Raw genomic sequence first — 144,179 nt, forward strand, 5'->3', positions numbered from 1 at the left:
GTCAAAGGTTCCAGCCGGCTCAGCCTAAAGAGACTCTACAGCCGCATGAACTGGTGTCCTCCCCATGGTCCAAAGTTGGTGTTGACCTCTTTCATGCAAAGGGCCGAGACTATGTCCTCTTAGTGGACTACTTTTCCAACTACCCCGAGGTGGTTAGACTGACTGACCTCACATCAGCAACAGTAATCAGGGCATGCAAGGAGACTTTTGCCCGGCGTGGCATTCCACTTAGAGTTATGACTGACAATGGCCCTTGCTTCTTCAGCCAGGAGCGGATAGATTTTGCCCGGCTGTACAATTTTAGGCACGTCACTTCAAGCCCCCACTACCCCCAGTCGAATGGGAAGGCTGAAAAGGGGGTCCACATCGTGAAAAGACTGCTGTGCAAAGCTGCCGACTCGGGTTCGGATTTCAACCTGGCGCTGTTAGCCTACAGGGCGAATCCTTTGTCCGCTGGCCTGTCCCCAGCGCAGCTCCTAATGAACTGCACACTATGGACAACGGTGCCGGCTATTCACATTCTGGACCTTGACAATTTTCCGGTCCTGCAGAGGATGCAAACGTCTCGGGTCCAATGCAAGTCGGCATACGACATCCATGCCACAGATCTCCCTGCTCTGGTCCCTGCTGACCGTGTTCGTGTTCAGCTACCTGACGGTGGCTGGTCTGCCACAGCTGTGGTGGTTAAGCAAGTGGCCCCGAGATCGTTCCTCATTCGCATGCCTGATGGCACCTTTCTTCGGCGTAATAGGTGGGCACTGCCGCTACTTCCACGCCCGCCACCTGAACGTTATGTCCCGTCTCGCATGCTGGTTCCTCAGGACGCGTCCTTCCACGAGGCCACTGATCTGCCAGTTATTTTACTGACCTCTACATTGGAGGCAGCTCCGCCCGTTCAGGTGCAGGCGGCCCCTGACCCACCCTTGAGGCGGTCAACCAGAATTCGCCGCCCGCCACAGAGACTGAATTTATAGACTGAATGCTGCATTACCTTGTGATCCGTTTACACATCTGTACATACTGTTTTTCTTTCTTAATTTGTTATCTGCCCTCTATATGCACTAGACACCTTCCCATGTAAATACGTTAACGTACTTTGTATATAGTCAGGCACCTATACACACACACACACTATTTATTGACCTACACACTTTTTTTTTTAATAGTTTTAAAAAAAAGGGGGAGGGGGAGATGTCATAATATACACACAGGTATATAATGGTGCACAGACAGGCAGTGATTGACATACAAGATGACCAGTGAACACACAAAACACAGGCAGCCAATCACCAGACAGGACACGACCACTATAAAGCCAGAGGGCACTAGTTTTCCCACTCTCTTGGGATGCAGCCTCTGAGACAGTCAGAGCTTGTGAGCAGCAACTAGAACATACACCATCTGGTAGTAAGATAGTCTGGTCAGGTTAGCCTCGGGTCTCCAGTCAGGTCAGCATAGTGTCAACCCACAGTTAAAGTATGTATGATAGTTAAGAATTCAATAAAATCGAGTTGCATTTCTTCAAAGTGTTGGAAGCCTGTCTCTCTCACTACTGCAGTAAATGCAGTTCTCGCAGACCCAGCTTACCCAACACATCAGATATGAAGATGTGCACTTAAAATTCCACGTGGATACCATACGAGATGCTTGGAATTGCAAGAAGGCCAAAAACTCTAAAACATCATACCCAGAAAAGAAAATGTCAGTATTTCGGCCATTTGATCAGATATGAAAAGCTACAGAGATGTTTTCGAGATGACATGATTAATACACTGATCGAAGTATTTGAGGTTTTACAAGTACAACAATATCTATACTGTTCACTTCAACTCAACTCTCTGTGGATTGAGTTCCCCATTCTTTGGGTAAAGATGTTTCCTTGGAATTCTCCATTGAATTTCTTGTTGACTATGATATATTGCTGCTCTCTAGTTATTCTCTTCCCCACAAGAGGAAGCATTCTCGGTATCCCCTCCATGAAAACCTTTCAGAATTCTAAAGACCTCAATGAATGAGGTCACCCCCTCAGCCTTCTGATGGCTTTCTTCAAGAGACTAGAGAACCAGTCTGTCAATCCTTTCCTGATATGTAAACCCACATATATCTCATATCATCCTTGTAAATCTCCCCTTCACTTTCTCCACAGCCTCTATATCCATTTTATAATATAGTGAGTAGAAGTGTAAGCAAGGTCTGATCCAGAGTCACAAGAACCTCCCAACTCTTTAATTTCATCCGACTGCTTGGTTTTTTTTATGGTCTTGCTAACCTGTGGCACAACTTTTACTGATTGATGTGTTTGTCCTCCGGGAACTCTTTGTTTCTCCACCCCATCTCAACTTTCACACCTTACAAGGAATAAATGACCTCCCTAATCTTCCTACCACAATGTACTTCCTCACATTTGCCTATTCTACAAATTTATTAATATACTCCTCGCCCCCACCTTCAAATGTGGTCCTCCTCCCCACCCAACCCAAAGTTGGTGACATTTGCAAATTTAGAAATTGTGTTTTTAATTCCAAAAGTCCAAATCATCAGTGTGAATTGTGAACAGCAGTGGTTCCAGCGTTGATCCTGGTGAAACACCACTCCCATCTTCTGAATAATTACTCTTTTTTTTTAAATTTAGAGTCCCCAATTATTTTTTTCCAATTAAGGGGCAATTTAACATGGCCAATCCACCTACCCTGCACCTACCCTGCACATCTTTGGGTTGTGGGGGTGAAACCCACGCAGACACGGGGAGAATGTGCAAACTCCACACGGACAGTGACCCAGGGCCGGGATTCGAACCCGGGTCCTGAATAATTACTCTTTACTCTCACTCTCTGAAGCCAACTCACAATTCATTCTGTCACTTGTACCCTGACTCCACATTCTCTGACCTTATTCATTAATCTATTTTTGGGAACCTTATCAAAGATCTTTTGTAAATCCAGATACATTACATTTACTACATTACCATTATCTACTCTCTGTCCCTGAAAAAATTCAAACAGGTTGGTCAAGCAAGGTTTTCTCCTTTGAAATCCGTGCTGACTATTCATTATAATATTTGTCACGTTGAGATGTTCTTCTATTCTCTCCTAGATATCCACCTGTCCTCTGGAACAATACCTTTTTCTAATGAATTATTAAATACGAGTAATAATATCTCTGGCATCTCTTCCCGAGATTCTTTTAAAATACAAGGAGGCAATCCATTCAGCCAAGATGTTTTATTCTCTTTGAGTTTGATTAGCTTATTTAAAGCATCCTTTTTTATTTTAAATGTACTTACCTCACTATTCATCTCATTATTCCAAGTTATGTTTACCTGTTCTATCCCCTAATAAATGCTGAAGCAAAATAATTATTTCACATTCCTGCCATTTCTCTATCATTATCTGTACTTAATCTATTCCTTAATGGTCAAATTTCCATCACAGCCTTCCTTTTCTTATTGATGTGCCTGTCAATATTTTACTATTTTGTTTTACTTTCCTTGATAATTTAATAGTTCCGCTTTGGCTTACATTTCTTCTTGCTTCTCTCCCAATCTCCTCGTAATCTCTCTTACCCCGCTCTCCTCTACTATCTACGTTTTTAATGAACCCTTCTTTCCTAGAACCAGGAGCAGGAGTAGGCCATTCATCCCCTCAAACCCATTGCACCATTTAATATGACCATGGGTGATCTCCTCTCAGCCTCAACTCCACTTTCCTGCCCATTCTCTACAACCCCTCAACCCATTACTAGTAAAAATCTGTCTCCTCCTTATATTGACTGAATGTCCCAGCATCCATCCCACTCTAGGATAGTGAATTCCAAAGATGCATGACCCTTTGAGAGAAGTAATTTCTCCTAATCTCTGTTTTAAATATGTTACCCCTTATTCTAAAACTATGACCTCTTGTTCTAGATTTCCCCACAAGAGGAAGCATTCCACCTACATCTACTTTGTCAATACCTTTAATCATCTTGTATACTTCAATTAGATCTCTTGTCAACTCGAGAGAGTATAGACCTACCTTGTACAACTCTTCATAAAACAAATACCTCATAGAACCATAGAATTCCTACAGTGCAGAAGGCGGCCATTCGGTCCATCAGGTCTATGCCGACCGACCCTCTGAAAGTGCATCCGCCCTAGGCCCACTACTCTTCTCCCCCCCCCCCCCCCCCCCAAACCCTGTAACCCCACCAAATCTGCACATCCCGGACAATAAGGGGCAATTTTAGAATGGCCAACCCACCCAACTTGCATATCTGGACTGTGGGAGGAAACCGGAGCATCCAAAGGAAACCCATATAGATACGGGGACAACATGAAAACTCCACATAGACAGTCACCCAAGGCTGCAATTCAACCCGGGCTCTTGGTGCTGTGTGGCAGCAGTGCTAACCACTATGCCATCATGCCCTCTGATCTCTGGAATGAATCTAGTGAACCTTCTCTGAACTGCCTCCAATGCAACCACATTCCTCCTCAAATAAGTGGACCAAAACTGTACACAGTACTCCAGATGTGGTCGTACCAATACCTTGTACAGTTGTAGCAACAATAGACTATAGAATATACTCTATTCCTTTAGCCATAAAAGCCAGAGTTCCATTTGCCTTACTTATTACCTACATACTAGTTTTCTGAAATTCATGCATGAGGACACCCAGAGCACTCCATTTAGTTTCTCCCCATTTAGATACTAAATTGCCTTTCCAGTTTCCAACCAAAATGGATAACATCACATTAATCAGTCTTACAACACCAGGTTAAAGTCCAACAGGTTTGTTTCAAACACGAGCTTTCGGAGCACGGCTCCTTCTTCAGGTGAAGAAGGAGCCGTGCTCCGAAAGCTCGTGTTTGAAACAAACCTGTTGGACTTTAACCTGGTGTTGTAAGACTTCTTACTGTGCTCACCCCAGTCCAACGCCGGCATCTCCACATCATGATCACATTAATCCACATTAAAACTCCACCTGCCAAATTTTGGTCCACTCACTTTTTTAATAAATGTTTTTATTGGGTTTTTGTACAAAGTATACTTACCGTTATGTACACAGAATAAGAAATATATGTACATATACATATATAGAAGGGAAGGGCACACCCAAACGTATCAAAAAAAAGTAATAATAAAATAGAATAACTAGTAGGGTATTATGCACCAGCTCAACAGCAGCAACTCTGTACAACTGGCAAAATTATTTACAGCACATAAGTAGGCGACTGGGGGGGGAGGGTGGGGTGGAGACTGGTGAGGAAATATACATTTGGGTGCCAGAGAAACAATTCCAGTGGGCAATATTCAAATGGGTTTGGTGTTGTCACTTGCTTCTCCTGGATGGATCTCGCTGCTGTTATCATCTTGCGCTCACCTCCGCTTCAGCCATTTCTCCCGTCTTTCGCTTGTATTCTCCTTGTTCTCTGTTCCTGGAGATGCCAAGTTTGTTATCGTATCCCGTGCCCTCCTTCCGGCTGCCATTTCCCTGCCTCCCTCCACCTCCCTGGTTCTCCACTCTTGTTCCCTGTCCCTTCCCTCTCCCCCCCCCCCCCCCCCCCCCAACCTCTCTCCCTCCTTCCCTCCTGTAGTTTGCCTTGTTTCCCTCTTAGGTTTGGCTGTCCGTCCGTCCCCACTCTCTCTGTCTATCACTCCCTCTCATGCTTTGGCTACTTTCCCCTGATTCTTGGCTACCTGGCTATTCTTCTGCTTGTTCGTTGGCCACAAACAGGTCCCGGAACAATTGGTTGAATGGCTCCCACGTTTTGTGGAAGCCGATATCTGACCCTCAGATGACGAATTTGATTTTCTCCATTTGGAGAGATTCCGAGAAGTCAGACAGCCAGTCTGCAGCTTTGGGTGGTGCTGCTAACCGGCAGCCGAACAGGATTCTACGGCGGGTGATCAGGGAGGCAAAGGCAAGGGCATCCGCCCTCCTCCCCAGGAATAGATCTGGCTGGTCTGAAACCCCGAAGACCACCACTTTCGGGCATGGCTCCACCCTCATCCGCACCACTTTGGACGTTGCCTTGAAGAAGGCTGCCCAGTATCACGCAAGTCTGGGGCAAGACCAGAACATGTGGGCATGGTTGGCCGGGCCCCCTTGCCACCGTTCACATCTGTCTTCCACCTCCGGGAAGAACCTACTCATACGGGTTCTTGTTAAGTGGGCTCAATGTACCACTTTTAACTGCTTCAGGCTGAGCCTTGCGCACGTGGAGGTGGTGTTGACCCTGTGCAGTGCTTCACTCCAGAGTCCCCATCCTATTTCAATCCTCAGGTCCTCCTCCCATTTCTTTCTTGTTGCGTCCAGTATGGTGTCGGCCCTCTCTACCAGTCGGTCATACATGTCGCTACAGTTTCCTTTATCTTCCAGTAATGGCGGTTGTGGGTACGTCCTTGTCTCCTTTCGTAGGACGTTTTTGAATTGTAGATACCTTAGCTCGTTCCCCCTGGCTAGCTGGAATTTCTCTGTCAGTTCGTCCAGTGTTGCGACCCTGCCATACGTGTATAGGTCCCTGACTGTCAGTGTCCCTCCGTCCTGCCCGCACCTTTTGAAGGTGGCATCAGTCAGTGCTGGTGTGAGCCCATGGTTGCTGCAGATGGGAGCTTTGTCCGACATTTTGGTCAGGCTAAATTGCTGCCGTGGTTGGTTCCAGGATTGGAGGGTGGCTATCAGCAGCGGGCTGTTGGAGTGTTTTTTGGGTGGGGATGGGAGTGCTGCCGTGGCGAGGGCCCGGAGGGAGGTCTCCATGCAGGAGGCCTCTTCCGCGTGCACCCACTTGGCTTCTGGCTCCTTGATCCATCCCATTATTCGCTTGGCCATCACCGCCAAGTGGTAGAATTGTAGGTTTGGGAGGGCTGGGCCCACCCGAATTTTGGTTTTTGCAGGACCTTCTTTGGGATCCTAACATTCTTCCCCCCCCCCCCCCCCCACGCCACACCATATGAACGGCATGATTAGTCTGTCCTGTGCTTTGAAAAACGCCGTCGGGATGTAGATCAGAATGGATCTAAGTAGGAAGAGGTACCTGGGCAGTACGTTCATTTTGATCGTCTGGACTCTCCCCGCGAGGGAGAGTGAGAGTGTGTTCTGTGTTGTTCCTTGTGTCTTAATAAAGCTCGTAGTCTTAAAGTTGAAGTAGATGCTTTATTGTGAGTTTGTTCTCTCTTCAGTGCCTAACTTAAAGTTACATCTATGCTGTTAGTCTGTCTTGCTACCAGCTCCCGTTCCTGTGAAGTGTCCTGACTTCCTGCTCGTGTGTATTTATATCTATCCCGTGCTCCCTCTAGTGCTTGCTCACTTGTATTGCATCTACACAGATATACAATCACCATATCCCCCCTTTTTCATTTACATATTTTCTGTACATTGTTAAAGAAAATTGTACAAAACAGTTAGATTACTTATGATATGTGTATCTATACAAGTGATGATGATATTGGATATTTTACAAAGCCAATTTATATTTATGAGTCCAATCTTAATAAAAACATTTATGAGTCCAAACTTGATGAATTTGTTCGTTGAGTTTTCTTTCTCGTTGTTGACGTGGTGATATTGATATTGCAACTCCGTTGTGAATGTTGTCGGTTTTCTTGTTTTTTTTTAAGTAACCAATAAGTCATCCCGAGGTGTTTGAATGATAGAACCACTGATGTTGACTGACATGGACTTTTTTTCTGTGCTTGTGGTATCGAATTAGTGTATCATCTGCCTTGAAAGCTGGTGTGCTAGCTTGTTCTGGAGCAGATATGAATTTGTGAGATTCGGTGTCATGCCATGGCATGTTTGTAATCTTGTCATTGTTTTGCAGTGTGCTGTGGCATTGTCCTTCATGTGCAGAGTTGTACCATTTTGTACAGGTTGTTGTTTCATTGTTGTTGTTTCTGTCGTTTCTGTCTTTGTTGTTTTCGTTGTCGTTCTTGTTGCTGCTTTTGTCGTTTCTGTCTTTGTTGTTTTCATTGGTGTTCTTGTTCTTGTTTTTGTCATTTCTGTCTTTGTTGTTTTCGTTGTCATTCTTGTTGCTTCTGTTTTTGTTGTTTTTGTCGTTCTTGTCGTGCTTGTTGTATTTGTTATGCTTCTTGTTGTTTTTGTTGTTCTTGTAGTTTTTGTTGTTGTGCTTGTAGTTTTTGTTGTTGCTGTTGTTCTTGTTTCTGCAGTGCTTCTTGTGATTTTTGTTGTTCGTATTGCGCTTCATGTTGCTTTTGTTTTTGCTGTCGTTGTGGTTGTTTCTGCTGTGCTTCTTGTGGTTTTTGTTTTTCTTGTTGCGCTCAATGAGTGTCCCGTGTGGATAATTTGAGTCATTGTCACAGTTATTGGTGCAAGTATCCTTTGTGGTATCTGTTACGTTTCGTCTAGAGAATGGTGAGAATTATCTGATGTTGCATTGATGTTGGTGACATCAGTCATTTGTGGTGGATTTGATTCCTCTTCTTTGCTTCCTTTGTATTCCTCTTCTGGAGTCATTTGTGGTGGATTTGATTCCTCTTCTTTGCTTTCTTGGTGCTCCTCTTCTGGAGTCAAAATCTTCACAATTTCATTTTCTTGTTGGTCTTGGTGCTCCTCTTCTGGAGTCAAAATCTTCACGATTTCATTCTCTTGTGGGTCTTGGTGCTCCACTTCTGGAGTCAAAATCTTCATGATTTCTATTGACGTGGTCTCTCTGGACTCTTGGTGCTCCTCTTCTGGAGTCAAAATCTTCACGATTTCTATTGACATGGTCTCTCTGGACTCTTGGTGCTCCTCTTCTGGAGTCAAAATCTTCATGATTTCTATTGACGTGGTCTCTCTGGACTCATGAGTAGCCCTACTCTGTGCTTCTGTGCAGACGAGCTGAAATCCTGCACCTCCTGTATGTCGAGTGTGATCATATTGTCACTGTTTTTGCATGCAGTGGGTAGATTTACATTGTCTTCTTCTTGATTTTGTGAGCTTGGTAGACTTTCATAGTCTGCTTGTGGTTGCTCAGATACGGTGGGTTGACCTTCATGGTCTTGTTCATGCATGGTGCTCGCTATGGAGTGTTTGCTTGCTTCCATTTTGGAGTCTTTCAACGAGCTGTCTGGGGAGGCTTGCGTCACTCTCTTTGTGGAGGCTTGCATCGCTCTCTTTGTGGAGTCTTTCATCGCTCGCTCTGTGGAGTCCTTCATCGCTCTCTCTGTGGAGCCTGTCATCGCTCTCTCTGTGGAGTCTTTCTGTGTTCTCTGTGTGGCGTCAGCTTCGTCTTGGGTATTGCTGTCATGCAGTGTATCGACGATCTGCCATGGCACCGTGGTATTGGATTCATCTGTCATGAGTAGAGTCGTGTTGAGCTTTGTGACCGTGTTGCTGATGCTGTGATCAGCATATCCGAATAACTCAACCAACTCAGCCACGTCTGAGTAGTATTGTTCGAAAAATTTTCTTCATTTTTTTTGCTTTGGAATTGTTATTGTTCTCTTCACTTTGGGTGGTGCAGACTGCTTGTTCCAGGGTGTTGTGAGAGTTATTTACAACTGCTGGTGTAAGTTCAGGCGTTGTTCTGTCTTTTGAGGTAAGAAAATTGGGTTTTACAGTTTCTTGTTTGCAATTTTCGGGCATTTCGTTTTTAAGTGGGCATGGTTCGGGTCCTCTGACATCATGCCCTCGTGATGTCATGCGTAGGAATCGATTGCGCATGCATAAATCGATCTTCCTTGACTGCGGTTTTTAGTCCACTGCGCATGCGCGGCTTGCGCATGCGCAGAACCATCTTCGAATGGTGCAATCTTTCCTTTCAACTGGGTATGCGCGGCTTGCACATGCGCAGAACGATCTGCGACCAAAACTTTTTAACTGCGCATGCACGGCTTGCGCATGCACAGAACACAAAACGGCTGATTTAACTGCGCATGCGCGGCTTCTGTTTCCTGTGCATGCGTAGTCGCAGATTTTCGTCTTTTTGTTCCCTGGAGACTGTAAAATGTGCTCAGTCGCCATTCTACAGTGGATTTCAGCGTTTTTTCTTTGTAAAAAGTTCAAGTTACTTTTTCCTTTCGATCTGGACTTTTCACTCGCGATTTCTGGACTGAACCCTTTCTGTTCTAATAGTGATTGTTTGAGTTTTGCTTCACTCAGTCCCTGTGCAGTTTGGTCTCTGAGCATACGTACTGATCAAATTTTTTTTGTATTACTTCTAATTTGGTTCTGTCTTCACTTTTCAAGTATTTAAAGCCATTATATATTTCTCTAGCTTCATGTCTTGCGATGAGCAGTGCTATTTTCATTTCTTCTGAGGCTGCTTTTATATCATTAGCTATGATATATATATCAAACATTTATTTAAATATTTTCCATTTGTTACTTAAATTACCGGTTGTGTTCAGCTGAGGTGGGGCTCCAGTCAATATCATCAAATTAGCGAAGTCTTCCCATGTCAAATGTCCGGTAGGAGTTTTCCTTGCCCTTTTGGTCTTTCTGTGTCTGCAGCTTGTGTAATCTTATAGTAAGCGTTCTGAAGCCAGGCCTGGTACCATGTGTTGTTCCTTGTGTCTTAATAAAGCTCGTAGTCTTAAAGTTGAAGTAGATGCTTTATTGTGAGTTTGTTCTCTCTTCAGTGCCTAAATTAAAGTTACATCTATGCTGCTAGTCTGTCTTGCTACCAGCTCCTGTTCCTGTGAAGTGTCCTGACTTCCTGTTCGTGTGTATTTATATCTATCCCATGCTCCCTCTAGTGCTTGCTCAGTTGTATTGCATCTGCACAGATATACAATCACCACATGTTCCATCTTTGCAGGTCCTTTTTTACTTCCTCCGTCAGACAGGTGAGGTTCCATTTGTGGATCCCTTTCTAGTCATGAGCTATTTGGATCCCCAGGTAGTGGAATTTGTGTTGGGCTTGTTTAAACGGCAGTGCCGTTAGTGCTGCCCCCCCCCCCCCCTACTTGTGGGTGTACCGGGAAGATCTCGCTTTTGCTCATGTTGAGTTTGTAGCCCGAGGGAACTACCGGTTGTGGCGATGCAGAGCTAAGTCGCATGTTCGGCAGCTCCTGCTAGCAAAGGACTTTTGGGCTCTTTTTAGGGCCCGCAAAGGCACTTTTTCGACGTTTCCCGGTGTGGGAAGGGGACAGCAGCATTCCCCTGCTGGTGTATGGATTGGACCAGGAGCGGGGCAATCAAAAAAGCGGCATTGCAGCAAAGAAAGGTGCGAGGGATGAGGACCAAGATGGCGGCGGGCGGAGACCAGGCAGCATGGACGCAATGGGCGCAGGAGCAGCAAGAGCTGCTCCAGCACTGTTTTAAGGAGCTAAAAGCAGAGCTGCTGGAGCCGATGAAGGCCTCACTCAACAAGCTGCTGGAGACCCAGGCGGCCCAAGCTGCGCCAGAGGAGGCGGGGCCGGCCGAGTGGAAAGCGCGGGCTTTTTCCCGTGCTAAGGGTTGAAGGGGTCGGGGCCGGAGCTGGGAAGCGCGGGCTTTTTCCCGCGCTGGGAGTGGAAAGGGAAGGACGTGAGCCTGCTTGTGGGCAAGGGAGGGGAGGGGACATTTTACACTGGGGGGGGGTCGATGGTGCGGTGGGAGTGGCCAGGGTCAGCAGGAGTCAGCTGACTCACAGGAGTACAATGGGGAGAGCAATGCAGCTGGGGGGGACCTAGCTAGGGGGGGAAGGGGGGTAACCGGGTTGCTGCTGGGATGGCCAAGGGGGAGCTGGAGGTCGGGACTGGGGTCTGCCGCTGTGGGGAACGGGTCGTGCGGGGGACACAGGCACGTGGCTGGCCTAGGAAGGGCTATGGCTAGTCGGCGGGGGAGGGGGGTGAGTAGCCCCCTGATCCGGCCGATAACCTGGAATGTAAGGGGACTGAATGGGCCGGTCAAGCAGGTCCGGGTGTTCGCCCACCTGAAGGGGCTGGAGGCAGATGTGGCCATGCTCCAGGAGACGCACCTGAGGTTGGCGGATCAGGTAAGGTAAAGAAAGGGTAGGGCAGGTGTTCCATTTGGGCTTAGATGCAAAAAACTGGGGGGTGGCGATTTTGGTGGGGAAGAGAGTGTCGTTCGAGGCGTCGAGCATTGTGGCGGACAATGGCAGTAGGTATGTGATGGTAAGTAGCAAGCTCCAGGGGGAGCGGGTGGTGCTGGTCAATGTATACGCCCCAAATTGGGACGATGCGGGGTTCATGCGGCGTATGTTGGGCCGGATTCCGGATCTTGAGACAGGAGGCCGAATAATGGGGGGGGATTTCAACACGCTGCTGGACCCGGCACTGGATCGCTCCAGGTCCAGGACGGGCAGGAGGCCAGCAGCGGCCAAGGTGCTGAGGGGGTTTATGGACCAGATGGGAGGGGTGGAGATGTACGAGATGGAGATTTATGAGGCCGGGGGCCAGGGAATTTTCATTCTTCTCCCATGTCCACAAGGCCTACTCTCGGATTGACTTTTTTGTAATGATTCTGAGGGTGGAGGACACGGAATATTCGGCGATAGCCATTTCTGATCACGCTCCGCACTGGGTGGAACTCGAGTTGAGGGAGGAGAGAGACCAACGTCTGCAGTGGTGTCTGGAGGTGGGGTTGTTAGCGGACGAGGAGGTAAGCGGGCGGGTCCGGAGATGTATAGACAGGTACCGGGAGACTAATGATAATGGGGAGGTGCAAGTAGGGGTTGTCTGGGAGGCGCTGAAGGCGGTGGTCAGAGGAGAGCTAATCTCCATTAGGGCACACATGAGACGGGGGAGAGGAGAGAGAGGGAGAGGTTAGTGGGGGAGATGGTGAGGGTGGACAGGAGGTACGCAGAGGCCCCGGAGGAGGGATTGCTGAGGAAGCGGCGTAGCCTCCAGGCCGAGTTTGATTTATTGACCACCAGGAAAGCGGAGGCGCAGTGGAGAAGGGCGCAGGGGGCGGTTATGAATACGGAGAAAAGGTGAGCAGATGCTGGCGAACCAGCTTCGGAAGTGGGAGGCAACTAGGGAGATTGGGGGAGTTAGGGACGGAAGAGGGGGCACGGTACGAAGTGCCGTGGGTATCAATAGGGTCTTTAGGAGCTTTTACGAGGAACTGTACCAGTCTGAGCCCCCAGTGGAGGAGGGAGGGATGGGTCGCTTCCTAGACCGACTGCGGTTTCCGAGAGTGGAGGAGGAGCAGGTAGCGGGGTTGGGGGTGCTGGTTGGACTGGAGGAGTTGGTCAAAGCGATAGGGAACATGCAGACGGGGAAGGCACCGGGACCAGATGGGTTCCCGGTTGAATTCTACAAGAAGTATTCGGACCTGCTGGGCCCGCTATTGGTAAGGACATTCAACGAGGCAAGGGAAGGGGGGGCTCTGCCCCCGACGATGTCTAGAGCGCTGATCTCCTTGATCCTGAAGCGGGACAAGGATCCCCTACAGTGTGGGTCACATAGGCCGATCTCACTCTTAAATGTAGATGCAAAGATACTGGCCATGAGGATAGATGACTGTGTGCCACAGGTCATACATGAGGATCAAACGGGGTTTGTGAAAGGGAGGCAGTTGAATGCTAATGTACGAAGGCTCTTAAATGTTATAATGATGCCGGCAGTGGAAGGGGAGGCGGAGATAGTGGTGGCGATGGATGCGGAGAAGGCCTTTGATAAGGTGGAATGGGGATACCTGTGGGAGGTGCTGAAAAGGTTCGGGTTTGGGGAGGGGTTCGTCAGGTGGGTGAGGTTGCTATATGAGGCCACGGTGGCGAGTGTGGCTATGAACAGAAGGAGGTCAGAGTATTTACGATTGCACCGGGGGATGAGGCAGGGGTGTCCCCTGTACCCCCTGCTCTTTGCGCTGGCGATTGAACCCCTTGTCATGGTATTGAGGGAGTCGAGGAACTGGAGGGGGATAGTGTGGGGCGGGGAGGAGCATCGGCTGTCGCTATATGCGGATGACCTACTGTTGTATGTGGCGGACCCGGTGGGGAGAATGCCGGAGGTGATGAGGATCCTTAGGGAGTTTGGGGATTTCTCCGGGTACAAGCTCAATATGGGGAAGAGCAAGCTGTTCGTAGTGCACCCAGGGGACCAGGAGAGGGGGATTGGCGAGCTCCCGTTGAAAAAGGCTGAGAGGAGTTTTAGGTACCTGGGGGTACAGGTAGCTAGGAGCTGGGGGGCCTTACACATGGGCTTAACTTTACGAGGCTGGTGGAGCAGATGGAGGAGGAGTTTAAGAGGTGCCACTCTCCCTGGCGGGTAGAGGGCAGTCTCCCGAGGTTTTTGTTCTTGTTCCAATGCCTCCCTATCCTTATCCCTAAGGCCGTTTTCAGGTGGGTCAACAGGAGCGTTATAGGGTTTGTGTGGGCGCAGAAGACCCCGAGGGTGAGAAGGGTGTTCCTGGAGCGGAGCAGGGATGGGGGGGTTGGCGCTGTCTAACCTCAGTGGGTATTATTGGGCCGCCAACGTGGCGATGATACGCAAGTGGGTAATGGAGGGGGAGGGGGCGGCATGGAAGAGATGGCGTCCTGTGTGGGCACGAGCCTGGAAGCGCTGGTGACGGCGCCGCTGCCGCTTCTGACAACGAGATATACCACGAGTCCGGTGGTGGCGGCTACCCTCAAAATTTGGGGGCAATGGAGTCGGCACGGGGGGGGTGGGGGCCTCGGTGTGGTCCCCGATACGGGGTAACCACCAGTTTATCCCGGGGAGAATGGATGGAGAGTTCCTGAGTTGGCACAGGGCAGGCATTAAAAGGATGGGGGACCTGTTTGTGGATGGGAAATCCGCGAGTCTGGGTGAGCTGGAGGGGAGGTTTGGCCTCCCCCCGGGGAACACCTTCAGATATATGCAGGTAAGGGCGTGTTTTAGGCGGCAGGTGGTGGAGTTCCTACTACTGCCGCCACGAGGGGTCCAGGACAGGGTGCTTTCGGGGACATGGGTTGGAGAGGGGAGGATATCGGCAACGTATCAGGTGATGCAGGAGGCCTCGGTGGAGGAGCTGAAGGGTAAGTGGGAGGAGGAGTTGGGTGAGGAGATCAACGAGGGGACGTGGGCAGATGCCCTGGGGAGGGTAAATTCCTCCTCCTCTTGCGCGAGGCTCAGCTTAATACAATTTGAGGTGCTGCATAGGGCGCACATGGCCGGGGCAAGGTTGAGCCTGTTCTTTGGGAGAAAGGACAGATGTGTTAGATGCTCAGGGAGCCCAGCAAACCATACCCACATGTTCTGGGCGTGTCCAGCGCTGGAGGTCTTCTGGGGGGGGCGTAGCAGAGACAATGTCAAGGGTGCTTGGATTCAGAGTTGAGCCGAGCTGGGGGCTCGCAATATTTGGGATGATGTGGAGAAACCGCCGTTGGACTGGGGTGAGCACAGTAAGAAGTCTTACAACACCAGGTTAAAGTCCAACAGGTTTGTTTCAAACACGAGCTTTCGGAACGCAGCTCCTTCCTCAGGTGAATGGCGAGGTATGTTCCAGAAACATTTATATAGACAAAGTCAGAGATGCTGGACAATGCTTGGAATGTGAGCATTTGCAGGTAATCAAATCATTACAGATCTAGGGAGAGGGATAATCACAGGTTAAAGAGGTGTGAATTGTCTCAAGCCAGAACAGTTGGTGGGATTTTGCAAGTCCAGGCCAGATGGTGGGGGGTGGATGTAATGCGACATGAATCCAAGATCCCTGTTGAGGCCGCACTCATGCGTGCGGAACTTAGCTATAAGTTTTTGCTCGGCAATTCTGCGTTGTCGCGTGTCCAGAAGACCGCCTTGCCCGGAGATCAGAGGCTGAATGCCCTTGACTGCTGAAGTGTTCCCCGACTGGAAGGGAACATTCCTGCCTGGTGATTGTCGCACGATGCCCGTTCATTCGTTGTCGCAGTGTCTGCATTGTCTCGCCAATGTACCACGCTTCAGGACATTCTTTCCTGCAGCGTAAGAGGTAGACTACATTGGTCGAGTCGCACGAATATGTGCCGCGTACCTGGTGGGTGGTGTTACCACGTGTAATGGTGGTATCCAAGTCGATGATCTGGCATGTCTTGCAGAGATTGCCCTGGCAGAGTTTTGTGGTGTTGTGGTCGCTGTTCTGAAGGCTGGGTAATTTGCTGCAAACAATGGGATTTTTGGATGGCAGAGGAGCCGGGATGGCAGAGGAGCAGGGAGTGCAGGAGGCGCAAGAGGCCGGTATTCTGGCCTTTGCGTCCCTGGTAGCCCGGAGAAGGATTCTTCTTCAGTGGAAAGATGCGAGACCCCTGGGCGTGGCGTCCTGGATTAACGACATGGCAGGATTTATTAAATTGGAGAGGGTCAAGTTTGCCTTAAGGGGATCGTTACAAGGGTTCTTCAGGCGGTGGCAACCGTTCCTAGACTTTCCGGCGGAGCTGTAGGCGATGGTCAACAACAGCAGCAACCGGGAGTTGGGGGGGGGGGGGGGGGGGGGCGATGGGGGGAGTTCGGGGTGGGTGGGGGGTTCATGAGGGTTTGTTTGTTTTTCTTGATTGGGTGTGTATATTTGCATTTATATCGTTTATCTTTGTTAATTTATTCTTTATGTTTATGGGGGGGGGGGTTCTGTTCTTATTTCTTTGTGTTATTTTTATTGTTGACAATTTGTGAAAACTTGAATAAAAATTATTTTTAAAAAAGAGTTTGTAGCCCGAGAAGGCGCCAAACACTTTCAGGAGCGCGATGATTCCTTCCATGCTGTTTTGTGGGACCGAGATGTAGAGGAGCAGGTCATCTGCATAGAGTGAGACTCTGTGCTCTCTGCCGCCCCTTCGGATCCCCCTCCAGCTTTTTGCTGCTCTTGAGCGCGATTGCTAGTGGTTTGATCGCTCGAGCGAACAGCAGCGGGGACAGTGGGCATCCTTGTCTGGTGCCCCCGTGCAGCTGGAAGTATCGGGAGTTGGTCATCGGGTCATTATCATGTTCAGCAGGCGCCTGATGTTCAAGGTAAGCTGTCTACCCTTGACAAAGCTAGTCCGGTCCTCTGCGACCACCTCTGGTACACAGTCTTCTAGCCTTTTGGCTAGGATTTTGGCCAGTATTTTGGCGTCTGCGTTCAGCAGTGCGATGGGTCTGTATGACTCACATTCCATTGGGTCTTTATCTTTCTTAGGTATCAGCGAGATTGAGGCCTGTGCTAACGTGGGTGACAGTGTGCCCTTAGCCAGCGTGTCTGTGAACATCTCCCGCAGGTACGGGGCCAGTGCTGTCGCAAATCTTTTGTAGAAGTCCGACGGGAACCCTTCTGGTCCCGGCGCCTTCATCGCCTGCATGGAGCTAATGCTGTCCATAATCTCTCCCAGTGCTAGTGGTGCTTCCAGGCCCCATTTTCTGCCCTCCCCCACGACTGGAATGTCCAGTCCATCAAGGACCGTTTCATCCCGGACTCTCCCATTGGGGGCTGTGAGGTGTACAGCCCTTGGTACAAGGCCTTGAAGGTTTTGCTGATCTTTTCTGGTTCTGTTTCTAATGTGCCTCTGGTATCCCTGATTTGTGCAATTTCTCTGGTGGCTGCTTGCTTTCTCAGCTGGTGTGCCAACAGGTGGCTGGCTTTGTCTCCGTGTTCGCATAGGGTCCCACATGCCATGCAGAGTTGGTGCACTGCTTTCCTGGTGGAGAGCAGATCAGAGTTCCTTTGTAGCTCTTTCCTCTCTGCCAGGAGCTCTGCAGTCGGGGCCTCGGAGTATTTACGGTCTACCTCCAGAATGGAGTCGACCAGCTGCTGCCTAGCCGCCCTTTCCTCCCTATCTCTTCGCACTTTGAAAGTGATGATTTACCCTCTTAGTACTGCCTTTAGCGCTTCCCAGAACGTGGAGGGTGAGATCTCCTTGTTCTGGTTGTTGGTCCACTCACCTAACCTATCTATATCTATTTATAAATTTCTTATTTCCTCATTGCAATTTACTATCCCACCTATTTTAGTGTCATTTGAAAATCTGGCTACAGTACCTTCTATCCCTGCATCCAAGACATTAATATGGGCTGGTTCAGCTCACTCAGCTAAATCGCTGGCTTTTAAAGCAGACCAAGCAGGCCAGCAGCATGGTTCGATTCCCGTACCAGCCTCCCCGGACAGGCGCCGGAATGTGGCGACTAGGGGTTTTTCACAGTAACTTCATTGAAGCCTACTCGTGACAATAAGCGATTTTCATTTTTCATGTAGTGTAAGTAGTTTGGGGGCCAAGGACCAAACCCTGTGACACCACACTAATGACATCTTGCCGACCAGAAAAAGACTAATTTATCCTGACTCTCTGCCTTCTGTTGGTTAGCCAGTCCTCTATCCAAGCTAATAAATTACCCCTAACCCGACATTCTCTCCGTGTCTGTGTGAGTTTCTTCCAGGTGCTCTGGTTTCCTCCCACAAGTTCCAAAAGGCACGCTATTAGATGATTTGGACATTCTGAATTCTCCCTCATTGTACCCAAACAGGCGGCGGAATGTAGAGCTTTTCACGGTAACTTCATTACAGTGTTAATGTAAGCCTACTTGTGACAATAAAGATTATTATTATTACTCCACACGGACTGTGACTTTGAACCAGGGTGAATCCCAGGTCCTCGGTGCCATGAGGCAGCTGTGCTAACCACTGCGCCACCGTGCAAATTAGATAAACATGATTTACCCTTCATAAAACCATGCTGACTCTGGATTGCATTTTCACTTTCCAAATATCCTGTTATTAGTTCCTTAATTCATCGCCTCTGAGTCGCAGTTCTTTACAAGTCGCAGATTTGCTCCAGATGTGGTCACTAGGATCCACAATGGTAGCCAGGGCTCCCACATCATGCAGGTTCAACACACCGCCTGGTCCTGCATCTCTATTTTATTTAATTAGTTTTAATTTGGCTTTTTTTAAATTTCCAACTGGTATTTAGTTTTTTAATCTGTAAAATATTTCTTCTTTTTACCTTTAATCTGAAAGCATTTTAGAATAGGTAATTCAAATTAGCAGTTACTTACGAACCAATGAACATACGTCTTTCCTGTGGTTTCACAGCTGGATTGTTGATCAAACTCAGCTCCCTGCCCAAGTAGAGGTATTCTTCGCAGGTCCAGCTGTCTCCACTCCTGGAAGGTAAGTGAAGGCCCTAAGCCTTGCGCTGTGTTTATCCTCTGCTCAAGTAGAGGTGCCCTCCCAGGTCCTTACACTACATATTAATGTCTTGGATGCAGGGATAGAAGGTACTATAGTCTCCCAGAAGGGGATCAGTTGTTCTCTTTTCAGTAGTTACCACAGTTGCGGCCTGCTCCAGGATCCCAGGTTTGATTCCCGGCTGGGTCACTGTCTGTGCGGAGTCTGCACGTTCTCCCCGTGTCTGCGTGGGTTTCCTCCGGGTGCTCCAGTTTCCTCCCACAGTCCAAAGATGTGCGGGTTAGGTGGATTGGACATGCTAAGTTGCCCTTGATGTCCAAAAAATGTTAAATGGGGGTTACTGGGTTACAGGGATAGGGTAGATAAGTGGGCTTCAGTAGGGTGCTCTTTGTAAGGGCCAGTGCAGACTCAATGGGCCGAATGGCCTCCTTCTGCACTGTAAATTCTATGATTCTGTGATATTTATGTATCCATGGAGTCTCACAAGTGTTTGATGTATTCTTTTAGGAGAATATATTTTCCTGCATTCTGTTGAACACAGTTTAAATGTTGCCCATTGTTTTGCTACATTATAGTTGTCCATTTTATTTTCTCAAGTTCTATTCTCAAAGCCTCAAACTCAGCTTTTCTCCAATCTATTAATTTGACTTTCCCCATACTTTTGTCCTTCCTGTCATCACTTTAAAGCATATGATATTATGGTCACTATTGCCTTGATATTCTCCTATTTATACTTCTCTCATCTGTTCTGGTTCATTCGTTATTACAAAGTCCAATAGAGAAATTTACCTTGTTTGAATTTTTGCGTATCGGGTGAGAAAGATTCCTGCACACAGTGTAGGAATTTCATTCTCTATAATTTTTACCTCTTCTGTCCAAGTAATCCTGGGGTAGTTGACATTTCCCATGATGGATATTCTGTGTTTTTACTTAATTCTCTAACTTTATAGCATCACAGAATCATACATAATTTGTCAACATATTTCTTCTACCTCCCTTTATCTATTAGGTGGCCTGTTGCTACATCTGGCAGTGTGATTGTTCATTTGTTAACTTTTATCTTTCCACACACGGATTCCATTTTTAAAAATTAATTTATGGGATGTGGGCATCGCTAGGTAGGCCAGCATTTATTGTCCATCCCTAGTTCCCTTCTGATATCTGCATTCCCTTTTTTTCCTCCTGTCATTGTTATCTGAATAAATAATGCTGCGCCACTTCCGCAATTCCCTTCTTTAAACATTGCAGGATTTATCATATTTAGAAAAGATAATTAACCATTGAGGAACTGGTGCTTTATTTCAGGCGTTGAACTCTGTCAGTTTCAAAAGGGAGTGACTGGTGAAATGGCTCTTTCAGTGGCTATTAGTATCCTGGGTATTGATGAGGTCACTCATCCTCAGTCCTCAATTTTCTGTAGCCCTGTCTCCGTAATCCCTACTATGTCTGGTTCCTCCAAATGCATTGTTGACTTCAGAGTCCCTGTTTCATTATCACCGTTTTGTGTCATCGTGCAGACATTTTAATTGCTGCAATAGGATTTTCCCCCACTTTATGATTAACCATCATTTTAAACTCGCACTCTTGCACACTATTCCCTTGTGTTCAATTACCTCACTTCCTCTATATTTTATGTCCTCTCTTTGTTTTCCTGCCCTGATCTGGTACAGATACTGTTTAATATGTAAATAGACTCCGTTTACTGTGTAGACTGTGTAAATAGACCCTGTGTACTGTGTAAATGGACCCTGTGTATTGTGTAAATGGACCGTGTATTATGTAAATAGACCCTGTTTACTGTGTAAATAGACCCTGTTTGCTGTGTAAATAGACCGTTTACTGTGTAAATAGACCCTGTTTACTGTGTAAATAAATCTGTTTACTGTGTAAATAGACCCTTTCCTGTGTAAATAAACCCTGTAACGCTGTTTACTGTGTAAATAGATCCTGCTTACTGTGTAAATGAACCCTGTTTCCTGTGTAAATAGACCATTTCCTGTGTAATAGACTCTGTTTCCTGTGTAAATAGACCCTGTTTCCTGTGTAAATCGATCCTGTCTACTCTGTAAACAAACCCTGTTTATTGTGTAAATAGACCGTGTTTCCTGTGTAAATAAACCCTGGGCGCGATTCTCTGCTCCCCACGCTGGGTGGGAGAATCGCGGGAGGGCCGGGCGACTCACGACACGCCGCCCTGGCACACACCACGATTCTCCCACCCCCCGCTCGGAGAATCGCCGCTCGCTGTTTTTCACGGCGACCGCCAATTCTCCGGCCCAGATGGGCCGAGCGGCCTGACGTTCCCGACCTGTTAACGCCGGCGGCAACCACACCTGGTCGCTGCCGTCGTGAACATGGCGCCAAAGCTTCGTTTGTGGCTTGTGGGGTGCGGAGAGGGGAGTGAGCACCACGGCCGTGCGCGGGAGGGGGCTGGCCCGCGATCGGTGCCCACCGGTCGTAGGGCCGGCGTCTCTAAGAGACGCCCTCTTTCCCCTCTGCCGCCCCGCAAGATCAAGCCGCCACGTCTTGCGGGCAGCGGATGGGAAGACAGCACCCGCGCACGTTGGAGCCAGCCAATCTGCGCATGCGCGGCTGACGTCACTTAGGCGCCGCCGTCGCGTCATTCTCGGCGCACCGCCTTGACGCAAGTGTCAAGGCCCGGCGGCCGAGATTTACGGAGCGCCGCTCCTAGCCCCCTGGGGGGCGGGCGGTGAATAGGGTGCGAGGAGCGGCCTCCCCGATGCCACACGGGAGCGGAGAATTCCGCCCCCTGTCTACTATGTAAACAAACCCTGTTTATTGTGTAAATAGATCCTGTTTCCAGTGTAAATAGACCTTGTTTACTGTGTAAATAAACCCTGTTTACTATGTAAACCCTGTTTTCTGTGTAAATAGACCCTGTTCCCTGTGTAAATAAACCCTGTTTATTGTTTAAATAGACCCTGTTTCGTGTGTAAATAGACCCTGTTTACTGTGTAAATAAACCCTGTTTACTATGTGGACAGTTTACTGTGTAAATAGACTGCTTACTGTGTAAATAAACTCTTTTTCCTGTGTAAATAAACCTTATTTCCCATGTAAATAGACCCTGTTTACTATGTAAACCCTGTTTACTGTTTAAATAGACCCCGTTTCCTGTGTAAATAGACCCTGTTTAATATGTAGACACTGTTTACTTTGTAAATAGACCCTGTTTAGTATAAATAAACTGTTTCCTGTGTAAATACACCTTGTTTTCCATGTAAATAAACCCTGTTTACTGTGTAAATAGACCATGTTTCCTGTATAAATAAAGCTGTAAACCCTATTTACTGTGTAAATAGACCATGTTTCCTGTATAAATAAATCATGTTTACTGTGTAGACCCTGGTTACTGTGTAAATAGACCCTGGTTACTGTGTAAATAGACTGTTTCCTATGTAAATAAACCCTGTCTACTATGTAAACAAACCCTGTTTATTGTGTAAACAGACCGTGTTCCCTGTGTAAATAGACCCTGTTTCCTGTGTAAATAAACCCTGTTTACTGTGTAAATAGACCCTTGTTACTGTGTAAATAGATTGTTTCCTGTGTAAATAAACCCTATTATGTAAACAAACCCTGTTTATTGTGTAAACAGACCGTGTTCCCTGTGTAAACAGACCGTGTTCCCTGTGTAAATAAACCGTTTACTGTGTAAATAGACCCTGTTTACTATATAGACACTGTTTACTGTGTAAATAAACCCTGTTTACTGTGTAAACAAACCCGGTTTACTATGTAAACCCTGTTTTCTGTGTAAATAAACCCTATTTATTGTTTAAATAGACCCTGTTTCCTGTGTAAATAGACCCTGTTTACTATGTGGACAGTTTACTGTGTAAATAGACCGTTTACTGTGTAAATAAACCCTGTTTCCTGTGTAAATCAACCTTGTTTCCCCTGTAAATAGACCCTGTTTACTGTTTAAATAGACCCTGTTTCCTGTGTAAATAGACCCTGTTTAATATGTAGACACTGTTTACTTTGTAAATAGACCATGTTTCCTGTATAAATAAACCTGTAAACCCTATTAAACTCTGTTTCCTGTGTAAATACATCTTGTTTCCCATGTAAATTGACCCTGTTAACGATGTAAACCCTGTTTACTTTGTAAATAGACCATGTTTTCTGTATAAATAAATCATGTTTACTATGTGTCAATAGACTCTGGACTGTGTAAATGTACTCTGTTTATTGTGTAAATAAACCCTGTTTTCTGTGTAAATAACCCTTGTTTACTGTGTAAAGAGACCCTGTTTACTTTGTAAATAGACTGTAAATAGACCCCGTTTTTTGTGTAAACAGACCCCGTTTTCTGTGTAACAGACCCCACGCATTGCATAAACAGACCCTGTTTCTGTGTAAAAAGACCTCCAATACTATGTGAACAGCCCCCGCCTACTGTTTAAACAGACCCCATGACCTGCATTATTTATTATGTAAACAGGCCCTGTGTACTTTGTAAACAGACCCTATGCATTCTTTAAACAGACCCTGTGTACTCTGTAAACATAGAACATTACAGCGCAGTACAGGCCCTTCAGCCCTCGATGTTGCGCCGACCTGTGAAACCCCTCTAAACCATCTACACTATTCCCTTATCGTCCATATGCCTATCCAATGACCATTTGAATGTGTTTAGTGTTGGCGAGTCCACTACTGTTGCAGGCAGGGTATTCCACGCCCTTACTACTCTCTGAGTAAAGAACCTACCTCTGACATCTGTCCAATATCTATCTCCCCTCAATTTAAAGCTATGTCCCCTCGTGCTGGACATCACCATCCGAGGAAAAAGGCACTCAATGTCCAGCCTATCTAATCCTCTGATCATGTTGTATGCCTCAATTAAGTCACCTCTTAACCTTCTTCTCTCTAACGAAAACAGCCTCAAGTCCCTCAGCCTTTCCTCGTAAGATCTTCCCTCCATACCAGGCAACATCCTTGTAAATCTCCTCTGTACCCTTTCCAAAGCTTCCACATCCTTCCTATAATGCGGCGACCAGAACTGCACGCAATACTCCAAATGCGGCTGCACCAGAGTTTTGTACAACTGCAACATGACCTCAGGGCTCCGAAGTTCAATTCCTCTACCAATAAAAGCTAACACATCGTACACCTTCTTAACAACCCTCTCAACCTGGGTGGCAACTTTCAGGGATCTATGGACATGGACACCGAGATCTCTCTGCTCATCCACACTACCAAGAATCTTACCATTAGCCCAGTACTCTGTCTTCCTGTTATTCCTTCCAAAATGAAAACGGACCCCGTGTACTGCGTAAATGGACCCCATGTACAGTGTAAACGGGACCCGTGTACAGCGTAAACGGACCCCGTGTACTGTGTAAATAGACCCTCTAGACCCTGTTTACTGTGTAAATAGACCCTGTTTATTTTATAATTACATACTGTTTACTGCACAGGCCGTTACTGTTAGGGAGGGGTATGTCGGATATGTTGTTGAGGGCTGGTGTGTGCAGTGTTTGTGAGTGTGTATCTTCTTTCTCACTCAGACACACTGGTGTTAGATTGGTTTTATTTTCTACAGTAAATATAAAAATACAGGGTTGGGGAGGTCCCCCACTGTAATCACTGACAGCTACAGTCATATAACAGAAAGTTAGAGGGAGGAACAGAGAGCCACAGGGTTCCTGGTGACTTTCTCTGCTCCACAGCACCTTTAACACAGAGTGACTGGGAACCGCAATTCCCCAGAGAGATCACAAGGCACAGCCAGCATGAACACAGAATCAGCAAGTTTACAGCTGCCAGTTTACATATTAATTGTATTGTTAACTATCTCTCCCACTTCACTTCCCTCATTCTCCCTAACAAGCAGTGTGAGGACAGCAGTGATCTGAGGCACCGTTCCCAGGTCCAGTTTCTGAGTTATTGCGCGTGTATGTGTTTACAGCAGACACCACAAGAAGGCCATGACTCCTGAGTGACACATTCATTGTCCTGCTTCTCGTATCTGGGGCTGGCTGCAGGGAACCACTCTTCATCCTGTACAGGGTGTATACTAAATAAGCAGGCAGTCACTGGAGATACTAGTGTTCGCACAGTGGTGGGGCTGGGTGTGGGTGGAACTAATCAGGAGTGTAAACTGGGGATGTATGGTGAGGTGGAGGTGGGATTAGAGACCCTTCATTGGCCAGTGAAATCAAGCCAAGATAACAGGAGGAGAGGTTGCTAATGCGTCACGTGGGCACTCGGCATTGTCAGAGAATGATAGCATACTTTTGAACAATTCCAGGCTGGAGATGCCAATGAAACCCAGAACTTTATTCCTAGATGGTCTCTTTGAGGTTTCAAGGGGAGAATTCTATGAGAAGTTTTAATGTACAGCCAGTTTTCAGCACATTGTTTCCTTGGGAAAGCCAGGCATCACCAAGGAATGTAGTTCACTTGGTCATATGGCTATCTCGAGGCTGGAACCAAATTCCAACAACCATTTCAGATACAGTGGGGTCTCACCCTGATCAGACAGTGTGAGTTATGTTATAGAAGCTGGGGACAAGGTGGAGGAGGGGTTCACGGTGTGGGGAGGAGGTGGGGGGGGGAGGGGGGAGGGGGGAGGTAAGAGGGTCCCGATGTGAGGAATGGGTGTGGGAGGGGACCCCGATGTGTGGAGGGGTCTCAATGTGGGAATAGATGGCGGGGGGAGGGAGGGGTCCCGATGTGGGGGAGGGACCCGACGTGGGGGAGGGAAGATGGAGGGGATCCTGAGTCTGGACGCATAATGAACTGCCTCTCATCTGACAACCCTGATGGCAATCAGACTTATGGAAAGTTGAGCTGTGAATGCAGTGAGGAAGGTGCCTTAAGGCCTGACTCTAATAGGGAGTGTCTGCCTTCAGGTTCCTGTACAGACAGCAGGTAAAGATCATTCCAAAAATCTGCAAAGAAAAGAACATCACATCAGCTTTATTTAGTATCCATTTGCACATCACCCACTCTGTCAGCAATGACACCAGAATGGCATCAAGGCTGTGAAGCCAAGACCAAGAGTTGGCCACACAGTCAGCTCAACACTGAGACCAAGAAGGGTCCACACTGAGCTCCACACTGAAATCGAGGAGGAACCACAGAGTGATCTCCGCACTGAGACTAAGGAGACCATGTGGAGAACCCATACTGAGACCAAGGGGAGGCCAAACAGTGAGCTCCACATTGAGACTGAGGAGACTATACAGTGAGCTCCACAGTGAGACCAAGGAGGGCACATAGTGAGCTCCACAGTGAGACCAAGTAGCGCACATAATGAGCTCCACACTTTGAGGAGACCACGTGGTGAACTCCACACTGAGACCAAGGAGATAACACAGTGAGCTCCGAACTGAGACAGAGGAGACCATGTGGAGAGCTCCAGAGTGAAACCGAGGGGAGACCACACAGTGACCTCCAGACTGAGACCAAGGGGATCATGTGGAAAGCTCCACACTGGGACCGAAGGAAGACCACACAGTGAGCTCCACACCGAGACCTTCTCTCCACTAATTGGAAACTCCTTGCTGCCATGGCTCTTTTTTTATTGAGTCCTCGGATGAAGAACTATCAGGTTATTTCCCAGCATCCAGATGTGCAGGGATTGGCAGTGTTTGTCCATTGGGCATCAATCAAGCCTACCCTTCCTGATTATTTCAGCTCTGACATGTTTCTGATCTGGTTGGGGAAAGAGGGGGTTTAGCAGCAGGTGTTGTTGGTTAAAAGGGAACATTGTGAGCCAGGAGACCCAAACACTCAAACTGATCCTGAGGTGAGGGGGTTGAGCTAGGACTTCTTTTGCATGTCAGTCTTTGTGTTCACTCATTTAGCTCACTCTCTCAGTCCCGGCCCCAATCCATGCCTTTACCAAATGTGTTCTTACCTGGACACACGCGATTCCTATTCCCACTGCTCCTATAATCTTCAAATGGGCCATGATAAACCCCTCCAACTTGGTGATGCAGCCCCCCTGTAAAAAAAACATAACTCTGTCATATTGGGGATTCCAATTTTATTGCATCACCAAAGTACTGAGGCAGAGAGAGGAGAGCTCTATCAGAATGCTGCCAGGTATGAGGACATCAGTCATTTGGATGAGCTACAGAAACTGGGTATAAAGCCGAATAAATAAAGGCAGGACAGCGTCAACCAATGGATTGTGCATCGTGTTTATTTGTGAACTCCAGGGTATTTCTCTTTCCTGGATAACCACATGTAAATGTCATCAGTTGCAGCAGATCAAACTCTGGGTTGTGCAGCCACTGATGCCACCGTGGTGCATCTGTGTGGTTGAGGGTTTTCTGGATAGCACTCTTATAGATGTAACCAGCAACACAGTGGTTAGCACTGTTGCTTCACATGCCAGGGTCCAAGGTTCGATTCCCGTTTGGGTCACCGTCTGTGTGAGTCTGCATGTTCTCCCAGTGTCTGCATGGGTTTCCTCCGGGTGCTCCTGTTTCCTCTCTCAAATCCCAAAAGACGTGCTGTTAGGTGAATTGGATATTCTGAATTCTCCCTCTGTGTACCCGAACAGGCGCCGGAATTTGGCGACTCGTGGTTTTTCACAGTAATTTCATTGAAGTGTTAATGTATGCCTACTTAGAACATAGAACATAGAACAGTACAGCACAGAACAGGCCCTTCAGCCCTCGATGTTGTGCCGAGCAATGATCACCCTACTTAAACCCACATAACCCGTATACCCGCAACCCAACAATTAACCTTACACTACGGGCAATTTAGCATGGCCAATCCACCTAACCCGCACATCTTTGGACTGTGGGAGGAAACCGGAGCACCCGGAGGAAACCCACGCACACACGGGGAGGACGTGCAGACTCCACACAGACAGTGACCCAGCCGGGAATCGAACCTGGGACCCTGGAGCTGTGAAGCATTGATGCTAACCACCATGCTACCGTGAGGCCCACATGCTACCGTGAGGCCCACTTGTGACAATAAAGATCATTATTATTATTAATCACTCTGTAGTTTAAGGATTTGTAAAGGAATGGGTCGCTGCCAGGCATTCCAAGCACATAGTGCAGGAGTCCTCTGAGTGAACCTCACTCTCTCCAACCAGTAGTCTGTTCTGAATTCTGATGAGAGTGATGATTCCTCTGGAGAGAGCAGCTAGGACCAGGTCCATGGAGGAAGATTGCAAAAGCAATAGCGATAGGAAATTCAATAGTTAGAGATGTTTCTGTGGCTACAGACAAGAATTCAGGATGGTTTGTTGCCACCTGGTGCCAGGGTCAAGGATGTAACTGAATGACTGGAAGATACCCAGGGAAGAGGGAACAGCCAGAGGTCATGGTTCACATTTGTACCAATGACATAGATGAGAGAGGGACAAGGTCCTGCAGATACAATTTAGGAGTGTAAAGATCCTCTTGTTTAAACCCTGGTTGTGCCTTTTATTTTTGCTATTACAATTTTTGTAAATGGATGATTATTGCGCCTGTGCCATTAATGCGGACTTTGCCTTTAATTCCAGTAGAAGCTTGGGCTGGTTCAAACTGAAGATTGTCCTGTGTCCCTAAGGTTGCATGAAGCTGTCTGTAATTCCAACCAGCAGATTCCAGAGGGTTGGGCTGCTTTTAATTCAAATAAGCAGATTCCAGGATGGTTTGACTGACATCAGTGATGACTTGGGTTGACTGACTTGGCTGGTGGCCAATGGATGAGCCGAAGAGGCTGTATTCTGCCCGGTCACTGGTGGCGATTGAATATTGTCTCTCTGGAATGTTCTTCAGAGCCACCTGGTACCATTTTTACTTTGTTTAAATTCTGGCAGCAGAGGCGAAAGACCAATATTCAAAAAGGGAGGTAGAGACAAAGCAGGGAATTATAGACCAGTAAGTCTAAAATCGGTAGTGGGGAAAATACTTGAATCCATTATCAAGGACTTTATAGCGGAACATTTAGAAAGCAGTGGCAGGATCAGTCAGAGTCAGCATGGTTTTATGAAGGGAAAATCATGCTTGACAAATCTGTTGGAATTCTTTGAAGATGCAACCAATCTTTTGGAGAGAAAGTTGGTTGGATCTTTTCATGCAGACGCTTAGCAGTCATTCTTCCTGGAAAGAGTTCAGCTGGGCCATAGATACATAGAAGACAGGAGCAGGAGGAGGCCTTTTAGCCCTTGGAGCCTACTCTGCCATTTATCACGATCATGACTGATCATCCAACTCAATAGCCTGAGTTGACAATGGGGAGCCAGTCGATGTGGTATATTTGGACTTTCAGAAGGCGTTTGACAAAGTCCCACATGTTACATTTTGTTCCCTCATCCAAATCATTAATATATATTGTGAATAGCTGGGGTCCCAGCACCAATCCCTGTGGTACCCCACTAGATACCTCCTGCCAATTTGAAAAGGACCCATTAATCCCTACTCTTTGTTTCCTCTCTGCCAACCAGTTTTCTATCCACCCCAATACATTTCCCCCAATTCCACGCGCTTTAATTTTGCACAATAATCTCTTAGCGGGACTTTGTCAAACGCTTTCTGAAAGTCCAAATATACCACATCGACTGGCTCCCCATTGTCAACTCAGGCTATTGATCAACAAGCGGGTGCAATTTCAGGTGTGCAGTATAGTCTCGGACGGGGGGGGCCGTTATGTCATGGTTAGCGGTAAGCTGGAGGGGAGGAAAGTAGTCTTGGTTAATGTGTAAGCGCCAAATTGGGATGACGTGGAATTTATAAAGAGGTTGCTGGGGAAGATAGCTGACCTGGACTCGCACAAGTTGGTTATGGGAGGGGATTTCAATACAGTCATCGACCCCGGCCTGGACCGGTCGTGTTCAAAAACGGGCAGGGTGCCAGCAATGGCAAAGGAACTGATAGGGTTCATGGAGCAGATGGGGGAGTCGACCCATGGAGGTTTAGGCAGCCGACAGGGAAGGAGTTTTCTTTTTACTCGCATGTTCACAAGGTTTATTGCCGGATAGACTTTTTCATTTTGAGCAGGAATTTACTGACATGGGTGGTGGACACGATGTATTCGGCCATCACTATTTCGGATCATGCCCCACACTGGGTGGAACTGGAGGTTAGTGAGGAGAGCTTCCAGCGCCCGCAATGGAGGCTGGATGTGGGATTGTTGGCGGACGAGGCGGTGTGCGAGAGGCTGAGGAAGTGTATGCAGAATTACCTGCAGGTTAATGACACAGAGGAAGTCTCAGCAGTGGTGGTCTGGAAGGCGCTGAAGAGGGGAGCTGATTTTGATCCGGGCTCATAGGGAGAGGGCGGATAGGGCAGAAATGGACCGACTGGTTAAGGAGATCGTACAGATAGACAGGAGGTATGCGGTGACCCCGGGGGTGGAGCTCTTAAGGTAACGTTGGAAGCTGCAGGCTGGGTTTGTGGTGTTGTCCACAGGCAATGGAGCAGTTTAGAAAGGCGAGGGTAGCGTTTGATGAACATGGGGAGAAGGCCAGCAGAATGCTTGCACAGCAGCTTAGGAAGAGGGAGGCGGCCAGGGAAATACAGAGGCTGGTTGATGGGGATGAGAACTTGGTAGGGGAGTCGGCAGGGCTAATCAGGGCTTTCAGAGACTTTTACAGTAGGCTCTATTGCTCAGAACCCCCCACGGGGCCAGAGGGGATGAGACGCTTTTTGGATGGACTGACCTTCCCAAGGGTGGGTAGGGAGCTGGTGGATGGGCTGGGGGCCTCGATTAGGGCCGAAGAAATAGTTGAAGGCTTGAAGGCAATGCAGTCGGGTTAAGCCCCGGGGCTGAACGAATACTCAGTGGAGTTCTATAAAAGGTTCTCGGGGACTTTAGGGCCGATGCTGGTCAAGGTTTTCAATGAGGCAAGTGACAAAGGGGTGCTGCCCCCGACGATGTCACAGGCCACTATTTTGTTGATATTGAAGCGGGACAAGAACCCGGAGCTATGCGGGTCATATAGGCTGATCTCCCTGCTTAATGTGGATGCCAGGTTGCTGACCAAAATTTTGGCTTCCAGGATTGAAGATTGTGTGCTGGATGTGATTATGGAGGATCAAACTGGGTTTGTCAAGGGCAGGCAGTTGGTGGCCAATCTTCGAAGGCTGCTCAATGTGATCATGATGCCCCCGGAGAGTGGGGAGGTTGAGATAGTTGTGGCAACGGATGCGGAAAAGGCGTTCGACCAGGTGGAGTGGGATTATCTATGGGAGGTGCTGGGACGATTTGGGTTCAGTAGGGGCTTGATCGACTGGGTCAAGCTGTTGTACCAGGCCTCGGAGGCTAATGTAAGGACGAATAGGATGACTTCGGACTATTTTAGACTGTACCTGGGGACAAGACGGGTGCCCCCTCTCCCCACTGCTGTTTGCGTTAGCTATAGAGCCGCTGGCAATTGCTCTGAGAGCTTCAAGGGGCTGGAAGTGGCTGGTTGGGGGGGGGGGGGGGGGGGGTGTGTGTGTGTTTGTGGAACATAGAGTCTCGTTATATGCGGACGACCTGCTCTTATACGTGTCGGATCCAGGGGCAGGGATGGGTGAAATTATGGCGACTTTGGGGAAATCTGGCTAGTTTTCAGGGTATAAACTGAATATGACAAAGAGTGAGATGCTTGTAGTCCAGGCAAGGGGTCAGGAGGGTCGGCTGAGGGAGCTGGCGTTTAGGTTAGTAGGGGACAGTTTCAGGTACTTAGGGATACAAATGGTGCGCGACTGGGGCCGGTTACACAAGTTGAACTTATCCCGGTTGGTTGAACAGATGAGGGGCGAGTTTCGGAGCTGGGATGCGTTCCCGCTGTCGTTAGCTGGGAGAGTGCAGACGGTCAAAATGACAGTCCTACCGAGATTTTTGTTCATATTTCAGCGTCTCCTAATTTTCATCCTGCGGTCCTTTTTTAAGAGGAATCATCCTGGGTTTTATTTGGGTAGTTAAGTCCCCGCGCTTGTAGAAGGTGATGCTCGAGCGGAATCGGGGGGAGGGGGGGCTTGCGCTGCCAAATTTCAGTAATTATTACTGGGCAGCTAACATAGCCATGATGAGGAAGTGGGTGGCGGGGGCGGTTTGGGAGCGGATGGAGGCAGCTTTGTGTAGAGGCATCAGTCTGGGGGCATTGATAATGGCACCTCTGCCGTTCCCGCCGGCGAGGTACTCCACCAGCCCCAAAGTGGTGGCAGCCCTGAGAATCTGGGGTCAGTGGAGGAGGTTCGCTGGAGCAGTGGGAGCATCGGTCTGGTCCCCAATATGTGACAATCACCGGTTTGCCCCGGGGAGCTTGGAGGGGGGGGTTCAGAGTATGGCGAAGGGCGGGGATTGAGAGGATGGCGGACCTGTTTTTAGAGGGGAGCTTCCCTAGCTTGAGGGTGCTGGAGGAGAAGTTTTGGTTGGCAAGGGTGAACGAATTTAGGTATTTATAAGTGCGGGACTTTCTTCATCGGCAGGTATCATCCTTCCCACTCCTGCCACTCAGGGGGATCCAGGATAGGGTAGTTCTAGGGGATGGGTGGGAGAGGGGAGCGTTTCAGACATCTACAAAGAACTCATGGGGGCGGAGGAGACGCAGACCGAGGAGCTGAAGCATAAATGGGGGGAGGAGCTTGGTGGTGAGATGGAGGATGGCTTATGGGCGGATGCGTTGAGCAGAGTCAACTTGACCACTACATGCGCCAGTTTCAGCTTGATCCAATTCAAGGTGGTCCACCGGGCCCACATGACAGTGGTCCGGATGAGTAGATTCTTTGGGGTAGAGGACAGGTGTGCAAAATGTGCGGGAGGACCAGCGAACCATGTCCACATGTTCTGGGCGTGTCCAAAACTTAGGGGATATTGGCAGAGATTGACGTCATGTCCAGAGTATTGAAAACAAGGGTGGCAATGAGTCCAGAGGTGGCGATTTTCAGGGTGTCGGAAGACCCGGGAATCCAGGAGGAGAAAGAGGCAGATGTTCTGGCCTTTGCATCTCTGGAAGCCCGGAGACGGATACTGCTCGTTTGGAGGGACTCAAAGCCCCCAAAGTCGGAGACCTGGCTAACTGACATGGCGAGCTTCCTCGGCCTAGGGAAGATTAAGTTCGCCTTGAGAGGGTCACTGTTAGGGTTTGCCCGGAGATGGCAACCATTCATCGACTTCTTCGCGGAGAATGAATCGGCAGCAGGGGGGGGGGGGGGGGGGGGCAAAGGGGGGGAGGGGGGTGTGGCAGGAGGTGGATTAGGGTAGCGTAGAATAGGGGGTCAATTAGGCGGGTTTTAGCGGGATGGGAGTCGGTGATTGCATTATGTTTATTGTTCTTTGTACATTGATTTTCATAGAATTTACAATGCAGAAGGAGGCCATTCGGCCCATCGAGTCTGCACCAGCTCCTGGAAAGAGCACCCTACCCAAGGTCAACACCTCCACCATATCCCCATAACCCAGTAACCCCACCCAACACTAAGGGCAATTTTGTACACTAAGGGCAATTTATCATGGCCAATCCACCTAACCTGCACATCTTTGGACTGTGGGAGGAAACCGGAGCACCCGGAGGAAACCCACGCACGCACGGGGAGGATGTGCAGACTCCGCACAGACAGTGACCCAAGCCGGAATCAAACCTGGGACCCTGGAGCTATGAAGCAATTGTGCTATCCACAATGCTACCATGCTGCCCCACAATGCTACCGTGCTGTTGCTATTGGTAATGCCAAAAATACCTCATTAAAATTGTTTATTAAAATGTCAGACAACAGTGAGGATTTTCAAAAGCGGGTTGTTAGGAGAGGAGGCTGCAGGGAGCGAGTAGAGTGAGGCTGCAAGCAGAGTCTTCAGTGAGGAGAGCAGGGCTGCAAGGAGTGTCTTCAGTGAGGAAAGGGGGGCTGGAGGGAGAGCCTTCAGTGAGGAAAGGGGGGCTGGAGGGAGAGCCTTCAGTGAGGAGAGTGAGGCTGCAAGCAGAGTCTTCAGTGAGGAGAGTGAGGCTGCAAGCAGAGTCTTCAGTGAGGAGAGCAGGGCTGCAAGCAGAGTCTTCAGTGAGGAGAGCAGGGCTGCAAGGAGAGTCTTCAGTGAGAAGAACAGGGCTGCAAGCAGAGTCTTCAGTGAGGAGAGCAGGGCTGCAAGCAGAGTGTCTTCAGGGAGGAGAGCAAGGCTGCAAGGAGTGTCTTCAGTGGGGAAAGGGGGGCTAGAGGGAGAGTCTTCAGTGAGGAGAGCAGGGCTGCAAGGAGTGTCTTCAGTGAGGAAAGGGGGGCTAGAGGGAGAGTCTTCAGTGAGGAGAGCAGGGCTGCAAGGAGTGTCTTCAGTGAAGAAAGGGGGCTGGAGGGAAAGTCTTCAGTGAGGAGATCAGGGCTGCAAGCAGAGTCTTCAGTGAGGAAAGTAGGAATGGAGGGAGAGTCTTCAGTGAGGAGAGCCATTCTATAAAGAGTGAGAATTCGGCCAGAATAGCAGGGTGCAGTGAGTGCGATTTCAGGTAGGAAAGTGTGACTGTAACTAAAGATACTTCAGCAACAGATGAGTAACAAGTGCCCAACTCCAGCGAGTTCAGCTGGCTGTATCAAGTGAGATTTCAGTGAAAATGTGGACTTAGAGCAGGTCTTCAGAGGGTATAACGAGGCTGCACTGAATATTTTGGTGAAGGGTGTGGGGCGGTAAAACGGGAGACATCAGCGAGGTGTTGGGGTACAGTAACAAGACATTGTTGAGGAGAGTGGGATAAAATGAGCAAGACATTAGAGAAGAGTGTGGGGGATGAAATCAAGACTTCAGCGAGCTGAGCGTGGGTGTAAAAGTAAGAGCAGCTGAGACAATTTGCAGCTATCTTGACTGACATTGTGAATTGTTTTTGAAATTTGTACCCCTCAAAATCGACATGGGACAATGCAGAGCACATTGTTTATGGGTTTGATGAATCACTGATGAACAAAGACTCACAGGACACAGCAGCATTTCTCAATTAAACTGAAATTCCACTCAACCCCTTGAGCCTATTCCAGTATTTAATTACATCATGGCGGATTTATCCCTGAAAGGCTGACATTTATTTTTATCACTTTGTATGCTTTTTCAGGCACAAGCCCGAACAGGGAAATTGGCAACTATGGACTTCCATTGGATTGGTACTGAGCACGGTTCTGCCGTGGTTTGCCATTGCCTTCTAGGGATAGGCAATAAATGCTAGCCTAACCAGTGACATTCACATCCTGTAAATTAATAAAATGAAAATAAATTATGAACTTTGAAGGGGATTTGAGCATGGAGACAGGGGACATAGCTGAGAAAGTAATGAAAAACTTTCCATCTCTCTTTATCAAGGAAACAGATTCTTCCCACGTATTAGTGACACAGAAGGTGTATCAGATACTCGAAGGGTTTAAAATTGATAAGAAGGTATTGGGTAGACTTAAATGTTGGTGGTCAGACCCCCTCTGTCCCCTCTCCGGATGGTCAGATTCCCTCTATCCATTCTCTGGATGGTCCCCGCCCCCCCGGATGATCCGAATCCCTCCTCACACTCACCTCCACCTTGTAGATGTTGGATGGGTGGTCTCTCTTGCCACACCCATTGGTGACAGTTTTGCAGCAGCTGTCGGGCACAATTCTTTCTCCAGAGAGTTTCTCCTTCACCCACCGGCTCTCCTGCCAGTCCTTTGAGTTGTTGCTCCCGCAGCAGCGGAACTGAGGATGTAAAGAGAGAGAGAAGTTTAGTGCGAACTCATGGAGTTCTTTGTCAATAAGATTGAGACAATCTCATTCGCTGCCTCTGCTGTGACCCCGGGCCCACTGGGCCCTAGCCCTCAATTTGTATCTTTCTCAATTTTCTCTCTGATCTCCCTGCCAGAGCCGATCCTGTCCAGAATACGCACTGCTCTGCACCATGCATGCACCCTATTCACACTAAAGTACCAATCGTCCAGCTGTCACTCCTGGTTGCTCACCATGTCAGTAGATATTTTGATACCTCTGGTGTTTCCCAAGGGTCTATCCTTGTCTCTCTCCTATTTCCCATCTATTTTCTGGCCATTGGATTGGTTTATTGTCACGTGTACCGAGGAACAGTGAAACGTACTGTTCTGCATGCAGCTCAGACAGATCATTCCATACATGAAAAGAAAATACATAAACGGGCAAGCATAAAATACACAACATTGAATACATTGGCACAGGTGTCGGGTGAAGACTCTCGAGGGAGTGCAGCGAAGATTTACCAGACAGATTCCAGGGATGGCGGGACTGTCATATGAGGACAGATTGACTAGGTTGGGATTGTTCTCACTGGAGTTCAGAAGAATGAGGAGGGATCTCATAAGAGACTTATAAAATTCTAACAGGATGAGACAGGGTAGATGCAGGGAAGATGTTACCAATGATGGGTGTGTCCAGAATCAGGGGTCACAGCCTGAGGATTCAGGGTAAACCATTTTGGCCAGAGATAAGGAGACACTTCTTCACACAAAGAGTGGTGAACCTGTGGAATTCATTACCACAGGAAGTAGTTGATGCTAAAACTTGGAATATATTCAAGAGGCGGCTGGATATAGCACTTGGGGAGAATGGGATCAAAGGTTATGGGGAGAAAGCAGGATTAGGCTATTGAGTTGGATGATCAGCCATGATCGTGATGAATGGCGGAGCAGGCTCGAAAGGCCAAAAGGCCTCCTCCTGCTCCTATCTTCTATGTATCTATGTACGACTTTGGCGACATATCCGAAGGCACAGCGTTGTTTTTACGCTGTTTAAGCATACACTTCCTGTTTACACACTGTAAGAAAACACTTCCTGTTTACACATTGTGTAATAATAAAGGTATTGGTCTTGGCACAGGAGAGAGGGTCCATATCAAATCTGTATCTCATTCTATCTTCAGATCCTGCCCCTTTGGATAGAATATTCTAGAAATGGATGGGGGAGCTTGGCTCTGTGCTTACTGAGGAGGTTTTGAGGGAAGCCCTCTATATATTTTGGATAGCCAGCGACTTTTCCCCAGGGCAGAAACGGCTGTCACGAGGGGATATAATTTTAAGGTGATTGGAGGAAGTTATAGGGGAGATGTCAGAGGTAGGTTCTTTACACAAGAGTGGTGAGTGCGTAGAATGCACTGCCAGCGGAGATGGTGGAGTTGGAGTCATTAGGGTCATTTCAGCGACTCTTAGACAGGCAGACGGACAGCAGTAAATTGAACGGGTGTAGGGTAGGTTGACCTTAGATTAGCAGAAATGGCCGGCACAACATCGTGGCCGAAGGGCCTGTACTGTGCTGTACTGTTCTATGTTCTAATACACTTCCTGTTTATTTCCTGTGTTCCCGTTTCTTTTATGTTATTCTGTTATTTTATCTCAGGGTGCCATAACCAGGATGTGCTTTTAAGCAGAAGACTCAGTTGAAACAGCCAGCTTAGAATCATAGCATCCCTACAGTGTAGACAAAGTCTATTCAGCCCATCGGATCTGCACACCTTCATTTTTAAAAAAAATCAATTTTAATGAGGTATTTTTGGCAATGCAAACAGTAACCGTCTAAAAACAATGTACAAAGAGCAATAAACATAGTGCAATCCCCGACTCCCTGTACGCTACACTAACCCCCCCCGCTGGCAATTAGTTCGCAAAGATGTCGATGAATGGTTGCTCAGATCCTGGTAGACACACAAAATGCTGTTGTCCCATTTGCAGCTCCGCATGCACTAGGCCCACTGGAGAACACACTCCTTGTCCAGGAACCTGTGGAACCGGACCACCATCGCCCTTGGGGGGGGGGGGGGGTCCTCCGGCCGCGGCTTCTTCGCTAGCGCTCTGTACGCCCTGTCCACCTCCAGCGGTTGGGGAAAAGCCCCCTCCCCCAGAAGCTTCTGAAACATACTCGCCACAAACACGCCAGCATCGGCGCCCTCAGCCCCCTCCGGGAGACCGACATTTCTTAAGTTCTGCCGGCGAGCTCTATTCTCCAGATCTTCTACCTTCTCCAGCAGCCTTTTTTGCTGATCCTCCAGCATCTCCACCTCCAGCTCAACCACCGTTTGGTGCTCCTCCTGGTCCGCCAGCACTTTCTTCAGCTTCTGAATCGTCCGATCCTGGGAATCCAGCCTGCGCTCCAGCCGATTGATCGACTCCTTTATCGGATCAATACAGTCCCGTTTCTGCCTAGCACAGCCCTCTTGAATGACCTGCATCAACTCCTCCGCTGATGTTTGGGCCGTCACAGCAGGGGTTTGAACATCAGCCATTTTGACTTCTGCCACAGCTTCCACCCAACCCTTGCTTGTCTTCTTATTTCTCCCTTTTTGATCCCTTGGGGTTCTTCGTTCCATACACCAATGTGTGGAACCAGTGCCAAATTAACTTTGCCTACAAAGCCAGCGCTCAAAAACGCAAAACATTTTGGGGGGAAAGGTCCAAAAGTCCTGCCAGAGCGGGAGCCCCCAAATGTGCGACTTTCTCCCTCATAGCCGCCACCGGAAGTCCCTGCACCAAACTTCATGAAGAGCACCCTAACCAGGCGCCCACTCTATCTCTGCAACCCGTAACCACACTTAACCCGCTTATCCCTAGACACTAAGGGGCAATTTAGCATGACCATTTCATCTAATCTGCATGTCCTTGGACTATGGGAGGAAATCACAGCACCCGAAGAAACCCATGCAGACACAGGGAGAAGGTGCAAACTCCGCAGAGACAGTCACCCAAGGCTATAATTGAACCCGAGTCCCTGATGCTGTGAGACAGCAGTGCTAACCCCTGTGGCACCATGCTGCCCCGTGCTTGTCAGGACACTGTGTGGCTATTCTCTCTCTCTCCTCTCACTCTCCTGCTTGCTGAAGTGCTCTATTGTTCTGAAAGCAGCAAGTATGGATGGCACATCCTTTGCTGTGAACCTGAAATGACGCTGAGTCTGTAGAGGAAGTTAGACAAGCTTGCCAGAGAAAACCATCTCTGAAATATTAAAACGAAGGCTGAACTTCACAAACCAGAAGCCATCCCAATGTATAAAAGATCTTTATCCTTTTACTTTTATTAATATTTTCTTTCCCTTTCTGCCACCCTTTCCACTGTGTGTGTGTGTCTGTGTCTACTTGTGTGTCTGTATATAAATATTACAAATTAAGTAAGTAAAGTCGCCTTAGTCTCAGATGATAGGCTGCTCTCTCCCCTTTCAAAGGGAGAGCTGCCTAGTGGTGATTTAACCTGAGGATCACCACACCTCAGGAGAGGGGCAAAGTTCAGAAGGAAGTGCCTTAATGAATAACCTCATACGGGAATACTATACCGTATCCATATTATACGGATACGGGAATTGAACGCACACTTGCTCTTGCTCTGCATTATGACCCAGCTGCCTAGCCCACTGAGCTAAACTGGCTTCACTCTCTTTCTTTCTCTATATATATATATATATATATATATATATATATATATATTTATTTATTTATTTTTTAAAATTATAATATGGTACATAATAAAAGATTACTTATAAAGTTACAAATCAGATGACTAGTTTATTGGGCTCAGCCAAGGACCTCGAATATTTTAATTAGAAACATAGCAAATAGAAGCACAAGGCCATTCAGTCCTTCATGCCTGCCCGGTCGTTCATTATGATCATGGCTGATCAAGTTCAATACTCTGACCCTGCCTTTCCCCCAGCCTTTGATCCCTTTAACCCAAGAGCTATATCTACCTCTTTCTTGAAATAACACAACATTTTAGCCTCAACTACTTTCTGTGGCAGTGAATTCCACACATTCCCCACTCTCTGGGTGAAGAAATTTCTCCTCACTTCAGTCCTAAAAGGTTTACCCCTTATCCTCAAACTACGACCCCTAGTTCTGGACTCCGCCATCATCAGGAATATTCTTTCTGAATCTATCCTGTCTAATCCTGTTAGAATTTTATAAGTTTCTATAAGATCCCCTCTCACTCTTCTAAACTCCAATCAATATAATCCTAACCAATTTTGTCTCTCCTCATATGACAGTCCTGCCATCCCAGGAATTCGCTGCACTCCCTCCATAGAAAGAACATCCTTTCTCAGATAAGGACACCAAAATTGCATACAATACGCCAGGTGTGGCCTCACCAATGCCCTAAATGATTGCAGTAAAACATCTCCATTCCTATACTAAAATCCCCTCGCTATGAAGGCCAACATACCATTTGCCATCTTTAACGCCTGCTTTAATGCCAGCGACTGGTGCACAAGGACACCAAGGTCTTACTGAGTATCCAGCTCTCAATTTGCACCCATTCAAATAATAATCTACCTTCCTATTTTGATACTGATTGGATAACCTCACATTTATCCATATTATTCTGCATCTGCCATGCATGTATCCACCCACTCAGTCTGTCCAAATCCTGCTGAAGCATCTCTGCATCCTCCTCACAGATCACCCTCCCACTCAAATTTGTATCATCTGCAAAATTGGAGCGAATACATTTAGTTCCCTCGTCCAAATCATTAATATATAATGAGAACAATTGGGGTCCCAGCACAGATCCGTGCAATAACCCACTAGTCACTGCCTGCCAATCCGAAAAAGACCCATTTATTCCACCTTTTTGCTTCCTGTTTGCTAACCAGCTTTTTATCCATCTCAAGACACTACCTGTAATCCCATGCACTTAAAATTTACATATTAATCTGCTATGTGAGATTTTGTTGAAAGCCTTCTGAAAGTCTAAAATCTAAAGAAACCACCAAAATCTAATTTCACCTCTGTGGTGGTCAAGTGGCGCTAGAAATGACTGTGTGCTAGCCCAAGGTGCCATGACAACTGACAACTTTCAATTCTCCGTCACCACCGCCTCTCTCTGTTATCAGGCTGCTTATCTATCATCCAGTATGGGTGACAAGTTTCCTTTCTTTAAATATTGGAAAGACTAAAGTCATTATTTTTTGTTCCCACTCCAAATTTACACCATCCCTCTCCCTGCTAATGGTTTAAGATTAAGCCATATGACTACATGAATTAGGAGTAGGCCATTCGGCCCCTCAAACCTTCAGTCTTTTTATCAAAGTAATTGCAAAATCTAGTCTGTTGTGGTGTCACATTTGATCCTGAGCCAAGCTTCTGACCCCATATTCACATTGTATCTAAAACCGCCTTCATCCACCTCAGTAACACCGCTCAACTTTGGCCCTGTCTCAGCTGGTCTGCTGCTGACACCCTCATCCATGGTTTTGTTACCTCAAGACTTGACTATTCTAAAACACTCCTGGGTGGTCTTCCACATTCTACCCTCTATAACCTCGACATCATCCAAAACTCTGCTGTTTGTGTCTTGTAACAAGTCCTGATTCCCTGTCATCCAGTGCTCCCTGATCTCCAGTGTCTTCCAGTCAAGCAATGTCTTGATTTTTAAATTCTCATTCTCGTTTTCAAAACTCTTCATAACCTTGAGCCTCCCTATCTTTATACCCTACTCCAGTCCCTCTCAGATATTTGCTCTCCTTTTAATTGCTCCACTATTGGTGATCATGCCTCAGTTGCCTAGGCCCAAGCCCTGGAATTCCCTCCCTATGCCTCTCTACCTCGCTTTCCTCCTTTAAGACTCTTTTTGAGCCCAACATTTGATGAAGCTTTTGGTTGTTTTACTCTGTTTACAGCTCAAACATTTTTAGTTGATAATGCTGCTCCATAGGATACTTTATTACATTAAAGATGTGTTGTTAAATAGAGATTGTTGTTATCATGTCCCCAGAACCAACACAAGTAAAGTCCAACAAGTCTCTAGTGGTTACTCTTCCTGCATGTCACTGTGGCCGGGCCCAGCCCCGGTCGCTCACTCTGGTCGGGCCCAGCCCCGGTCGGTCACTTTGGCCTCCCTAGTTCCAGGAAGTCATTCTGGCTGGGCCAAGCTCCAGGTGGTCACTCTGGCCAGGCCAAATTCCAGGAAGTCAATCTGGCCGGGCCCAGCTCCAGGCGGTCACTCTAGCCAGGGCCAGCCTTGGCCCGTCACTCTGGCTGGGCCCAACCCTGGCCGGTCAGCGTGCTGATGATTACTCACTTCTTGCTGAAGTTTGTCAACAGCCTTGGTGATTCTCTTGTCTCCATCCACCCGGTATTTCTCGATCATTGTCACTCTCAGATTAGTCTTCAGATCATCACTGAGCTGGAAAAGCAAGCAGAGCTTGTGAGGGAACACCAGGGACAGGACGCAGTTACTGGGGACAGGGCACCGGGAGCAGGTTGAGATGGCAACGGCAGGGTGGGGAGGCTGGGCCGAGGTAGAGCAAGAGGGCCAGGGCAAGGGAGCAAGGTATCTGGGCGACCTGCTGGACCTGGGTCTGACACTGGGGGCGGAATTCTCCGCAAGGCCTGACGCCGTTGTGAAACCCGGAGAGGTTCACGACGGCGTTGGAGGCCGCTCCTGGCCCCCTATTCCCCCCCGGGGGGCTAAGAGGGCTGAGCCGTAAATCTCGGCCGCGGGGCCTTGTCCCTGGCGTCAAGGCCCGGCGCGCCGAGAATGACGCAGCCGGCGCGCCTAATGACGTCAGCCGCGCAAGCGCAGATTGGCCAGCTCCAACCCGCGCATGCGCGGCTGACGGCTCAAACACACGCATGCGCGGTTGCCGTCTTCCCCTCCGCCGCCCCGCAAGATGTGACGGCTTGATCTTGCGGGGTGGCGGAGGGGAAAGAGTGCGTCCCTTTGAGAAGCCAGCCTGACGATTGGTGGCCACCGATCGCAGGCCAGTCCCCTCCCGAGCACGGTCGTGGTGCTCACTCCCCTCTCCGCCCCCACAAGCCACAAACAAGGTATTGGCGCCATGTTCACGCCGGCAGCGACCAGGTGTGGTTGCCGCCGGCGTGAACCAGTCGGGAACGGCAGGCCGCTCGGCCCATCCGGGTCAGAGAATCGCGGGTCGCCGTGAAAAACGGCAGCCCGCGATTCTCCGAGTGGCGTGTCTCAAAACGCGACATGTCATTTTGGGGGGGGGTGGGAGAATCGCGGAGGGTGCCAGAGAGGCCCTCCCGCGATTCTCCCACCCGGCGTGGGAGCGGAGAATCGCACCCTGGGTGTCAGTGCTGGACACTGAGCTGCTGTACCTGGGTCTGCCACTGGGTGTCAGTGTGGGACACTGAGCTGCTGTACCTGGGTCTGACACTGGGTGTCAGTGTGGACACTGAGCTGCTGTACCTGGGTCTGACACTGTGTGTCAGTGTGGGACACTGAGCTGCTGTACCTGGGTCTGACACTGGGTGTCAGTGCTGGACACTGAGCTGCTGTACCTGGGTCTGCCACTGTGTGTCAGTGTGGGACACTGAGCTGCTGTACCTGGGTCCGACACTGGGTGTCAGTGCGGGACACTGAGCTGCTGTACCTGGGTCTGACACTAGATGTCAGTGTGGGACACTGAGCTGCTCTACCTGGGTCTGACACTAGATGTCAGTGTGGGACACTGAACTGCTGTACCTGGGTCTGACACTGGGTGTCAGTGCGGGACACTGAGCTGCTGTACCTGGGTCATGATGTGGAGATGCCGGCGTTGGACTGGGGTGAGCACAGTAAGAAGTCTTACAACACCAGGTTAAAGTCCAACAGGTTTGTTTCAAACACGAGCTTTCGGAGCACGGCTCCTTCACCTGAAGAAGGAGCCGTGCTCCGAAAGCTCGTGTTTGAAACAAACCTGTTGGACTTTAACCTGGTGTTGTAAGACTTCTTACTGTGCTCACCCCAAGTCTTACAACACCAGGTTAAAGTCCAACAGGTTTGTTTCAAACACGAGCTTTCGGAGCACGGCTCCTTCACCTGAAGAAGGAGCCGTGCTCCGAAAGCTCGTGTTTGAAACAAACCTGTTGGACTTTAACCTGGTGTTGTAAGACTTCTTACTGTACCTGGGTCTGACACTGGGTGTCAGTGTGGGACACTGAGCTGCTGTACCTGGGTCTGACACTGGGTGTCAGTGTGGGACACTGAGCTGCTGTACCTGGGTCTGACACTGGGTGTCAGTGTGGGACACTGAACTGCTGTACCTGGGTCCGACACTAGATGTCAGTGTGGGACACTGAGCTGCTGTACCTGGGTCTGACACTGGGTGTCAGTATGGGACACTGAACTGCTGTACCTGGGTCTGACACTGGGTGTCAGTGCGGGACACTGAGCTGCTGTACCTGGGTTTGACGCCGGGTGTCAGTGTGGGACACTGAACTGCTCTATTTGGGTCTTGATTGGCTGGGGAAAATGTGCTGGCAGTGATTGGCTGGGGACAGTGCACTGCCAGTGATTGGCTGGTCACAGTGCGCTGCCAGTGATTGGCTGGGGACAGTGCGCTGCCAGTGATTGGCTGGGGACAGTGCGCTGCCAGTGATTGGCTGGGGACAGTGCGCTGCCAGTGATTGGCTGGTCACAGTGCGCTGCCAGTGATTGGCTGGTCACAGTGCGCTGCCAGTGATTGGCTGGGGACAGTGCACTGCCAGTGATTGGCTGGGGACAGTGCGCTGCTAGTGATTGGCTGGGGACAGTGCGCTGCTAGTGATTGGCTGGGCACTGACACTAATCGATTACTGTACTCAAGTATTTTGGGGAACTTTTCTGATGAATCTACTGATAATCAAATTTCTACCATTGATCGTTGCCAGAGCTCACCCACTGGGTGCCCCGTGTCTGTAGCTCACTAACAAGTGTATATCATGTGGGGGGAGCGTGGTTTGAGAAGAAACAATTTCTGGTTTCTGAGCAGAAGGAGGTCATTGAGCTATCATGTTAACTCTGTTTCATTCTCTGTAGCTTCTGCCTGAGCTGAGTATTACCAGATAGAAAGTTCAATGGGAATCTAAGGACAGCAATAATAGGGTTTAGTGAAGTGAACCCTCACTTATAAATATGGGACCCCCACCTGTCACCCCCTCAACCTTCCAGAAGCCCTTCACTTACCTGCCCTTCACTCCCCCACCCTTCAAACTCCTCCCCCACCCTCATTTCATGGACATGGCTCCCCTCACCCCTTGACCCTTGGCAGTGCCACCCTAGCACCTGGGCACCTTTGCACTGTCACCCTGACAGTGCACCTACTGGCTTGGCAGTGCCACCTGGGCACCTTGGTAGTGTCATGGTGGCAGTGCCAAGGTGCCAGCTGGGCAGTGCCAAGGTGCCCGTGTTCCAGGGGAAGGGTCAAGGAGCCACCCTGCACTTACCCTGACCACCCAGGAGTGTCCGATGTCCCGGGAGCCCCTCCTCCCTCGGTGCCATTCCGCCAGGTCCCGGCGCCTGGCTGCAGCGTCCCTGGGGAGACCTGAGAATCGACGAAGGCCGGTGGATTCCGGGCTGGTAGGTCAGAAGTAGGTTTACAACCTACTTCCGCCTGTGTCTATTAGTCACGCCCCTTTTGGGCAGAGTTCTGACTCCCAACGTCTCGTGGGACTTCGGTGAATCCCGCAAGGCGGGGAGGCTGTTGGGCGATCCGCTGGAAGCCTCTCCCGGGATTCTCCGGCCACGTTGTGCTCTTGCTTGAGAGCAACGCGGCCAGAGAATCGTGTCCTAAGTGTCACTGAATAACGGTGGGAACTCGCCGGGGGCAAAACTCCCTGAAAATCCCGCCACGAATGAACTTCGAAATTATTCCATTGATTTCCGCCCGGAGAGTCTACAGAGGGAAGTGGACCGGTTAGGTAGGCGGGCATAAACTTGACAGATGGAATAAAATAGATTTTGAAATGGGCAGCTTACCTGCTGATAGTAGACATACGCCAAAATTCCAGCCAGGATTTCCAGCAGAAAGATAAAGAGCAGCAAAGCAAAATACTGCAACACAAAAACGAACATCCGATTACTGCCAAGTCAAAATCCCACAGCTCAGATCAAAGCCCAAACACAGACCGAGAAACAGTGAACCCTAAAATATCCCAGTAAGACAGAGCACCCCCTCCAAAATCTCAGAGAGAACCCCCAAAACATTACACCGTTAGAGAAAGAGTCAGAAAGCGAAGGACAGAGACAGAGTGAGAGAACCCCCAAAACATCACACTGAGAGAAAGAGAGGGAGAAAAACAGAGCGAAAGAGGCAGAGAATGAGAGAGAGAACCCCCCCCCCCCCCCCAAAAACATCACATTGAGAAACAGAGGAAGAGAAAAGGAGAGAACGAGAGAGAGAACCCCCCAAAACATCACACTGAATGAGTGAGAGAAAGAGACACAGAGATAGAGAAAGAGTGAGAGAGAGAACCCCCCCAAAACATCGCACCGAGGAAGAAAGAGACAGAAAGATAGAAAGAACCCCCAAAACATCAGAGAGAGAAAGAAAACGAAACCCCCCCCTCAAAACATCACACCGAGAGAAAGAGAGAGAGATAACCCCCCCAAAACATCACACCGAGAGTCCTGCAAAGACAATTCAGGGAGTTAGGTCGGGAGCTAAAAAGCAGGACCCCTAGAGTAGTAATTTCAAGATTACTTCCCCATGCCATGTGCTAGTGAGGCTAGGAACAGGGAGATAGTACAGTTGAACACGTGGCTAAAGAGCTAGTGTAGGAGGGAGGGATTTAGATATATAGATCACTGGGATGTCTTCTGGGGAAGGTGGGACCTGTACAAGAAGGACGGGTTGCACCTGAACTGGAAGGCCACCAAAACCTGGGCGGGAGGTTTACTGTGGAGTGCTGTTCGGGTGGGTTTAAATTACTGTGGCAGGGTGGTGGGAACCGGAACAGCAGACTAGTAAGTGTAGAGACTGGGGGAAAAAGAGAGACTGAGATAAACATAGCGCACAGTAAGAACAGGCCGAGGGAAGCCACAGGGCTCATCGGGACTGTAGGTCTGGAGTGTGTTTGCTTCAATGCAGATGAACTGAGAGCCTGGATTACTGCATGGAACTATGATAAGTTGATTTGGAATCACTTTCGGAGCGCAGCTCCTTCGTCAGGTGAGTGAAGAAGTGGGTTCCACAAGCACATTTATAGACACAGTCAATGATACTTTGAGTGCGAGGCTTTGCCCTTGACTGCTGAAGTGTTCCCCGACTGGAAGGGAACGTTCCTGCCTGGTGATTGTCGCACGATGTTCGTTCATCCGTTGCCGCAGCGTCTGCATGGTCTCGCCAATGTACCACGCTTTGGGACATCCTTTCCTGCAGCGTATGAGGTAGACACCGTTGGCCTAGTCACACGAGTATGTACCACATACCTGATAGATGGTGTTCTCACGCGTAATGATGGTATCCATGTAGAATGGTCATCGCACAACAATCACCAGGCAGGAATGTTCCCTTCCAGTGGGGGAACACTTCCAACAGTCAAGGGTATTCAGCCTCTGATCTTCGGCTATGCATTCCCCAAGGCAGCCTTCAGGATGCACGACAACGCAGAATCACCGAGCAGAAATTGATAGCCAAGCTCCGCATGCATGAGTACGGCCTCAACCGGGACCTTGAATTCATGTTTCACTATATTCACCACCCCCCTGCATCTGGCCTGGGCTTGCAAAATCCTACCAACTGTCCTGGCTTGAGACAATTCACACCTCTTTAACCTGTGATTATCCCTCTCTCCAGTTGCTCCATCTGGACCTATAAAGACTTAATTACCTGCAAAGATTCATTTTCAAAGTATCGTCTTGCATCATTGACTTTGTCTATATATGTGTTTATGGAACCCACCTCTTCATTCACCTGAGGAAGGAGCTGCGCTCCGAAAGCTAGCGATTCAAAACAAACCTGTTGTACTTTAAACTGGTGTAAGACTTACTGTGTCCACCCCAGTCCAACACTGGCATCTCCACATCATGGAACTATGATGTAATTGCAATTACAGAGACACGGTTAAAGGAGGGACAATACTGTCAGTTTAACATTCCAGGATATCATGTTTGAGGTGGGACAGAAGGGGAAACAAAAGAGGTGGGGGGGGGGGGGTTGCATTGCTGATTTAGGAGCAGATCACAGCTGTGTTGAGGGAGGACACATTGGGGGGATCTTGTAGTGAGGCATTGTGGGTGGAGCTCAGGAATAAGAAGGGTGAAATCTCAATGCTGGGAGTGTATCATAGACCTCCCATCAGCCCGCAGGAGACAGAGTAGCAGTTGGCTAATCAGATACTGAAGAGGGGTGGAACAAAACAAGCTAGTTGTGATGGGAGACTTTAACTTCCCCCATATTGACTGGGAATTCCTTACAACCGGGGGCTTGGATGGGGAGAAATTTGTTAAGATGTGTACAGGAGGGCTTTTTTTTTTAATGTTTTTATTCTCCTTTTTCACATTTTATTTAAAATTTACACCCACCAACAAATAGTAAATGGTAATGAATACAATGTCAATCCCCTTCTTAACAACAATGATCCCATCCTCCCAGCAACCTCAAACAACAGCCCGCATGACAACAGAAACATAAAATAAACAAAAAGGAATCAGGAATCACCCATAGTCACCATTAACATATATAGTCAACACCCCCCCCCCCCCCCCCCGCTAATATTAAAGGCCATCCAATTCCCGAAAGTGTGCATGAAGACACCCATGAATTGTAAACCCCCATCCCCCCTCCTAGACTTCTCCCCTCCACTTCCTCTCAAACACCTCACCCAGTATTGGTCCCTTCCCCCAACTTTTCACCCCGGCTAGGCTCATCGAAACCTGTTCAACCAGGCTCTGATGGCCACAGCCCCTCCCCCATCTCACTCCTGTTCACTGGCCGGCTTAAACCAGCCAGTGTGGAGGCCCTTGCCCGGGTCTCAATCCCCTCCCCCCCCCCCCCCCGCCCGGTCCCAGGAAAGCAAAGAAATTTCCTTTAACCCACAACCCCAGCATACACAGTCCAGAAGGGCTTCGCGTACCGGCGAAGGCCTTTCGGCCAGCCCCGATGCCGGGCGGCGGGCGCCAAAGGCCGTTGGCACCGGTTTTGGCACCATTCGGCGTGGCGCCAACCACTCCGGAGCGGGACTAGCCCCTAAAGGTTCGGAGAATTCCGCACCTTTGGGGAGGCCCGACGCCGGAGTGGTTGGCGGCACTCCGCTACGCCGGGACCCCCCCCCGCCCCGCCGGGTAGGGGAGAATCCCGGCCCATAATTGCATAAGGTTTTGAGTAGTCATTGATGAGGACAAGAGCGGCCCGAGGGTGAAGGTGTTTAATTGGGCGAGGGCCAATTACATACAAATTAGACAGGAACTGGGAATGTGAATTGGGAGCGACTATTTGAGAGCAAATCCACGTCTGACAGGAGGGAGGCTTTTAAAGGCCAGTTGATATAAATGTAGGACAGGCATGTCCCTGCAAAAATGAAGGATAGAAATAGCAGGATTCAGGAACCATGGGTGACAAGAGAAATTATAAGCTTAGTCAAAAGGAAAAAAGAAGCATACAATAGGTTTGGCATCTAAAAACTGATGAAGCCCTTGAGGAGTACAGTGAAAGAAGGAAGGAACTTAAACGTGGAATTAGGAGGGCTAAAAGGAGCCATGAAATATCTTTAGCAAACATGGTCAAGGATAATCCCAAGGCTTTTTATGCATATATTAGGTGCATGAGGGTAGCAAGAGAAAAGGTAGGCCCACTCAAGGACTGTGGAGAGAAATTATGCATGGAACCACAGGAAGTGTGTCCAAAGATGTGCAGGTTAGGTGGATTGGCTACGCTAAATTGCCCTTAGTGTCCAAAAAGGTTAGGTGGGGTTACAGGGATAGGGTGATGGTGTGGGGATATGATGGAGGTATGGGCTTAGGTAGGGTGCTCTTTCCAAGGACTGGTGCAGACTTAATGGGCCTAATGGCCTCCTTCTGCACTGTAAATTCTATGATTCTATGAAGTGGGTGAAATCCTTAATAAGTACTTCGTATCGATATTCACGAGGGAGAATGACATGACAGATGTTGAGGTCAGGAATAAATGTGTGAATGCTCTTGAGAACGTCAATATATCAAAGGCGGAAGTGTTGAGTCTCCTAAATTGCATTAAGGTAGACAAGTCCCTGGGGCCGGATGGGATCTATCCCAGGTTATTGCAGGAGGCAAGAGGAGAAAAATCTGGGACATTAACAGATATCTTCACATCCTCTTTGACCACAGACGAGGTCACAGAGGACTGGAGAATAGCCAATGTTTAAGAAAGGAAGCAGGGATAATCCAGCAAATTATAGGCCGGTGAGCCTGATGTCAGTGGTAGGGAAGCTACTGAGGGACAGAATATGTGCATATTTAGAAGAAAATGGACGAGTTAGTGACAGGCAGCATGGTTTTGTACAGGGAAGGTCATGTCTCACCAACCTGATTGAGTTTTTTGAAGAGGTGACAAAGAAAATTTATGAGGGAAGGGCTATGGATGTAGTTTATATGGTTTTAGTGAGGCATTTGACAAGGTCCTACATGGAAGACTAGTACAAAAACTAAAGTCACATGGGAGTCGGGGTGGGCTGGCTAGATGGATACAGAACTGGCTTGGTTATAGAAGAGAGAATAGTGGTGGAAGAGTGTTTTCAGAATGGAGATCTGTAGCTAGTGGTGTTCCGCAGGGATCAGTACTGGGATTTCTGTTGTTTGTAGTATATACAAAAGATCTGGAGGAAAATGTGGGTGGTCTGATTAGTAAGTTTGCAGATGACAAGAAGATTGGTGGAGTTGCTGATAGTGCCGAGGATTGTCAGGATACAACAGGATATAGATAGGTTGGAGACTTGGGCACAGAAATGGCAGATTAAGTTTAATTTGGACAAGTGTGAGGTGATGCATTTTGGAGGATCAAATCTCGGTATGAATTATACTGTAAATGGCAGTACCCTTAGGAACATCGACATACAGAGGGATCTGGGTGTGCAGATCCACAGTTCCCCAAAAGTGGCAACGCAGTGTCCAAGGTGATTAAGAAGGCATATGGCAGGCTTACATTCATCGGCCGGGGCATTGAGGACAGGAGTTGGGAAATCATGTTGCAACTATATAAAACCTTGGTTAGGCTGTATTTGGAGTATTGCATGCAGTTCCGGTCATCACATTATCAAAAGGACGTGGAAGCTTTTGAGAGAGTGCAAAGAAGGTTCACCAGAATGTTGCTTGGCCCTGAGGGTGTTGGCTGGCCCTGAGGCTGTTGGCTGGCCCTGAGGGTGTTGGCTGGCCCTGAGGGTGTTGACTGGCCCTGAGGGTGTTGGCTGGCCCTGAGGGTGTTGGCTGGCCCTGAGGGTGTTGGCTGGCCCTGAGGGTGTTGGCTGGCCCTGAGGGTGTTGGCTGGCCCTGAGGGTGTTGGCTGGCCCTGAGGGTGTTGGCTGGCCCTGAGGGTGTTGGCTGGCCCTGAGGGTGTTGGCTGGCCCTGAGGGTGTTGGCTGGCCCTGAGGGTGTTGGCTGGCCCTGAGGGTGTTGGCTGGCCCTGAGGGTGTTGGCTGGCCCTGAGGGTGTTGGCTGGCCCTGAGGGTGTTGGCTGGCCCTGAGGGTGTTGGCTGGCCCTGAGGGTGTTGGCTGGCCCTGAGGGTGTTGGCTGGCCCTGAGGGTGTTGGCTGGCCCTGAGGGTGTTGGCTGGCCCTGAGGGTGTTGCTTGGCCCTGAGGGTGTTGGCTGGCCCTGAGGGTGTTGCTTGGCCCTGAGGGTGTTGACTGGCCCTGAGGGTGTTGACTGGCCCTGAGGGTGTTGGCTGGCCCTGAGGGTGTTGGCTGGCCCTGAGGGTGTTGGCTGGCCCTGAGGGTGTTGGCTGGCCCTGAGGGTGTTGGCTGGCCCTGAGGATGTTGGCTGGCCCTGAGGGTGTTGACTGGCTCTGAGGGTGTTGGCTGGCCCTGAGGGTGTTGACTGGCCCTGAGGGTGTTGGCTGGCCCTGAGGGTGTTGGCTGGCCCTGAGGGTGTTGGCTGGCCCTGAGGGTGTTGGCTGGCCCTGAGGGTGTTGGCTGGCCCTGAGGGTGTTGGCTGGCCCTGAGGGTGTTGGCTGGCCCTGAGGGTGTTGACTGGCCCTGAGGATGTTGGCTGGCCCTGAGGGTGTTGACTGGCCCTGAGGGTGTTGACTGGCCCTGAGGATGTTGGCTGTGAGGAGAGGTTGCATAAACTAGGATTGTTTTCACTGGGACAGAGGCTGAGGGGAGACCTGATTGAGGTCTACAAAATTATGAGAGGCATAGACAGGGTGGATAGTCAGAGGCTTTTTCCAAGGGTGAATGTCAATTACAAAGGGGCACAGGTTCAAGGTGAGGGGAAAAGTTTAAGGGAGATGTGCGGGTTAAGTTTTTAACACAGAGAGTGGTGGGTGCCTGGAACGAGCTGCCAGAGGATGTGGTGGAAGCAGGCACAATAGCAACATTTCAGAGGCATTTGGGTGGATACATGATTAGGGAGGAAATAGAGGGATACGGACCTGTTCCTGAGCTGTACTTTTCTATGTTCTTTGAGAGAGAGAGCAATAGAGACAGAGAGAACACCTAAAACATCACATCGAGAGAGAGAAAGAGAGAGAGCGACAGAGGGAAAGAGAGAGGCAGAAAGAGAGAACCCCCAAAACATCACACCAAGTGAGAGACGGAGGGAGTCAGAGGGAGAGAGAGTGCGGCAAAGGGACAGAGAGAGAGAAACCCCCAAAACATCACACCGAGTGAGAGAGAGAGAAAGAAAGCGAGAACCCCCCAAAATCACACCGAGAGTGAGAAAGGGAGAGAGTAAATCCCCAAAACATCAGACAAAGAGAGAGAGGGAGAACCCCCCAAAACATCACACCGAGAGAAATGAAATGAAATGAAAATCGCTTATTGTCACGAGTAGGCTTCAATGAAGTTACTGTGAAAAGCCCCTAGTCGCCACATTCCGGCGCCTGTCCGGGGAGGCTGGTACGGGAATCGAACCATGCTGCTGGCCTGCTTGGTCTGCTTTCAAAGCCAGCGATTTAGCCGAGTCAGCTAAACCAGCCCCTGGTTGGGGAGAACCCCCAAGGGAGAACCCCCCCAAAACATCACACCGAGAGAGAGGGAGAACCCCCCAAAACATCACACCGAGAGAGAGGGAGAACCCCCCAAAACATCACACCGAGAGAGAGGGAGAACCCCCCCAAAACATCACACCGAGAGAGAGGGAGAACCCCCCAAAACATCACACCGAGAGAGAGGGAGAACCCCCCAAAACATCACACCGAGAGAGAGGGAGAACCCCCCCAAAACATCACACCGAGAGAGAGGGAGAACCCCCCCAAAACATCACACCGAGGGAGAGGGAGAGAAAGAGACAGATAGAAAGAGATGTGGTGATATGCCTATGGGCTATATCATAGATGGATGGTGTGCGAGCTCCAACCAGCAGGTAGCGGTACAGACACATCATGCAGTCTCTAGACCAAGGTCATGTCACCTGTGACTCCGATATAAGGGGAGACACTTCCAGCCACCTTCAGAAGAAGATTGAGAGGGAAATCAGACATACATGTGAATGATCAGTGCTTGGTGCAAGTTCCAGCGGAGTAGTTAGCAGAGTCCATGATAACATGCTCTGTATCAGGTTGCTATCTTACCACACGAGACTCAATAAAAGATCCTGGTTTGTTCTCCCTGTGTTATTGTGGGTTTTGCCCCCACAACCCAAAAAATGTGCTGGGTTGGTAAATTGGCCAGGCTAAATTGCCCCTTAATTGGAAAGAATGAATTGGGTACTCTAATTTTTTTTTTAGAGATTCTGGTTGGGACAAGTCAAAGTGTTTGGTGGTTTCCTTTGTAAAGTACAAAGGACCAAACACGAGAGAATCCCCCAAAATATCACACTGAGAGAGAGAGAAAGAGGCAGAAAGTGAGGGACAAAGAGGGACAGAGAGGGAGAGAACCCTGCATCACAGAGAGAGAAAGAGACAGAGAGAGTGAGGGACAGAGAGGGAGAGAACCCCGCATCACAGAGAGAGAAAGAGACAGAGTGAGAGACAAAGAGGGACAGAGAGGGAGAGAACCCCGCATCACAGAGAGAGAAAGAGACAGAGAGAGTGAGAGACAAAGAGGGACAGAGATAGAGGGCGCGATTCTCCGCTCCCACGCCGGGTGGGAGAATCGCGGGAGGGCCAGGCGACCCCCGCGATTCTCCCACCCGCCGCTCGGAATAATCGCCGCTCGCCGTTTTTCACGGCGACCAGCGATTCTCCGGCCCAGATGGGCCGAGCGGCCTGCCATTCGCAACCGTTTCACGATGGCGGCAACCACACCTGGTCACTGCCGTTGTGAACATGGGCGCCAAAGGCCCGTTTGAAGCTGGGGGGGGGGGGCGGAGAGGGGAGTGAGCACCACGGCCGTGCGCGGGAGGGGGCTGGCCCGCGATCGGTGCCCACCGATCGTCGGGCCGGCGTCTCAAAACGACGCACTCTTTCCTCTCCGCCATCCCGCAAGATCAAGCCGCCACGTCTTGCGGGAAGCGGAGGGGAAGACGTCAGCCAAGAATGCGCGGGTTGGAGCCGGCCAACCTGCACATGCGCGGCTGACGTCACATAGGCGCTGCCGCCGCGTCATTCTCGGCGCGCCGCCTTGACGCAAGCATCAAGGCCCGGCGGCCGAGAATAACGGAGCGCCGCTCCTAGCCCCCCAGGTGGGGGTGAATACGATGAGAGGAGCGGCCTCCGAGGCCATCGTAAAACTCGGCCGAGTTCACGACGGCCTTCCCGATTTTTCCCGGGAGCAGAGAATTCCGCCCAGAGAGAGAGAGAACCCTCCAAAACATAACACCGAGAGAGAGAGAAAGAGACAGAGAGTGAGAGACAACCTCCCAAAACATTGCAGGAAGACAATGAAATAATAATTATTGATGATTTTGGAGGTTTTTGCTGGGATCACCACTCCCTCAATCTGTGATCAGTCGGTATTTTTGGATATTAATGATTTCCTGGCCGTGAGGAAAGTTTCCCTATGTCATGCTCCATGAATCAAGTTTACCAGTGGTGGAATCAGCAAGTCATAAAAATGTTAAACAAGGGTTTGAGATTTTAGGTACTGCCCACTTTGTAATGTTCCCTTTTGAAGCTGCAACAGGCAATCTGCACAATAAACTGCAGTAAAACAAGCCAGCCATAACCATAGCAACCGTAACTGGCTGCCTTTTCTTCAGTTCAGAGATCACGCATAACAAACAGAACCTGCTATCAGCATGAGTTTAATTAAAAATCAGCCAGCGTCCTGCCAATCTCCACCCAACAGCAGATTCTGATTTCAGCTCATGTCAGCAGCTATTGACGCTTTAAACACTGCTAAACCAGACATGGAGCAAACACCACGAAAGGGTCATTGGCACACGGTCATACCAAGTACTCTGCATTCCTAGCATCTGAGTCACTGGTCAGGAATCTGGCATTCTATATCAGCTCTGTCTCTGAATGTAATCTCAGCCTTCTGTACACAGACCATGAAAACAAACGCAGCCCCCAACTTCCTGTACACAGACCCTGAAAACAAACCCAAGCCCCTGAATCTCCTGTGCACTGTCCCTGAACACAAACCCAGCCCCCCAATCTCCTGTGCACAGACCCTAAACACAAGCGCAGCCCCCAACTTCCTGGACACAAGCCCTGAACACAAACCCAGCTCCTAATCTCCTGTGCACAGGCCCTGAAAACAAACCCAGCCCCAACCTCCTGTACACAGGCCCTGAAAACAAACGGTGCCCCCAACCTCCTCTACACAGGCCCTAAACACAAATCCAGCCCCCAACCTCCTGTACACAGACCCTAAAAATAAACCCAGCCCCATCCTCCTGTACACAGGCCCTGAACACAAACCCAGCCCCAACCTCCTCTACACAGGCCCTGAACACAAACCCAGCCCCAACCTCCTCTACACAGGCCCTAAACACAAATCCAGCCCCCAACCTCCTGTACACAGACCCTGAAAACAAACCCAGCCCCAACCTCCTATACACAGGCGCTGAACACAAACCAAACCCCCAACCTGTACACAGGCCCTGAAAACAAACTTAGCCCCCAACCTCCTGGTCACAGGCCCTGAACACAAATCTAGACCGCAGTCTCCCCCGCCTGTGCACAGATCCTGGACATAAATCTAGCCGCTGGTCTCCTGCACCAGACACAGAAACTGAACACAAACCCAGCCACTGACTTCGAAAACCCAGACCCTGAATATAAACCCAGTCCCCATCCTCCTGTACACAGACCCAGAGCACAAACCCAGCCCCAGACCTCTCGTAAACAGTCACAATCTCTGAAAATGAACCTAGCACCCCCTCCCCGCCTCCTGTACCAGACACAGGTGGCAAACAGAAACCCAGATCCCCTGTAGAGACACAAACTCTGAACACAAACCCAGCCCCCTACCTCCACTCCCAGGCACTGTCCATGAACACAAATCCAGCCTCCGGCCTCATGTACCAGACACAGATCTTAAGCATAAACCCAGTCCCCAGCCTCCTGTAAACAGATCCTGAACACAAGTCGAGCCCCCGGCCTCATGTACGAGACACAGACCTTGAACACAGCCCATGGCCACCAGTACACAGGGCCTGAAGACAAACCCAGTCCCCAATCCCCTGGACCAGATACAGATCCTGAATACAAACCCAGCCCCTTATCTCCTGTACCCAGGCCCTAGTCTCCTGGACCAGATACAGAACCGGAATACAAACACAGCCCCTGGCCTCCAGTGCACAGGGCCAGAACTCAAACTCAGCGGCCAGCCTCCTATATCAGACACAGGCCATCAACACAAACCAAGCCCCCGACCTTCTGGACCAGACAGACCCTGAATACAAACACAACCCCAGCTTCCTGTACACAGGTCCAGAAGATAAACCTAGTGCCCAGTTTCCTGTGCACAGGCCCTGAAAATAAACCCACCTCCTGTCATTCTCTGATCCCATTTGGTTAGAACCCTCTGTGTCAAGCCTGCTAGGGTGTGGGACAGAGCAACCCCACAGCCTTTTTGCAGAACGTCCCTGATGGGCCTCAGTGTAGCCTCCCCTGCTGTCACCAGTGACCAAATAATGTAACACTGCTGGAAGCATTTCAGATGGCAGCTCTCCCATCCCACTAACTCAATCACTACAAACTGTGAAGTGGATTTGACAGGATGGACACTGAGAGATTGTTTTCTCTGGTTGGAGAATCTAAAACACAGGGAACAGTCTCAGGATAAAAGGACCGATCATTTTGGAATGGGATGAGAAGAAATTACTTCACTGACAGGGTTGGGAATGTTTGGAATTCTCTATCCCAGAGTGATGTGGGTGCTCATTCATTTGCATATTTAAGGTTGGGATAGACAGATTTTAGTTTTCAGGGAACTGAGAAATATCTGGGATGGGGGCGGGGGGCGGGGGGGGGGGGGGTGAGGCAAAATTTAGCCATTGAATTTTGGAGCTGGCCTAATGGTCTAAATGACCTTCCCCTGCTGTTGTGTTTTTTTTTAAATATAAATTTAGTGTACCCAATTCATTTTTCTAATTAAGGGACAATTTAGCGTGGTCAATCCACCTACCCTGCACATCTCTAGGTTGTGGGGGCGAAACCCATGCAGACACCGGGGAGAATGTGCAAACTCCACACGGACAGTGACCCAGAGCTGGAATTGAACCTGGGACCTCGACGTGAGGCAGCAGTGCTAACCACTACGCCACCGTGCTGCCCTGCTGTTGTGTTCTTATAACATCAGATCATCTGGTTAGTCTGCCAAACACTTAACACATTACAATGGTTTCAATATTCCCAAAATAACGCAAAGGTAGCCGCACAAATTAACCTGGCATATTCGAATAAAACTGATGGGTACTGTTCAGTTACAACCAATGTTTCAGTCATTCAATTGGACAATACAATTCTCTGGGCTAAAATAGGAAGCTACAGAATATGTACCTAAAGTGGGCAACCTCAAAATGAATGATAACCGCAACGGAGGAAACGCAGCAGTGTGGGAGAAGGACATAACGGAGAATCGGGCCCTGCAGACGCTGAGGGGAATCAGGCCCTGCAGCCGCTGGGGGGAATCGAGCCCTGCAGCCGCTGGGGGGAATCGGGCCCTGCAGCCGCTGGGGAGAATCGGGCCCTGCAGCCACGGAGGAGAATCGGGCCCTGCAGCCGCTGGGGGGAATCGAGCCCTGCAGCCGCTGGGGGGAATCGGGCCCTGCAGCCGCTGGGGAGAATCGGGCCCTGCAGCCACGGAGGAGAATCGGGCCCTACAGCCACGGAGGAGAATCGGGCCCTGCAGCCGCTGGGGGGGGGACCAGGGAATCAGGCCTTGCAGCCACTGGGGGGAATCAGGCACTGCAGCAGCAGGGGTGAATCAGGACCTGCAGCCACTGGGGGGAATCAGGCCCTGCAGCCACTGGGGGGAATCAGGCCCTGCAGCCACTGGGGGGAATCAGGCCCTGCAGCCACTGGGGGGAATCAGGCCCTGCAGCCACTGGGGGGAATCAGGCCCTGCAGCCACTGGGGGGAATCAGGCCCTGCAGCAGCTGGGGTTAATCGGGCCCTGCAGCTGCTGGGGGGAATCGGGCCCTGCAGCAGCTGGAGGGAATCAGGCCCTGCAGCCACTGGGGGAAATCAGGCCCTGCAGCAGCTGGAGGGAATCAGGCCCTGCAGCAGCTGGGGGGAATCAGGCCCTGCAGCAGCTGGGGGGAATCAGGCCCTGCAGCAGCTGGGGGGAATCGGGCCCTGCAGCAGCTGGGGTTAATCGGGCCCTGCAGCTACTGGGGGGAATCAGGCCCTGCAGCAGCTGGAGGGAATCAGGCCCTGCAGCCACTGGGGGGAATCAGGCCCTGCAGCAGCTGGGGGGAAATCGGGCCCTGCAGCAGCTGGGGGGGAATCAGGCCCTGCAGCAGCTGGGGGGAATCAGGCCCTGCAGCAGCTGGGGGGAATCGGGCCCTGCAGCAGCTGAGGGGAATCGGGCCCTGCAGCCGCTGGGGGAATCAGGCACTGCAGCCACTGGGGGGGAATCGGGCCCTGCAGCTGCTGGGGGGAATCGGGCCCTGCAGCCGCTGAGGGGACTCGGGCCCTGCAGCCGCTGGGGAGAATCAGGCCCTGCAGCGGCTGAGGGGAATTGGGACCTGCAGCAGCTGAGGGGAATCGGGCCCTGCAGCAGCTGGGGGGAATCGGGCCCTGAAGCAGCTGAGGGGAATCGGGCCCTGCAGCAGCTGGGGGGAATCGGGCCCTGCAGCCGCTGGGGAGAATCAGGCCCTGCAGCAGCTGGGGGGAATCAGGCCCTGCAGCAGCTGGGGGGAATCAGGCCCTGCAGCAGCTGGGGGGAATCGGGCCCTGAAGCAGCTGAGGGGAATCGGGCCCTGCAGACGCTGAGGGGAATCGGGACCTGCAGCGGCTGAGGGGAATCGGGACCTGCAGCAGCTGGGGGGAATCGGGCACTGCAGCCACTGAGGGGAATCGGACCCTGCAGCCGCTGAGGGGAATCGGACCCTGCAGTCACCGGGGGGCTCGTGGAACGTGCAGTCACTGAGGGAAAACGTGATCTGTAGTCACTGGGGGTCTGTATCTGTAGTCACTGGGGGGTTGGATCTGTAGCCACTGGAGTTTGGATCTGTAGTCACTGGGGGGTCTGGACCTGTAGCCACTGGGGGGTCTGGACCTGTAGCCACTGGAGTTTGGATCTGTAGTCACTGGGGGTCTGTATCTGTAGTAATTGGGGATTTGGATCTGTAGTCACTGGGGGTTTGGATCTGTCGTCACAAGGGGTCTGGATCTGTAGTCACTGGGGGTTTGGTTCTGTAGTCACTGGGGTTTCGGTCTGTAGTCACTGGGGGGGTTGGATCTGTCGTCACTGGGGGGTTGGATCTGTCGTCACTGGGGGGTTGGATCTGTCGTCACTGGGGGGTTGGATCTGTCGTCACTGGGGGGTTGGATCTGTCGTCACTGGGGGGTTGGGTCTGTAGTCACTGGGGGTCTGGATCTGTAGTCATGGGGGTCTGGATCTGTAGCCACTGGGGGTTTGGTTCTGTAGTCACTGGGGGTCTGGATCTGTAGCCACTGGGGGTTGGGTCTGTAGTCACTGGGGTTTGGGTCTGTAGTCTCTGGGGTTTGGATCTGTAGTCACTGGGGGTTTGGTTCTGTAGTCACTGGGGGTTGGGTCTGTCGTCACTGGGGTTTGGGTCTGTAGTCACTGGGGGTCTGGATCTGTAGTCACTGGGGGTTTCGGTCTGTAGTCACTGGGGGGGTTGGATCTGTAGTCACCGGGGGGTCTAGATCTGTAGTCACTGGGGGTCTGGATCTGTAGTCACTGGGGTTTGGATCTGTAGTCACTGGGGTTTGGATCTGTCGTCACTGGGGGTTTGGATCTGTCGTCACTGGGGGTTTGGATCTGTCGTCACTGGGGGTTTGGATCTGTAGTCACTGGGGGTTCTGGATCTGTCGTCACTGGGTGGTTGGATCTGTCGTCACTGGGGGTCTAGATCTGTCGTCACTGGGGGGTTGGATCTGTCGTCACTGGGGGGTTGGATCTGGCATCACTGTGGGTCTAGATCTAGCATCACTGGGGGTTGGATCTGTCGTCCCTGGGGTCTAGATCTGTCGTCACTGGGGGTCTGGATCTGTCGTCACTGGGGTCTAGATCTGTCGTCACTGGGGGGTTGGATCTGTCGTCACTGGGTGTCTGGATCTGTAGTCACTGGGGGTTGGATCTGTCGTCACTGGGGTCTAGATCTGTCGTCACTGGGGTCTAGATCTGTCGTCACTGGGGGTTGGATCTGTCGTCACTGGGGGTTGGATCTGTCGTCACTGGGGTGTTGTATCTGTCGTCACTGGGTGTCTGGATCTGTAGTCACTGGGGGTCTGGATCTGTAGTCACTGGGGGTCTAGATCTGTAGTCACTGGGGTTTGGATCTGTAGCCAGTGTTTGGATCTGTAGCGAGTCATCAGCCAGTGTGGAAATCATCCATTAGTTGCAAGCTGTCAGGTCTGGGTAGCAGACAGCATACTTTAGAGCTGGCATGTCCCAGCCTGCCTGATTGCTGAGTCTGGTTTCTTCCTCAGATAGGCCCGTTTGACTCGACACAGCTAATAACCACAGAGTACTTTCGAGCTGACAAACCACAATAACCTTTAATAGCAGCTAGCAACATAGAATTTATTTACCGTTGCATTGTGCTTAGCACTGTTGCTTCACAGCATTCGTGACCCAGGTTCGATTCCCGGCTTGGGTCACTGTCTTTGTGAAGTCTGCATGTTCTCCCTGTGTCTGCGTGGGTTTCCACCGGGTGCTCCGGTTTCCTCCCACAGTCCAAAGATATGCATGTTAGGTGGATTGGTTATGGTAAATTGCCCTGTAGTATCCAAAAGTTAGGTGGATTGCTGGGTTATGGGGTTGGCTTCGGTAGGGTGCTCTTTCAGGGCAGTGTAGACTCAATGAACCAAATGGCTTCCTTCTGCACTGTAAATTCTATGATTCTACAGACAATTTAATCTCGTCATCAAACTTCTCTCATTGTACTTCTTCGACCACGAATATCTCCTTCCTTTCTTTCTCATGCGTTTATCCAGACTCCCTTTAAATATATCCATGCTATCCAACTCAACCACTTTGTGTGGTAGTGAGATTCTCACCACTCCCTGGATCAAGAGGTTTCTCCTGAATTCCCTGAAGGATTTATTCGCTCGGGTCACCCACAAATGGAAACATTTTATCCCCATCTACTCTTTCATAATTTTGATGGCCACAACCAAGTCACCCTTTAGTCTTGAGTAAAGAGCTAGGGCCTGCTCTGTGACTATCACCCCCCCCCCCCCCCCCCCCCCCAGGTTTGAGCATTATCCTTGATCCCCAACAAAGCTTCCTGTGACTCATTGGCCTGTGCTGTTCCTGACAGAGGGTCCAGTATTACAGTGCAGGAGCCTGGGGACATGGTGTACTGTTTTAAAATGTCAATGACCACCCTCAATGTGGCTGGGTTATTGTCACAGAGGAGCCATTCTTCAGGTATGAGAACAAACTAGAGTTAGACGAGGGTCATTCAACAACGAGCGTCACACTCTATTGGCTTGGCTCTAGTCCACAAATGTTGAACAAGCTATGGCGTATTTCTCAGTGTTATCTGCTGCTGGTTGCTGGTTAAACATCAGCAGTCAACGACTCCTCTGCCAGCCTGTGCCAGAGCCCCCTCAGGTGACCAATGCCTGCTCGGGATCCCTCCTTCACTTGTGTCGAAGACTCAGACGTTCAGAGTTCTCCTGCCTGTCAGAACACATGAATTCTCCCAAGGCTGATCCCTCGCTCACTCACTGATCCCACATAATTTTCCGGGCACTCATTCAGATGACAAATAAAACCTATCATCTTAATTTAGTCGAGTTCAGACAAGAGCAGCTTCCTGCAATGGCTGAAAAGTTCTAAATTTGGAAATAGAGAGACAATTTCTGCCGGAAGGATATAAAGATGCCTTCAGCCTGTATATTTGGGGGTTTAAATGGAGAGGTTGCCACTCGGGATCCGCTGGGAGGGAGAAGAACAGGCAAAGAGTGTGAACAAGCCAAAGACCTTGAACTTCAGTCGGTGTCTCAAACAGCTGCGAATACAGACTTTCTGACTGCCATGGAGAAACTTGCAAGATTACAGCCCAAAGTTGATCTATTTTTATAAATACCATTCCTATTTAAGAGTCAGTGACCTTGGCATCACCCACACAGGCCACAGTCTGCCAAGTACAGATTGAACAACCATACCCCCATATTCCTGGAGTTTACATCTCCACCTGTAAGCATTCCTCAACCTCTCGGGGGCAGCTTCATCAGTTTAGAACATTGATCATAGGAAGATCATAGAATTTACAGTGCAGAAGGAGGCCAATCGGCCCATCGAATCTGCACGGCCTTTGGAAAGAGCACCCTACTTAAACCCACACCTTCAATCAGTGCCATCATTCTGTTGCTTCATGGTTGATATATATTTATCACACACATAACTGAGAGACTAAAGGACTAAAGTAGCCCAGTGCGTGGAAAATTAGGCTTCCTTACTGATTGACTGCACAATCCATAGAAAGGTAGGAATTATAGACAGTTGGAGACATGAGGTAGAGGATCACTAATCTAACAGTCTGTGACTAAGCCTGGACTAATACAGTTTCTCGCTCCACCCAGTAACAACTCACCTTTACAGACTGAATCATTAACCCACATGCTTTGCCACCTCAAGCTCTCTGGACTGTTAGTTCTCCTAATTAAACCCTTTGATAAATCTCTATAACCCCCGCCACACCACTCATTCTCGGGGACAGCATGACTGGCTGAGTTCAAATCATCATCCAAGCCTGCAAAGCACATAGAACATCTGCAGTGACACACACTCACGTGCACAGACACACACACACACGTGCACACACTCTCGCACACGCAGACACCCGCACGCACAGCCAACCACATACACAGACTCTCGCACACACAGACTCTTGCACGCAGACACCTGCACACATGCACAGACACCCACACAGATACACACGCAGATGCAGACACCACACATACATACAGACACACACATGCACAGATACACACTCGCATGCACAAACACACACGCAGCCGCACAGACACATGCACAGACATCACACACGTACAGACACACACACACACGCCACAAACACTCGCATGCGCAAACACACGTACATACACAGACACACACACACCACAAATACTCGCATGCACAGACACACACACAGACCCACAGACGCACACATGCACAGACACAAATGGACAGACACTACACACACTTGCATGCACAGACACGCACACATGCACCCCCCACACACATGCATGGGCACACGCAGATGCACAGACACACATGGACAGACACTACACAGACAGACACACACGCATAAACACATGTAGACACGCATATATACGCACCTACACACACATGCATAGACACAGACAGACACACACCACAAACACTTGCATGCACAAACACATGCACAGACACACCCACGCATAGACCACACATAAATACCTACACACACATGCACACACACCCACATGCGCAGTTATACACATACACACACACCCACACACATGCACACACATGCACAGACACACACTACACTCACTTGAATGCACAAACACACACGCACAGACACACATACATGCAGACATACTTGCACGCCACAAACATTTGTACGCATAGACAGACACACACATGCACAGATAGACACATGCACAGACAAACACTCACGCAGACACACACATGCAGGCAGCACACAGGAGTACACTAATCAGGACTGGGTGATTTATTTAGATGGAGAGTGGGACTACAGGATGTAGCAGTGTAGAGGGATGTGGGTGTCCTTCAATCATAAAAAGTGTGCATTCAGACACAGATAGTTATTAGGAAGGCAAATAGGTTGCTGGCCTTTTTTGATACAACTGGGTACTGTGGTATCTTTCCATCAGGAGGGGCAGGGCAGGGCAGGGGTGGGAATACTATGGTGTCCTTACATCAGGAGCGGTAGATATGCATTTGAATCAGCTCCGAGAAGATTCACTCAGCCGATTCCTGGGATGAAGGAGCTTGTCTCATGAAGAAAGGTTGAGTAGTTCAGGCCTATACTCCTTGGAGTTTAGAAGAATGAGAGGTGATCTTATGGAAACATGAAGATTCTGAAGGGGTTTGACAGGCCAGAGATACTGAGAGGATTCTCCCATCGCACAGGAATCTACAATTAGGGGGCACAGTTTCAAAATAAGGAGCTAGATTACCGCCCCGCTGCACCACATTTCTACCCCAACCCGCTGGCGGGATTCTCCGTTACACTGGCCGGTCAATGGGGTTTTCCATTGTGGGGCAGCCCCATGCCGTCGGGAAAACCCCGGGTGCCGGCAAAACGGAGAATCCCGCCGGTGGAGAATCCTGCCCAAAGTGTCTCATTTAAGATGCAAATGAGGAGGAATTTCTACTCAAGCAGTTGTTAGCTTTTGGTTAGAGAGCATTGGAGGCGGGGTCATTGGAAGGCTGAGTTCGACAGTTTTTGATTGGCAAGGCGGACAAAGGTCATGGACACACAAATAAACAGAGAGAAAAGATCACTGTGTTCTGTACCACTCGCAGTAAATTCCTCCTCTCTTTAAAGGTTGCACAGCAGCCAAGGATTCCAGTCAGCATCACGATCACCCCAGCAACCACCAGGATGTAGGCTGCCGCTGCATAGGTGCTGGAGGAGAGCAGGCTGATATAATCGTTCTTCTCAACGAGGGTCCAAATACCAACCGCCATCACCACACCACCAGCCAACTGGAATAAAAAATAGAGAGTTAGTGACAAGGCAGCATATGGGGGATTGATAGTGCAGGAGGGTAGGGTGAGCAAACAACAGGGACAATACTGCAGAGTTAAATACAGAGTAAAGCTCCCTCTACACTGTCCCATCAAACACTCCCAGGACAGGTAGAGCACAGGGTTAATAATAATAATAATAATCTTTATTGTCACAAGCAGGCATACATTAACATTGCAATGAAGTTACTGTGAAAAGCCCCTAGTCGCCACATTCTGGCACCTGTTCGGGTACACAGGGAGAATTCAGAATATCCAAAATAACTAACGTCTTTCAGGACCTGTGGGAAGAAACCGGAGAACCCGGAGGAAACCCATGCCATCACAAGGAGAACGTGCAGACTCCGCACAGACAGTGACCCAAGCCGAGAATCGAACCTGGGACCCTGGCGCTGTGCAACCCACTGTGCTACCATGTTGCCCGGATAGATTGTAGATAGAGAGTAAAGCTCCCTCTCTACTGACCCCATCAAAAACTCCCTAAACAGGTACAGCATGGGGTTAAATTCAGAGCAAAACTCCCGACAGGGGCAGCACAGTGGCACAGTGGTTAGCTCTGCTGCCTCACGGTGCCGAGGCCCCAGGTTCAATCCTGGCTCTGGGTCACTGTGGAGTTTGCACATTCTCCCCATGTTTGCATGGGTTTCGCCCCCACAACCCAAAGATGTGTAGGGTATATGGATTGGCCACGCTAAATTGCCCCTTAATTGGAAAAAATTAATTGGGTACTCTAAATTTTTTTTTAAATGTAAAAAACAATCACAGGACAGGTACAGCACAATGTTAGCTACAGAGTAAATCTCCCTCTACACTGTCTCCATTAAACACTCCCAGGACAGGTACAACATAGGGTTAGATACAGAGTAAATCTCCCTCTGCACTGTCCCATCAAACACTTCCAGGGCAGATACAGCACAGGGTTAGATAAATTAAAGCTCCCTCTCCATTGTCCGCATCAAACACTCCCATGGCACGTAGAGCACAGGATTCGATACAGAGTAAAGGTCCCTCTACACAGTCCCCATCATACACTCCCAGGACACGTTAGCACAGGGTTAGGTACAGATTACAGCTCCCTGTACACTGCCCGTTCAAACAGTCGCAAAGTAGAAACAGCACGGGGGTGGATACAGAAGAAAGCTCTCTCTGCACAGTCCTCATCGAACACTTCCAGGGCAGATACTGTTCAGGGCAGGTACTGCACAGGATTAGAATAAAGCTCCCCATCCACTGTCCCCATCAAACACTCCCAGGACAGGAACAGCACGGGGGTCAATACAGATTTAAGCTCTCTTTCCACTGTCTCCATCAAACACCCCAGGGACAGGTACAGCATGGGATTAGATACAGAGTAAAGTTCCCTCTACACTGTCATCATCAAGCACACCTCGGGTAGCCTTCTAAGCTCACCAATCGATATTCAACCTTAATCACGCCATGGAGGTGGTGGTGTCGTGTTAATGCCGCAGGACTAATAATCCAGAGTTCGGCATAATGCTCTGGGGGCTCGAGTTCAAATCGCATCATGGCAGATAGTTACATTTGAATTCAGTAAAACATCTGGAATTGAAAGTCCAATGATGACCGATGACAATGAAACCATTGTCGATTATCGTAAATAATAATAATAAATCTGTCCTTACCTGGTCTCCATGTTAATCCGGACCCCCCAGTAATATGTATGACTCTTAAATGCCCTCTGAAATAGCCTAGCAAGCCACACAGATCACAGGCAATGAGGGATTAGCCACATCCCATGCACGAATATAAAAGACAACCAGTCAACTTGTACCAATATAGTGCATCAACTTGCCGTTACTCCCCGGCTGAGGGCACAATCTCCCTTACCCCTACTACTCACACTGTGTACCAGTCCCATTAGCCACTTCACCAACACTGGGTATGAGTACCCTATTGCACCCCCTCCCTCTCACACTAGGTACAAGTGCCTATAGACAACTCCTCCCCATGCCACACTGCACATTAGTCTAGTAGCAACTCCATTGACCAACACAGACATTGATACCCCACTGGCACTGACAATCTCCCAACTCAGGATATGAGTGCTTCCCTCCTGCACAAATCTGCCCAGAGGTGGAAACCTTACCCAGAAGAAGAAGTTGAAGATGAAGAGGAGGTATTTAAGGCAGATGGTTCCACAGGTGTCACGCTTCTCAATGTATTCGCCCATTGTTCACTCTGCGGAAAAGACAGAGACACATCAATTAGACAATCAAACCATCACTCATAGTCCAGTCCCCTGTCAATCCAGTATTATATACAGCACCCGGGTTCAATTGAGGCCTTGGGTGACTGTGGAGTTTGCATGTTCTTCCAGCATATGCAAGGGTTTCCATCGGGTCCTACGGTTTCCTCCCACAATCCAAAGATATGACCTGAAATGTGTAGGTTCGGATGTTAGATTACGAGGATAGGACAGGTTGGGTGGGGGAGTGCAGCTGGCTAGAATGCACTTTTGGAAGATCAGTGCAAATGCGATGGACCGAATGATGACCTTCTGCATTGCAAGAATTCAGTGATTCTATCCAACCAATATTATATAAAGACAGACAGAACCATTCACACAGTCCAGTCTACTGTTTAATATTACATACAGCAAGACAGAACCAATCATAGTCCAGTCCCTGTTTGATGTTATATACAGCACTGACAGAACCATTCATACTGTCCAGTCCCTATCTAATATATACAGCACTGATACGTGGTACATACTCGTGAAACTCGGCCAACATTGTCTGTCATACGCTGCAGGAAAGGATGTCCCGAAGCGTGGTACATTGGTGAGACCATGCAGACGCTGCGACAACGGATTAACGGACTTCGCGCGACAATCGCCAGGCAGGAATGTTCCCTTCCAGTCGGGAAACACTTCAGCAGTCAAGGGCATTCAGCCTCTGATCTTCGGGTAAGCGTTCTCCAAGGCAGCCTTCAGGATGCGCGACAACGCAGAATCGCCGAGCAGAAACTTGTAGCCAAGTTCCGCCCACATGAGTACGGCCTCAACCGGGACCTTGGATTCATGTCGCATTACATTCACCCCCCACTATCTGGCCTGTGCTTCCAAAATCTTACCAACTCTCCTGGCTTGAGACAATTCACACCTCTTTAACCTACCTCGTCATTCACCTGAGGAAGGCGCAGCGCTCCGAAAGCTAGTGATTCGAAACAAACCTGTTGGACTTTAACCTGGTGTTGTAAGACTTCTTCCAATATTATATACAGCACTGACTGAACTATTCACAGAGTCCAGCCCATGTCTAATATTATATGCAGCATACACAGAACCATTCACACAGTCCAGTCTCCTGTCTAATATACACAGCACAGACAGAACCATTCACACAGTCCAGTCTACTGTCTAATATATACAGCACAGACAGAACTATTCACACAGTCCAGTCTCCTGTCTAATATATACAGCACAGACAGAACCATTCACACAGTCCAGTCTACTGTCTAATATATACAGCAGACAGAACCATTCACACAGTCCAGTCTCCTGTCTAATATTATATACAGCACAGATAGACATTCACACAGTCCAGTCCCTGTCTAATATATACAGCACAAACAGAACCATTCACACAGTCCAGTCTCTGTCTAATATTATATACAGCACAGACAGAACTATTCACACAGTCCAGTCTCCTGTCTAATATTATATACAGCACAGATAGACATTCACACAGTCCAGTCCCTGTCTAATATATACAGCACAAACAGAACCATTCACACAGTCCAGTCTCCTGTCTAATATTATATACAGCACAGACAGAACCATTCACACAGTCCAGTCTCCTGTCTAATATATACAGCACTGACAGAACCATTCACACAGTCCATTCCCTGTCTAATATATACAGCACAGACAGAACTATTCACACAGTCCAGTCTCCTGTCTAATATTATATACAGCACAGATAGACATTCACACAGTCCAGTCTCCTGTCTAATATATACAGCACCTGCAAAACCATTCACACAGTCCAGTCCCTGTCCATTATTATATACAGCACAGACATAACCATTCACATCTAAACGACATAATACCATCCTGTAAATTAAATATTACAGACCAACATCCTGCGCGAGGACATGAGGTTCCCACACCCTTCACAGGAGCAGGAGGATCCCGCATGCTGCGCAGGAGCAAGATGATCCCGCAGCCTGCGCAGGAGCAGGGGGATCCCGCACGCTGCACAGGAGCAGGATGATCCCGCACCCAGAGCAGTAGGATCCCGCACCTTGCGCAGGAGCAGGAGGATCCCATACCCTGCCCAGGAGGATCTCACCCCTGCACAGGAGCAGGGGATCCCACAACCTGTACGGCACCAGGAGGATCCATTCCCTGTTCAGGAACAGCAGCATGTACCAGCAATATGGTCGTCTCTTAAATAACCTCTCTCCTGGCAAGCCATTCAGTTGTACCAAATTGCAACTAAAAAATCAATAATGAATGAAATAGGACAGCTCACCTTATGTCGACCTGGGCAGTGGAAACGACAATGGCAAACCTACTCTGTCGACCCTACACGATAACTTCTGGAGGTTTGTGCCAAAGTTGGGAGAGCTGTCTCCCAGACTAGTCAAACAACAGCCTGACATATTCATGCTCATGGAATCATACCTGACAGTTAATGAAAATCGCTTATTGTCACGAGTAGGCTTCAAATGAAGTTACTTTGAAAAGCCCCTAGTCGCCACATTCCGGCGCTTGTTCGGGGAGGCTGTTACGGGAATCAAACCATGCTGCTGGCCTACTTTCAAAGCCAGCGATTTAGCCCTGTGCTAAACAGCCCCTTAATGTCCCAGACACGACTATCGCCATTCCTGCCTCTGTCCTGTCCCACCGGCATGGACAGACCCAGCAGAGGTGACAGCGGCACAGTGGTAGACAGTCAGGAGGGAATTGTCCTGGGTGCCCTCAACATCGACTCTGAACCCCATGAAGTCTCATGGCTTCAGGTTAAACATGGGCAAGGAAACTTGATGATTACTACGTAATACCCTCCCCCACACCCCCTCAGCTGATGAATCATTACTCCTCCATGTTGTGATGTGGAGATGCCGGCGTTGGACTGGGGTGACCACAGTAAGAAATCTTAAAACATGTTGGACTTTAACTTGGTGTTGTAAGACTTCTTACTGTCCTCCATGTTGAACACCACTTGGAGAAAACACTGAGGGTGACAAGGGCACAGATGTGCTTTGGGTGGGGGCTTCAATATCTATATCCAAGAGTGGCTCGATAGTACCATCACAGACAGAGCTGGCCGGGTCCTAAAGGGCATAGCTGCTAGACTGGGACCGCAGCAAGTGGTGAGGGAACCCACAAGGGGGATAAACATACTTGACCTCTTCCTCACCAACTGCCTGCTGCAGATGCACCTGTCCATGATAGTATCGGTAGAAGTGACCACCACACAGTCCTTGTGTGGCACTACCACCGAGCTAAATGGGATAGACTTCGAACAGATCTAGCAACTCAAGACTGGGCATCCATGTAGCGCTGTGGGCCATCAGCAGCAGCAGAATTGTACTCAGCCACAATCTGCAACCTCATGGCCTGGCATATCTCCCACTCTACCATTACCACCAAGCCAGAGGACCAACCTGGTTCAATGAAGAGTGCTGGAGGGCATGCCAGGAGCAATATCAGGCATACCGAAAAATTAGGTGTCAACCTTTTAAGCTACAACACAGGACTACTTGTTTACCAAACAGCAAGTAATAGGCAGAGCTAAGTGATTCCACAACAAACACATCAGGTCTAAGCTCTGCAGTCCAGCTACATGCAGCCATGAACCCACTGAAGAGGAGGCTCCACAAATATCGCCATTCTCAATAATGTAGGAGCCCAGCACATCAGTGCAAAAGTCAAGACTGAAGCATTTGCAACAATCTTCAGCCTGAAGTTACAGCACTAGCATCTTTCCGGCAATATGGAAAATTACCCATGTGTGTCCTGTACAGAAGAAACATGACAAATTCAACCCAGCCAATTACTGCATCATCAGCCTATTCTTGATCATCAGTACAGTGATGGAAGGGTCATCAACAGCGCTATCAAGCAGCACTTGCTGAACAATAAGCTGCTCATTGACGTTCAGTTTGGTACCACCAGGGTCACTCAGCTCCTGACCTCATTACACCCTTGGTTCACACATGAGCTGGAATCCAGAGGTGAGGTGATAATAACTGCCTTTGACATCAAGGGAGTATTTGACCTAACATGGTATCCAGGAGCTCTCACAAAACTGGAGTCAATGTGATTCAAGAGAAAAGTGTCTGTGGTGATTGGAGATCAATCAATCTCAGGTCCAGGGCATCACTGCAGGAATTCCTCAGGTTAGTGTCCGAGGCCCAACCATCTTCAGCTGCTTCATCAATCGGTCAAAAGTGGGGATGTTCGCTGATGACTGCACAATGTTCAGCACCACTCACGACCTCGCGGATACTGAAGGAGTTCATGTCCAAATGCAACAAGACCTGAACTATATCCAGGCTTGGGATGACAGGTGGCAAGTACCATTTGTGCTGCACAAGTACCAGGCAATGACCATCCCCAACACGAGAGAATCTAGCCATCACCCCTTGACATTAACATCACTGAATGCCCCACTGTCAACATCCTGGGGGGGTTTACCATTGACCAGAAACAACTGGACTAGCCATATTAATACTGTGGCTACAAAAGCAGGCCAGAGACTAGGTTATCCTGCAATGGGTTACTCACCTCCTGACCCCCGAATGTCTGTCCACCATCCACAAGGCACAATCCTGGATGAGTGCAGCTCCAAGAAGAAGAACATCGACACCATCCAGGAAAAAGCAGCTCGCTTGATTGACACACCTACTACAAACATTCATACCCTCAACCATCGACGGACATCTACAGGATGCAGTGTAGGAAATTACCGAGGTTCCTTCGGCAGAACATTCCAAACCCACGATTACTGCCATCCTGAGGGAAAAGAGCAGCAGGCATATTGGAACACCACCATTTGGAGTTTCCCCTCTCAGTCATTCACCACCCTGACTGTCGCTGGGCAAAATCCTGCTAATCTCTTCCTAGCAGTACCGAATGTACCTACACCACATGGACTGCAGCGGTTCAAAATGGCAGCTCAACACTACCTTCTCAAGGGCAATTAGGAATGGGCAACTGGCCTAGCCAGTGACACCCGCATCCCGTGAATGATAAAAACTGACTACAACACAGGACAGTCCATTAACACATCCCACCCAATTAAATCCTGTGGCTGTTTGGTTGTTAATCTTAATGCCAAGAGATGTTTAATCTTTCTGGAAACACTGGACCAGGCAGACCAAGCCACAGCCTAATGTCATGTCTAAAAATCGCCATTGCTTTGACAGTGATGCTGTGTGCTGGACTAAAATGTTAGCACAGATCAGGTGTTTACGAGCTGGCATTTCTCAAACTGCTCTATCGAACGTACAGGACCTTAATTTACCAAAGTTCTCTATTAAGGAGCAGCACGGTGGCACAGTGGTTAGCATTGCTGCTTCACGGCCCCGAGGTCCCAGATTCGATCGCGGTTCTGGGTCACTGTCCGTGTGGAGTTTGCACATTCTCCCCGTATTTGTGTGGATTTTGCCCCCACAACCCAAAAAATGTGCAGGTGGATTGGCCACACTAAATTGCCCCTTAATTGGAAAAAATGAATTGGGTACTCTAAATTTAAATTTTAAAATGTTCTCTATTAAATAAACAGGACCTTCATTTAACAAAGTTCTCTATTAAACAGACAGGACCTTAATTTACAAAGTTCCCTCTCAAACAGACAGGACCTTAATTTACCAAAGTTCTCTATCAAACATACAGTAGCTTCCATTTTGAGGTTTATCCATAGCCTTTTTCAGGTAGTATTTATCATGTGGTGAAGGATTCACTCTCTGCCCCACCCACATTCCAAATACTACACCTATTCCAATAGGATGCACAATCCTTTACCCTCTTGCTCTAAAGGGGCAGTGTTTCCTGAGGAGTTAAAATGGATGTTCAGCTTCCCAAACAGTCCATTAAACACACCCTCCCCCACCCTCTGTACAATCAGCAGCAGCTGCTGCTCTCAGATATCAGGAATTACTTCTGCCAAACAATACAGTCAAGTTGCAGTCTGAACGTGAAGCTCTGACTAGCCCTCACTTTATTTGCTTTAAATTAACAGTTAAGGTAGGTAGGCAATATTTCTCAGCTACTATTTCTCCTTTAACAATGCCTGGCGTTACAGCTGGAAACCCTGAGGCCTGGCTGGTCAGTCAAAATTCCTCAACCCTCCCCTCCCTGTAATGTAATGGTTGGTCTGGTAGTAAATTGGGAATCCAGATGCAGTTTGCCTCAGTATTGTTGGGCTTGTAATCTTAATCTCATTTACGTAGTGAGTACATGTGAATTTGTACCTTTAGTGGGAAGACAATAAAGGAGTGTCCATTGGCTACTGAATAGTAATGAGTGTTGCGTAAGGTTATGCATCTGAAATAGGTTCATACTAGTTGGCTTTAGATAGGGGCTAAAATGTTTGAGAAATGTACTGATTTATCCTAGGAGCAGAAAGTCCAGTCAGCTAGATTCCAAAATGGATCCCCTCCATGCAGCAGTCCTAGGATTGGTTACAGTGACAAGGCTGGGACAAAAACCTCAGTCAGTTAAATGTTTAAGCACAAAGGTAACTCCCACCCTCCCTGACCAGCCAGCCAAGCAGTGGACAGCGTAGGTTGTAAGCAGACAAACCCAGTCCAGGACTGATGTACATACAGCTTAGACACCATTTGACAGGAGCTGCTGAACTGTCAGAGACACTGTCCCCAGGAGCATGACCTGAACATCACCAATTGAGACACTTTGAGGCCCAACACCAATCTGTTCTGAGTACACGTCAGTGTTTATTTCAATACTGCAGACATTCCTGCAGGAGGAGGATACAGGTTACAGCACCGGTGAGACTACAATGTCCTGGGTGTTTGATGCTGTCAGTTCTGTGCAGAACCAGGTGTTTAAACAGATCTACCATTCAATACCATCTCAGGTTGTAACGTTGCAAAGTGAGCTGGTTCCAGTCCGGACTGTATCTGTCGCTCATTTATATCATTTTATGAGCTTTAGTCCTCCAGTCAATAACTACAAACATTCCCCATCAGCCCCCCAGTCACTGCAGAGAAAAAGCGAGGATATGGGACTTAGGAATAACTAGTATAGACTCAATGGGCCAAATGGCCTCCTTCTGTGCTATATAATTTTTATGACTTGTGATATTGGTTAAATTAAGGGGCAATACTGTGGCAACTGGATTTCAAAGCATGTAAATGTAAGATCAATGTACCTTTGAACAAAGATATTGGTGACTATTTCCTAAATTGTGAAAAGCTATTAACAATAGAGAGTCATAGAATCTACAGTGCAGAAGGAGGCCATACGGCCCATTGAATCTGTACCGGCCCTTGGAAAGAGCACCCTACTTAAGGCCATGCCTCCACCCTATCCCTTTAATCTAGTAACCCCACCTAACATTTTGGACACTAAGGGGTAATTTATCATGGCCAATCCACCTAACCTACACATCTTTGGACTGTAGGAGGAAACCAGAGCACCCAGAAGAAACCCACGCTGACATGGGAAGAAAGTTCAAACTCCACACAGATAGTCACTCTGGAGCTGTGAGGTAGCAGTGCTAACCACTGTGCTACCATGCCACCCACATCACACAGACTGCAAACATAAATTCAGCTGGGCTATTTGAAATGAGTGCAGAGTTCAAACTGACCACATTTCGCTGTTCCAGTTTGGGAGCCATGAGTACAATTGAAATGAAAAAATGAAAATCGCTTATTGTCACGAGTAGGCTTCAATGAAGTTACTATGAAAAGCCCCTAGTCGCCACATTCCGGCGCCTTTCTGGGGAGGCTGGTACAGGAATCAAACTGTGCTGCTGGCCTGCTTGGTCTGCTTTAAAAGCCAGCGATTTAGCTGAGTGAGCTAAACCAGCCCCTTAAATACTTGTGAAGTGCTCTCTTAGATTATTAGAAGCTTCATTTATTTTCATTGTCCCTACATGACCTCTGACGCCTACCATTCGTGGATGATAATTGAAGAACTATGGAGGAGACATTGGGACTAATGATGGCTGCCAAGGTGTGATTGGTTCCACACTGGGGACCTTCGGCTTGAAGGCGTAGAAAAAAGCTCTTTTTACCCGAAATCGGTTGTAACTTCAACAGAAAAGTGTAACTGAAAATCGGAAGAGAAGTTCCCCCCAGGAGTGGTATGTCTGCTGGTTACCAAACCCGACAGAAGGTGAAGGACCTGGCCCAGGAGTTGAAAGACCGGTTCTGCAGCAGCTAGTGGAAAGATGGCGGAGGGGGAAGGGTCAGTGCAAGTAATAAAGACCCAGATGGAACAGCTGATGGCCTTCATCATGGAAGAGTTCTGCCAGCAGAGGAAGGAGATGCAGGAGGATCATTCGAAGGCCATTAAGGGGCTGCAGCACCCCTGAAGGGCTCGATGGAGAGGGTGGAGAGAAATACTTGAAGGCACAGGGTTGCAGGTCCGAGAGATTGAGAGAGTGATGTCAGACCACAGCGATCGGGTGGTGGCACTGGAGGTGGAGGTGGGGCTCTTAGGAGACCTTTGCAAGCCGTTGAGTTCAAAGGTGGAGGAGCAGAAAAATAGCAGAAACCGTGGATAGTGGGCCAGCCTGGAGGAGTGGAAGGTGCGAGTGCCACGATGTACGTTTCGAGGATGCTGGCAGGGCTGGTGGTGGAGGGGGTGTTCAACAAGGCTCCTGAGGTGGACAGAGCGCACAGGTCTCTAAGCCTAGATCAGGGGAGCCACCGCGGGTGGTGATCATGAGGCTCTATAAGTTTGTGGAGAAAGAGAAAATTCTGCAGTGGGCCAGGGAGAAACGCAACTGAGAATGGGAAGGGAACAAGATTTGAATGTGGCACAGAAAAGTTGGAGAAGAAACATGGCCAGGTGCAGAGAAAGGGGCCATCTTGGATGGGCCTGGTAAAGGGTGAAATTAATGGGAGTAGAGCCAAAATGGGAGTAGAGCCAAAAGGAGAGTAGAGCCAAAATGGGAGGATAGTAGAGGGGAATGGAGACTTAAGCCCCCTGTATGGCTGATAACATGGAACGTGCGAGGTCTCAATGGACCGGTGAAAAGATCTCGGGTCTTCATGCACCAAAGGAATTTTAAAGCAGAGGTGGTCTTTCTGCAGGAAATGCACCTCCACGTGAAGGACCAGGTTAGCCTATGGAAGGGGTGGGTGGATCAGGTTTTCCACACTGGGTTTGATCCAAAGTCGCGGGAGGGGGCTTGGCAAATTTGATGAGCAAGAAAATGAGGTTTGTGAGCACGAAGTAAGCGAAGGACCCGGGTGGGACATATGTGATCGTGAGTGGGGTATTAAAAGGGACACCTGTGATACTGGTGAATGCACCAAATTGGGACGATGTAGGTTTTATGAGGGGGTTGCTGGCAGAGGTCCCGGACTTGGCCATGCACCAGTTGAGTATGGAAGGAGATTTTAATTGTGTCCCAGAGCCGAGGGTATATAGACCGTTCCCAGGTCAATGGGTAGAATACGAATGGCAAAGGATCTGGGCGGGTTTATGGAAAAGGTCCATATAGTGGATCCGTGGCACTTCAAGAACCCAGGAGGAAGGGGGTATTCCTTTTTCACACATGTATTCATGTGTATTCAAGAATCAACTTTTTTCTGGGGAGGAGGGGGCAGAGTACGCGGGGATAGTAATCTCGGCCATGGGCCCCACTGGCTGGAAATTCGGCTTAGATCGGGACGGGAGCAGAGGCCGGGGTGGAGGCTCGATTTAGGGTTGTTGTCAGATAGAGTGTTTTGCGGTAAAAGTGGGCTGTGATTAAGGATTATGTAGAATTGAACCAAAACAGGGAGGCGTCGGCGGCCACATTTTGGGAAGCACTAAAAGTGGTCCAAAGGGAGATTATCTTGTTCAAGGCATATGCGGATAGGAAAAGGAGGTAGGAATATCAACGGCTAATGAATGAGATAGTATAGGTAGATAGGGAGTACTCTAGGGAGCCCACCATGGAGGGTTTGGCGAGGAGGAAAAAATTACAGGGACAATTTGATAGGTTAACGATGAGGAGGGCAGTAGGATAGCTACATAGGGCAAGAGGGGTGCAGTACGAATACAGGGAGAAGGCGAGTCGAATGTTAGCGTATCAGCTACGGAGGCAGGCCACGTCCAGGGAAATATTGAAGGTACGGACTGGGGCAGGTGATGTGGTGTCAGTGCCGGGGAAGATAAACGAGGTGTTTAGGGATTACTATCAGGAGCTGTACAGGGCGGACCCGGGGAGTGAAGAAGGGGACATGGGACGGTTCTTAGACGAACTGGAGTTTCCACAATTTGAGGAAGAGAAGAGGCATGTGCTAGAGGAGCTGCTGGGACTGAGGGAGATATTGGGCAATATAAGGAGTATTAAGTTGAGAAAGGCCCCAGGGCCCAAGGGGTCCCGGCGGAAGGGGTTCGCGACGAACCTGGCACATCTCTTGGGGCGTTTAATGAGGAATTGGAGAGGGGAGTTACCAGAGACGATGACCCATTGGAATGTGGGTCGAAGAGGCCCATACCGCTGTTAAATACAGATGTGGAATTGCTGACTATGTTGGTGGCGGGAAGGATGGAAAGTTGTGTCCCGGGGTGGTTGCAGAGGACCAAACAGGTTTCGGAAAGAACAGGTAGCTTTCTAGTAATATAAGGAGGCTGTTAAATGTGGTCATGACCCCATTGAGAACCCAGGTACCGGAGCTAGTGGTTTCCATGGATACAGAGGAGGCATTTGACCATATGGAGTGGCGGTACCTGTTGGAGGTCCTGGGATGGTTCTGATTTGGGCCAAAGTTTGTGGCATGGGTGTGCCTGTTATACGTAACACCAGTGGCAAGTGCGCAGACCAATGACATGGGTTTACGGAACTTTGAACTGCATAGGGGAACAAAACAGATGTGCTCGCTGTCGCCGCTGCTGTTTGCGCTGGCTATAGAGCCTCTGGCAATGGCTCTTAAGGGGTCGGCAGAGTGGCAAGGAATTACCAGGGGGCGAAGGGGACATCGGGTGTCGCTATACGTGGACAATTTACTATTGTATGTTTCAGACCCGCTGGAAAGCATGGCGAGGATTATGGGCCTGTTGGGGAGGTTTGGGGCATTCTCGAGATACAAGTTAAATGTAGGGAAAAGCGAAGTGTACCCGGTGAATGAGTTGGGTCAGTGAGCCAATCTAAAGGGATGCCATTTAAGGTGGCCAGAGACCGGTTTAGATATCTGGGGATTCGGGTAGCGAGGGAATGGGCGATGCTACATAAATTAAATCTAAAAAAACTGGCGGAGGATGTTAGGGAAGATCTGAAGAGGTGGGACACGCTGCACCCTGTGACCCTGGCAGGGAGGGTCCAAGTGGCGAAGATGAACATTCTGCCGAGGTTCCTGCTCATATTCCTGTCACTTCTGATCTTTGTACGAAGGCCTTCTTTCAAAAACTGGATATGATTATCTCAGATTTCATATGGGCAGGGAAGGTGTCACGGGTTAACAGGACCTTGTTACAGAGACAGTGGCAGACGGGAGGCTTGGCGTTGCTAAAGCTGCTACATTATTACTGGGCAGCGAACATGGAGAAGGTGAAGCAGTGGTGGGGAAGAGAAGGGGCAGAAGGGTTAGGATGAAGGAAGAATCCTATAGGGGTCCAGCTTGAAGGCTATGGCATTGCCAATGGCGCCAAGGAAATACTCAGAGAGCCCTGTGGTGCAGTCCACGGTGAAGGTCTGAAACCAGCTGAGGAGGCACTTTTGGATAGAGAGGATGTCGGTGTTAACGCTGTTGTGCGAAAACCGCAGTTTTGAGCCAAATGTTAGATTGCACATATAGGAAGTGGAGAGCCGTAGGGCAGGTTAAGGTGGGGAATTTGTATCTAGAAGAAGGATTTGCCAGTATAGAGGAACTGAAGGAGAGGGTAAAGCACCCAGGAGGAAGTGAGTTTAGGTACCTGCAGGGAAGGGACTTCACGCAGAAGGTTTGGATTTCCCAAGGTGGCTGAGGTACACCCTGTTGGAGCGACTGCTGCTTCCGGGGGTGGATGGGGGTAGGGGGTGGGGGTGGTGGAGGCGAGGGTGAGAGACCCTAACAGCTTTATAAACAACCAGGACAAAGTCCCAGGGAAGAGGCAGGCCTTCCTTATCAGCCTGACTCAGCATCGTCCGTCCCTCTGCCCACCTACAATCTGCTTTCTGTGTCGGTGTGCCAACTCCATCAAACGCTCCCACCCCACCACACCCCTGCCAAGCCTCCCTGGTGAAAAGATTCAGGTGTAGTGGGGCCTTTTAAACTGAGACACGTCTGCCAAGTCAGGAATCATCCCTTCTCCAACAGCATAGCTCAGTCTCGAAAATCTGCCTCCAGCACAGCAAGGGTTAAATTACAAGGAGAAATGGCACAAACAAGGGTCATATTTCCTGGAAATTTAGAAAGTTCTATGGTGATTTGATCCAGGTGGAAAGAGATTATACAGAAACTGTTTCTGATGATTGGGGAGTCTCAGGCTGCAGGAGATAGTCACTAAATTTGAGCTGTGCCTTTCATAGGTAAAATTAGGAACGGCTTCTACACAAAACGGTTGATCAAAGTTTCGAACTCCCTTCTGTAACTGATAATTGATGTGAGATCAATTGTTAATTTTAAATCTGCGATTGATAAATTTCTGATAACTGAAGACATGGGTCAAAAGTTGAGCTAATGGAGTTAGGTCGCAGATCAGCCAGGATCTCATCAAATGAGAGGCTGTATGGTCTCTTCCCATTCCCATGTATTCTCTGATCAACTGGGTTAGGAAAAGGCGAGGTCTGAATTCTGGAATTGCACCATTGGCTGAAAGAGATAGCAGACTAGATTTATGCTCAATGGTCTATCCTCCTCCTCCTTTACCTCTGCACGTTCTTTGCAAGTTCATTCGTAAACACACCCACCTTCCTCCCTGGTTATTTATTGGATGGGTTAGAACCCAGGACAGAATTGTTGCATCTTCTCTTCCTTGTACACAAAACCACATCTAAAATAAGTCCCAAATATGGTTAAAGTGTTAAAGATTCTCTTACACAGGTCAAATGATCCATCACCCCCTCAAATACCAGCAGCAACCCTTCACCAGTTGTCCATTTACTCTACCCACAGCTCCAAGACAAAGGGACTCCTTTCAGGAGTAGACACATGACAGTATGCTGCCTCCCAGTGACAATAGGACCGTGCCCACCACAAGAGATGGGGGCAGGACAACATCAGCATTCGACTCATTAGTGATGCCTGGTATGATTGGGTGCCTCCAACGCCCCACTGTCTTGAGCTCAGCAGTGGGCACTTGGCCAAGGTACAGCTGGTACACATGGCATGTGAATTCAGCACCAGTCACCAGCAAAGAACACAAAGAATCGTTTCAAAATAAAACAATTGATGGCTACAACACAGAGGCTGTGGTACTGAGCGGAGCGGACTCCAGGAAACAATTAGAGAAGTTATAGCACAGAAAGAAGCCCATCGTGCCTGCCCTACTTTCATCTGCAGCCATCCCAGCTCTGTCTTGTTTCATTGCACCCTTTAATATTATTCTTCAAGGCTTTATCTGATACCCTTTTAAATTAGTCCACTTTCATTGAGGGATGTTTACTCTGAACATCCAGTAAGAATTCAGAGTTTAGAACCAGGGAAAATATCTCTTTGCTCTTTTACCTACCTGAACTCTTTCCTAATTTTGAACAATTTTGCCAGATGTCCCTTAATATTTCTGCTCTAGTCAATATAGTCAACATTTCCAAACATCCCATTATATAACGTCCTTGGAACTACCTTAGGGAATAGTTGGAGCTGCTCTATGGTTTATGGATTGCCAGAATTGACCCTGTACTTACTTATCATCACTTCTTGTTTGTAGCGATTGTGTCTACCTATATAAGCCCCGTGATTCTATTGATTCTTTGCAAGGTTTTTTTTCTTGGTCGTCCTGCTTTTACAAGGGTACCAGCCCCAGACCTCTCACTTTCTCGGTTTTATTGAACTGGTTGGGATATATTTCTGTGCTAAATATGTACTAGCTCACATTTACCATCACTGAACTGCATTTGCCACTTACTTGTCCATTTGCTGCCCTGTCTCTATCCACTCACATTCTTTTTCACATTTTCCAATGACCCCTTCCCCCTAAACAAGCTGGACATTTTGCTAATTGTCTCTCTATGAAGTCGATATCGTGTCTATACAGATAACAAGAGAGTTTATTTTTATTATTATTCTTTCGCAAGATGTGGGTGTCACTGGCTAGGTCAGCATTTATTGCTCTTCCCTAATTGTCGTTCAAAAGGTGGTGGTGAGCTGCCTTCTTCAGTCACTGCAGTCCCTGAGGTGCAGGTACGCCCACAGTGCTGTTAGGGAGGGAGTTCCAAGATTAGACCCAGTGACAGTGAAGGGGCGGCATAATATTTCCAAGTCAGGATGAACTGTGGCTTGGAAGAGAAGTTGTAGGTGGTAGTGTTCTCAGGTATATTGCCCTTTGTCCTTCTAGATGGCTGTGGTTGTGAGTTGGAAGGTGCTGATGAAGGAGCCTTGGTGAGTTCACCTTGTAGATGGTACACGCGACTGTTGTGTGTCGGTGGTGAAGCGATTGAATGGTTGTAGAAGGGACTGCAATCAAGCGGGCTGCTTTGTCCTGGATGGTGTCGAGCTTGTTGAGTGTTGGAGCTGCACTCACCCAGGCCTCTGGGAAGTATTCCATCCTTGTAGATGAAAAGCTCCCAACACAAAACCCTGGGATGTGCCACTAGCCATATTTTGATCATCTAAGTAAAATTGTTTAGCTTCACACCACCAGCTTTTCAACAAATCACTTGGGTGGCACTTTATCAATTGCTTTCTATGAATCTACAGAATCATAGAATTGCTACAGTGCAGAAGGAGGCCATTTGGCCCATCAAGTCTGCACCGACCCTCCGAAAGAACACTGCCTAGATCCAATACCTATCCACCCCGCCAATATCCATCCACCCCGCCAATACCCATCCACCCCGCCAATACCCATCCACCCCGCCAATACCCATCCACCCCGCCCTATCCCAATAACCTAACCTGCACATCAAAAGGCAATTTAGTATGGCCAATCCACCTAACCTGCACATCTTTGGACTGTGGGAGGAAACCGGAGCACCCAGAGGAAAACCACACAGACAAGGGGAGAACGTATAAACTCCACACAGTCACCGATGGTCGGAATTGAAACCGGGTCCCTGGCGCTGTGAGGTAGCAGTTATAGCCACTGTGCTGCCCACTGTTTACTGTGACGGTAATCAGACTTTCAAGATCTGTGAACAATAGACTGAAGCCACTCAAAGTGCTGCTGAGAGCATCATTCTTTAAATAACTGAGTACAGGGCAATTACTGAGCTGACAAAAACAGCCAGCACATTTGTAAAGGGCCCCTGTTTTAACAGCAGTGCTCAGTGCTATTTACATAATATAGATGGTTACCAGTGCCAAGTGGCGGGGCTGCTGACACAGAATCGTAGAATTTTCAATGCAGAATGAGACCATTCGGCCCATTGTGTCTGCATCAGCCCTTGGAAAGAGCACCCTATTTAAGTCCACGCCTCCACCCTGTCCCATAATCCGACCTAATCTTTTGGACACTGAGGAGCAATTTAGCATGGTCAATCCACCTAGCCTGCACATCTTTGGACTGTGGGAGGAAAGCAGAGCACCCGGAGGAAACCCACGCAGACGTCTTCTCATGCACTGCCTCAGGGCCCAGGAAAATTAGTCAAGATTTGTAGACATTTGTTGACAGTCCCTTCAGACCCAGACCTTTCTACGCACCAGCAGGTCCCCTACTACTGGTGTCAGGCCTACTTCAGGGCCACATCCTAGTCAGAGCAGTAACAGCAGGATATATCAGATGAATACAGGCCTGAAGAGATGGTGCGCGGAGGTGTTTTTCAGATTCCTGGGACATTGGGAGCGGTTCTGGAGGAGGGTTATATTTGGGCAGGACCGGGATGATTGTCTCGGGAGAGTATTTGCTAGAGTAATTGGGAGGGTTTAAAATAAAATGGCAGGGGGATGGGAACCTATGCTAGGAATCAGAGGAGGGGGAAACAGTGATAAGAACAAAAGACAGAAAGGGGAATATGAGACGTTATAGGCAGAGAAATCAAAGGCCAGAATCAAACAGGGTCGCAGTGAAAACTAATGGGAATGGACAAGGAATGTTAGAAAGACAAGTTTAAAGGCTTTGTGCCGTAACCCGCAGAGCATTCACAATAAAGTAGATGAATTAATCGCACAAATAGATTTAAACAAGTATAATATTGTCGGAATTTCGGGGTCTTGGCTGCAGGATGACCAGGGACGGGAACTGAACAACAAGTGGTGTTTAGGAAGGACAAAACCTAGGTCATTGTCTGTGTGGAGTTTGCACATTCTCCCCATCTCTGCGTAGGCTTTATCCCAACAACCCAAAGATGTGCAGGTTAGGTGGAATGGCCACGCTAAATTGCCTCTTAATTGGAAAATAAGATAACCGGGTACTCTAAATTTATATAAAAACAAGGAAGGACGAACAAAAAGGGATAAGGCGGTGGAGTGGCATTGCGGGTTATAGAGGAAATTAATGCAATCGTGAGGAAGGATATTAGCTTTGGCGATGTGGAATCTGAATGGGTAGAGCTGAGAAACCCTCAAGGGGTAAAAAACATTAATGGAGGTTGTATATAGATCCCCAAACTGTAGTGGTGATTTTGGGAATGGGATTAAACAGGAGTTGCATGTGATAAAAGAACATTTATAATTATGGGTGATTTAATCTGCATGTAGAATGGGCAAACCAAATTAGTAACGATACGGTAGGTGAATTCCTGGAGTGATACGGGATGGGGGTTTTCTTGACCAATACGTTGAGGCACCAACTAGAGAACAGGCCAACCTAGACTGGGTACTATGTAATGAGAAAGGAATAATAGTTGTGCGACGCACCTTCTGGATGAACGCCCATAGTATGATAGAATTCTCCAAGATGGAAAGTGACAAAGTTGATTCTGAGTCATGGGCCTGAATCTTTTTTTTTTATTTTGAGTAACCAATTCTATTTTTTTTCAATTAAGGGGCAATTATCGCGTGGCCAATTCACCTACCCTACACATCTTTTTAGGTTGTGACTCACGCAGCTATGGGAAGAATGTGCAAAACACCACAAGGACAGTGACCCGGGGCTGGGATCGAACCCGGATCGTCGGTGCCATGACGCCGCAGTGCTAACCACTGTGCCACCATGCTGCCCAGGGTATTCAATCTAACTAAAGGAAACTATGATGGTATGAGTTGGTTATGAACGATTGGGGAATGTTACTTAAAGGGATGACAGTGGATAGGCAAAGGCAAACATTCAAAGAGTGCACGGGTGAACTGCAACAATTGTTTATTCCTGTCTGGCACAAACTAAAATGGTAAAGGTCGCCAAACTGTGGTTTACAAAGGAAATTAGAGACAGTATTAGATCCAAAGAAAAGGCAAACAAATTGAAACAGAAAAAACGATAGATCTGAGGAATGGGAGCAGTTTAGAATTAGCAAAGGAGGACCAAGGGATTTATTAAAAGAAAAATAGAGTATGAGAATAAGCTGGCGGAAGATGAAAACGGATTGTAAAAGCTTCTCTAGGTATGTGAACAGAATAAGATTGGTGAATACAAATGTAGGTCCCTTCCAGTCAGAAACAGGGGAATTTATAATGGGGAATAAAGAAATGATTCACCAAATAAATACATACTTTAGTTCTGTCTTCAGAAAAGAGGACACAACTAACATACCAAAAATGTTGGGGAACGCAGAGCATGGTGGGAGGGACAAACTGAAAGAAATCAGTATTAGTAGGGAAATTGTGTTAGGGAAATTGATGGGATTGAAGGCTGACAAATTCCCAGAGTACTTAAGGAAGTGGCCCCAGATGTAGTGGATCCATTGGTGGACATCTTCCAAGATCCTGTAGACGCTGGAACAGCTTCTACAGGTTGGAGGATAGCTATTGTAGCCACACTATTTAAAAAGGGAGGTAGAGAAGAAATTATAGACCAGTAAGCCTGGATCGGGATTCTCGCCTACCCGGCGGGGTGGGGGGTCCCGGCGTGATGGAGTGGCGTGAACCACTCTGGCACTCTGGCGTCGGGCCGCCACAAAGTTGCGGAGACTGGGGCCAAGCCCTAACATTGAGGGGCTAGGCCCGCGCCGGTGTGGTTGGCGCTCCGCTGGCTGGCGTGGAAGGCCTTTGGCGCCAGGCCAGCCGGGGCCAAAGGGACTTCGCCGGCTGGCTGCTGACGTCATCCCCGCGCATGTGCAGGGGAGGGGGTCAGTTCCGCTTCCGCCATGGTGAAGACTATGGCGAAGGCAGAATGAAAAGAGTGCCCCCACGGCACAGGCCCGGCAGCTGATCGGTGGGCCCTGATCATGGGCCAGGCCACCGTGGGGACACCCCCCGGGGCCAGGTCGCCCCTTACCCCCCCCCCAGGACCCCGGAGCCCGCCCGCACCGCCTGCTCCCGCCGGTAAGGTAGGTGGTTTGATCCACGCCGGCGGGAGAAGCATGACAGCGGCGGGACTTCGGCCCATCGCAGGCCGGAGAATTGCGGGGGGGGGGGGGGCACACCGACCAGCGCGGAGCAATTCCCGCCCCGTCGAATCACCGGTGCCAGAGAATTCGGGACACGGCGGGGCCAGGATTGACGCCGGCCCCTAGCAATTTTCCGACTACTGGAATTCGTCAAGGATGTAACTGGTAGAGTTGATGAGGGGGAGCCAGTGGATGTGGTTTATTTTGGACTTTCAGAAGGCTTTCGACAAAGTCCCACATAAGAGATTAGCATATAAAATTAAAGCACCAGGAATTTTGAGTAGTGTACCGAGATGGATAGAAAACTAGTTTTCAGACAGGAAACAGAGTAGGAATAAGTGGGTCTTTTTCAAAATGGCAGGCCATGGCTAGTGTGGTACCACTGGGAATGATGTTGGGATCCCAGCTATTCACAATATATATTAAAGACTTAGATGAGGGAACTAAATGTAATATCTCCAAATTTGCAGCTGACACACAGCTGGGTGGGTGGGTGAGGTATGAGGAGGATGTAGAGATGCTTCAGTATGATTTGGATAAGATGAGTGATTGGGCAACTGTATGACAGATGCAGTTTAATGTGGATAAATATGAGGTCATCCACTTTGGTAGCAAAAACAGGAAAGCAGATTATTATCTGAATAGCTATAAATTGAGAGAGGGGATGTGCAACGATACCTGGGTGTCCTTGAACACCAGTCACTGAAGGTAAGCATGCAGATGCGAGTACGGGAGCAGGGATGTCTTGCTGCAATTATACAGTGTCTTGGTGAGGCCACACCTGGAATATTGTGTGCAGCTTTGGTCTCCTAATGTGACGAAGGATGTTCTTGCTCTCGAGGGAGTGCAACGAAGGTTTAGAAGACTGATTCCTGGGATGATGGGACTGGCGTATGATATAGATTGAATCGATTAGGTTTGTATTCGCTAGAGTTCAGAAAAATGAGGGGGTTCTCAAAGAAACCTATAAGATTCTAACAGCACTAGACAGAGTAGACGCAGGAAGGATGTTCCCGATGGTGGGGGAGTCCAGATCCAAGGATCACACAGTCTGAGTATACAGGGTTAACCATTTAGGACTGAGATGAGAAGAAATTTCTTCACACAGAGAGTGATGAACCTGTGGAATTTGTTATCGCAGGAAGCAGTTGAGGCCAAAACATTGTGGGCCGGATTTACTGACCAACTCACTATGTATTTTTCAGCGGCCGAAGCGGCCCCGCAAGTGGGATTTACTGGTCCCGCTGTTGTCAACAGGATTTCCCATTGACTGCACCCCCCCATCTCCGGGAAACCCGTGTGCCAGCGTGGCACCAGCTGGTAAATCCTGCCCCATATATTTTCAAGAAGGAATTAGATAAAGCTCTTGAAGCTGAAGTGATCAAAGGATGTGGGGGAAAGGCAGGAACAGGTTATTGAATTGAAACTTCTGCCATGATCAAAATTAATGGCGGAGCTGGCTCGAAGGGCCGAATGGCCTACTCCTGTTCCTATTTTATGTATTTCTTTGTTAAGAAAATAGGATTCCCTTTACTGCTGTCTCTTGCTGCTCAGCAGACAGAGCTCAACCTGGGACAGTCAGCCGAGAGACCCACCATCGACTTAGCATCTGAGTTCGGAGCTGCTTTAGCACAATGGGCTAAATAGCTGACTTGCAATGCAGAACAATGCCAGCAGCGCGAGTTCAATTCCTGTACCGGCCTCCCTGAACTGACACCAGAATGTGGTGACTAGAGACTTTCCACAGTAACTTAATCGAAGCCTACTTGTGATAATAAGCGATTATAATTATATTATCATTATTGGCACAATATAGTCCCGGCAGTAGGCTGAGCTCCTCAAGAAAAACTAGAGCGTCCTTCACTACCAGAAATATCCCCTCCCCCACTCCTCATCAACTGTGAATGTGCCTGTAGGAAAGGAAACTGAAGCATTAGGGATGGTCTCTTTGATCTTGGTGGCTGCTATTAGCAACACAACAGTTAAACAGTGTGTGATCCTAGACACACACAGAGCCCCTCCCCACACTCACAGAGCCCCTCCCCACACACAAGCCACACACACAGAGCCCACCCAACACACAAACAGAACACCGGGAGTGGGGAAGGCTTCGCAGGTACAACATCACTAGTTTGGTGGGGAGAGTGAAAGCCGATCTGGCAAAGTGGGATGGTCTCCCTCTGTCACTGGCGGGTCGGGTACAGGCGGTTAAAATGAATGTGTTGCCGCGATTTCTGTTTATTTTTCAATGCCTACCGATTTTCCTGCCAAAGTCTTTTTTTAAGGCAATTGAGGGAAGGATTACTTCATTCATATGGGGAGGGAAGGTGGCCAGAGTGAGGAAGGTGCTGTACAGATGGGAAGGCAGGCAGGGGGTTTGGGTCTCCCGAACCTGATGTACTACTACTGGGCGGCGAATGTGGAGAAGGTGCGGAGCTGGGTCAGAGGGGTTGATTCCCAGTGGGTCAGAATGGAGGAGAGTTTGCGCAGGGGGTCGGGGCTGAAAGCACTAGCAACAGCGCCGCTCCCGATAGCTCCGGGGAAATACTCAGGGAGTCCGGTACAGTAATAATAGCTTCATTGAGAATTTGGAGGCAGTTTCACCAACACTTCGGGTTGGGGGCAGGGTCAAGGGAAATGCCGATTCGGGAGAACCACAGATTTGAGCCAGGGAGGTGGGACGGAAGCTTTCGGAAATGGGAAGAGAAAGGGATTAAGACCCTAAAAGATTTGTTTCTTCGGGGTCGATTTGCAGGATTGAGGGAGCTGGAAGCGAAGTATGGGCTGGAGCAGGGAGAAGTGTTTAGATATATGCAGGTTCGGGACTTTGCCAGGAAGGAGATACAGAGCTTCCCGGAGGAACCGGCTTCCACGCTGCTGGAGGAGGTGCTGACGGCAAGGGGACTGGAGAAGGGGCAGTGTCAGCAGTATACGGAGCTATGTTGTAAAAGGATAAGGCACCACTGGAGGGGATCAAAGCAAATTAGGAGGATGAGTTGGGAGAGGTTATAGAGGAGGGAGTCTGATGTGAGGTGCTCCGGAGAGTAAATGCCTCCACCTCGTGTGCGAGGTCGGGGCTGACACAGCTGAAGGTGGTGTACAGAGCACACCTCACGAGGGCGAGGATGAGCCGATTCTTTGAAGGGGTAGAAGATGTGTGTGAACGTTGCGGGGAGACCCCGCTAATCACGTTCATATGTTTTGGTCCTGTCCAAAGCTAGGGGAGTACTGGAAGGAGGTGTTTAGGGTAATTTCCAAGGTGGTGCGTGTGAAACTAGACCCGGGTCCCCGGGAGGCCATATTCGGGGTGTTGGACCAGCCAGGGTTGGAAACGGGTGCGGAGGCAGATATTATAGCCTTCGCCTCATTGATCGCCCGAAGGCGGATCCTAATGGGATGGAGAGCAGCCTCTCCACCCTGTGCCCTGGCGGGGGGACCTGTTGGAATACTTGACCCTTGAGAAGGTTAAGTTCGAACTGAGGGGAAGCTCGGAGGGGTTCTACAAGTCATGGGCACTATTTATTATGCACTTTCAAGAACTGGATAACATCGAACATTAATTGGGGGGGGGGGGGGGATTGGGTGGGTGGGTTGGGGAGGGAGGGGGGCTATGTATGTTAAAGATGGCTATGGGTAATCCCTGATTCCTTTTTTGTCATTTGTTTATGTTAAGATGCGGGCTGATGTTTGGGGGTTGGTGGGAGGATGGGATCATTGTTATTGTTATGGGGTTTGATATATTTGTTGTTGATTATTGTTTGTTGTTGGTAGGTGTAAATTCGGGAGAAAAATTGTGGAAAAGGAGAATAAAAATATTTTTTAAAAACACAAACAGAACCCTTCCTCACATACACACACAGCCCCCCCCCCCACACACACACAGCCCCTCCCCCCATAAACAGAGCCCACCCCACACACAGCCTCCACACACACAACCCCTCCCCACACATACACAGAGATGCTCCCCTTCCCACACACTCACAAACACACAGAGCCCCCACACACACATAAATATACTATGCCACACATCCCCACACACTAACACATACAATAATAATCTTTGTCACGAGTAGGCTTACATTAACACTGCAATGAAGTTACTGTGAAAAGACCCTAGTCGCCACATTCTGGCACCTGTTCGGGTACACAGGGAGAATTCAGAATGTCCAATTCACCTAACAGCACGTCCTTTGGGACTTGTGGGAGGAAACCAGAGCACCCGGAGGAAACCCACGCAGGCACGGGGAGAACGTGCAGACTCCACACAGACAGTGACCGATGCTGGGAATCGAACCTGGGACCCAGGCTCTGTGAAGGCATAGTGCTAGCCACTATGCTACCGTGCTGCCCAAGGGTGGAGATGTATTGAACTCCGTAGTGTTGAAACATCTGGTTAAATGGACATAAAGCTGGACTAACAGCTCTATTGTTTATACTGGGCACTCAGGTAGGCCACCTTATCCCAGGGGATTTCCTTCTAATGCCCAACACACCTTGATGACAGCTTGGGGATGTGTGTCTCAGGTATATAGGGATGTCTGGACTAGTGATACATTTCAGGAACCACATGTCAGGACCCAGCTGAGAAGCAAATCAAACAGGGCTCAGTCACTGTCTCGACATTACATCACTTCCATTACCACAGGCACTGCACACATTCCGAAATGATACCGTGTTATTATAGTGTGGGCAGGGCAGTTTCCAGGTAAAGGGAAAGATGAAATGCTCTCTCTGCATGTAGGAGTGAATAAAGATGGGGATCCAGAGGATCCCTAACTCCCTGTCCAGTTGCAGCTAGTGAGCAGGATAAATATGGGGAATGAGAGGGAATGGTATGGAGAATGAGTGATATTTGCATGGGAATGAGTGGGAATGTTATGGGTAATAAGCAGGAATGGTATGGAGAATGAATGAGAATAGTATGGGGAAAAAACAGGTATGGTATGGGGAATGAGCGGGAATGTTATGGGGAATGAGCGGGAATGCTATGAGGAATGAGCGGTATTTGCATGGGAATGAGCGGGAATGATATGGGGAATGAGAGAGAATGACATGGAATGAGCGATAATGTTATGGGAATGGTGTGGGGAATAAGTGGTAATGTTATGGGATGAATGGCATTTGCATGGGAATGAGTAGAAATAGTATGCGGAATGTACAGGATTGGTATAAGGAATGTACGGAATGAGGAATATATTAGGAATGTGCAGGAATGGTATGAGGAATGAGTAGGAATGGAATGTGAAATGTACAGAATTGGATTGTACGTCCATAGTATGAGGAATGTAAGGGCACAGTGGCGCAGTATCACACTGCTGCCTCACGGCGCCGAGGTCCCAGGTTCGATCCCGGCTCTGGGTCACTGTCCATGTGGAGTTTGCACATTCTCCCCGTGTGTGCAGGGGTTTCGCCCCACAACCCAAAGATGTGCAGGGTAGGTGGGTTGGCCATGCTAAATTTTCCTTAAATTGGAAAAAATGAATTGGGTACTCTAAATTTATTTTTAAAAAGGAATGTACGGGAATGGTATGAGGAATGAGCAGTACTGGTATGAAGAATGTACCGGAATGGTATGAGGAATGAGCAGTACTGGTATGAAGAATGTACTGGAATCGTATGAGGAATCAACAGGATTGGTTTGGAAATTTGCAGGAATGGTATGAGGAATGAGCAGGGATAGTTTGAGGATTGAGCAGGAATGATAAGGAATGAGTAGGAATGCTACGAGGAATGAACAGAAAAGGTATGAGGAGTGAGCAGGTCAGGTATGAGGAATGAGCAAGGGATGACAGAGTGGTTAGCACTGCTGCCTCACAGCTCCAGAGACCCGGGTTCAATTCCGACCTTTGGTGACTGCCTGTAGTTTGCACTTCTTCCCCGTGTCTGCGTGGGTTTTCTCCAGGTGCTCTGGTTTCCTCCCACTGTTCAAAGATGTGCAGGCTAGGTATTTTCATCATGCTAAATTGCCCCTTTCGTTGGGCCTAGGTGGGGTGGGCTTTCAAAGGGTCAGTGCAGACCCGATGGGCCAAATGGCCTCCATCTGCACTGTAGGGATTCTATGATTCTAAATGGGTGGCACAGCGGATCAGTGGTTAGTACTGCTGCCTCACGGTTCCAGGTTCGTCCAGCCTTGGGTGACTGTGAAGTTTGCACTTTCACCCCGTGTCTGCATGGTTTTCCTCCGGGTGCTCTGGTTTCCTCCCACAGTCCAAAGATGTGCAGGTTAGGTGGATTGGCCATGCTAAATTGCTCCTTAATGTCCAATAGATTAGGTAGGGTTTCTGGGTTACGGGGATAGGGTGGAGGCGTGGGTTGAGTAGAGTGCCCTTTCCAAGGGCCGGTACAGACTCGATGGGCTGAATAGCTTCCTTCTGCACTGTAGATTCTATGGTTCTATGTGGTATGAGCTGGAATAGTATGGGGAACGAGCAAGACTGGCGTGAGGAATGAGTAGGAGTGATGAGGAATCATAGAACGTACAGTGCAGAAGGAGGCCATTTGGCCCATCGAGTCTGCACGAACCCTTCGAAAGAGCACCCTACCCAAGCCCACACCTCCACCCTATTCCCATAACCCAGTAACCCCACCTAACATTTTGAACAATAAGGACAATTTATCATGGCCAATCCACCTAACCCGCACATATTTGGACTGTGGGAGGAAACCAGAGCACCCGGAGGAAACCCACACAGACACGAGGAGAACGTGCAGACTCCACACAGACAGTGACCCAAGCCGGGAATCGAACCTGGGACCGTGGAGCTGTGAAGAAACTGTGCTAACCACTGTGCTACCGTGCTGCCCTGAGCAGGAATGGTGTGGGGAATGAGCAGGAATGTATGGGAAAGGGCAGGAATGATATGAGGAATGAACAGGACTGGTATGAGGAATGAGCAGGAATAGTATGGGGAACGAGCAGGGCTGGGATGAATAGGCATGAGCAAGAATGGTATGAGGAATGAGCAGGACTGATATGGGAATGATGAGGAATGAGCAGGACTGGTATGAGGAATGAGCAGGAATAGTATGAGGAATAAACAGGAAAGAGCAGGACTGGTATGAGGAATAAGCCTGAATCATATGGGAATGGCATGAGGAATGGTATGCGGAATGTACGGGAGTGATATGAGGAATGTATGGGATTGATGAATGTTTGGGAATGTATTAGAAATGTGCGGGAATAGTACAAGGAATGAGCAGGAATGGTATGTGGGATGTACGGGATTGGTATGCGGAATATACAAGAATGGTATCGGGAATGTGTATGAGGAATGATTTTCCCACTGCTGCTCAGCAGTAAAGACACTTAAAAGGACATTCACTGCAAGTAGCGGTCTGAGGATGGTATGAGGAATGAGAAAGCATGGCGTGAGGAATGAACAGGAACGATATGAAGAATTTACGGGAAAGGTATGAGGAATGTGCAGGAATGATGTGAGACACGTACAGGAATGGTATGAGGAAAGAGCAGGAATCGTATGTGGAATGTATGGGATTGGTATGAGGAATGAGCAGGAATGTGTGGGAATGACCAGGAATGCATTGCGTTGGTCATGCCAAATGCACTGTCATAATTTCCAGCTCTACTCTGGATACATGCAAATGGCAATCAAATGGTCGCTCCTTGCGGGCAGACTGCTGCCCACGGGCAGACCGCTCCCTGCAGGCAGGCTGCCCCACACAGGCAAACCGCTCCCCGCGGGCAGGCTGCCCCATGCGGGCAGACCGCTCCCCGTGGGCAGACCGCTACTTGCAGTGAATGTCCTTTTAAGTGTCTTTACTGCTGAGCAGCAGTGGGAAAATCAAAAGCCAGTCCCTGCATTCCTCTCCTCCACAGGGATCAGTGTGAAGGTCAGATAAAGGAGAGTGACTGATTTTCTCAGTGAGGGTCAGTGTGGCTGTGTCTCATTCCTCCCCCATAATATTCAATACTATGTCCATCATACTCTGTGCCCCATGGACCTGGTTAGGCAGGTTCAGTCAGCTGGTCCCCTCAAACCGCAATCGTGACAGGAGCTGATTCTGCACTTTGGAATGTGTTGGAAGAGTGATTGTGAACGATACACATCAGCCAAACACATCTTCTGTCAGAATTAGGTAACAGCTCAAATACAACTATCTGCCCAACGAGACATTGCACTGGGACAGGGTGCCTGTGGAGATTTACATTCTGCAGAATTTACTGCACCCTCCCTTGCTCTCACACACTTTGTCACTTGACAGAGCAGTTCAGCAGGACTTGGCTGCAGAATTGTAATCTGAACGGTTCAAGCTTCATTATAACACTCTTTGATTGATTCTCTACATGTCTCATGGCCCCACCTCCATGATTATGTATTTTTGTATTAGCTGACTACATTCACCCGGAGTCCAATTTTAACCCATCAGGCCTTCCTATTTTGGTTCTCTCCAATCAGAAAAGATGGTGATGTTCTTGTCTGACATCAATCCTCAAGAGGTAAACTGACCTGTGACCTGGATGTGCTCCCAGTTCATCAGTCCATCTCTGTCATACCTTAATTTAGAGTCTGTATAATTGTATTTCTGTTCCATATGGCTCTTTGATTGGTCAGTGCTAATCATATGGTCAGAAACAAATCAAATTTAGAAAACTCCACAAAATCGTAACAAAATAATTAACTTTTAAAAAGGAAAAAAATAACTTTCCCTTCAGTTGCTGTGCATTTAATACTATTTTCCCACAGGCCTCAAATACATTGCAATTTAACTCATTGAGGGCCTCATCCACTGAGGTCCACTAATGTTCATGAGCAACACCAGAGAGAGCAACAAGTAGCTCAGGGGACAAAATATAATTCTGAAAAGCCTCCTTTTGTCTTAAACAAAGCTTCAATTATACAACGGTGTAACATGTCAGCCACTTTCATATCATTAGTTAATAGCATCTAATGATGGGCATCCAAGTAAAAGCAGAGCATCACAAAACAGTTCACAACACTCCAACCAATTACTCAATTGCACTGGGTGCAAAGCTCCCTCCATCTCATTATATCAAACACTCCCAGGACTGGTACAGATAGGGTTAATTACAGAGGAAAGATCCCTCTACACTGTCCCCATCAAACACTCCCAGGGCAGATACAGCACAGCGTTAAATATATAGGAAAGCTCCCTCTATCTCATTCTATCAAACACTCCCAGGACAGGTACAGCACAGGGTTAGATACAGTGCAAAGCTCCCTCTACACTGTCCCTATCAAACACTCCCAGGACAGGTACAGCACGGGGTAAGATACAGAGTAAAGCTCCCTCTCTACACTGTCCCCATCAAACACTCCCAGGACAGGTACAGCACGGGGTTAGATACAGAGTAAAGCTCCCGCTACACTGTCCCCATCAAACACTCCCAGGACAGGTAAAGCACGGAGTTAGATACAGAGTAAAGCTCCCTCTACACTCTCCCCATCAAACACTCCCAGGACAGGTACAGCACGGGGTTAAATATAGAGGAAAGCTCCCTCTATCTCATTCTATCAAACACTCCCAGGACAGGTACAGCACGGGGTTAGATACAGAGTAAAGCTCCCGCTACACTGTCCCCATCAAACATTCCCAGGGCTGGTCTACAACGGGGTTAGATACTCCCTCTACACTATCCCCATCAAACACTCTCAGGACAGGTAGAGACAAGGGTGAGATACAGTGTAAAGCATCCTCTACATTGAAGTAATGCATTTTTGAAGGACTGATACAGGTGGGAAGTATACAGTAAATGGCAGAATTATTCGGAGTATTGACAGGCAGAGAGATCTGGGCGTACAGATCCACCGATCACTGAAAGTGACAACGCAGGTGGATAAGGTAGTCAAGAAGGCATACAGCAGCTTGCCTTCATGGGTCGGGGTATCGAGTACAAAAACTAATAAGTCATGCTGCAGCTGTACAGAACCTTAGTTAGGCCATACTTGGAATATCACTTCCAATTCTGGTCACCACACTACCAGCACGATGTGCAGGTTTTGGATAGAGTACAGAAGAGGTTCACCAGGATGTTGCCCGGTCTGGAGGGTATTAGCTATGAGGAGAGGTTGGATAATCCCGGATTGTTTTCACTGGCTCGACGGAGGTTGAGGGGCAACCTGATAGAAGTTTACAATATTATGAGTGGCATGGACAGAGTGGATAGTCAGAAGCTTTTTCCCACGCGGAAGAGTCAATTACTAGGGAACATAGGTTTAAGGTGTAAGGGGCAAAGATTAGAGGAGATGAGCAAGGGAGGTTTTTTTAATACAGAGGGTGGTGAATGTCTGCAACCTGCCACTGGGGAAGATGGTGGAAGCAGGTATGATAGTAACGTTTAAGAGATTGCCAGGATCCCACACCCAGAGACTGGCAGGATCCCACACCCAGAGACTGGCAGGATCCCACACCCAGAGACTGGCAGGATCCCGCACCCAGAGACTGGCAGGATCCCGCACCCAGAGACTGGCAGGATCCCGCACCCAGAGACTGGCAGGATCCCACACCCAGAGACTGGCAGGATTCCACACCCAGAGACTGGCAGGATCCCACACCCAGAGACTGGCAAGATCCCACACCCAGAGACTGGCAGGATCCCATACCTAGAGGCTGGCAGGATCCCACACCCAGAGACTGGCAGGATCCCACACCCAGAGACTGGCAGGATCCCACACCCAGAGACTGGCAGGATCCCTCACCCAGAGACTGGCAGGATCCCACACCCAGAGACTGGCAGGATCCAACACCTAGAGGCTGGAAGGATCCCACACCCAGAGACTGGCAGGATCCCACACCCAGAGACTGGCAGGATCCCGCACCCAGAGACTGGCAGGATCCCGCACCCAGAGACTGGCAGGATCCCACACCCAGAGACTGGCAGGATTCCACACCCAGAGACTGGCAGGATTCCACACCCAGAGACTGGCAGGATCCCACACCCAGAGACTGGCAGGATCCCACACCCAGAGACTGGCAAGATCCCACACCCAGAGACTGGCAGGATCCCATACCTAGAGGCTGGCAGGATCCCACACCCAGAGACTGGCAGGATCCCACACCCAGAGACTGGCAGGATCCCACACCCAGAGACTGGCAGGATCCCTCACCCAGAGACTGGCAGGATCCCTCACCCAGAGGCTGGCAGGATCCCTCACCCAGAGGCTGGCAGGATCCAACACCTAGAGGCTGGAAGGATCCCACACCCAGAGACTGGCAGGATCCCACACCCAGAGACTGGCAGGATCCCACACCCAGAGACTGGCAGGATCCCACATCCAGAGACTGGCAGGATCCACAGGATCCCACACCCAGAGACTGGCAGGATCCCACACCCAGAGACTGGCAGGATCCCTCACCCAGAGACTGGCAGGATCCCTCACCCAGAGACTGGCAGGATCCCACACCCAGAGACTGGCAGGATCCCACACCCAGAGACTGGCAGGATCCCACACCCAGAGACTGGCAGGATCCCACACCCAGAGACTGGCAGGATCCCACACCCAGAGACTGGCAGGATCCCACACCCAGAGACTGGCAGGATCCCACACCCAGAGACTGGCAGGATCCCACACCTAGAGGACTGGCCGGATCCCACACCTAGAGGCTGGCAGGATCCCACACCCAGAGACTGGCAGGATCCCACACCCAGAGACTGGCAGGATCCCACACCCAGAGATTGGCAGGATCCCACACCCAGAGACTGGCAGGATCCCACACCCAGAGACTGGCAGGATCCCACACCCAGAGACTGGCAGGATCCCACACCCAGAGACTGGCAGGATCCCACACCCAGAGACTGGCAGGATCCACACCCAGAGACTGGCAGGATCCCTCACCCAGAGACTGGCAGGATCCCTAACCCAGAGGCTGGTAGGAACCCACACCCAGAAGTTGGCAGGATCCCACACCCAGAGACTGGCAAGATCCCTCACCCAGAGACTGGCAGGATCCCACACCCAGAGACTGGCAGGATCCCTCACCCAGAGACTGGTAGGATCCCACACCCAGAGACTGGCAGGATCCCACACCCAGAGACTGGCAGGATCCCACACCCAGAGACTGGCAGGATCCCACACCCAGAGACTGGCAGGATCCACACCCAGAGACTGGCAGGATCCACACCCAGAGACTGGCAGGATCCCTAACCCAGAGGCTGGTAGGAACCCACACCCAGAGACTGGCAGGGTCCCACACCCAGAAACTGGCAGGGTCCCACACCCAGAAACTGGCAGGATCCCACACCTAGAGACTGGCAGGATCCCACACCCAGAGACTGGTAGGATCTCACACCCAGAGACTGGTAGGATCCCACACCCAGAGACTGGTAGGATCCCACACCCAGAGACTGGCAGGATCCCACACCCAGAGACTGGCAGGATCCCACACCCAGAGACTGGCAGGATCCCACACCCAGAGACTGGCAGGATCCCACACCCAGAGACTGGCAGGGTCCCACACCCAGAGACTGGTAGGATCCCACACCCAGAGACTGGTAGGATCCCACACCCAGAGACTGGTAGGATCCCACACCCAGAGACTGGTAGGATCCCACACCCAGAGACTGGCAGGGTCCCACACCCAGAGACTGGCAGGATCCCACACCCAGAGACTGGCAGGATCCCACACCCAGAGACTGGTAGGATCCCACACCCAGAGACTTGGACACACGTACTCTCCCTGTTTATGTTTTCAAAGCAGGATCCCAGCAGCAAATAGATCCTGTGTCTCGCCGCTGGGACTCGCCCGCCCAATCTTTCGGTTTTGCTCCGGAACCAAAGCCGGTTGCAGAGGAGCTCCGAGCTCTCTGCCCTGTTGCCTCTTACCCGGTGCTTTGCTCTGCTCTGCTCGCTTGCTGCTCCCCTCGTTCCGGGACTGCTCTGAAACTGACTCGGTGAAATGACAAAGAAAGAGCAAACCCGCCCTCAATGACTCAGACCCCTCCCCAAAGTGAGGAACGGGGCAGTGCTAGTGTTCCAGCATACCCCCGAGACACCTAGTGGACACATACAGGGAGAAAGAGAAAGACAGGAGAGGAAAAGGACGGTAGTATGAATTAAGTAGCAAGAGGACCAACAATTAAACCCATCATTAAATTCAATTAATGAATCTGCAATTACAAAACTAGAACAGAGTCATTTTTTTGTCACAAGTAAGCTTACATTGCAATGAAGTTACTGTGAAAAGCCTCCAGTCGCCACACTCTGGCGCCTGTTCGGCTACACAGAAGGAGAATTCAGAACTAGTGGGAGGAAACCGAAGCACCCACAGGAAACTCACGCAGACACGGGGAGAAATTGCAGACTCCGCACTGACAGTGACCCAGCGGGAATCGAACCTGGGACCCTGGCTGTGTGAAGCCACAGTGCTAGCCACTGTGCTAACATCTGGGGCCTGTGCCATAGAAGGGAGGGCCGTTTCGCAAACTAGTCAACCAACAGTCTGACATAGTCATACTCACAGAATCATACCTTATAGACAATGTCCCAGACACCACTATCACCATTCCTGAGTATGTCCTGTCCCATTAGAGGTGGCAGCACAGTAATGTACAGTCTGGGGAAAGGGAGACTTGCGTTTACGTAGCATCAATCACAGGTCTCAGATGTCGCAAAACACTTTACAGCTGTTTTTGTAGCCACTATAATAGGAAGCACAATTTTCATAGTAACTTCATTGCAGTGTTAATGTAAGCCTACTTGTGACACAAATAAATATTATTTAAAAAAGGATTATTATTAATTTGAACGCTGCAAGCTCCACAAGAACCAACCTGATCATCTGGATAAAAGCAAATTACTGCGGAAGCTCAAACCTGAAACCAAAAAGAAAATGCTGGAAAATCTCAGCAGGTCTGGCAGCATCTGTAGGGAGAGAAAAGAGCTAGCGTTTTGAGTCCAATGACTCTTTGTCAAAGCTCTGACAAAGAGTCATTGGACTTGAAACGTTTGCTCTTTTGTCTCCCTACAGATGCTACCAGACCTGCTGAGATTTTCCAGCATTTTCTTTTTGGCAACCTGCTCATCTGTTTTTCGGTGATGTTGATTGAGGGACATTAGACACAGGAAAGAACACCCTTGCTCTGCTTCAAGGGCACAGGGTGTACTCAATGTCCATCAGCAAGGGTGGTTCAATAGCACCACTACAACTGAGCTGGCTGGATCTGGAGGACCATTTCTGCTACAATTGGCCTCTGGCAGGTGGTGATATACACTAATAAACTACACCTTGGTACACTGGGGACAATTCCAAAGTTTGCAGATGATACAAAACTTCAAAGCATTATAAACTGTGATGAGGACAGTGCAGAACTCCAAAATGACATTGACAAGTTAGTGGAGTGGGCAAATAGGTGGTGGCAGAGATTCAAGGCAGGAAAATGCGAATGATTCAGTTTGGTCAAAAGAATATGGACAGACAATATAAAATAATGTGTAGAACTCGAAAAGGAGTTCCAGGAGCAGAGAGACCTGGGGGTATATGTGCATAGATCATTGAAGGTGCAAGTGGAGAGAGCAGTTAACAAAGCATATAGAAAGGGTGGCATGGTGGTGCAGTGGTTAGCACTGCTGCCTCACAGAGCCGAGAAAAAGGGTTTGGTCCCGGCCTTCGGTGTCCCTGTGGAGTTTGCACATTCTCCTCATTTCTGTGTGAGTCTCACCCCCACAACCCAAAGATGAGCAGCGTAGGTGGATTGGCCAAGTTAAATTGCCCATTAATTGGAAAAAAATTGGGTACTTTAAATTTATATTAAAAAATTAAAGCATATAGTATTCTGGCCTTTATTCAGTGGGATATTGAGCAAGGAGGTTATGCTGAACTTATACAGGCACTAGTTATACCACAGCTGGAATTATGTGTACAGTTCTGGATGTCAGAACAATATGAAGGCATGAGAATGGTTCCAGGGATGAGGACCTTCAGTTATGAGGATAGATTGGAGAGGTTGGGATTGTTCTCCTTGGAGAGAAGAATGCTAACAGAGGATTTGAAAGAGTTGCTCAAAACTACGAGCGGCCAGGACAGAGGAGATAAGGAGAAACTGTTCCTGCTCATCAAAGGATTGAGAACGTGAGAGCGCAGATTGGAAGTAATTAGTAAAAGAAGTAAAAGTGATAAGAGGAGAATCTTTTTCATGCAGTGAATGGTTAGCGTCTGAAATTCACTGCCTGGGAATGTGGTGGAGGCAGCTTTAATTGAGGCATTCAAAAGGGAATTAAGCAGGTGCCTGAAAAGGAAGAACTTGCAGGGTTACCAGGAGAAGGTAGGGAATGGAACCAGGTATGTTGCTTATTCAGAGAGCCGATGCAGACAAGGTAAGTAGAATGGCCTCCTTCTGCACCATAACGATTCTGCGATTCTCTTGCAGATGCATCTGTATCTAGTCTATATTCACATCATGAAAATGACTTTTCTGTGTGTACCTTAGTGGCACCTCAAACAATGCAGCAATCTTTCAGTAATGCACCAGAATGTCAGCCTCGATTAAGTGTGCTCAGGCCTGGAGTGGGATTTGAACCCTGACCTTGTGACTCAGAGACCAGTTTGGTAACAAAACTGACACAAGTAAAAAACTGAAGAAATTATGAGGAAGAAAGTACAAGACAGAGAGAAAACTGGGAGTCAAAAAACCTGTGCGAGGAAAGTTTGAGCAAATGGCGACACACAAAGAGTGAGAATGAGTGAGAGAAACAGGAGAAGGATAAATAACAGGATGAAATGGAGAGAGTCAGAAAGGAGAAGAGAAGGAGAGACAATGAAAAGACTGTGAAAGAGAGGCAGAGAAAAAAGGAGATGTCACTCAGGCTGCTATGATGTGGAGATGCCGGCGTTGGACTGGGGTGAGCACAGTAAGAAGTCTTACAACACCAGGTTAAAGTCCAACAGGTTTGTTTCAAACACGAGCTTTCGGAGCACGGCTCCTTCTTCAGGTGAATGAAGAAGGAGCCGTGCTCCGAAAGCTCGTGTTTGAAACAAACCTGTTGGACTTTAACCTGGTGTTGTAAGACTTCTTACTGTACTCAGGCTGCTGGAGTGGAATTGAGTCTTAGGGCACGATTTACCGGAAAGATTTCTTTAAAAAAAAATTTTACGTAAGTTTAGCGTATCCAATAATTTTTTTCCAATTAAGGGCCAATTTATTGTGGCCAATCCACCTACCCTGCACATTTTTGGGTTGTGGGGGTGAAACCCACAGAGGCACGGGGAGAATGTGCAAACTCCACACGGACAGCTGGGATCAAACCCGGGTCCTCAGCGCCGTGAGGCAGCAGTGCTAACCACTGCGCCAGCGTGCCACCCTCACCGGAAAGATTTCTTTTTTCTTAAAAAACATTTTATTGGGGTATTTGTAGTTTTTAGAATAATAGCAATAACAGCAACATAAACATGGTACATAGAACATTTTTATCCCTATCTTCGCACCCTCAACAATGAAACAATAGCCTAACCCCCCCGCCCCCAGATTTCTGCCTCTGCTGACATTTTAATTTTCTCTGAGAAAGTCGACGAACGGCTGCCACCTCCGAACAACCCTACATTGACCCTCAGGGTGAACTTTATTTTCTCGAGACTGAGAAACCCAGCCATGTCACTAACCCACGTCTCTAATTTTGGGGGCTTCAAGTCCCTCCACATTAACAGAATTCGTCTCCGGGTTACCCGGGGAGGCAAAGGCCAAAACGTCAAACTGTATTACCCCCTGGACCCCCGGCTCTTCCGACACTCCAAAGATCGCCACCTCTGGACTCGGCACCACCCATGTTTTAAGTACTGTGGACATAGCCTCAGCAAAATCCTGCCAAAACCCTCTAAGCTTTGGGCATGCCCAAACCATGTGGACATGATTTGCTGGGCTTCCCGCACACCTCACACACCTATCCTCTACCCCGAAAAACTTGCTCATCCAGGTCACTGTCATGTGTGCCTGGTGGACTACCTTAAATTGTATCAGGCTAAGCCCGGCACATGATGAGGATGTGTTAACCCTGCTTAAGGCATCCGCCCACAGACCCGCCTGTATCTTTCCCCCAAACTCAACTTCCCACTTGCCCTTTTGTTCCTCTCTGAGTTTCCTCCAACTCCTTAAGTTCTTTGTAGATATCTGATACCTTCCCCTCTCCCACCACCTATGTTCTGGAAACTACCCTGTTCTGTATCCCCCGTGGTGGCAGGAGCGGGAAGGTCGGAACCTGCCTTCTCAGAAAATCCTGTACCTGCAGATACCTAAACCTATTCCCTGCTAGCAGTTCAAATTTCTCCTCCAACTCCTTCAAGCTAGGGAACCTCCCGTCGATAAATAGATCTCCCATTCACTCCATTCCTTCTCTGCCATCTCCGATACCCTCCATCCAGTCTTCCCAGCACAAACCAATGGTTGTTGTAAATCAAGGCCCAGACTGATGCTCCCTCCGCTCTCCTATATTTCCTCCACTGCCCCCAGACTCTCAGGGCCGTCACTACCACCGGGCTTGTGGAGCACCGGGCCGGCGAGAACAGCAGAGGTGCCGTTATCAGTGCCCCCAATGCATCCTTACACAATGTCGCCTCTATTCGCTCCCACATCGAGAACCCCCCCCCCCCCGGTACCCTCCCCCCACTACCCACTTCCTAATCATGGCAATATTAGCCGCCCAGTAGTAGTTACAAAAGTTCAGCAGCGCTAACCCACGCTCCCCCCCGAATACGCTCCTACAACACTTTTACCCATCCACACAAAGCCCAAAATCACCTTATTCACCCGTTTAAAAAAGGCCCTCGGGATAAAAACGGGGAGACACTGAAAGACAAACAGAAATCCGGGGAGGACCGTCATTCTCACGGTCTGTACCCACCCCGCCAGTGACAGCGGGAGCATGTCCATCTCCTAAAGTCCTCCTTCATTTGTTCTACAAGCCGGGACAAGTTTAACTTGTGCAATTCCCGTGCCACCTGGATTCCCAGATAGCGAAAGCTCCTTCCTACCATTCTAAACACGGTAGCATAGTGGGCAGCACGGTAGCATAGTGGTTAGCACAGTTGCTTCACAGCTCCAGGGTCCCAGGTTGGATTGGTGTGCCGGATTTCGGTTATTTCGGACCTGATAATATTTTATTAACAACCTATGCTCTCGGTTAACCCACCAAAAGAGGGAAACCTGTTTTCCTGCCAAGACTTAGAATAGATCTCACGAAGGGAGAATGCTTTTCCGGGTCTCAGAAAGTTACACAGGATTCCAGTTACTTTTTATGGGGAAAGTTCAGATGCGTCACTCATAACTAAATTGTTACCTCTATTGTCGTGGGTCCTTGTCATTTCAGACTTCCTAAATGAATGTCCAGGATTTTAAACTTTGAGAGTAAGTCTATACAGTATAATTTTAATCAAAGTATTTTTATTGTAAAAATACTCCCAATAGATACATACAGAATTGCATAGTTAAAAATATAAATTAATTAAGTCTTTAGTTATCTGTTAATAATATAAAATCGTTAACAGTCCTATGTTATCTGCTAACACACTAACTTCTCTCAATAGAATGAGATATCTGAAACATGGAAAATCCTAAAGTATCTCCTATTAAGTTCTTAATACATTTCTAAGAAGTTAAACAAAAACATACTTACAAAATCTGAGGTTTTGTCTGACGAGGCAAGCTTTTAAGAACAGAACTGACTCACACTCCTGAAGGGGAGTCAGAAGGGGTAACTCTCTGCTAAAATGCCTCCTCTTTATATACATGAAAATTCCATTATCGGTCAAGGATGGCATCTGTTATCTTGTCACTTATTGTTGGTTAATTACCCATAGCCAAATGGCTAATTGGATGTATTATCATTAATACACCTTTTAATGGTCGTAGGGTCTATGTAAATGTCAGGTGTCCTAAGATATAGTAAGAAGTCTTACAACACCAGGTTAAAGTCCAACAGGTTTGTTTCAAACACGAGCTTTCGGAGCACGGCTCCTTCTTCAGGTGAATGGAAAGGCTTGTTCCAGAAATGTTTATATAGACACAGTCAGAGATGCCCCGGAATGCGAGCACCTGCAGGCAATCAAATCATCAAAGATGCAGAGAGAGAGGTAACTCCAGGTTAAAGAGGTGTGAATTGTCCCAAGCCAGTTCAGTCGGTAGGCCTCTGCAAGTCCAGGCTTGTTGGTGGGGGCCGAATGTAATGCGACATGAATCCCAGATCCCGGTTGAGTCCGCATTCATGCGTGCGGAACTTAGCTATAAGTTTTTGCTCAGCAATTTTGCGTTGTCGCGTCTCCTGAAGGCCTCCTTGTAGAATGCTGACCCGGAGATCAGAGGCTGAATGTCCTTGACTGCTGAAGTGTTCCCCAACTGGAAGGGAACAGTCCTGCCTGTTGATAGTCGCACGATGCCCGTTTATTCGTTGTCGCAGTGTCTGCATGGTCTCGCCAATGTACCACGCTTCGGGACATCCTTTCCTGCAGCGTATGAGGTAGACTACATTGGTCGAGTCGCACGAGTATGCGCCGCGTACCTGGTGGGTGGTGTTTCCACGTGTAATGGTGGTGTCCATGTCGATGATCTGGCATGTCTTGCAGAGATTACCCTGGCAGGGTTTTGTGGTGTTTTTTTTTTGTGGCCCCCACCAACAAGCCTGGACTTGCAGAGGCCTACCGACTGAACTGGCTTGGGACAATTCACACCTCTTTAACCTGGAGTTACCTCTCTCTCTGCATCTTTGATGATTTGATTGCCTGCAGGTGCTCGCATTCCGGGGCATCTCTGACTGTGTCTATATAAACATTTCTGGAACAAGCCTTTCCATTCACCTGAAGAAGGAGCCGTGCTCCGAAAGCTCGTGTTTGAAACAAACCTGTTGGACTTTAACCTGGTGTTGTAAGACATTAAAAAAAAGCACAGCCTCCTCGGGACAGCCAGGGAGAGTAGGTATCACTGTGTCCTGGCACTAGTTCCAGATCCACACACCTGTAGCACAGCCCCTCCCCCAGTTTGGGGGATGACTGAACCCCGACCCTGCACCATCTGCCAGCACCCATACCAACCACCATGGCCAGCTGCCGTGGCCACATAGAGCCACCAGCCACCCACTCCCTGTACTGCATGCACCCAACTATCTAACACTGTGCATTTTGTGTGCCCCCCCCCCCCCGACCACCTCGGCGAGGGCGGCGCACAACCGCCATGAGAGAGAGAACACCGGAGGGGGACAGCTGGACCTGCGGCCCCTTACCGCAGATGAGCAGCGGACACTGGACCTGATCGGTGGGCCTGGGGAGACGGCGGTCACCGAGGCAGAAGTCGGCATCAGGTGAACAAGTGAGACCCCGCTGAGTTGCAGTACCCCCTGGCATGTGTGTCACCATCCTCACCAACAACACCCTCACCACATCCACATCCCCCTACACTATCCAGTCCACTGCTCCCACACCTGTCCCCTCACTGCCCCCTCCACCAGCACCCACCACCCAACCTGTGATTCAATCATGCGTCTTGGCGTGTGACTTGCAGGATTACCTGGTGATGTGGCGGGCCCTTCTGCTGCCTCCCACCTCAACCAAAACCCCAACCTTAGGAGGAGAGCAGCGAGGAGGAGGAGGAGGAGGACACGAACATGGACGGGAGTACTTGACCCACAGTCCGAGACACCCTGGAACACCAGTCCGGGACGACACTGACTTCCTGCCATAGCTGTCTCCAACAGCTTCCCAGAGACACTCACTTGGGTTGGGCAATTTAATGAAGAGGCTCCTGGGGTACGATCTGGTGCGTACCACACATGTGCCGCGGTACAGCAGGTGGAGGTAGGAACCGCTGAGAGGGCGGACGGTCGGAGAGCGGGCCTACCCTAGAGACTAGCTGCCATCCCATTGATAGTAGAGATGCAGCAGCAGAGCCAGAGATGACATGAGGAGTGTTGGCAACCATCCAGCGCCTGCAGGTGCAGTTGGAGGAGTTTTGGGGGTCACTGTATTACCACTGCATCACTGTGTTGTCCCTGTCCCACCCCATTTCTCTTCTTCTCCCCACCCCCCACATCCCCACCACCGTCACCCCAAGGATTAGATGGGACCATGTGATGGAATGACCAGCTCGTATGCAGGGATGACTCAGGTGGACGCTGTAAAGTGCTACCTTCACACGATGAGGAGCACCAGAGCTCATCCTAGAGTGGGATGTCATCATCCTCCATCCCATGGGCCAGATCCGATGCTACTGCCAACCCAGGGCCCACAGTCCGTTGTGAGACAGGCTGGAATCACGGAGGGGGTTGCAAGGGGGGGGGGGGGGGGGGGGGGTATAGGTGGGGGTTGCACAGGGAAGGTGTTCATGGCAGGGGGTGACTGGCCGGGAGGGGGTGTGGGGGTGGGATGGATATCCATGCCGCAGGCCAGACCTTCTAGTCGGTGAACCTGGAGATGATTACAGCGTCCCGTGCACATTGTCCCAGGCGCACATGATGTGCGGTCTCCTGTGCCAGCCCAGGCCCGAGACCTGCCCATCCTCCCCCTCCCTTGCCCCCTCCTCATCGAACGAGGCCTTGCATTCACCTCACTCCGCATGTCGCCCCTCTGCTGTGCAATGTTGTGGAGGACGCAGCAGGCCAGCACGAATTGGGAGACTCTCCTAGTGCTCTACTGGAGGGTCCCCTTGAGAGCAGGCACTGAAACTGCATCTTCAGGATGCCGAATCACCGCTTGGTCACGCCCCTGGTCGCTGCATGAATATCATTGTAGCGGGTCTCTGCATCAATCTGTGGCCTCTGGATGGGCGTCATCAGCCACGACTTCAGTAGATAAGCTGTCGCCCAGGAACCAACCCCTCAGCCAGGTGTGGGCCTTGAATAGGTCAGGAATTGTTGATGTGCCAGGATGAAGTCGTCGTGCACACGGCCTGGGTATCGGGTGCAGATGTGCATGATGTGCAGCTCATGGTCACACACCAGCTGCATGTTCATGGAGTGGAACCCCTTTTGGTTTGTGAAGATTGGCCTGTCATGGGCTGGTGCTCATAGAGGGACATGCATCCCATTGATCACCTCCTGAACCTGCGGCATCTTGGCAATGACGGCGAAGCCCGCTGCCTGGGCATCCTAGTGGGCTCAGTCCACATCGAGTTTGATATATTATGGCGACCATTGGGCCTCCATGACGGCGCAAATGCACCTGTGCACTGAGCTCTGTGAGATTTCGGACAGGTCCCCACTTGCCGCCTGGAAGAACCCCGTGGTGTAAAAGTTCAGGGTTACCGTCATCTTGACAGCCACCGGGAGCAGGTGTCCTCCCCCATTGGCCCGCAGTGCCATGTGCTCCATGATCCCAGGGGCTGGATTAGCGCTGGGCTAAAGAGCTGGCTTTGAAAGCAGACCAAGGCAGGCCAACAGCACGGTTCAATTCCCGTACCAGCCTCCCCGAACAGGCGCCGGAATGTGTCCGCTGCTCATCTGCGGTAAGGGGCCGCAGGTCCAGCTGTCCCCCTCCGGTGTTCTCTCTCTCATGGCGGTTGTGCGCCGCCCTCGCCGAGGTGGTCGGGGGGGGGGGCACACAAAATGCACAGTGTTAGATAGTTGGGTGCATGCAGTACAGGGAGTGGGTGGCTGGTGGCTCTATGTGGCCACGGCAGCTGGCCATGGTGGTTGGTATGGGTGCTGGCAGATGGTGCAGGGTCGGGGTTCAGTCATCCCCCAAACTGGGGGAGGGGCGGTGCTACAGGTGTGTGGATCTGGAACTAGTGCCAGGACACAGTGATACCTACTCTCCCTGGCTGTCCCGAGGAGGCTGTGCTTTTTTTTAATGTCTTACAACACCAGGTTAAAGTCCAACAGGTTTGTTTCAAACACGAGCTTTCGGAGCACGGCTCCTTCTTCAGGTGAATGGAAAGGCTTGTTCCAGAAATGTTTATATAGACACAGTCAGAGATGCCCCGGAATGCGAGCACCTGCAGGCAATCAAATCATCAAAGATGCAGAGAGAGAGGTAACTCCAGGTTAAAGAGGTGTGAATTGTCCCAAGCCAGTTCAGTCGGTAGGCCTCTGCAAGTCCAGGCTTGTTGGTGGGGGCCACAAAAAAAAAACACCACAAAACCCTGCCAGGGTAATCTCTGCAAGACATGCCAGATCATCGACATGGACACCACCATTACACGTGGAAACACCACCCACCAGGTACGCGGCGCATACTCGTGCGACTCGACCAATGTAGTCTACCTCATACGCTGCAGGAAAGGATGTCCCGAAGCGTGGTACATTGGCGAGACCATGCAGACACTGCGACAACGAATAAACGGGCATCGTGCGACTATCAACAGGCAGGACTGTTCCCTTCCAGTTGGGGAACACTTCAGCAGTCAAGGACATTCAGCCTCTGATCTCCGGGTCAGCATTCTACAAGGAGGCCTTCAGGAGACGCGACAACGCAAAATTGCTGAGCAAAAACTTATAGCTAAGTTCCGCACGCATGAATGCGGACTCAACCGGGATCTGGGATTCATGTCGCATTACATTCGGCCCCCACCAACAAGCCTGGACTTGCAGAGGCCTACCGACTGAACTGGCTTGGGACAATTCACACCTCTTTAACCTGGAGTTACCTCTCTCTCTGCATCTTTGATGATTTGATTGCCTGCAGGTGCTCGCATTCCGGGGCATCTCTGACTGTGTCTATATAAACATTTCTGGAACAAGCCTTTCCATTCACCTGAAGAAGGAGCCGTGCTCCGAAAGCTCGTGTTTGAAACAAACCTGTTGGACTTTAACCTGGTGTTGTAAGACTTCTTACTGTGCTCACCCCAGTCCAACGCCGGCATCTCCACATCATGGCTACCATTGACACCGCAAACTGCCGGCTCAAAGTGGAGAGGATCTCCAGGAAGATCGCGCATATAGACACTGACATTCAGTTTCTACAAAGATGCAAAAAAGCAGACAAGATCCCGAAAGGACTACAGATCAAAAACCCACTCAAGTCGACTTACAACCCAGACTACGCTGAAAGACTCTGCCACCGCACCTCTGTCACACTCCTCAAACACCTCGTACACCAACTCTACAGCAGTCGACGCAACCTGGAAACCAAGAGAGAGGCCATATTCTCAACTTGCGCTCAGGACACAGCAGACCAGCTGCGGAACACCGCCAAACAGATGAGACAGCAATACTATGCCACCTACATGCACACCAAGAACAGGAAGCTTGAGAAACTTGGCATCACCACCAGCAGCAATCAAGCTTCTCCCGGTACAACAGTCGAAAACAATACAGGGAAATCCATTGTCAACTTGTCAGACTACACCCTTCAACCAGACGAAATCGAAGTCCTCAGCAGAGGGCTCAATTTCTGCACCACCACCAAAATGGACCCCATCAGTCTCGCGGCAGATACGGAGGAATTCATCAGGCGAATGAGGCTCCGGGAATTCTTCCACAGACCCCAAGAGGCCGACAGCGAACCCAGGGACACGACCAATGAACCGGAACAGCAGACCGCGAGATCTGCAGTGCAGCAACCGAAAAGGAAAGAGTCAAATTGGACCCCTCCGGAAGGCCGCTGCCCTAGACTCGACATGTATGCTCAAGCCGTCAGAAGTCGTGTCAATGCCAGATTCATCACTCGCAATCACAAGGCAGCCTCAAACGTCACCCAAGCACAACGCAACGCCATCCGCACTCTCAAGACCAACCGCAACATCGTCATCAAACCAGCAGACAAAGGAGGGGCCACCGTCATACTGAACAGAACAGACTACTGCAAAGAAGTATACCGACAACTCGACAACCAGGAACACTACAGGCAGTTACCCGCAGATCCAACCAAGGAACACATCCGCCAACTCAGCAGACTGATCAAGACCTTAGATCCAGACCTTCAGAACACCCTACGTGCTCTCATCCCACGTAATCCCCGCATTGGAGATCTCTACTGCCTCCCGAAAATACACAAGGCCAACACACCAGGCCGTCCTATCGTTTCAGGCAATGGGACCCTGTGTGAGAACCTCTCTGGCCACATCGAGGGCATCTTGAAACCCATCGTACAAGGTACACCCAGCTTCTGTCGCGACACGACGGACTTCCTACAGAAACTCAGCACCCATGGACCAGTTGAACCAGGAACATTCCTCGTCACAATGGATGTCTCGGCACTCTACACCAGCATCCCCCATGACGACGGCATTGCTGCAACAGCCTCAGTCCTCAACACCGACAACTGCCAATCTCCAGACGCAATTCTGCAACTCATCCGTTTCATTCTAGACCACAACGTCTTCACCTTCGACAACAAATTCTTCATCCAGACGCACGGAACAGCCATGGGGACCAAATTTGCACCTCAATATGCCAACATCTTCATGCACAAGTTTGAACAGGACTTCCTCACCACACAGGACTTTCAACCGATGCTATACACCAGATACATCGATGACATTTTTTTCCTTTGGACCCACGGCGAGACATCACTGAAACGACTACACGATGACATCAATAAGTTCCATCCCACCATCAAACTCACCATGGACTATTCTCCAAATTCAGTTCCATTCTTGGACACACTCGTCTCCATCAAGGACGGTCACCTCAGCACCTCGCTTTACCGCAAGCCCACAGATAATCTCACGATGCTCCACTTCTCCAGCTTTCACCCGAAACACATTAAAGAAGCCATCCCCTAGGGACAAGCCCTCCGTATACACAGGATCTGCTCAGACAAGGAGGAGCGCAACAGACACCTACAGATGCTGAAAGATGCCCTCGTACGAACGGGATATGGCGCTCGACTCATTGATCGACAGTTCCACCGCGCCACAGCAAAAAACCGCACCGACCTCCTCAGAAGACAAACACGGGACACCACTGACAGAGTACCCTTCGTCGTCCAGTACTTTCCTGGGGCGGAGAAACTACGACATCTTCTTCGCAGCCTCCAACACATCATCAGCGAGGATGGACATCTTGCCAAGGTCATCCCCACACCCCCACTACTGGCCTTCAAACAACCGCGCAACCTCAAACAAACCATTGTTTGCAGCAAATTACCCAGCCTTCAGAACAGCAACCACAACACCACAAAACCCTGCCAGGGTAATCTCTGCAAGACATGCCAGATCATCGACATGGACACCACCATTACACGTGGAAACACCACCCACCAGGTACGCGGCGCATACTCGTGCGACTCGACCAATGTAGTCTACCTCATACGCTGCAGGAAAGGATGTCCCGAAGCGTGGTACATTGGCGAGACCATGCAGACACTGCGACAACGAATAAACGGGCATCGTGCGACTATCAACAGGCAGGACTGTTCCCTTCCAGTTGGGGAACACTTCAGCAGTCAAGGACATTCAGCCTCTGATCTCCGGGTCAGCATTCTACAAGGAGGCCTTCAGGAGACGCGACAACGCAAAATTGCTGAGCAAAAACTTATAGCTAAGTTCCGCACGCATGAATGCGGACTCAACCGGGATCTGGGATTCATGTCGCATTACATTCGGCCCCCACCAACAAGCCTGGACTTGCAGAGGCCTACCGACTGAACTGGCTTGGGACAATTCACACCTCTTTAACCTGGAGTTACCTCTCTCTCTGCATCTTTGATGATTTGATTGCCTGCAGGTGCTCGCATTCCGGGGCATCTCTGACTGTGTCTATATAAACATTTCTGGAACAAGCCTTTCCATTCACCTGAAGAAGGAGCCGTGCTCCGAAAGCTCGTGTTTGAAACAAACCTGTTGGACTTTAACCTGGTGTTGTAAGACTTCTTACTGTGCTCACCCCAGTCCAACGCCGGCATCTCCACATCATGGCTACCATTGACACCGCAAACTGCCGGCTCAAAGTGGAGAGGATCTCCAGGAAGATCGCGCATATAGACACTGACATTCAGTTTCTACAAAGATGCAAAAAAGCAGACAAGATCCCGAAAGGACTACAGATCAAAAACCCACTCAAGTCGACTTACAACACAGACTACGCTGAAAGACTCTGCCACCGCACCTCTGTCACACTCCTCAAACACCTCGTACACCAACTCTACAGCAGTCGACGCAACCTGGAAACCAAGAGAGAGGCCATATTCTCAACTTGCGCTCAGGACACAGCAGACCAGCTGCGGAACACCGCCAAACAGATGAGACAGCAATACTATGCCACCTACATGCACACCAAGAACAGGAAGCTTGAGAAACTTGGCATCACCACCAGCAGCAATCAAGCTTCTCCCGGTACAACAGTCGAAAACAATACAGGGAAATCCATTGTCAACTTGTCAGACTACACCCTTCAACCAGACGAAATCGAAGTCCTCAGCAGAGGGCTCAATTTCTGCACCACCACCAAAATGGACCCCATCAGTCTCGCGGCAGATACGGAGGAATTCATCAGGCGAATGAGGCTCCGGGAATTCTTCCACAGACCCCAAGAGGCCGACAGCGAACCCAGGGACACGACCAATGAACCGGAACAGCAGACCGCGAGATCTGCAGTGCAGCAACCGAAAAGGAAAGAGTCAAATTGGACCCCTCCGGAAGGCCGCTGCCCTAGACTCGACATGTATGCTCAAGCCGTCAGAAGTCGTGTCAATGCCAGATTCATCACTCGCAATCACAAGGCAGCCTCAAACGTCACCCAAGCACAACGCAACGCCATCCGCACTCTCAAGACCAACCGCAACATCGTCATCAAACCAGCAGACAAAGGAGGGGCCACCGTCATACTGAACAGAACAGACTACTGCAAAGAAGTATACCGACAACTCGACAACCAGGAACACTACAGGCAGTTACCCGCAGATCCAACCAAGGAACACATCCGCCAACTCAGCAGACTGATCAAGACCTTAGATCCAGACCTTCAGAACACCCTACGTGCTCTCATCCCACGTAATCCCCGCATTGGAGATCTCTACTGCCTCCCGAAAATACACAAGGCCAACACACCAGGCCGTCCTATCGTTTCAGGCAATGGGACCCTGTGTGAGAACCTCTCTGGCCACATCGAGGGCATCTTGAAACCCATCGTACAAGGTACACCCAGCTTCTGTCGCGACACGACGGACTTCCTACAGAAACTCAGCACCCATGGACCAGTTGAACCAGGAACATTCCTCGTCACAATGGATGTCTCGGCACTCTACACCAGCATCCCCCATGACGACGGCATTGCTGCAACAGCCTCAGTCCTCAACACCGACAACTGCCAATCTCCAGACGCAATTCTGCAACTCATCCGTTTCATTCTAGACCACAACGTCTTCACCTTCGACAACAAATTCTTCATCCAGACGCACGGAACAGCCATGGGGACCAAATTTGCACCTCAATATGCCAACATCTTCATGCACAAGTTTGAACAGGACTTCCTCACCACACAGGACTTTCAACCGATGCTATACACCAGATACATCGATGACATTTTTTTTCCTTTGGACCCACGGCGAGACATCACTGAAACGACTACACGACGACATCAATAAGTTCCATCCCACCATCAAACTCACCATGGACTATTCTCCAAATTCAGTTCCATTCTTGGACACACTCGTCTCCATCAAGGACGGTCACCTCAGCACCTCGCTTTACCGCAAGCCCACAGATAATCTCACGATGCTCCACTTCTCCAGCTTTCACCCGAAACACATTAAAGAAGCCATCCCCTAGGGACAAGCCCTCCGTATACACAGGATCTGCTCAGACAAGGAGGAGCGCAACAGACACCTACAGATGCTGAAAGATGCCCTCGTACGAACGGGATATGGCGCTCGACTCATTGATCGACAGTTCCACCGCGCCACAGCAAAAAACCGCACCGACCTCCTCAGAAGACAAACACGGGACACCACTGACAGAGTACCCTTCGTCGTCCAGTACTTTCCTGGGGCGGAGAAACTACGACATCTTCTTCGCAGCCTCCAACACATCATCAGCGAGGATGGACATCTTGCCAAGGTCATCCCCACACCCCCACTACTGGCCTTCAAACAACCGCGCAACCTCAAACAAACCATTGTTTGCAGCAAATTACCCAGCCTTCAGAACAGCAACCACAACACCACAAAACCCTGCCAGGGTAATCTCTGCAAGACATGCCAGATCATCGACATGGACACCACCATTACACGTGGAAACACCACCCACCAGGTACGCGGCGCATACTCGTGCGACTCGACCAATGTAGTCTACCTCATACGCTGCAGGAAAGGATGTCCCGAAGCGTGGTACATTGGCGAGACCATGCAGACACTGCGACAACGAATAAACGGGCATCGTGCGACTATCAACAGGCAGGACTGTTCCCTTCCAGTTGGGGAACACTTCAGCAGTCAAGGACATTCAGCCTCTGATCTCCGGGTCAGCATTCTACAAGGAGGCCTTCAGGAGACGCGACAACGCAAAATTGCTGAGCAAAAACTTATAGCTAAGTTCCGCACGCATGAATGCGGACTCAACCGGGATCTGGGATTCATGTCGCATTACATTCGGCCCCCACCAACAAGCCTGGACTTGCAGAGGCCTACCGACTGAACTGGCTTGGGACAATTCACACCTCTTTAACCTGGAGTTACCTCTCTCTCTGCATCTTTGATGATTTGATTGCCTGCAGGTGCTCGCATTCCGGGGCATCTCTGACTGTGTCTATATAAACATTTCTGGAACAAGCCTTTCCATTCACCTGAAGAAGGAGCCGTGCTCCGAAAGCTCGTGTTTGAAACAAACCTGTTGGACTTTAACCTGGTGTTGTAAGACTTCTTACTGTGCTCACCCCAGTCCAACGCCGGCATCTCCACATCATGGCTACCATTGACACCGCAAACTGCCGGCTCAAAGTGGAGAGGATCTCCAGGAAGATCGCGCATATAGACACTGACATTCAGTTTCTACAAAGATGCAAAAAAGCAGACAAGATCCCGAAAGGACTACAGATCAAAAACCCACTCAAGTCGACTTACAACCCAGACTACGCTGAAAGACTCTGCCACCGCACCTCTGTCACACTCCTCAAACACCTCGTACACCAACTCTACAGCAGTCGACGCAACCTGGGAAACCAAGAGAGAGGCCATATTCTCAACTTGCGCTCAGGACACAGCAGACCAGCTGCGGAACACCGCCAAACAGATGAGACAGCAATACTATGCCACCTACATGCACACCAAGAACAGGAAGCTTGAGAAACTTGGCATCACCACCAGCAGCAATCAAGCTTCTCCCGGTACAACAGTCGAAAACAATACAGGGAAATCCATTGTCAACTTGTCAGACTACACCCTTCAACCAGACGAAATCGAAGTCCTCAGCAGAGGGCTCAATTTCTGCACCACCACCAAAATGGACCCCATCAGTCTCGCGGCAGATACGGAGGAATTCATCAGGCGAATGAGGCTCCGGGAATTCTTCCACAGACCCCAAGAGGCCGACAGCGAACCCAGGGACACGACCAATGAACCGGAACAGCAGACCGCGAGATCTGCAGTGCAGCAACCGAAAAGGAAAGAGTCAAATTGGACCCCTCCGGAAGGCCGCTGCCCTAGACTCGACATGTATGCTCAAGCCGTCAGAAGTCGTGTCAATGCCAGATTCATCACTCGCAATCACAAGGCAGCCTCAAACGTCACCCAAGCACAACGCAACGCCATCCGCACTCTCAAGACCAACCGCAACATCGTCATCAAACCAGCAGACAAAGGAGGGGCCACCGTCATACTGAACAGAACAGACTACTGCAAAGAAGTATACCGACAACTCGACAACCAGGAACACTACAGGCAGTTACCCGCAGATCCAACCAAGGAACACATCCGCCAACTCAGCAGACTGATCAAGACCTTAGATCCAGACCTTCAGAACACCCTACGTGCTCTCATCCCACGTAATCCCCGCATTGGAGATCTCTACTGCCTCCCGAAAATACACAAGGCCAACACACCAGGCCGTCCTATCGTTTCAGGCAATGGGACCCTGTGTGAGAACCTCTCTGGCCACATCGAGGGCATCTTGAAACCCATCGTACAAGGTACACCCAGCTTCTGTCGCGACACGACGGACTTCCTACAGAAACTCAGCACCCATGGACCAGTTGAACCAGGAACATTCCTCGTCACAATGGATGTCTCGGCACTCTACACCAGCATCCCCCATGACGACGGCATTGCTGCAACAGCCTCAGTCCTCAACACCGACAACTGCCAATCTCCAGACGCAATTCTGCAACTCATCCGTTTCATTCTAGACCACAACGTCTTCACCTTCGACAACAAATTCTTCATCCAGACGCACGGAACAGCCATGGGGACCAAATTTGCACCTCAATATGCCAACATCTTCATGCACAAGTTTGAACAGGACTTCCTCACCACACAGGACTTTCAACCGATGCTATACACCAGATACATCGATGACATTTTTTTCCTTTGGACCCACGGCGAGACATCACTGAAACGACTACACGACGACATCAATAAGTTCCATCCCACCATCAAACTCACCATGGACTATTCTCCAAATTCAGTTCCATTCTTGGACACACTCGTCTCCATCAAGGACGGTCACCTCAGCACCTCGCTTTACCGCAAGCCCACAGATAATCTCACGATGCTCCACTTCTCCAGCTTTCACCCGAAACACATTAAAGAAGCCATCCCCTAGGGACAAGCCCTCCGTATACACAGGATCTGCTCAGACAAGGAGGAGCGCAACAGACACCTACAGATGCTGAAAGATGCCCTCGTACGAACGGGGTATGGCGCTTGACTCATGATCGACAGTTCCACCGCGCCACAGCAAAAAAACCGCACCGACCTCCTCAGAAGACAAACACGGGACACCACTGACAGAGTACCCTTCGTCGTCCAGTACTTTCCTGGGGCGGAGAAACTACGACATCTTCTTCGCAGCCTCCAACACATCATCAGCGAGGATGGACATCTTGCCAAGGTCATCCCCACACCCCCACTACTGGCCTTCAAACAACCGCGCAACCTCAAACAAACCATTGTTTGCAGCAAATTACCCAGCCTTCAGAACAGCAACCACAACACCACAAAACCCTGCCAGGGTAATCTCTGCAAGACATGCCAGATCATCGACATGGACACCACCATATACGTGGAAACACCACCCACCAGGTACGCGGGCGCATACTCGTGGCGACTCGACCAATGTAGTCTACCTCATACGCTGCAGGAAAGGATGTCCCGAAGCGTGGTACATTGGCGAGACCATGCAGACACTGCGACAACGAATAAACGGGCATCGTGCGACTATCAACAGGCAGGACTGTTCCCTTCCAGTTGGGGAACACTTCAGCAGTCAAGGACATTCAGCCTCTGATCTCCGGGTCAGCATTCTACAGGAGCCTTCAGGAGACGCGACAAACGCAAAATTGCTGAGCAAAAACTTATAGCTAAGTTCCGCACGCATGAATGCGGACTCAACCGGGATCTGGGATTCATGTCGCATACATTCGGCCCCCACCAACAAGCCTGGACTTGCAGAGGCCTACCGACTGAACGGCTTGGGACAATTCACACCTCTTTAACCTGGAGTTACCTCTCTCTCTGCATCTTTGATGATTTGATTGCCTGCAGGTGCTCGCATTCCGGGGCATCTCTGACTGTGTCTATATAAACATTTCTGGAACAAGCCTTTCCATTCACCTGAAGAAGGAGCCGTGCTCCGAAAGCTCGTGTTTGAAACAAACCTGTTGGACTTTAACCTGGTGTTGTAAGACTTCTTACTGTGCTCACCCCAGTCCAACGCCGGCATCTCCACATCTAAGATATAGTGGCAAGGGGAACTCGTATAGAGGCCTGTCTTTTTTCAGTGTTGTCATGTTCTTTAGATACCAAAACAGACACTTTTTGTGAGGGTGCTATTCTAAGTGTCAAGATGTATAGAACCGACCCTTCAACTAAGAGAAACAACCGTTCCCTATCCAACCTGTCCATGCCTCTCATAATCTTGTAAACCTTGATCAGGTCGTCCCTCAGTCTTCTCTGCTCCAGCAAAAACAACCCAAGCCTATCCAACCTCTCTTCATAACTTAAATGTTCTATCCCAGGCAACATCCTGGTGAATGCTTGCACCCGCTCCAGTGCACTCACATTCTTCCTATAATGTGACACTAGAATTGCACACAGTACTCCAGCTGTAGCCTCACCAATGTTCTATGTAACTCCAACATGATTTCCTTGCTTGTGTAATCTATTGCACAATTGATGAGGCAAGTATACCATATGCCTTTTTCACCACCCTATTAACCTGCCGAGGTCTCTTTGTTCCTCAGGACTTCCGAGTGTGATGCCATTCATTGAATATTTCCTTGTCAAATTGTTCCTTCCAAAGTTTATCACCTCACACTTTTCAGGATTAAATTCTATCTGCCGCGTTTCTGCCCATTTGACTATCTTGTCTATATCTTCCTGTAACCCAAGGCTCTCACTGTTAACTACCCGGCCTATCTTTGTGTTATCCGCAAACTTACTGATCCTACTCCCACAGTCATCTAAATCATTTATATAAATGATGAACAATAGGGGGCCCAGCACAGATCCCTGAGGCACGCCACTGGACAGTGGCTTCCAGTCACTGAAGCAGCCATCTGTCATCACCCTCTGTTTCCTACAGCTCAGCCAACTTTGCATCGACCTTATCAAGTTGCCCTGTAGCCCATGTGCATTTGCCTTCTTCATAAGTCTCCCATGTGGGATCTTGCTAAAATCAATGTAAACTACATCAACTGCACTACCCTCATCTACACACTTTGGCACGTGCTCAAAAAATTGAATCAAAGGTTTAGGCATGAACACCCCCTGACAAAGCCATGCTGACTATTCCTGATTAAACGTTGCCTCTCTAAGCGGAGATAGATTCTCTCCTTCAGATGTTTCTCCATTACTTTCCCCACCACTGACATGAGACTCACTGGCCTGTAGTTCCCTGGCTTATCCCTACAACCTTTCTTAAATTGTGGGACCACATTTGCAGTTCTCCAGTCCTCTGGCATCTCTCCCGCAGCCAGAGAAGAATCAAAAATTTGGATTAGGGCCCTGCAATCTCCTCCCTCGCCCCTCACAACAACCTGAGGCACAATTTGTCCGGACCTGGAGATTTGTCCACTTTTAAGCCTGCAATACCTTGTCCGTCCCTATGACAACTTGCTCAGTAACCTCAAAGTCTCTCTCCCTGAGTTCCATATCTGCCTCCTCATTCTCTTGGGTGAAGACAGATGTGAAATATTCATTTAACACCGTCCCAATGTCCTCTGGCCCCACCCACAGATTCCCGCCTTGGTCCCTGATGGGCCCTACCTTTCCCTAGTTATTCTCTTTCCATTGATATACTTATAGAATATCTTGGGATTTTCCCTACTTTTACCAGCTAGAGATTTCTCATATTCCCTCTTTCCTCTCCTAATTGTTTTCTTAAGCTCCATCCTGCACTTTCTGCACTCCACTATTGCCTCTGTTGATTTGCTCCCCTTGTTTTTATTAAAAGCCTCTCTCTTCCTTCTCATTGTAACCTGAATATCTCTGGTCATCCATGGTTCTCTGTGCTTGTTACTCCTTCCTATTACCCTAGAGGGAACATGTTGGGCTTGTACCCTCCCCATTTCCTCTTTGAACACCCCCATTGCTCTTCTGTAGATCTCCCCACCAGTAACCTTTTCCAATCTACCGTGACCAGATCCTGCTTTATTTTACTAAAGTCTACTTTCCCCCAATCCAAGAGCTTTTCCTGCAGTTTGTCGATTTCCTTGTCCATAACAAATTTAATTTGCACTATGTTGTCGTCGCTATCACTAAAATGCTCCCCCACCATCACATCAACCACCTGTCCAGCTTCATTCAAAATTAGATCCAGCACTGCCACCATCCCTTGTTGGACACTCACATGTTCAGCTAAAAGTTCCTCTGTGCATATTTTACAAACTCTGCTCATCTAAGCCCTTAACACAATGACTATCCCAGTTAATGTTGAGAAAGCTGAAATCACGCACTATAATTACCGTATTATTACTTTTGCACACTTCTGCAAATTGAACACATATTTGCTCCTCAATTTCCCGCTGACTATCTGGGGGTCTATAATAAACACTAGCAATGTGGCTGTCCCTTTTTTGATCCTAAGCTCTACCCACAAAGCTTCATTTAACGCCACCCCCAAGATATCATCTCTCCTTACTGCATTAATTGACTCCTTAACTAATAGGGCATCGCCTCCCCCTCTTTTTTTTCTCCCTCCTCGTCCCTCCTGAAGATTCTGTATCAAGGGATGTTAAGCTGCCAATCCTGTCCCTCCCTCAACCATGTCTCCATGATGGCTACTATTTCATAATTCCACATGTCAACACTCGCCCTTAACTCATCCGTTTTACCTGTAATACTCCGGGCATTAAAGTAGAGGCCATTCAGCCTTGTCTTACTGTCTGTATTCCCTCAGACCTGATTGCTTTTCGATGTTGTACTGTGTCCCAATTCTGCTTACAGTCTGTGTCCCTCTCCTCTCAACAGCACTAGCCATCCCACTAGCAAGGATGTTAGTCCCGCTCTGGTTCAGATGTAGACCATCCCAGTTGTATAGGTTCCACCTTTCCCAGAAACGGTCCCAGTGGTCCATAAGACCATAAGGCATAGGAACAGAATTAGGCCACTCGGCCCATCGCGTCTGCTCCGCCATTCAATCATGGCTGATATTTTTTCCATCCCCATTCTCCTGCCTTCTCCCCATAACCCCTGATCCCCTCATTTTCAATAATGGACTCTAAAATCTTACCAATGACCGAAGTCAGGCTAACCGGCCTATAATTCCCGTCTTCTGCACTCCCTCCCTTCTTAAACAGCGGCGTTACATTAACCACTTTCCAGTCCTCTGAGACCCTTCCTGCCTCCAGTGATTTCCTGAAAGATCACCACCAATGCCTCCACAATCTCCTCAGCTATCTCTTTTAGAACACTCGGGTGTAGTCCATCCGGTCCAGGAATTCCTATTCAGGGTCCAGGAATCCAAAATCCTCCCTCCTGCACCAACTCTTAAACCACGCATTCATCTGCGGCTATTTCCTATTTCTATACTCGCTAGTGCGTCGCACTGGGAGTAATCCAGAGATTACAACCCGAGAGGTCCTGCTTTTTAGTTTACAGCCTTGCTCCCTGAATTCCTGATGCAAGACCTCATCCCTCTTTCTACTTAGTTCATTGGTACCAACATGTACCACAACCTCAGTCTTATCACCCTCTGCCTTCAGGATGCCCTACAACTGTTCAGTGACATCCCAGACCCTGGCACCAGGGAGGCAGGAGAAGGTGAAAGACCTGGCCAAGGAGTTGGGAGAGATCTGTGCTGCAACAGCTAGCGGAAAGATGGCAGAGGGGGACGGGCTAGTGCAAATACAAAGCCCCAGATGGATCGTTGATGGACCTTCATCAAGGAAGAGTTCCATCAGCAGAGGAATGGAGATGCAGGAGGATCGTTCGAAGGCCATCAAGGGGCTGCCGGCACCCCTGAAGGGCTCGATGGAGAGGGTGGAGAAATGCCTGGAGGCACAGGGGTTGCAGGTCGAGAGATTGAGAGGATGATGTTGGGACCACAGTGATTGGGTGGTGGCAACGTAGGCAGGGGCTCTTAGAGAGCTTTGCAAGACGTTGAGAGCAAAGGTGAAGGTGCAGGAAAATAGATCGAGAAGGCAGAATATGCGATAGTGGGCTTGCCTGAAGGAGTGGAAGGTGGCGGGGCTGGTGTGGAGGGGGTGCTGGATAAGGCCCCTGAGATGGACAGAGGTCTCTGAGGCGGAAGCCCAGAGATGGGGAGCCGCCTCGGGCGGTGATCGTGAGACTCCACAAGTTCAATGAGAAGGAGAAGATTCTGCAGTGGACCAGGGAGAAGCGCAACAGCAAATGGGAGGGGAACAAGGTCCAATATACCAGGACATTGGAGCTGAACTGGCAAAACGGTGTGCCAGGTTCAACAGAACCAAGGCGGTGTTATATCCACACTAATTGGAAAAAATGAATTGGGTTGCTCTAATTTATTTCAAGAAAAAGAAAATTACAGGGCAATTTGGACAGGCTGACAATGGGGAGAGCTGGTAGGACAGCTGCGTAGAGCAAGAGGGGTGCAATACCAAATACGGGGAGAAGATGAGTCGAATGTTAGCGCATCAGCTACGGAGGCAGGCCAAGTCCAGGGAAATATTGAAGGTACGGACTGCGCAGGGGATGTGGTGTCGGAGCCTGGGAAGATAAAAGAGGCATTTAGGGATTATTATAAGGAACTGTCCAGGGCGGACCCGGGAGGTGAAGAGGGGGACATGGGACAGTTCTCAGACAATCTGGAGTTTCCACAGTTGGAGGAAAAGAGGCAGGCGCTAAAAGAGTCCCTAGGATGAGGGAGATATTGGACAGTTTTTTTTTTTTTTTTATAAATTTAGAGTACCCAATTCATTTTTTCCAATTAAGGGGCAATTTAGCGTGGCCAATCCACCTACCCTGCACATCTTTGGGTTGTGGGGGTGAAACCCACGCAGACACGGGGAGAATGTGCAAACTCCACACGGACAGTGACCCAGAGCCGGGATCGAACCTGGGACCTCGGCGCCGTGAGGCAGCTGTGCTAACCACTAGGCCACCGTGCTGCCCTGATATTGGACAGTTTATGGGTGTGAAGTTGGGAAGGCCCCAGGACCCGATGGCTACCCGACGGAATTTTATAAGGAGTTTGCGACGAACCTGGCACTGCATCTCTTGAGGGCGTTTAATGAGGCGTTGGAGAAGGGGGAGCTGCCGGAGACGATGGCGCAGGCAATGATCACAAAAAAGGGGAAGGAGCCGTTGGAATATAGGTCATATAGGCCCATATCGTTGTTAAATACAGATATGAAAGTGCTGGCTAAGTTGGTGGCGGGAAGGATGGAAGGTTGTGTCCAGGTGTGGTTGTGGAGGACCAAACAGGCTACGTAAAGGGCAGGCAGCTTGCTCGCAATATAAGGAGGCTGTTAATATGATCATGGCCCACTGAGAGCTCAGGTACCGGAGGTAGTGGTGTCCATGGATGCGGAGAAAGCATTTGACCGGGTAGAGTGGCGGTACCTATTTGAGGTCTGCAAAGGTGTGGGATTGGGCTGGAAGTTTATGGCATGGGCAAGCCTGTTATATGTGGCACCGATGGAGAGTGTGAGAGTGTGAGAACCATTGACATGGGTTCACGGAACTTGGAACTACACAGGGGAAGAAGGCAGGGGTTCTCGCTGCCATCGCTGCTGTTGCGTTGGTTATAGAGCCTCTGGCAATGACTCTTAGGATGGTCGGCAGAATGGCACGGTATGAGGGGACGTAGGGAGCATCGGTGCTGTCGCTGTATCCGGACAGCCTACTATTGTATGTTTCAGAATCACTGAAGAGCATGTGAGGATCATGGGCCTATTGGGAAGTTTGTGGCGTTTTCGGATGTAGTAAGTTAAATGTTCGGAAAAGCGAAGTGTTCCTGGTGAATTGAGTTGGGTCGCAGAGCCAACTTAAAGTGGATGCCATTAAGTTGGCCAGAGTCAGATTTAGATACCTGGGGCATCAGGTCGCGAGGGAAAGGTCGATGCTACACAAATGGAATTTAACAAAACTGCTGGAAGAGGCTCGGGAGGATCTCAAGAGATAGGGACATGCTGCCCTTGATTTTGGCAGGGAGGGTCCAAGTGGTGAAGGATGAACATTCTGCTAAGTTAATTTAATTTATTAATCTTTATTGTCACAAGTAGGCTTACATTAACACTGCAATGAAGTTACTGTGAAAAGCCCCTGTTCATATTCCAGACACTCCCGATCTTTATGCCGAAGGCCTTTTTTCGAAGACAAGACACGATTATTTCGGACTTTGTATGGGCGGGGAATTTGCCAAGGGTTAAGAGAACCCTGTTACAGAGGCAGAGGCAACACAGAGGGTTGGCGGTGCCAAACCTGCTACATTACTATTGGGCGCCGAACGTGGAGAGGTTAGGCGATGGGGGGAAGGAGAAGGGGTAGAATGGGTTAGGATGGAGGAATCCTGTAGGGGGTCCAGCTTAAGGGCTATGGTGACTGCGGTGTTTCCAATGGCGCGTGGCAGCTACTCGGAGAGCCCAGTTTTGCAGTCCACGGTAAAGATCTGGAACCAGCTGAGGAGGCACTTTAGGATAGAGGGGATGTTGGTGTGAACACCGTTGTGTGAAAACCACAGTTTTGAGCCGGGGTGGGGGGATAGATGGCACGATAGGAAGTGGGGCTGGTTAACATGAGGGATCTGTACCTGGAAGAGGGGTTTGCCAGTATAGAGGAACTGAAGAAGAGGGTAGAGCTTCCCGAGAGGAAGTGAGTTTAGGTACCTGCAGGTAAGGGACTTTGCGCGGAAGGTTTGAAAGAGTTCCCCACTTGCCGAGGTACACCCTGCTGGAGTGGCTGTGGCTTCCAGATGTGGAAAGGGAGGGCAGGATTGGAGACATATACAGGTGGCTGGGAGAACAGGGAGGCAAACGGGTGGTGAAGATCAAGGAGAAATGGGAAGGGGAGCTAGGAGGGGAAATAAACTGGGGAGTACGGAGTGAGGTGCCACAAATGGTAAATGCGACCTCCTGTGCGAAAGGATGAGCCTGATACAATTCAAGGTACGCAGGTTCATATGACGCAGGCAAGAATGAGTGGGTTCTTTCAGGGAGTGGCAGACGAGTGTGAAAAGTGTGGGCGAGGACCAGCGAATCATGCACATATGTTCTGGGGTTGCGAAACGTTGAAGAGATTCTGGGTGGGAGTGGTCACAATGCTAGCAAGGAAAGTGGGGTGGGGGGAGGGGGGGTTGAGGGTGGGGGGGCGGGGGGTTTGGGGGGGGGGGGGGAGGTTGAACCGGACCCTTAGGTGGAGAATTTTGGTATATCGGAGAAGCCGGGGCTGATGGAGGGGAGGAAGGCCGTATATCACAGGTTCAAGCTCTCCTGCCATGACTAGGCCCCTTATTTACTCCCTTTTTACAAAAGATTAAGCGATATAAATTAAAGAAATCAATAAATTAGTTATTTTTTACGAACCTTTGGTTTAGAGAACCTCTACTTATGATTTAGTAAGTAATTAATTAGGTTTAATTAGTTTTAAAATGTTTCAGTTTCAAGTTGAGTGCAGATTCCTGACCAGCCAATTAAGTCACAGCTTTCCGGTGATGTCCCTTTTATTGATCTTTATTTTACCTCAGGTCAGCTACTCTGTTTACTCACTGGGCGGGATTCTCCCTTTGGGGGCTAAGTCCCCACGCCCGCCGGAAAACAGGCGAGAATCACTCCAGACTTTTTCCTCGAAAGTCCGGGGTGATTCTTCGTTTTCTAGGGGGCTAGCAGGGCCCCGGCGTGCGCCCTGCTGCTCTGGTCGACGGCGGGTCCCTGCTGTCCAGCCCGCGCGGCTGTGCATGCACATGGCGGCCCACTTTGGCGCAGGCGCAGCCGACATGGTGGGCCCACACAGCGGGCCCGCGCTGTGTAAGGTAGGTTCCCCCCCGGTGGCCCCCGATCGCAGGCCAGACCACCGCTGAGGCCCCTCCCGGAGTCAGACACCCCCCACCAAGACTGCCACCGCAACCGCGGGGCCTAGCTCCCGCCGGGTGGTAACAAATATAAACCACGTCGGCGGGAGTTCGGCCGGTCGACCACGGAGAATCACCGCGAGGCCTCTTTCAACGGCCCCCGACCGGCGCAGTGTCGACCATGCGCGCGTGACTGGCGGGTCTGCGGAGAATCATGGAAGGGCCGTCATGCTGGATTTCCGGCGTGAAGGGTCAGAGAATCCCGCCCACTGTGTCTGGAACTCCTTCTTCCGGCTCTGCTCCGTGGAGACTTACCAGTCAGTTCTCTCCCTTGTAGCCTCAGCTGCCAGTTTCACCGTCTCCCAGTTCCATCTAACTCCCTATTTCTGCCCAACTCCATAATGCACTCTCGCTCAGCCAAAGCAGCATTCAATGTTTAACCTCAACTTCTTTCAGGGGTAGCAAATTCTACAGGCTCACCACTCTCTGGCTGAAGAAATTTCTCCTAATCTCTGTCCTAAATGGTCTACTCGGTATCTTCAGACTGTGACCCCCCCCTGGTTCTGGATACTCATACGATTGGGAAAATCTTTCTTTCTGCTACCCTGTCCAGTCCTGTTAGCATTTTATAGGTATGAGGTCCACCTCATTCTTCTAAACTCCAGCAAATATAATCCTGACTGACTCAATCTCTCTTTATATGTAAATCCCAACATCCCAGGAATCAGAAGCCAGTGTTGTATTTATATGAAATAAAATATGTAACTGGGAGAAATCATTGCTCTCAAGGATTGCCTCTGGGAGAAGAATAGAAAAAACTTCCTTTGTCCAGCAAGTGAGCTAGACAACAGAAGAATATTTTGATGAGGAATGTGTTTGGAGAATGTGTGTTCTATGATTTTTTCCAGGCTGGAATGCAAAGGGTGTGGGAGGGAGATGCACACAGAATTATTAAAAACTCAGCAGAAATGTAAACACAGTTAATAAGAGAACCATTATTGTCCTGGATAGTTTATCATTTCTTCATTCTGACATCCCATTGGTCCCCTCAGAGAAATGTACTGAGTTAGGGAAATAATTCAGCACAAAGCTAATATATTATCCAGTGAAAAGAGGTGGGAGAAAGAGAGAGAGAATTTGGAAGTGAAGGAGGAGAAGAGAGATGAAAGGTATGAAGAAAGAGAGGGAGGGAAAGGGATGGATGGAATGGATGGAGGGGAGGGAGGAAAGAGGGAGCAAGGGAATGGGGAGGGAAGAGAGGTGATAAGAGGGGGAGAAGAAAGAATAGGAAACACCTGGGAAGTGAGAGAGGGAGAGAGAGGCAGGGAGGGGGAGAAAAGAGAGAAAGGGAAAGAAGAAGTGTAGAAAGAGTAGGGCCCATTAGAGACCAGGGGGTGTAATCTGTGTGTGGAGCTAGAGGACATTGGTAGGGTGTTAAACAAATACTTTACATCTGTCTTCACTCGGGAGGAGGAGGATGTAGGTACATAATTTGGGGGTACAGACTGTGAGGTTCTTGAATAGTTTGACAAAGGGATGAGGAGGTACCGGAGGTTATGTTGGGCATTTTAAAAATAAATTTAGAGTACCAAATTATTTTTTTTCCAATTAAGGGGCAATTTAGGGCGACCAATCCACCTAACCTGCACATCTTTGGATTGTGGGGGTGAAACCCATGCAGACACGGGGAGAATGTGCAAACTCCACACTGACAGTTACCAGGGCCTGGATCGAACCTGGGTCCTCAGCGCCTTGAGGCAGCAGTGCTAACCACTGTGCCACCTTGCCAGCTTATGGTGGGCTTAAAGGTGGATAAATCCCCAGGGCCAGATGAGTTGTATCTCAGGATGCTGTGGGAGACAAAGGAGGAAATTACTGGGGCTCTGACCCAAATTTTTGATTCCTCTCTGGCCACAAGGAAGTGCCAGAGGATTGAAGGATGGCTAATGTTGTTCCACTTCTCTAAAAGGGAGGGAGAGAGAAAGCAGGGATTTACAGACCAGTGAGTCTCACATCAGTGGTAAGGAAATCATTGGAGGAAATTCTGAAGCAGACAATTAATCTCCGCTTGGAGAGGCAAAGTTTGATAAGGGATAGTCAGCACGACTTTGTCTAACGAATTTGAATGAATTTTTCAAGGAGGGTGATTGGGTGTGTAGATGAGGGTAGTGCAGTTGGTGTAGTTTGTATGGAATTCAGCAAAACCTTTGACAAGGTCCCACATGGGAGACTGATAAAGAAGGTAAAAGCACATAGTATCCAGGGTAACTTGGCAAGTTGGATCCAAAATTGGCTTAGTGGTAGGAACATGGGAAGCTAGGAACAGGAATAGCCATTTGACTCCACGAGTCTGTCCCGCCATTTAATGAAATAATGGCTTATCTGTGGACTGACTTTATAGCCTTTGACCCATATCCCTTACGGGCAGCACGGTAGCATGGTGGTTAGCATAAATGCTTCACAGCTCAGGGTCCCAGGTTCGGTTCCCGGCTGGGTCACTGTCTGTGTGGAGTCTGCACATCCTCCCCGTGTGAGCGCGGGTTTCCTCCGGGTGCTCCGGTTTCCTCCCACAGTCCAAAGATGTGCGGGTTAGGTGGATTGGCCATGCTAAATTGCCCGTAGTGTCCTAAAAAGTAAGGTTAAGGGGTGGGGGGTTGTTGGGTTACGGGTATAGGGTGGATGCGTGGGTTTGAGTGGGGTGATCATGGCTCGGCACAACATTGAGGGCCGAAGGGCCTGTTCTGTGCTGTACTGTTCTATGTTCTATCTTTGCTTAACAAAAATCTATCGACCTCAGATTTAAAATTAACAACTGTTCTAACTTCAACTGCTGTTTATGGGACAGAGCTCCAAACTTCTACCATCCTTTGAGTGAAGAAGTGCTCCCGAACAGCTCCTCTGAACAGTCTAACACTAATTTTTAGACTATTGTTATAACCTGCACGGCTCTCACGGGGTAGGAATGATCTACTACCCCATGGAGGCTTCCAGAATATAGGCTCTACCAATAAGAAACCCTTAACTCAGTTCATGTGCCTTTGTATAAACAGAGTCGACCAGTCAGGCACTGTCTAGAGAAGACCCAGTAGGGAACCACTGGAGCTGTGCGTAATAGTTTGCTTTAATTTTTTTAAAATATTTTTTTATTCGCCATATTTTCATCATTTTCACCAAACAAACCAAAGAAAACCATCGAAACAACTACAAAAAGACCCCACCAATATGCAACCTAGAACATCGACTCGCAAGTTGAAAACAAAAAGCAAACAACAAACCAATCCATCCTTCCCTTCCCCCCATTAAATTTCAACGGCAATCAACTCCCGGAAGAGCATGATAAACAAACCCCATGAATTATAGAACCCCTCCTTCGCCCCCCCCCCCCCCCCCCCCCCCCCCAACTCAAACTTCATCTTCTCCAGAGTCAAAAATTCCAGCAGGTCCTCCTGCCACGCCAAAGCACAGGGCAGAGAAGCTGACATCCACCTCAAGGACCTGCCTACGAGCAATCAGTGAGGCGAAGGCTAAAACGCCTACAACTCAGGCCGTTCCGACACCTTGAAAATGGCCACTAGGGGACCCGACTCCAAATCCATATGCAGCACCCCCAAGTTAATGTTAAAGACCTCCCACCGATACGTTTCCAGCTTCGGGCAGGACCAAAACATATGCACAGGGTTGGCGGGGCCCCTCCCACATTGCCCACAGAGATCCTTCACCCCCTCGAAGAGCCGGCTCAACCTTGCTTTTGTGAGATGCACCTTCAATTGCACACGACCTTCAATTGTAGCAGCCCGATACTACCTCCAAAACCTCGCATCCAGCCTCCCCGTCTCGAACCTCTGATTCCCCCTAATCGGAAGCCCCCCTCCCTCCGATCCGGACCCCAGCTTAAAGTACTGTCTAAACTGACTCCAGGGCCGGGATTCTCCCCTACCCGGCGGGGCGGGGGGTCCCGGCGTGTCGGAGTGGCGTGAACCACTCCGGCGTCGGGCCGCCCCAAAGGTGCAGAAGTCTCCGGACCTTTAGGGGCCAAGCCCTCACATTGAGGGGCTAGGCCCACGCCGGAGTGGTTCCCACTCCGCCGGCTGGCGTGAACGACCTTTGGCGCCACGCCAGCCGGGGCCGAAAGGACTTCGCTGGCCGGCATAAGTCCGTGCATGCGCCGGAGCGACAGTGGCTGCTGACGTCATACCGACGCATGCGCAGGGGAGGGGGTCTCTTCCGCCTCCGCCATGGTGAAGACCATGGCGAAGGCGGAAGGAAAAGAGTGCCCCCACGGCACAGGCCCGCCCGCCGATCGGTGGGCCCCAATAGCGGGCCAGGCCACCGTGGGGTCAGAATGCCCTACCCCCCCACCCCCCCCAGGACCCCGGAGCCTGCCTGCGCCTCCAATCCTGCCGGTCAGGTAGGTGGTTTAAACCACGCCGGCGGGAGAGGCCTGTCAGCAGCGGGACTGCGGCCCATCGCGGGCCGGAGAATTGCTGCGGGAGGCCCGCCGACCAGCGCGGTACGATTCCCGCCCTCGCCGAATCTCGGGGGGCGGAGAATTCGGGACACGGCGGGGGCGGGATTGACGCCGGCCCCGGGCGTTTCTCTGACCCCCAGGGGGTCGGAGAATCCCGCCCCAGATCTTCAAAGTTGACACCACCACCGGGCTCACCAAATACTTGCTCGGGGCCATTGGGAGCCACGTCATTGCCAGCGCCCTCATCCCCGACCCCTTTCTGCACTGTAAATTCTATGATAATCTATGATACACAAGCCCTCCTCCCATTGGGACTCCCCCCACCCCCCCAACCGCCTCCCCCACCCGCCCAATGAGCCAGCCCCGCACCTTCTCAGAGTTCTCCACCCAGTAATAATACAATAAGTTGTATAAGAGGCCTGTTGTCCTCTCTGCAGGACCGCCCTCTTAACCCTTCCTACCGTCCCCCCCTCCCAAATAACAAGGTGACCAACTTGTTTACCTCCTTATTTGGGTAGAAAGAAAGGCAGGCACCGAAATAGAAACAGAAATTGTGGTAGCACATTCATTTGAACTGCCTGCACCCTGCCCGCCAACGTCAATTGCGGTAGCACATGCATTTTAACTGCCTGCACCTGGCCTGCCAACGACAAAGAGAGGTTGTCCCACCTTGCCAAATCGGCCTTCACCCTCCCACCAACTAGCAAAATTATACCTTCGGAGATCCCTCCCAATCACGTGTCACCTGCACCTCCAAGTACCTGAAGTGCGTTGCCACCCTATGAAATGGCAGCAACACCCATCCCCGCTCCCAGTTGAGACACCATGAAATACTCGCTCTTACCTAGGTTCAATTTATACCCGAGAATGACCCGAATCTTTGGAGCGGCCCCATTATATTCCCCACCGACATACTCGGCTCTGAGGTGTACAGTAGAAAATTGTCAGCGTACAAGGATAACCTATGCTTCCTCCTCTTCTCACTATCCCCCTCCTTAGAGCGATGGCCAGTGGCTCTATAGCCAATGCAAACAACAGGGGGGACATATGACCCCCTGTCTAGTGCTCCGGTGCAGAGCAAAATACCCCAAACTCATGTTATTTGTGCGAACACTCGCCATCTCGCTCCCTATACAGCGCCGTACAAACACCGTTAACCTCGGCCCGATCCCAAATCTTTCCAAGATCGCCATCAAATAACGCTACTCTACCCGATCAAACACCTTCTTCACATCCAGTGCCACCACCACCTCCATTTCCTTCCAATCCATCGGTGACATGATCACATTCATCAACCTTCTAACATTCGAGAACAGCTGCCTTCTCTTCACAAACTCTGCCTTATCCTCTCCCACTAGCTTCGGGAGACACCCCTCCATCCTTGCCGCCAGCACCTTTGCCAGTATCTTGGCATCGACATTTAATAGGGATATGGACCTATACAACCCACATTCCACCAGGTCCTTGTCTTTTTTTAACAGCAAGGAAATCAAAGCCTGGACCAATATTTGTGGCAAAGCCCCCTCTACCTATCGCCTCCTCAAACATTCCCACCATCTGTAGTGCCAACTTGTCCTCAAACTTCTTATAATATTCTACTGGGAACACTTACGGCCCTGCCGTCTTCCCTGACTGCATCCTCCCGATTGCCTCTTTTACCTCCTGCTCCCCCACTGGCCTCTTTAGCCCTCCCCTATCTTCCTCTCCCAACCTCGGATACTCCAACCCATCCTGGAATTCCCTCACCTCTCACTCCTATCCCAGTGGCTCCGAGCTATAAAACTCCTCAAACTTTATTGTACTATAAAACTTTATTAATCAGCTCCGGGGCCACCACTAACTTCCCCATCCTATCCCCAGATAGTCCTATCTGGACTATCTCCCTCGCCGCCGCCTCCCTCTGGAGCTGGCCGGCCAACATATTCTCCCCATATTTAAAGACTGCCCCCCTCACCCATCTGAATTGGTGCACCGCCTTCCCTGTGAACAACCAATCAAACTTTGACTGTGCTTCCTCCAGTCCAGGAAGGCTGGGTCCAAGTCCCCCGCATACCTCCTATCCACTCCAACATCTCCTCTATCATCTTTTCGCATTCCTGCCTCTTCTCTTTGTTCACCTTAGCCTTAAACGAGATCACCTCCCCGCTCATGACTGCCTTCAGAGTCGCCCCATCCTGCAAAACCTCCCCTGTACAATTGAATCCCACATATTCCTCAATCACCTTCCCAATCTTATCACAAAAACTCCGGTCCCCCAACAACCTCACATCCATTCTCCACCCCAGCCTCTGGGTCACCCTCTTCTCCAAAACCACATCCACCCAATGCAGCGCATGGTCCGAGATCGCTATCGTTGAATACTCCGACCCCTCCAACCACAAAAAAGTCTATCCTCAAGCATACTTTATGTACCGGGGAGAAAAACAAGTACTCCCAATCCCTCAGGTGCAGGAACAGGAACCTCCACAGGTCCACTCCTCCCATCTCTCTCATGAGCCCAGTCAGCACCTTCGCCCCCCCCCCCCCCCCCCCTCCCCCCGCCGACTGGGCCATGAGCATGGCTGCGACCTGTTCAACCTTGGCTCTTGCACCATATTCCAATTCCCCCCTACTACTAACTCATGAGTATCCAAGTCTGGGATGCACCCAGCACACTCTTCGCAAACCATAATCGTCCCAACTGGGGAGGTAAAAAATCACCAGCACCACCAACCTCCCTTCCAATGCCCCCGTCACAATCACATTCCTGCTCCCTTCGTCTGCCACCACCTTCTCCATCTGAAACCTCACCCTCTTGCCCAACAACACCGCTATCCCCTGAACCCTACTATTTTTTAAAATAAATTTAGAGTACCCAATTCATTTTTTCCATTTAAGGGGCAATTCAATTTAGCATGGCCAATCCACCTACCCTGCAGTCTTTGGGCTGTGGGGGCGAAACCCACGCAAACATGGGGAGAATGTGCAAACTCCACACGGACAGTGACCCAGAACCGGGATCAAACCTGGACCAAACCCCACTATTAAACCCAGAATGGAAGAACTGACCCACCCAGCCCTTCCTGAGCCTCACGTGATCCTTCACCTTCAGGTGGGTCACCTGCAGCTTCGCCACATCGGCCTTTAGGCTCATTAAATGTGTAAACACCTTCGATCTCTTCACCAGTCCCCCAATCCCCTCACGTTTCACGTTACTATTCTGACCGGGGATCTCTCACATCCGCTCCCCCCGTCCCTCCTATCCACCATCATCATAACCATGGGTTCTGCCCACTGGGTCTGACTCATCCCTTTGTTGCGATCGAACACCTTTCTCCTCTCCCAAAATCCCCCCATCGACTTCCTCTTCAAAACCCCTCTCTCAGTATTGATCCCATCCCCCCACCTTTCACACCTCCCAGGCCCATCCAAACCTATTCAACCAGATTCCAGTGACTGCGGCCCCACCACACTCCTATACACTAGCCAACCTACACTTGCTAGTGTGAAGGCGCCTTCCCAGGTCCCTCTCCCCCAGCATCTCCGCCAGCATTCTCGCAAAGTATTCAGTTAGTCCCGGGCCCTCCACCCCCTTGGGCAAGCCCATAATTCTTAAATTCTGCCGCCTCGACCTGTTCTCCAGGTCCTCCACATTAGTCCTTTATTGGTCTCCACCAACCTCCACAGCTCCTCGCCCATTGTGGTGAAATGGTCACTATGTTGCGACAGAGATTTCTCTACCCCCTTCAACTTCTCTCCTTGCTCCTGTACCTCGGATGGCGTCTTCAACACCGCCGCCTTCACCGGAGCTATCGCCTCCTTCATCGCGGCACCATCTCTTTCCGCATCACCTCCATATGCTTGGCAAACTGCCATCACCTCGGTCATCTTCTCTACTGTGAAGGGCGCGGCCCCTACCCGCCGATCCAACCTCCGCCATCTTTCCTGCAGGCGGGCTGACCCGTTCACTTGACGGCAAGCCTTCGCTCACCCCTTTCTTCCCAACAGTTTTTTCTGGTTCTTCGACATTCTCCTCCTTCCTTATGTCCTCTTGCACCAGCCCATCCAAAAACTGCCCCTGGGACCAGGCATTAAATTCCAAAAATCCAAGCCACAAGCAAGAACCACCCAATGTGCAACTTCCACCTACATGCCATCACCAGAGGTTTGCTGTATATAATAGTTAACGTGTTAAGTAAAATAAGTTTTGGGCAGCATGATGGCGCAGTGGTTAACACAGCTGCCTCACGCCGCCGAGGTCCCAGGTTCGATCCCGGCCCAAGGTCATTGTCCGTGTGGAGTTTGCACATACTTCCTGTGGCTGCGTGGGTTTCACTGCCACAACTCAAAGATGTTCAGGGTAGGTAGATTGGTCACACGAAATTGCCCCTTAATTGGAAAAAATGAATTGGGTGCTCTAAATTGTTTTTTAAAAAGTAAAATAAGTTTTGTTTTCTCTACAACTGTGTGGACTCCTTTTGTTGCCCCTTACAAAACTGCTGATGAGGATAAAGATTGTTGGTGTGGCAGTGGGCGCTACCTACCCAGCAGCTCTCGACACTAAAATGTTCTGTGGGCTTGTGGAGTTAGAGGGCAACATATTTTCTTTTTAAAAATAATTTTTATTAAGATTTTCACAAAATATAAACAAAAAAACAATATTAACAAAACAACCATAGTAAAAACCAAAGAACAACAACCAACCCCCCCCCCCCCCCCCCCCCCCCCCCCCAGCAACTACAAAAACAAAAAAGAAACAACAAAAAGGAAAGAGAGAACACCCGCCACATTCAACAGACCTATGTGCACAATTCTCCCTCCCACCGAACCAAACCCCACCCCCCGGGTTGCTGCTGCTGCCGGCCTATTTCCCTACCGTTCCGTCAGAAAGTCCAGGAAAGGCTGTCACCGCCTAAAGAACCCTTGCACCGACCCTCTCAGGGCGAATTTCACCCTCTCCAACTTGATGAACCCCGCCATGTCATTGATCCAGGCCTCCACGCTTGGGGGCCTCGCATCCTTCCACTGAAGCAAAATCCTACGCCGGGCTACTAGGGACGCAAAGGCCAGAACACCGGCCTCTTTCGCCTCCTGCACTCCCGGCTCCGCTGCTACCCCAAATATCGCGAGTCCCCAGCCTGGCTCAACCCTGGATCCTACCACCCTCGACACCGTGCTTGCTACCCCCTTCCAAAAGTCCCCCAACGCTGGGCATGCCCAGAACATATGGGCATGGTTCGCTGGGCTCCCCGAGCACCTAGCACACCTATCCTCGCCCCCAAAAAACTTGCTCATCCTCGTCCCGGTCATATGAGTCCTATGTAGCACCTTGAACTGTATGAGGCTAAGCCTCGCACAAGAAGAGGAGGAATTCACCCTTTCCAGGGCATCCGCCCACGTCCCCTCCTCAATCTCCTCACCCAGCTCCTCTTCCCATTTACCCTTCAGCTCCTCCACCGAGGCCTCGTCTACCTCCTGCATTACGTGGTACACGTCCGAAATCCTCCCTCCTCCAACCCACACCCCCGAGAGCACCCTGTCCCGTACCCCACGTGGGGGCAACAGAGGGAACCCCTCCTCCTGCCGCCCGGCAAACGCCCTAACCTGCATGTACCTAAACATGTTCCCCGGGGGGAGCCCAAACTTCCCCTCTAACTCACCCAGGCTCATGAACCTCCCATCCACAAACAGGTCCCTCAACCTCCTAATACCAACCCTGTGCCAGCCCAGAAACCCGCCATCGATGCTCCCTGGAACAAACCGGTGGTTCCCCCGTATCGGGGACTCCATCGAGCCCCCCACCTCCCCCCTATGCCGTCTCCATTGCCCCCAAATTTTGAGGGTAGCCGCCACCACCGGGCTCGTGGTATACCTCATTGGAGGGAGCAGCAACGGCGCCGTTACCAGCGCCTACAGGCTCGTGTCCACAGAGGACGCCATCTCCATCCTCTTCCATGCTGCTCCCTCCCCGTCCATTACCCACTTACGCACCATTGCTGCGTTGGCAGCCCAATAGTACCCACAGAGGTTGGGCAGCGCCAGCCCCCCCCCCCCCCCCCCCCCCCCCCATCCCTGCCCTGCTCCAAAAACACCCTTCTCACCCTCGGAGTCCCATGCGCCCATACAAATCCCGTAATACTCCTGTTAACCCTCCTAAAAAAGGCCTTTGGGATAAGGATGGGGAGGCACTGGAACAGGAACAAAAACCTCGGGAGCACCATCATCTTGACGGACTGCACCCTGCCCGCCATCGACAGCGGCAACATATCCCACCTTTTAAACTCCTCCTCCATTTGCTCCACCAGCCTTGTGAGGTTAAGCTTGTGCAGGGCCCCCAGAGGGCAACATTTTAATCTAAGCCCATTGAAAGAACCCCAGGTGAGTCCTGAGATTTTTTCAAGGCTGCGAAGAATTGCTGAGTTCTGTGAATATGGCGCTGTCTTATCTGAAGAGCTTGGTTTGTGGCATAAGGAATGCGGCCTCGCAGAGCAAGTTACTGGCTGAACATTCCCTTACTTTGCAACAGGCCGTCCAAAGTGTGCTCTTCCGCGAAAACGGAGAACAAGGGACACAGGAGATGTAAGGAATGTAGGTGAACACCTTAGGGTGTGCCCCCTCCCTTTGTGGGATCCCTCCCTGTCCTGTTGCCCAAACGTCGTAAACTAAAATCTTCGCTGGAGTCCATAGAGGGAGCCAGGTTGTTGTGGGTCTTGTGGTTGTTGATCCGGTGTGAGTGCAGGCCACTGGTGAACCAGAGATCCAGACGCCCCAGCAGAGGCTGCCACCAGCCCAGGGCCTGTGCTTTCCACTTAGATGAGCCTGAGGAGGAGGATGACGGCTTGTAATTGCATTGTGTAACAGCCCCCCTGAGTGGCTCCCATTAAGGTTACGGCACTTATGAATGGACATCTGCTCGACATGGGGTTGGACACCAGTGCAGTGGTTTCCATGATCAGTCAACAGACGTTTGACCGCATTAAGATGGGAGTTCAATCCCTGGATTTGGCGATTAGCCAGGACGGATTGGCTACCTACACGGGAGAACCATTGGATATCGCAGCTACTACTGTGACCCAGATGGTTTATGGGCACCAGTTGGCGCACCTCCTACTCATCATGGTAAACAGGCATAAGCCCATCTTGTTGGGCCGCAACTGGCTGCATCAGCTACAGTTGCAGTGGCAGCATGTTCTTCAGACAAATTCCAGTGGTTTGGCTGAGGTTTTGGGGCAGTACGCTGAGGTCCTCACAGCCAGATTAGGGAGGAGAAAAGGCACATGCAGGTTGACCCAGAAGCCCAGCCTCAATATTTCCGGACACAACCGGTTCCCTCTGCTTTGCTTGAAAAGGTGGAGACTGAACTCAGTCGTTTGGAGTCCTTGGGTATCTTCAGGCTGTCTGTTTCGCTGTTTGGACAGTGCTAGTGGTACCGGTCATGACGCTGGACAGAACTGTTCGTTTATGCGGAGACTACAGTTAATGGTGAACACGGCTTCGCGGTTGAACAGCTATCCCATGTCCTGCATTGAGGATCTCTACATGAGCAGTGCGGGATGTATTAGTTCATAAAGCTCGATATGGGCCATCCCTTTTTGCAGTTTGAGCTGGATCCTGCCTCTCATATGTCACCATCAATACATACCAGGGCCTATACGAGTATACATGGCTACCTTTCGGAGTGTCCTCCACCTGTGCTATTTTCAGCACATGATGGAAGGCTACCTGAGGGGGCTCCCGCATGTAACTGTTTATTCAGATGACGTGCTAGTCATGGGTGTCTCTGAACTAGAGCATTGGATAACCTGGAGGCCGTACTGAGACATTTGCTGAAGCTGGTGTTCGCCTACAGAGAGCCAAGTGCGTGTTTAATGCGAAGGTGATAGTCTACCTTGGCTATTGGGTGGATTGCGAAGGTATCCAACCCATCACGGAGAAGGTACGTGGCATTCAGCAGGCCCCCAACCCTAAGAATGCCTCAGAGCTTCGCTCTTTCCTTGGCCTTGTTAATTATTACGGGAAGTTCCTTTCCAATTTGGTTACCACATTCGCTTCCTTGCATCTCCTTCTGATAAAGGATCACGTATGGACTTGGGGCCAACTGCAGGAAGCAGTTTTTTGGCAGGTAAAAGGACAATTGTCGTTTCCAGGTTACTCAGCCATTACAATCCCTCCAAGCCCTTGCTCATCACATGTGACGCCCCCTCCCCCTATGATACTGGGGTAATTCTGTCCACCGAATGTAGGACGAAAGGTAACAGCCAATAGGGTTAGTCTCCCGTATGTTAGCTATGGCGGAAAGAAAGTTCACGCAGGGAGAGAAGGAAGGCCTGGCAGTAGTGTTCACCATGAAATGCTTTAATTAGTATGTCTACGGCCGCCATTTAAACCTTAGCTTGGACTTTTCAGAGATAAACTGATTCCATCCGGTGCATCTGTACACACCCAGCGCTGGGTCCTATTACTCGACTCTTTCATGCATTCCTTTGGGCATCGACCAGGGACCCAAATCGTGAATGCAGGTGCTCTGACCCGATTGCCTTTATCAACAGCCCCTTGCCGACCCCCACAATGGTCAAGGTGGTCGTGACCCGACTTCCGGTGGCAACCATGCAGTGAGCGGCCGCACATTTGGCAGCTGCCGCTTATGGTGGTCCTTTTGTGGCCTCTCCCAACATACGCACAAGCCGGATATTACGCCGGATTATTGCAGGCATTTTGTAGAGGAAAGGTGTAGAAGCAAGAACAGAAGAAGGGGACCACTAGTTTATGGAGCTGCGGCCCAGAAGTAATCGGAAAAGAACAAACCAGGCGGTGGTGGTGAGTGAAGAGCGGACAACGCGCGTGGAGATGGCGGACGAATAGGGTCGGACCCCGTCAGCTCAGTGGTCAACGAAGCAGCTGGTGAGCTTCTTAAATGAGAAGTTCACCCAACAACGGAAGGAGAGTGCGGAGGACTTGGCCTGGGCGGTGGACTCAATCAAGGCGGTGGTTTACTGCGTGGTGACGAAACTGGCAGCCCAGGGACAGGCGATCCAGAGGTTGGAGGAGCAGGCGGGGGAGCAGGAGGACCAGTCTACTTCGATGGCAGCAGAAATTGGGATGCTGCGTGACCAACAGAAGAGGCTGCTGGAGATAGTGGAGGACGTGGAAAATCGTTGTCAAAGGCAAAACATTCGAATCGTGGGTCTGCTGGAGGGAATTGAAGGATCGGAGCTGGTGTGTATGTTGGGAAGATGCTTGAGAAGCTGCTTGGGGAAGGTGAGTATGATCGACCGCCGGAGGTGGATCAGCCCCACAGTGCACTGATGTGCAAGCTCCAGGGCGGTGAGCCGCCGAGGGCGATCGTGGTACGATTATATTAGTTCCTGGACAAGGTGGGCCAGGCAGACATGGCGATGTACGTGGGAAGATATTGAGATTCGGGTGCACCAAGACCTGGGAGCAGAGCTCGCGAAGAGGAGGGCAAGCTTTAATAAGGTTTTTTTTAACAAACAATTTTATTGAGGTATTTTTGGCATTGTAAACAGTACCAATATACATTCGTGTGCAGATACCAATTACAAAAAACATAGTGCAAATAACAGTACCACTCTCGCAGATAGACCCGCCTATTCTTCCCCCCTACTCTACACTATTCTACCCCCCCCCCCCCCCCCGCTGACGATTAGTTCCCCGTGAAGAAGTCGATGAATGGTTGCCACCTCCGGGCGAACCCCGATAGTGATCCTCGTCAGGCAAACTTGATTTTTTTTTCCAAGCCAAGAAAGCTTGACATGTCCGACAGCCATACTTCGGTCCTTGGGGGCTTTGAGTCCCTCCAAGCCAACAGTATTCGTCGCCGGGCTATCAGGGAAGCAAAGGCCACAGCGTCGGCCTCTATCCCCTCCTGTACTCCCAGGTCTTCCGACACCCCAAAAATCGCCACCTCTGGACTCATCGCCACCCTTGTTTTCAGTACCCGGGATATGACGTCCGCAAATCCCTGCCAGTATCCCCTGAGTTTTGGACACACCCAGAACATGTGGACATGGTTCGCTGGTCCTCCCCCACATCTAGCACATTTGTCCTCCAGCCCAAAGAATTTGCTCATCCGGGTCACCGTCATGTGGGCCCGGTGAACCACTTTGAACTGAATCAGGCCGAGCCTGGCACATGTTGCGGTTGCATTTACCCTCCTCAGAGCGTCTGCCCAGACGCCTCCCTCCAACTCCCCACCAAGCTCCTCCTCCCACTTAAGTTTCAGTTCCTCGGTCCCTGTGTCCTCCGCTCCCATAAGCTCCTTATAAATATCCAAGACTCTCCCCTCTCCTATCTCACCGCTGGAAATTACCCTGTCCTGGATCCCCCTTGGTGGAAGGCGTGGAAAGGACGGGACCTGTCTACGTACGAAATCCCGCACCTGCAAGTACCGAATGTCATTCCCCCTCGCCAGCCCGAACTTCTCCTCCAGAGTCCTCATGTTCACGAAGCTCCCTTCCAGGAACAAGTCGCCCATCATTCCCACCCCCACCCTCCGCCACGCTCGAAACCCGCCATCCATCTACCCCGGGACAAATCGGTGGTTGTCACATATTGGGGACCAGACCAACGCTCCCACTTCCCCCGCCCGCTTCCCCCATTGGCCCCAAATCCGCAAACCCGCAGGGACTTACCCGCCCAAACAAATCCCAGGATGATTTTATTGATTCTTTTAAAGAAGGACCGCAGAATGAAAATAGGGAGACACTGAAAAATAAACAGGAATCTCGGGAGGATCGTCATCTTCACCGTCTGTACTCTCCCCGCTAGTGACAGCCAGAGTACATCCCACCTCCGAAATTCGCACCTCATTTGCTCCACCAGCCTGGACAAGTTCAACTTATGCATCTTACCCCAGTCGCGCGCCACTTGTATCCCTAGATACCTAAAACTTTCCCCAACCAGCCTGAATGGTAGCTCCCTCAGCCTATTCTCCTGACCCCTCGCCTGCACCACAAACATCTCGCTTTTTGCCATGTTCAACTTGTAGCCCGAAAACCGGCCAAACTCCCCTAGGATTTCCATAATCCCATCCATCCCTGCCGCTGGATCTGACACATGCAAAAGCAGGTCATCTGCATAGAGCGAGACCTTGTGTTCTATCCCCCACTGACCATTCCCTTCCATCCCCTTGCTGCTCTCAGAGACATTGCCAGCGGTTCTATGGCCAACGCAAACAGCAGTGGAGAGAGGGGGCATCCCTGTCTTGTGCCGCGGTGTAGTCTAAAATACTCAGATGTCGTCCTGTTCGTCCTTACACTAGCCTCCGGGGCCTGATATAGCAGTTTATCCCAGTCCACAAAGCCTTCTCCAAACCCAAACCGTCCCAGCACCTCCCATAAATAGTCCCACTCCACCCGGTCAAAAGCCTTTTCGGCATCCATTGCCACCACTACCTCCACACCTCTGCCCTCCGGGGGCATCATAATCACATTGAGTAGCCTTCTTAGATTGGCTACCAGCTGCCTGCCCTTAACAAACCCCGTTTGGTCCTCCACAATCACGTCCGGTATGCAGTCTTCGATTCTGGACGCCAGGATCTTGGCCAGCAGTTTAGCGTCTACATTAATCAGGGAGATTGGCCTATAGGACCCATGGACCTCGGATCCTTATCCCGTTTTAATATCAGCGAGATGGTGGCTTGCGACATCGTCGGGGGTAACACCCCATTGTCCCTCGCCTCATTAAACACCCTAACCAGCAACGACCCCAGTATACCAGCAAACGTTTTGTAGAACTCCACTGGATACCCATCCGGCCCCGGGGCTTTACCCGACTGCATGGCCTTCAGGCCCCCCATTACTTCTTTAGTTCTAATCGGGGCCACCAGCCCCTCTACCATTCCCCTGCCCACCCTTGGGAAGGTCAGCCCATCTAAGAAGCGCCTCATCCCCTCCGGCCCCGTGGGGGATTCCGAGGTATGCAGCTTACTGTAAAAGTCCCTGAATACCCTGTTCAGTCCTGCCGGGTCTCCCACCCGGTTCCCTGCCCCGTCCACTACCGTCCCTATCTCCCTGGCCGCCTTCCTCTTCCTAAGTTGCTGTGCAAGCATTCTGCTGGCTTTCTCCCCATACCCATACACCGCGCCCCTGGCCTTTCTGAGTTGCTCTACGGCCTTCCCAGTGGATAGCGCTCCCAGCTCCGCCTGCAGTCTCCGTCGTTCCCTAAGTAGCTCTTCCCTCGGGGAGTCCGCATATTCCCTATCCGTCCGTATCATCTCCTGCACCAGTCTGTCCATCTCTGCCCTATCCGTTCTGTCCCTATGGGCTCGGATTGAGATCAGTTCCCCTCTCACCACTGCCTTCAGCGCCTCCCAGAGCACCGCTGCTGAGACATCCCCTGTATCGTTGACCTGCAGGTAGTCCTGCATGCATTTCCCCACTCTCTCACACACCCTCCCCTCTGCCAACAATCCCACCTCTAACCTCCATTGTGGGCACTGGTAACTTTCTTTGTAGACCAGCAGGTCGACCCAATGTGGAGCGTGGTCCAAAATAGTGATCGCCGAGTATTCTGTATCCCTCACCCCCTCCAGAACGTCCCTACTCATAATAAAGAAGTCAATACGAGAATAAACCTTGTGAACATGTGAATAGAACAAGAACTCCTTCCCCGTCGGCTGGCTGACTCTCCAGGGGTCCACCCCCCCCCATTTGTTCCATGAACCCTCTCAGTTCTCTTGCCATTGCCGGGACCCTGCCCGTTCTGGAGCACGACCGGTCCAGGTCAGGGTCGAGGACTGTATTAAAGTCTCCACCCATCATCAACTTGTGCGAATCCAAGTCGGGGATTTTCCCCAGCATCGTTTTGATGAAATCTACATCATCCCAGTTTGGAGCGTAAACATTCACTAGGACCACGTTCACCCCCTCAAGCTTGCCCCGAACCATGAGAAATCTACCACCCCCATCTGCAACTGTGCTGTCCGCCTCAAACTTAACCCGTTTGTTAATCATGATCGCGACCCCTCTGGTCTTAGCGTCAAGCCCCGAATGGAAGATCTGGCTAACCCAGCCCTTCCGTAATCTAATCTGGTCCGCCACTTTCAAATGCAACATTACATCTCCTGCAGCAACATTACATCCGCCTTCAGAACCCGTAAGTGCGCGAACACACGTGTCCTCTTGACCGGCCCGTTTAATCCTCTAACATTCCAGGTGATCAGACTGGTTGGAGGGCACCCTGCCCCCCCCCCCCTCCCGCCTACGCCGATCAGCCATCCCCCTTCTTGGGCCCACCCCCTGCCCATGTGCCGTGCCTCCCCTGGTCAGCCTCTTGGCGGCTCCCACCCCCGACCCCTTCCCTGTTACCTGGTTCAGTTCCCTCCCTTGTCAGCAGATCTCCCCCCCCCCCCCCCCCCCCAGCAACAACCCCTTGTAACCTAACCCCTGCCATATACTGACTGTATACACATCCCCCACCTCGCTCCCGTTGACTAGCTCAAAGCAGCTAGCCTGGTGACTCTCAACTCCGGCGCCACCATGTCTCACACCTATTG

General features: G+C 49.9%; 1 protein-coding gene across 1 annotated transcript; it reads right to left on the minus strand.

The window, feature by feature from the left end:
• Positions 1-24,524: 24,524 nt before the first annotated feature.
• Positions 24,525-98,693, minus strand: LOC119971585 (CD151 antigen-like). The gene is made up of 8 exons (XM_038807354.1): positions 98,549-98,693; positions 67,133-67,224; positions 64,792-64,983; positions 45,576-45,650; positions 41,916-42,020; positions 35,431-35,589; positions 26,876-26,962; positions 24,525-25,904 (listed from the first exon to the last, which is right to left on the minus strand). The coding sequence occupies exons 2-8, from the start codon at positions 67,214-67,216 to the stop codon at positions 25,842-25,844; spliced, it is 765 nt and encodes a 254-aa protein (XP_038663282.1). The 5' UTR covers positions 67,217-67,224; positions 98,549-98,693; the 3' UTR covers positions 24,525-25,841.
• Positions 98,694-144,179: the final 45,486 nt, after the last annotated feature.

This window comes from Scyliorhinus canicula, chromosome 9, assembly GCF_902713615.1.
Source record: "Scyliorhinus canicula chromosome 9, sScyCan1.1, whole genome shotgun sequence".
Lineage (NCBI taxonomy): Eukaryota > Metazoa > Chordata > Chondrichthyes > Carcharhiniformes > Scyliorhinidae > Scyliorhinus > Scyliorhinus canicula.

Excerpts from the sequence above, each read along its gene's own strand:
- LOC119971585 (XM_038807354.1), bottom strand. The coding sequence starts at position 67,216 with ATGGGCGAATACATTGAGAAGCGTGACACCTGTGGAACCATCTGCCTT. Across the intron at positions 45,651-64,791 it reads GGAGGAATTTACTGCGAGTG|TATTTTGCTTTGCTGCTCTT; the intron begins GTACAGAACACA and ends TTTGTGTTGCAG. Across the intron at positions 26,963-35,430 it reads CCAACATCTACAAGGTGGAG|GGGGGCTGCATCACCAAGTT; the intron begins GTGAGTGTGAGG and ends TTTTTTTTACAG.